The 144,179-nt window shown below is 37.8% G+C and overlaps 2 long non-coding RNA genes across 3 annotated transcripts; both read right to left on the reverse strand.

Annotated features, from left to right (window-relative positions):
* Positions 1 to 36,189: 36,189 nt before the first annotated feature.
* LOC143651307 (uncharacterized) lies at positions 36,190 to 48,493 on the reverse strand. The gene is made up of 3 exons (XR_013159960.1): positions 48,435 to 48,493; positions 47,982 to 48,038; positions 36,190 to 36,320 (listed from the first exon to the last, which is right to left on the reverse strand). It is a non-coding gene; the product is annotated as an uncharacterized LOC143651307 (long non-coding RNA).
* A 3,608-nt stretch (positions 48,494 to 52,101) lies between these two features.
* LOC143651314 (uncharacterized) lies at positions 52,102 to 110,376 on the reverse strand. Of its 2 annotated transcripts, XR_013159963.1 has the most exons (8): positions 110,211 to 110,376; positions 108,209 to 108,333; positions 96,045 to 96,115; positions 92,149 to 92,304; positions 91,114 to 91,178; positions 71,093 to 71,150; positions 53,916 to 54,069; positions 52,102 to 52,617 (listed from the first exon to the last, which is right to left on the reverse strand). It is a non-coding gene; the product is annotated as an uncharacterized LOC143651314 (long non-coding RNA). The 2 variants fall into 2 exon arrangements; XR_013159964.1 differs by lacking the exons at positions 52,102 to 52,617; positions 53,916 to 54,069 and adding an exon at positions 70,357 to 70,622.
* Positions 110,377 to 144,179: the final 33,803 nt, after the last annotated feature.

A 144,179-nucleotide genomic window follows, 5' to 3' on the forward strand; every position in this document is an offset into this window, starting at 1 on the left:
AAAAAAAGATCGTGCTGTGATGATACAAGAACTTGTAAAATTAAGTTCAGGCATAATGAATTTTGATTTCTGATAAAGTAGCCAAGATTTGGGATCTTAGATGAGTGGTCAAGGCTAAAATGTAGAAATGGAAATTATTTCCATAGAGACATTAGCTGGAATGTTTGGAGTGTGTTATGTGTTAGTGTGTATGTGTGTGTGTGTGCATTTGTGTATGTGTGTATGTGTGTGGCCTAGGATAGAGCTTAAATTTAGCAGGCAATAGAGGGATCCAGCAAAAACAGTCAAAGGTCTATATGAAAAACTAGAAATGGAGAGCATTAGAAAACCCAGAAAAGGAGAGTTTTGCAAAAGAATTTTACAAAAAGACCAAGAAGAATGGAAATTGAAAAAGGCTATTGGATTTGTCAGTTACGTGGCCTCTAATGATCTGTAAAAACACAAGTGGGTAGATATTAAAAAATAATAATGGGACAGGCCACAGTGGCTCAGGGTCAGTGGCAGAGTTCTCGCCTGCCATTCAGGGGACCTGGGTTCAACTCCCAGTGCCTGCCCATGCAAAAAAATTTTAAAAATTAAAAATTAAAAATAAAATAAATAATGATTACCATTTATTGAGTGCTTAACAGTTGCCAAGCACTCTTCTAAGGGCTTTACCTAGGTGAACATATTTAGATAAAGTGAAAGATGAGAACAAGTGATGCCTGCATAACAGTAAAAGAAAGAGGAGGAGAGGAAACAGATTTATTTGATGCTGGCTTGGAAATTTTGCAGTTTTGTTAGTAAAAGGGAAGAGAGAGATGGGAGGATGTATTGAGAAATTCTTGCTGGTTTGTTCTTGAGTATAGAGAAATGAGCATGTTTGGAGAGAAAAGCACTGCATGGTAAACTCTCAGAGAAGAGAGGTAGGAAGGCAGCTAGTGGAAGGATCTCGAGTAGCACTGAGGTGTCTTGACATTTTCTGATATCAAGAATGACAGCTTGCATTTTAACTATAGTAACTCATTAATTGTGAAATAGTTAGGGCAGATATTTTTCTGAATGCACAGATTAAAGAGAATATAGATTCAAGGAGCTTGAATGACTTCTCCAAGTTCACACAGCTAATAAATGGCAGAACTTGACTTGAAATCCCATCTTGTGATTCCAAAGTCAAAGCTCTTTCAATTACATAATGCTATGTCTAGCAGAGCAAGGCATTTAATACTTTTTTCCAGAAGTATTTGGAGTGGAAGCTAAGGAAAAAGACGGTAGGATATACACGGTGTTCAAACAGAAAGTCAAAGACTTCAAAGGCTCAAAAGCTCAAAGGAGCTGAGGGAATCCACAGAGTAACTCTAGTTTTATAGAATTGGTGACATAGGCTGAGTTGAAGAGCAAATAATGCCATGGCCGATCACAGGGCAGAATAGGATCATATGAATATGGGCTAGGATAGAGGAGGAGTGTTAGAGTGAATAAAAGCATAGAAGACAGAAATGGCAAAAGGGAATCTTTACATCTTACGATCAGCAAACGGTATGAGTTACAAGAGATCTTGAACTTCCCTAGTGTTTAGGATGATGGATGCTAGAATCAGGAGACCACAGCATGCATTCTGATTCTGTAGCTTTAGGTAAATTAGTCAGCTTACCTAAGCCTCAGCTCTTGCACTTCTACAATGGAAATTACGTTATCACTTATCTTGTAGGTTTGTCACGACAGAGTAAATGAAACAATACGTTGAAAATGCTTAGCATAAGCCTGGCACATAATAAACCTTAATAAATGTTCGTTGTTATTATAATTTAGCCTTGTTATCTGACTCAGGAAGAAAATCACACATAGCTAGCCAGCACCAAAAAAGTTCATGAAAATAGGTAAGTAATACTTTGAGAATTTCTTTAATTCCTTCACTTACCAAGAAAATATAAAATTCAGTCACTTGTTTATTGACAAAGGTTTCCTTTCACTGCCATGAGTTCTCTGCTTCCAGGCTCCAGCTCAGATTTTATCCAGGGAAGTTTCACATCCTGAGGTTACATTCCTCTCCTGGGTTTCCAGCTCTCAGATTTGCAGCCACAGCTGGTTAGCAAAACATGAGGTGGCAAAGGGGCCTTCAGGAACCCTCCATCCATTTATTGCTACGCACTATTTTGATTTTGTTTATAATGTGGCTTTTTATTGTGAACATTTTCCAATATGCTCCCAAATATAAATACTATAACAAACCCCCATTTATCCATAATCTATTTTAAAGAACCATTAACATTTGCTATTCTTGTTTTATCTATGCCCACTCCTTCCCCCATCTTTTAATGAAAGAACATCTTTTAATAAGACACGATGCTAAAGAACAAAACTGAACATGCAAAGAATGGTTATTGCCTCCTGACCTGAGTCTTGTTCAGTGTGTTTCAGGATAACTAAAACTAACCTTCTTTCTGTTAGACAATTAATGGTCTGATTCCAGTTCTTTGTTCAGTGACAACATAGAAGAGGAGATTAACTGCTCAACACACTCTTCATCTTTTAATGAGATTGGTGGAAAAGCAAAAGTATATTTCAGCTTGCCCATCTTCAATTCATCTGTGCCCAATCACTTTTTGAAATGAATAAAAAGAAGTCTGTAGATCATATATACCTGTTATCTTTTCTAAAGTAGGACATCTTGGAATAGAATGTGTGTTCTCATTCAAAGGAGTGGATAAAGGGAAATATTTATCTTCACCTGTGAAAGCTAAGAAATGCTCACTTGTATCTCTAGAAATGGGATCACAAATCTGCTAGCATATTTCCCTAGGGTTACATTCCTGTATTTGCAATAGCTGTAATGACACTGAATTTACATGAGTCTACATAGACGAGATAGTCCATTAGGCACATTTTCAAGTTATGATTTTATTACCGCTTCCCTGTCGGCAATGGTGATTTTCTTCTCTCTACGCCCTCAGTCACCGGCTATTTTTGATCTAGAATTTTCATCATAGAGGTTTGATGAGGGAGAGACGTTGAGAGATGTACAGATTATTTGATAGCACATTGTCCTCTATCATGAAGTTAAGACCAGTGTTAAAATAAAGGGGTAGAAACATCACCAAACTATTCCTTTGTTTCACAGGGCCAGTTGGAATGACTGAAAGTTTGGTTTCAATCAGTTCACAATGTTTGTGTCCCTAGTCTGTACTCAGCAGTTTGCCCCCGTTTTATTGTCTTGGAAACCCAGCAGAGGACCCATAACAACTCCTCTTAAACCAAAGGGTATTAAATAAGAGGTGTCACTAAAACTGAAAAGCTAACACTTTGGTGTTACATTGTGGTCTTCAGGGCGTGTTGCACACTCCATCAGGAAAAGGTGCTTATGTCTATGGATGTCAAGTTTGATATGGAAAAACTAGGATAGTTATTCCTTATCAACTAAATAAGAAGGAGGGAAATGCGGGCAAGGGGAGGGAAGCAGATGCAGAACTGCTCCTAAGTGGTTTGTAATTGCTGAGAGGATAAGCATCCAGAGTTAAAGCATCTAAACTAATAATGAGAAAAATCAATCTTTCTCCCTCTCTCTCTTTCCATCTCAAAAATAGTGTCTGATGTTAACAATTAACAACCTCTGGGTTTACCTACACGCACTGCACTTCTTTTATAAAAAAAGAATAAAATGGAAGTGCGTATACTTGTTTATTAATAAATTTTAAACTGCTTTAGCTTTTGTGCTGGTCTTTGTGTCTCTTTGTTTTTTCTTTTCTCTTTTGAATTTAAACCTCCTTAAACTTATAAACATTACTTCTCTCAATCTGAACAGCCTTCGTCACATGTCTGCAAAGGTGTACAGCTTTTTCTAGACTGCCTCACTTGCCGGGTGACCAGTTGCAATTTGATAACATATGTATAGAGAGAGATTCCAACAATTGCTTTTTTAACTAAACAGTTTAACTTATGTAGCAATATTTGGTAAATGCATGTTATTAAGAACACCAGATATAGATAAATTAATAGGCTATGAAAAACAAATAAACAAAAAGGCAATCAGAACACTCATCAATCGTATTTAACTATGAAAACAGCATTTTTTTATTTTACAGATTTTACAGATCAATACATGGGCATGTGACTTTTGATGTCCACGTAACATAAATCTGTTGAGATGGGACCATAGTGTTGTTTAAGTCTACTTTGTTAAGCTCTGAGAAAGAGTTTCCAGAACATCATCTCACCAAAAAAATCCTCTACATGTATGTAAGAGACTAAAAGTTTTTACGATCAGTGGTTGTCTAGCCTCAAAACCTTGAAATCAGTGGTTCCCCATTGTTTAAGCCAAAGCATTGTGTGGTATTTGTTTTAGCAGCCGTGAAACCCCAGCAGCTTTTAGTACATGAAAACGGAGTGCTGCCGCCACAAATGCCTGGAACTGTGGAAACAGCTTTGGATTTGGGTATTGGGTAGAGGATGGAAAAACTGTGAGGCACTTGATAAAAAATGTTTAGAATGCTTTGATGAGACCATTGTTAGAAATCTGGGGGTTAAAGGTACTTCTTATGAGCCTTAGAATGAGGTTATTGGAAATCAGAAGAAAGGTGATCCTTGTTATAAAAAAGTGGCAGAAAATCTGGTAGAAGTATTTTTCTGACGTTGGATTGAGAATGGAACTAACAATGAACTTAGATATTTAGCTGAGGAGATTTCCAAGCTAAGTGAGGAAAGTACAGACCTGCTTCCCCTTACAGCCTATAGTAAAATATGAGAGGAAAGGGATAAATTGAGAACTGAACTCTTAAGCACAAAGAGACCACGAATTGATGGTTTAGGAAAAGTCTGACTAGGGCCAGAAGCACCTCTATCAGGGACCTTCCTGAGATTTGGGGATGTGAATCTCTAGAGGACAGGGCACCATGTGAGGCTTTAACTGAACAGCCCACTGCTAGAGAGGCTGTGGTTGAACATGGGTCCAGTCAGCCATTTCAGTGGAAGCCAGGACCTGAGGTGCTTTTATCCAGACAGGACCTGTGAAAAGTCCTCTTGTCTGATGATTTGGTCCCCTGTGGGCTGCATGCAAAACCAATAAGGTTTTCACAAAATTTGTGTGAGCAGAACCATTGCCAGTCTGGACTAAATGGTACAGAAAAGAGATGAATTGAAAGAAGAACAACTTCAAGGGCAGAACCATGGAATAAGAGACCTGAACCAAGGAGATCTCCTCAGACCAAGAGAGCAGACCAGCCCATACGTGGAAAGGGTTGGTTCATCCCTGCTTTGGAGGGGGGCAGGCCATCTTCCCCAGCACTTGGAGGGGACAAGCCTTGCACACTTTTGTTCAGGGAGCTGCTGCCCCATTGTTGGAGATGGTAGGGCCTGTGCCCTGGCATTTGTGAAGAGACTGGCCACCACTCAGATGCTTGAAGATGGTAGCTTCTTCACCTCTGGTGTTCAAGAAGAGCATGGCCATTGCCTAAGTTCTTAGAAGGTGTAGCATTTCCACACCATCAGTCCAAACATAGAACCACAGAGGACAAAACATAGAACCACAGAGGACTCTCTAATGGAATTGGCCCTGCTGGGTTTCAAAATTGTTTGGGACTTGTGATCCCTGTTTTCTTTCCAATTCTATAATGTAAATGTTTATCTTATTCCTGTCCTTTAATTGTATGCTGGAAGCAGATAACTTGTTTTCTAGGTTTCACAGGTCCACAGACAGGGGAATTGTGCCTCAGGACAAACGTCTCCCATAGGTGATTCTGATAAGACTCTGTACTTAGCATTGTTATACAAATGATTTAAGACTTTGGGGATGTTATGATGGAATGAATGTATTTTGTATGTGTGAAGAATATGTCTTTATTGGGTCCAGAAGGTGAATTATGGTGGCTTGGAGCCATGAATCCCAGAAAAACCTGTGCTTAATCTATTCCTGTGGGTATGAGCCCATTGTAAATAGGACCTTTTGTTAAGGTTCTGTTAGGTAGGGCATGGTCTAACTGAAATGGGATAGATCTTAATCATATTACTGGAGTCCCTTATAAGCAGATTGAAATTCAGACACACACAGAGAAAGCCACAAGAAAAAACTGGAAGTCAATGGAACCCAGAGAAGCTAGGAGAGGTCACCATGTACATTGCCATATGACAGAAAAGCCAAGGACCAAGGATAATCAGCAGCCAGCCCCAGAGCCACAGACCTCTGGGAGAAAGCATTGCCTTCACGATGCCTTGACTTTGAACTTCTCCTAACTTCAAAATAGTGAGCCAATAGATTCCCATTGTATAAGGCAACCCTTTGCATTATATTTGTTTTAGCAGCCAGGAAACTGAAACACAACTCAGTGAGGCAACTAATGCTCAGATGAAGCAACTGCTTTCAAGTGTCTCAGTTAACAAGGCCTCTAGTCCCCTGACCAGTGGGCATTAAGTGTTGACTTTGGCAGGCTGGTGTCAGGCGACACACAGAAGCCTTACAAGGCTGTTTCCCCTTACACCACCTCAAAGAAGTTCGGATTTCCAATTTATTTTATTTAAAGCAGATACACAGTAAACATTGGAGTGGAAGTTTTATGCTAAATGTATTTTGGTTTCAGAGCACTTATCTCTTGCTGCCAGAATAGCCCTAGGGATTAAGATGGTTTATTGGGATCAAATGCCTAGGAGATTTATTGTAGAGCAGACTGTTTACTCATTCCCATTAAAATGCTGATTATGCTTATTTCTTTGCCGCTCTGTCTCTCCCCCACCTTCCTTCCCTTTTCCATAACCCAAATTCTATTATTTTCAGTGAATCTATTTTGATTTTTATCCTTTATTAAAATTGATTCTTTGGGCGCTGACTTTATAGGAATCAGAGAGTGGCAATGGCATGCATATATAACTCATTAAGCCTTGGGAACACTGAGTCCCTGGTTTGCAACCCAGATGGATAAAAAAATTATTTTCAGGAACTCTGATGACTGAAAGGATGAGTGCACACTTGGAATAATTTTTCGGGGAGGTTTAAAACCACCCTGACTATAATCATCTAAAATACAGAACCATAGAGGAGGAAATATCATTTGCTGCCAGATATATGCTTTACTTAGGTAAAAAGGGAGATTATCTATTTTCTAGCCACATTCTGTATAGATTCTATGTAAAACATCCAACAAGGTAGATGAATTTACACACTATATATTAGCTCTCAGGAAAACAGACACGAGACGTCAGAAAATATGATCACTTAAGTTAAAAAGCTAGAGCCCAGGAATAATCCTGGAGAGCTTGGCAATATATCCACATTTATAAGAAGTTTGATCATTGAGTCCATTAGGCTATAGAACAATTTTATGAAAATTATAATGGGCTAAGCATATGTTTGATGTCCCCTGAAAAATTCATCTCAAATCCTCAGTGACTCTTATTGTACCTATCATGGAGAAGGTACCCAGTGAAGTTTAGGGGAAGGAAAATTGAATATAACTGAACTACTGTCCATGGGGTCATTTTCCAACTGTTTCTCTTATTGTGTTTTGGAAGGTCTAGCTTAGTGGGTGTCAGACATTAACATGTATTAGAATTACCTGGAGAGCTCTTTGCACCACAGATGTGTAGGCCCCACCTGCATAGCTTTTACTGTCAGTCTAGAGTGAGGTCTGATAAGCCACTTCTAATGCAGTCCCAGGCAGTACTGTGCTGCTTATCCATGGACCACATTTTGAGGACTACTGTAGTCTATAAAGTCACTAAAGAACAAGTCCACTCTTTAGGGCAAAGAAGTACTCATCTCTGCCAATTTAAAAAGTATGACTTAAGGTCTTTAGTTTTCTGATCACTCACGTGCCTTCCAATTTAAAAATTCTTTGAGTCTCTGATGAATCATTTGGACATCTATTGATATGGTAGAGAAGGAAGTTGATTTACAAGAAGCAAATGATAAAATCAAAAAAGTTTAAAAAGTACATTTAATAAATAACTTCTGTTTGTCATGTTCTGTTAAACTCTTTAGATGCATCTTCTCACCTACTCCTCATAACAACCACTTGAAATCTGTACTGTTGTTCTCCCCATGTCATGGGTGAAAAAAGTCAAGCTTAAAGAGTTTAAAGGACTTGCCTAAGGTTATAATTCCAGTGAGTTGTGGAGTCACAACTTGATCCTTTCCTAGTATGCAAGAATTTAAAATGTGTAAGTCAAGTTCTAAACATAAGCCATTGTGCTATCACTGGCATTAAGAGTGCCAACTGTTAAAGCAATTAGAGCGTTCCTCCTAAAGAACCTATGATATGGACATTATCATCATCATTTTTTGTGTTTGAAAAAACTTGAAGTTTAATAAACTAAGATCATATGGCTATCAATGTAGAACCAAGTTTTTTATACAACACCAAGCCCTAATATCAAGTAGTATCCTTCCTAGACTTTTTTAGAGGCAATCAACCTACTTAACACAAACTATTATATTAATGCCACTATAAGATTCTGCAAAGTCCAAATTCACTCCCCTTTTCCTCACTGGTAACAGAAGAATGCAGTGACAAACTACCTTATTTGTATTGTTAATCTTTTATGTCTATATCCATAGGTTCCAAAGGTGTGTTTATTTTTAAATCAGGTTTTCATTTCATCAAAGCAATATATGCACATAGCTTAAAAGTACAAATAAAAACATTATAACAAATAACAGCAGCACTTTGACCCTTTTCCTCCCCTCTATACTTATCCTGTTCCACAGACAGCTTCTTATGTTAAGCTAGTTTCTCTGGTATTTAGCTCCCTATTTCTAAGTACAGCCTAAAGCTATGTTTGATTCACTGATTTCCAACATACTCTGTTACACTCCCAGTTATCCTCTGCATTCTTCCATAAATATTATGGACTTATAATCAAAGTACATAAAGTAGTATATTATACTTATTTTTCATTTTCTATATAAATTTTTGTTCAATGTTTAGCTTTTCCTAGAATTAATAGCTTGATTTTTTTTTTCACCATTTACTTGGATTCATTTGAACCTACTCTATCAAATACAGCAGACAGTTCAGATAAAACCAGAAACATTCTATAAAATTCTAGGGATAAAAGAAAAATACAGTTCTTGTCCTCAAGAAGTTTGCATCATTCCAACAGCACCTTCTATAGAGAAACACTTGCAATTCCCCTAACCATGCCTAGCACAGTCATTAGGGCACGGTGGGCACCCAATGTGTATTTTTGTAACGATTAAATACATCTACCATGCACATTCTTACCTCTGTTTGAATTGGACTTGGAAGCAAAGAGATCATTGACGGACCAAATAAGGAAAGTTCCAGGGTAATAATAGAGTTGGAAGCCAGAATACAGGAACTGAGGACTGATGGGTTGGCTTAAATGACAAGAATTTATTGGCTTATGGTTTTAGAGGCCAGAAGTTCCAAGTCAAGACATCAGTAACACAATAATTTCTCCCCGAATTCTGTGGTGTCCTGATGTTGGCGTCCTCAATCCTTGGCATTCCTAAACTTGTATCTGTATTTCCTAGCACATGGTAAGCTTCCAGTTTTTGCTGACTTCTGGACTTATGGCTCCTTTGGCTTTGTCCAAATTTCCTCTCTTAATAAGGCCTTTAATCATATGCATGAAGAGCTGCCCTCACTCAGTTTGGTGACACCTAAATAGGATTTTAGAAGATCCTATCCAAAAATGAGTTCACATATTATCTTAACTGATAATACAATCACAGAGGGTCCTATTTATACATGAGTTCATACCCACAGGAACATGGATTAAGATGAAGAACATGTCTTTTGTTGGGGTCCATAATTCAACTTACCATATTTCTTCCTCTGGACTCCAAAAAGACATGGTCTTTCCACATGCAAAATATATTCACCTTCTCCCAGTATCCCTAAGCCTTAGACCATTTCAGTAACACCTCTATAAAGGGTCATCCAAATCAATTATGGTTGTAGACTGTCCTTGGACAAAATTCCTCTCCATCTGTGGACCTGTGAAACAGAGAAAAGAAGTTTTCTGTTTCCAAAATATAATGGTGGAGGGTAGCAAGAGAATGCTCGCCTTCCATGCGGGAGACCCGGGTTTGATTCCTGGATGATGCACCCCAAAAAAACAAAAACAAAAACAAACAAACAAACAAAACATACAAAATAAAATGGTGAAACTGACATAGGATAGACATTCTCATTCCAGAGGGGAGAAATTGGAAGGAAACAAGGGTCCCAGGTCCAAAACAAGTCCAACCCCCAGCATGGCAAACTCCATTAGATTTTGAGTTCTGAGGGTCACCTGCTACTCAATGCTGTGTCTCCAGTCCCGATGGAGTGGCAGCCCCACCCCTTCTAAGTGTGTGGGCAGCAACCAGCTCCTCCTGAGTGCAGGGCCTGGGTCCCACCCTCTCCAAGCACAGGAGTAGTGGCCATACAGCAAATTTTGGACAAGATGGCCCAGCCCTCCAATGTTGGGGCAGAAGCCTCTCTCTTGGTTCAAGGATATCTCTTTAGCCATACCTCTGCTTCCATAATTTTGTCCTGGAAATTATTCTTCTTTCATTTCATTCTGTCTCTGTCCCCTTCAGTCCAGACTGGCAGTACTTTTGTTCATTCAAAAATTTCAAAACTCTTGTTGTTTTTCCATGCATTTCAAGGGGGTCCAAGTATCAGACAAAAGATTTTTCCAAAGATTCTTCCCAAACAAATACATTTCAAATCCTCTCTTCTCTGAGATGACTGTCTGCATCCATGCGTCATATGGTTAACCTCCTTAACAAAGAGTAGTTCAGATAAACTCTCATTAGCAAAAATTTGTTCAGTTACATTCTAATTAGCAAAGTGTTGTTTGGTTTCACCTTCTCTAGTAAGGGATTGTTCAGTTTCGCTCTCAAACAGAGTTCTGTTCTCTGGGAATTCGCAGGCACTCAGGGCAGGCCCCAGTTGAACCACTTCTGGTCTTGGTCTCAGAGCATGCTATCTGGATAGGCTGGGAATGTTACAGATCATCAATTGCTGTTTCCTGTATGCTTAATATTTCAATTCTCAGATTAACCCTTTCTTCTTGCATTTTACTATAAACAGCAAGGAGAAACCAGTTTGCATCATCCTCGTTTAGATTGGAAATCTCCTCAGCTAAATATGAAAGTTCATCACTTAGAAGTTCTGCTTTCTAGTCAACATCAGAACTCAATTTTTCCAGGTTCCCTGCTACTTTATTGCAAGGATCAACCTTGCTACAGTTTCCAATAACACAGACATCACTTCCTTCTAAGGCCTCAACAGAAGCACTTTTAATGTCCACATTCCTACCGATACTCTGTTCATGATGAATTATGTATTCTCTAAGATGATAGATACTTTCCCTACAGCTCTTACTTCCGAGTCCTCACCAGAAATGCCCTTAATATCTGTATCTATACCATTATTCTCTTCACAACAATCTCAGCTTTTTCTATCAAGCACTGCAAAATTCTTCCAGCTTCTACCCATAGCTGAATTCCAAAGCAACTCCCAAATTTTTAACTATTCATAATAGCAGCACCCTACTCTTTGTGCCAAAATCTGTATTAGCAAGGGTTCTCCAGAGAAACATAGCCAATAGGATGCCTAACTATCCATCTATTATCTATAAAAGATTTATTATGGGAATTGGATCACACAACAATTTGGGCCAGTTAGTCCAAATTCTGTAAGGATAGCTATAAGCTAGAAACTCCAATAAAGGTGATTTTGAAGTTTGGTAAGTCTGAATTCTGTAGGCAGGCCATAAACTGAATACTCCAGTAAATGTGAATTTTCTCAGGTAAAACTGGCTGGCTGGCTTATCGACAGGCATAAATTCTTATTTCTGCTTCTGAAATCCTCAGTTCTGGCTTTTACAAATTCCTGCTGATTAGACGAAGGACTACTCACATTGCTAGGCCGATCTCTTGTGTTGATTGTAGATTCATAAGCTGTAGATGCAACCAATTGATTATAGATACAAACCTGTCTATAAAATACCCTGACAGTAACAATCAGGCTGGTGCTTGTTGGCCAGACAACTGAACACCATAATCTAGCCAATCTGACACATGAAATTAACCTTCACATTTCCCAAGGACAGGACTAGGTTTTATCTTTTATTGCATTCCTTGCAGTTCTTAACTCAGGGTTTGGCACATACTAAGTGCTCAATTAGTATTTGTTAAAGAAATTAATGTGTGAAGAATACGTCAGTGAATTGTTGATTAATTTTACTTATCCTCAAGCATAACCAAAAAGGAGAGGAACAAAACAGTAAAAGTAATGGAAATTTTCTAAAGTTGATAACTTTGCCACATTTCACACATAATAGCCCTTGTACTCGTTTGCTAGCTTCCGGAATTTAATAAGTTGCTAGTTTACAGTTCTAAGGCTGAAAAAATGTTCCAATTAAAACAAGTCTATAGAAATGTCCAATCAAAGGCATCCAGGAAAAGATATGTTGGTTCAAGAAGGCCAATGAAGTTCAGGGTTCCTTTTTCAAGTGAGAAGGCTCATGGTAAACACAGTCAAGGCTTCTCTTTCAGCAGGAAGGGCACATGGCAAACACGGCGTCATCTGCTTGTTTCTCTCCTGGCTTCCGGTTTCGTGAAACTTCCTGGGAGGCGTTTTCCTTCTTCCTCTCCAAAGGTTGCTGGCTGTGGACTCTGTTTTGTGGTGCTGCAGCATTCTCTGCTCTCTCCAAATCTCTCTCATTCTCCAAAATGTTCCCTCTATTATAGAACTCCAGAAACTACTCAAGACCCACCCAAATGGGAGGAGACACATTTCCCCCAATCCAGCTTAACAACCACTCTTGATTGGGTTACATCTCCAGGGAGATGATCTAATTACAGATTCAAGCATACGGTATTGAATAGGGATTTTTCTGCCTTTATGAAATGAGATTTAGATTAAATATGGCTTTTCTAGGGGACATATGTCCTTTCAAACCAGCACAGCCCCTATAAAGGTATTTGAACTGTTAATGGTGACTGACTGATTGACTGAATGAATGAATCAAGATTAGGTAGAAAACAGAATATTAAACTAACGTACAATCTTCTGATTTCTTTAGTTTATTTTACTGGTTAAAAGTAAACCATTACTGGTTGCCAGTGTGTTTGTTTAGTCCATGTGTGTTTATTAGCGTGTAACCTATGTAACCCACAATCATTTTCCAAATGTGTCAGGATGAATTCTGCAGAACTGACCCTATGTTACATTTGAAGATAAAATGCATAAATGCACCCAGAAAGAAAAGAAGCAGACAACTTTTTCTACTCACTTTCCCTCCCTCAAAGGAAATTGATTGCCAAAGAATACCACCTCTCCACCTCTTATTTTTATTATTCAGTAGAGAGTGGGGAACATGATGTCTTCTCTTGTGTCACCCTTCTGTAGACATGATCAATGATCCCAGTAATTATGTGGAGGCATGAACAGATTGCCATGATTTCTTAACTTGGGCGGAAAGCAGCATATGCATCATGTAATTTTCTTTGTCAGTTGTTCAAGTGATTGACGTTGTGGGTTACATCGTGTCATTTTTTCTTTTTTCTGTGTGTAAAGTGCATAATTCTAGGCCCTATGTTTGCCAGCTTACAGCACAGTGCTTTATCACTCACTTTGAATTCTCTTTTCTAAATTTCTGCTCCTAAAATTAAAAAAAAAAAAAAAATGACAGAACCTATCTCCCTAATGGCCATTCCACTTTTTCTTTCTTTTAGAGTAGAATGCACTGAAATAAATACCCAGAGAAAATGTCTCAACCTATTAAAAGAAAAAGACAATCCTTAATAGAAATTTCGTTTTTACTGTCCGTTATACTTTGCTGTAGCTCAACACTCCACCTTGGAATTAGAACCCAAGCAGCGGCTAACCTAAAAGAGAACCAAAATCATTTGCATATTAGAAAAGAATTTTTCCATGCAAATGTCCATTTCATTCTAAAATATCCTTTACAGTTTTAGGAAGATGCATTCACAAGATTAAGAAATATATTCTCAGTGGGAGATAATTGTTATTAATTGGTAACTGGCCCAAAGTTGCTCAGCAGAAACATGAGTGCACAGTTGCTGGTGACATATCACAGCTGATGGATGCCGTCTTACTGGTCACTGCCGACCTTGTGCCACTTCGGTGGAAAATGTATAGATTTAGGGTGAGTTCATTCACTTACATCAAGAGTGTGTTAGACTCCCAAAAAGACAGGATAGCTGCTGTCCTCACCTGAAATGTTTCCTATCTGACCAAAATATTCAGTAGGGGGTACAACAAAAGAAAGAGAAATTTTGGGAAAGAATGTTCTCAGAACACTGCTATTCTGTTAATAATTTGACGAGGGCCAAATAACTGATGGAAAGGGGGTCTTCCAGAGAAACATCAAGGAACTCCAGCCTGGAACATTGAGTTACTTTCTTCATTTTAGAACTCTGGGGAAAAAGAAGAAGGAAAAAAGAACAAAAATCAAGGTATCGAGGGATACTTTGTTAATAAGTAAAAAAATGAATGACACCCATCTGCATACAGAGTAAGTTCCATTGAACTCTTAGGCATTTCCAGAGAATTTTTAAAAAATAAAACCAGTTTAAAGGTAATTATATCATATGATTTATTCTATTTTCCCAATCTTTTTAAAAATATTAATCTGTTTTATGGCCCCTTCCTTTTTAGTACTAAAAATATAGATTCATGAAAATGAGATATTATTTTACCATGAATTTATACCGAATATAAATTCTCTCTGATTGCCATGCAAGTTGTGGCAAGAAAGGAGTAACAGAGGAGAGCTGTCAAGAGGGAGCTTTGATTTTTCTAAGAGTGGAGAGTCATGAGAGTTCTGTCTTTCAATGCATTCACAAGGTACTCTAGCTTTCATGAGGCAGGATGTCAAACACAGGATCATGCTCATTTCACAATATTATGGGAGTGTGGTGGTTGAAGCTGTGCATACCATAGAAAAACATGTTCTTAAATTTAATCCATTTCTGTGGATTTGAACCCATTGTAAGTAGGAACTTAGGTGAAATTACTTCAGGTAAGAAAGTGTGGCCTACTTCAGTGGGCCTTAATCCAGCTATTGGAGTACTTTATAAACAGTGAAATTCAGAGAGAGAGAGAAAGCCAGTGGAGGCAAGAGCCTGGACAGAACCTCGAAGAGAAGAGAGAGAGACTGGAAGATACTGTCATGTGCCTTGCCATGTGACAGAGGAGCCAAGGATTGCATGCAGTCAGCCCCAGAATGCCAGTCTTCAAGGAGAAAGCATTGCTTTGATGCCTTGATTTGGACTTTGTTTTAGTCTCAAAACAATAAACTAATGCATTCCCATTGTTTAAGTAACCCATTTCATGGTGTTTGCTTGAGCAGCTGAGTAAACTAAAACAGGGAGTAGTGCTCTTTTTTATGATAGCATTTGTAAATGCTTTCCATTATTTTAGTTCAACTCAACTTACTTTCGGGTTTGAAAGTTGATAGTTCTATACCACTAAAATTTCCTGAAAGCCAAGGGTCCATTTGTATTTCTTTTATCCTTATTGTTTTCACTGTTACTCCTTTGAAATAGCTTTGGTGAGCTCACATGTTTTGTCTTCGTGAACTTTCCCTCTCACTTCCATTTGTCCTCTCCAATCTAATCCTCTTAAAAAAATAAATGTGCTGTCAAGAAATAAAGCTTTGCATTACTGGTTCCTCTCTATATCCAAGAGAAAATGATGGATCCTTTCACTTGTTTGCTATACTCTAACCCTAATTTAGGGCAATTCATTCTGTGATTTTTGTGACTTGGTGTAAGGGTCTCATGAATAGCAATGAAAGAATAACCTATCACTGCAGATTACCCTAGAAAGTAATAACATGTGAAGACATAATTTTAAAAGGAAGTCTTTCCTTTTCAGAGAACACAATCAGTTGAAAATAAAAACGAGTCAAAACATATACAGTTCACTTTTGGCATTTTAAAATATTAGCTTCATTTTATATAATCTACTATGCTTCAATTCAAAGATACAACTAATTAGAGTCCTTCACTGATGTATAGAGAAAGGTGAACACAACAAGATTACTACTTAAGAATTGGCAATATGCATTAGCTGCAAGGAGATGTCTAATAACAGGAGAACAGTACATATGCAGTGAGAGATTTAAGGATCCTTCATGTTTTTAATTACACAACACATTAGGAGCCTAATCTCAATTATCCAAACAATGTAACCAAGTCTTGATTCTTATGGCAAAAAATGATCTGAGTAGTTGGGATAATTATCTTCAAAACTCCATTTTATAAAATGACATGATCCAAAATATGTATAGCAACTATTCATTAGATTCTCCTCCCTTCAAGAATGGTTTTAGAAGAGCAACAAATCATTGCAAAATTGCCTGACTTATGTTTTCTCTCTCAGCAATTTCTGGGGAAGGTGAGATGAACAGCCAAGAGTCAGGAAAGAAGAGTAAAGGGACAGAGCTTCAGGGAAAAGCCATAAAACTTCCAAAAGTCTCACTAGGATGCACAATAGCATTAATAGGTTTGGAATCATTCTATTTAAAAGAACAATGTGGAAAACTGCAAAAGAGCATATGTGCAGAGCAGGTAACAATGCCCCAAAATGGAACATGGAAAATTTCTAGTTTGGAAGCCATGTGGAAGGACTGTTTGGGACCTTCTGTTTTATGTTATTTCTGTTCCCCTTCTATTAGTCTAAGTAATGCCAGCATATAATATAAGACTTTTTGTTATACTAAAGTTAGGGAAAATTGCAGTATTTCCTTGCTTTACTTCTCTCCTCAACGTTATTTTTCACTGCTCTCTTATCAGTCATGGCCTAGCTGAATTTTACTCCATTACAGAATGGTTCTTCCAACTTCAAATACACTGAGTTTCTTTATCAATCATTATTTTATCTTCAAAACTCCATTTTATAAAATGACATTAATTTCTGCCAGATCTTATCTTCATGCTTTTCCTTCAACATGGATCTAGAAGACTCTAAACAGGTTTTATCATTCTCTTCTCTGTCTCTGCTACTTTCACTGCAGTCTATAAAAGTCTGTGTTTGTAAATGTGCTTGGCAGTAATTTTCATCAGGATGTTTCAAATAAATTTCCCATAATGGATAAATGAAATCATGCTTAGTGATGCCAAATGAGCAGTAACTCATAGATCATTGACTCAGGAGGGATTCTCTTCTCTCAGAGGTCCTCTCTTTGCCCAAGCATGCAACTTGTAGGAGAGGAAGAAACAGCACATATGGAATGGAGAAGGAGGACGATGGATAGACCCAACCTCAAATAATCAGCTGAATAATGTAGGCAATCAACACATAACAAATATAAAACTCCTTTTTTTTTTTTTTAATTCTGTGTCATGACCTTTCTTTGAAGAGCAGAAATGAGTTTGATCAGGCTGGAATATAGAGTGCAAAGGAAAGAATAGAGAGTGATGAGAATACAGATGGAGGCCTGAAACACATTACAAATATGATGGTACTCAATGTCAAGCCAAAAAATTCAGCCCTACAAGGTGTCTAACTATTTTACCGTAACCCAAGCTACTTTCTATTTTGAGTGCTCTGATAAGGATTAGCTAGCTGTTCATCAAATCTCTTTCCCATTCCTTCTAGACATGTGACTAGACTATGTTTCCCAGTCTCCCTTGCAATTAGTTATGGTCATGTGTGCAATCAGTTCTGACCAATGGAAGGAATAAAAGTAAAACGGGCCTCTTCCAGACCTGGCCCATATAAACCTCCCATGAGACAAACAACTTACTTTCTTCCACTGTCAGACAGCTGGATATTGGTGCCCAGGATGACCTTGGATGTCATGTGGAGAAGAGTATCTGACCCCCACTTCTGCTGCCACACTACCACATTTATTGGATGTTATAAGTAATACATTTATGCATGCTAAGTCTTTGAAATTTGGGGATTTATCTATTATAGCAGTGTTCTCAAACTGTGGTTCCCAGGACTTCAGCATCCACGTGAGGGAACTTGTAAGGAATGCAGATTCTTGGGCCACACACCTTACTTCCTGAATAAGGAATGTTGGAGGTGGTACCAGCAAACCATTATGTAACAAGCCATCCAGATGATTCTGGTAAGAGTTAAAGTTTGAGGACACTCTACTGCATCACTTCACATGACCTTATCCCATTCCATGTGGTGACAAAAGTTAAGTTTCTTAATTCAGGGAAGTGTTAACCAATCCAACTCTAGTACCAAAGTATAAAATTGAGTCCCCTGGCCCTAAGGTATCATCCTTTGTTTGCTTGTGCTATCCTTTACCATTTCTGTTTTCTTCTTCTTCTCTGGCTTTGACATCAGGAATATCTTTGTCTTCCTTGTGCTGCCTAAAAAAAGCTTTCCAGATTGGTCTCACAATTATTTTTGTGCCTTTCGTTACATGTAAGAATATCTGCATGCCCCCTTCAGGGAATCCCAAATGCCCCATGTCTCTATCTTTATTCTCCTCTGCCCATGTGTGCACAGAGCTGGGAGGACTCAAGATTTCCACTCCCTCAAGCTCTCCCCAGAATGTTAGATGCAGTTGTTCTATACTCTAAGACCTGCCTACCAAAGCTTTCTGAGAAGAAAGAGAATACAACTCAGAGAAGAAACACATATGGCTAATCCACGTTTAATCATATTGGTGGTTTGGAGAAGCAAATCAAGACCATGAGGAGAGGCAAATCAATACCACATTGTGTGGATTTGAAGCTATTATGTATCACAGAAAAGCTGAGTCCTTTAATTCTCATTTAATATTCCTGAGGAGGATCTTTTTTATAGTTTACATGCAGATGTGACCCACCCAGTTGTGGGTGATAACTTCTGACTAGATGGTTTCCATGGAGATGGGTCTCCACCCATTCAAGGTGAGGTTTGCTTACTGGGGCCCTTTAAGAGGGAACCATTTTGGAAAAATCTTTAGAACCAAAAGAACCACAAGAACCAACAAAGCCCACACAGCCAAAGGCCTTTGGAGCCAAAGGAAAATGCTCCCAGGGAAGCCTTATGAAATGAGGAGAGAAAGCTAGCAGATGTAATAATGTACCTTTCCAGCTGACAGAGAAACCCAAAACATCATTGGCCTTCTTGAATGAAGGTATCTTTTCCTGAGTGCGTTAATTTGAACATTTTTTATAGCATTGCCTTAAGTCGGACATTTTTGGAACCTTAGAACTGTGAACTTGCAACTTAATAAATTCCCCTTTTAAAAAGTCATTCCTTTTCTGGTATATCACATTCTAGTAGCTTACAAACTAAAACACTCATGTTATACTATTTTGATTCTACTTAATTGGCAAAAAAGTCAAGCAATACCAGAACAGAGATCAACAGGATTTCTTATAAAGTGCTCATGGAAGGGTAAATTGATGCAACCATGATGAAAATAATTTAGCATTATCTAATAAGGTTAGGTATCTAATAAGGTTGCTATGTCCCAGCAATTTCTCTCCTACTTACTCAAGAACAACTCTTATTCAGTGTTCAAGACCGAATCACAAGGGAATGTTAGATGCAAAATTGGGGGGAGGAGAGGAGGCAAAAAGATGACATAGAAGACGAGCCTAAACGTAGATGCAAGTTATGGGTAAAGTTCTTGTTCTTGGTGGTATGCTGGCTTTATGGGTATTCTTCAATTACTCAAAACAAAAATAAATGAGGGTCTTGTATGCCAGTGTGTCGTGAACCAAGGATCATGATTCATGGACACGTAATGTCCATAAGAAGGAAAAATAATTCTTAGGCTTTTGCAAATCAAATCTTTGGTTTCTAAAACAGACAAATTTATTTATTATTCTTATTTATCAATAGCTTCCCTTCTGTAGTTTTAACCTCCTGAGGCATTAGATGGATTCCATGGAGTGAAAAAGGAATTGTTACTGGGAGCAAACCCGCACTTGGTTAGTGTATGAAAATATTACTTCTTTATTTAGAATTACACTTTTAAGTGCTCATAAGCACAATTATGAGGTTTTCATGAACCACTTACAATAATAAAAAATAAACATATTCCACCTTTTCCTAAAAATGTGAGATAGAAACTTCAGTTCACATCATTGGTCCCCTTATAGTCACATTTTTGGTGATTAATCAATTGTCCCCATTTATTATTTTTGAAAGACAAATATTATTTGCCATCTCATTAATGTCCTCAGTGACATGTAGGGAAGAAGGGAATTTTCATTCTTTCAAAGAAAGCTGACGAATTGTGAAAAGTATCAGTGAAAGAAAAATCTGACACCTAAACAATTCACCCAAGAATGAAACTCCTTCGTAATACAGTGGCTGGGGTAAAATTTGTTTTCCCCCCATAAATTCAAAGCATCATTTGTGAGCCCCATATTAGCTCTTATCCAACAACATGAAACAAATTCTTAAACTATGTTAGTTTTGATAATAAAATACATTTTCTTTTTAAGGTACTTTTAAAGCATGAAAGCAATTTAATAATAGTTCATCAATTTGGAAAATGGAGGGGAAAATTGTCATAGCATAACCCCCTGAGAACAATTATGTGATGAAAATGGTTTTGAGAATATATAGTTTAAAAATAATCCTCACTATTAGAGGCTTGGCATTATTAATTCAAATCATTAAAGATGAATTCTGGTAAGATGCCCTTTGGTAAATTTAATAGACCAAAAAACAAAACAAAACCACAAGCAATATGAAGTTCCCAATATATTTTTAAAGGTAATTGTTATTTAGATAATAAACATATTTCCCTTAGAATATTTTCAAATGAAGGTCTCAATTTGTGCTTTGTGGGATTTATGTTTTCTGATAAAAATATAGTACATTTACATAATTTTTAGAAATAAGTTCTTTTTGTAAAAAAAAAAACTACTATCTATAACTAAAAATAGCTATATATAATAGACTAAACATCTATTTTAGTAACATTATTTATGACATTGAATAAGTAGAAAAATTCAACAACAGGGAATTATTTAAATTAAATTATGGCATCATTAAAATAATGCAATTAAAATAATCATTTACCTTTGCTATACTTGTTAAAATCATTTTTGAGTTATTAAATTCATACTTATAAAAATTTTAATTATATGAGCAAAAGCATATGACATGATGTTAGTTTAAAGATATAAAATAATAAATAATTGATGACAATTAGGTACACATATGGCTAGTAAAAAAGAAAATCAAAAAGACAATTGGATCATGTTTCCATTATTGATGTCTCTCCATGGTGGGATAGCAGGTAGTATTCCTCTAGGTTACTGTGATGGTTAGGTTCATGTGTCAACTTGACCAGGTTATGGTGCCCAGTTGTCTGGTCAACCAAGCACTGGCCTAAATGCTACTGTAAGAACATTTTGTGGACTTAAGTCATCAGTAAGTTGATTGTATCTGTGGCTGATTACATCTACCGTCAACTATGAGGAGTGCCTTCTGCAATGAGAGATGTTTAATCCAATCAGTTGAAGGCTTTAAAATGAGAAGTGATGACTTCAACAGTCAGAGGAGAGAATTTTCATTTCTACTTTAGCCAACCAGCCTCTCCTGGGAATTCATTGCAACCCTTCACTGGAGCTGTCAGCATGCAGTCTGCCCTATGGAATTTGGACTTGTGCAACCCCAACAGTTGCAAGAGACACTTTTATAAAATCTCATCTTTACAGATATTCCCTTTTGTTCTATTTCTCTAGAGAACCCAGACTAATACAGTTACCAATTTTCTTTTTACAGAAATTATAATAACCACCATGACAAGCCTCCTTGTGGGAAAATCTTTGTTTGTCATTACCTTAAAATAAATTCCTATAAATAGATGTTGTACCAATTTGAAAGGATATTTGTACCCTAGAAAAGCCGTATTTTAATCCTAATCCCATTTTGTAAAGGCAGACATTTCTTCTAATCCCTATTCAGTACTATATGTTTGAAACTGTAATTATATCATCTCCCTGAAGATGTGACTCAATCAAGAGTGGTTGTTAAGCTGGATTAGATGGAGATATGTCTCCACCCATTCGGGTGGGTCTTGATTAGTTTAATGGAATCCTATAAAAGAGGAAACATTTTGGAGAATGAGAGAGATTCAAAGACAGCAGAGAAGAACATCACAGCCATGAGAAGCAGAGAGTCTACCAGCCAGCGACCTTTGGAGTTGAAGAAGGAAAATGCCCCCGGGGGAGCTTCAAGAAACAGGAAGCCAGGAGAGAAAGCTAGCAGATTATGCCATGTTTGCCATGTGCTCTTCCAGCCGAGAGAGAAATCTTGACTGTGTTCGCCATGTGCTTCTCACTTGAGAGAGCAACCCTGAACTTCGTTGGGCTTCTTGAGCTTTCCCTGGATGCCTTTGATTGGACATTTCTACAGATTTGTTTTAATTGGGACATTTTCTCAGCATTAGAACTGTAAACCAGCAACTTATTAAATTCCCCTTTTAAAAAGCCATTCCCTTTCTGGTATGTTGAATTCCAGCAGGTAACAAACTAGAACAGAAGTGCAAAACTTCTAGTAGATAGTGTCAATTGCCCTCCAGAAATCTGTACAAATGCACAGTTCCAGCTAGGATAAATAAGAGAGCTTCTGCTATCACTTTTTAAAAGAAAAAAGAAGAAAGGAAATAAGGAAGAAAGGAAGGAGGGAGGGAGGGAAGAAGGGAGGGAGAGAGGGAGAGAGGACAGAACATAAATATTTTAGTCTCTTTCCCCAATTGTGATTCTAAGATACCATTTTGTTTTTTATGATTAGTTTGGAAAATATGTGTAGGAATAGAGAATAAAGCATCAAGCCATGGGATGCTGTATCTAAGTTTGGTAAAAAGTGTATTTGGAAATCTCCCAATGTTTTCCCTAATTAGGAAGCTTTGTAGAGATCCCCAGGAAATATATTCACCACTAGTTTATATTAAGGTAAAGAAAGTCATGCCAACTTTGAGTGAGATGACTCTGAAATTACTACTCTTTGAAGACCATTTCGAATCTTGGTTGATTGTATTAAGTAATCTATGTCTGGACTTTTCTTACTTTCGTGAATAGTTTTTATGTCCATTCAGTTTTATTTGTATAGTTTTCCATGCTGATATTTAAACACTTTATAGAATTTTAGCCAGATACTTGAACCGGTTAAATCGATTAACAAATTGTATATATATTTTTTGTTTGGTCACAATGCTGTCACTTTATATCTAGTCATTGAGTAAATCCTTTGAAACTGGCAGAATACATTCTTATGTTGTTTTTTTTTTTAAGTTCACCTTTATTTTTATTCTCTATTTTTTATTTGTTTCCTTATAAATTGCAATACCTACCTTTGGTTTGAGCATAACTAGCTAAAATTTTCTATAATTGAAATAGAGTTATAACATAGAGATTAAGAGGCATGATAAAATAGAGAATGCCCAAGGGACCCCTCAGAGCCAGGAAAAAAACACAGAAAACATGCCCTCTTGAATTTCCTCTTTATATTTTGACATTTGAAATCCCCACCAAGGCAGCTGATCCAGATAGCTAATCAAGCCTTTAGCTCATTACTTTTGACCCAATACAAAATAAAGTCCATCTGCTCTGAATTCACCCCTTATAAGATAGTTAAACGCTCATCCAATCAATAGGAGTCACGCTAACTTCCTTTATATATCTATAAAAATCCTTTGCCATCCCTAAAACCACGAAGCTACTAGCTTTTACTGCAGCAAAATTTTGGTGTCCCAAGTAAAATGCCGTAGTCTGCAAACTTGACTCCAATCTGTCTTTTACAAGTTTGGATGCCCCAGCAAGATGCGGAAGGTGCTGTGGGCTCTGGTGACCAGCCAAGTGACGTATCCAGGAAAGATACCTTTTGTATCTGCTGTCTGACTGCTCCGACTCCACATCCCCCAGGTAACCCCTTCCTATATTTGAATGCTGCTGTTTGCATTGAGTTCGATTGTCTTTCATTCAGGGCTTTGGTTTAGGTGCTTTTGGTGTGGGTTTGGTTTCATTATATCATCAGACATTCCATTTGGTTTCATTTCAGTTCTCCATCCAGCTCTGCACTTTTCAGTCTCTCTTGAAGACCTAGGGGTTGGGAATCCAGGAGGCCCACTAAGGCAACGCCCAACCGAGTCACATGGTAAGTGATTTGCCAGTCCTCTAGCTGCTGTGTTATTGGGCTCTTTTTCTACCCATTAAGCTGCCCAGATCCAGTTTTAGATACTTGCCTGGAACTTCCACTCACGGGGAGATCCTTTTAAGGTTAGAGCGGTATCCGAGTGGCTGAGCAGACGGGTCTGGGGCTTGAGAGACATTTCTTCTGACCGCAGCATTGTGGGGTCTTCTGCCCTAAATCTCCTTCTCCTCCACCTGCTAAAACTCCTGCTTTTTATATATACTCACACTATAGACTTCTGATTGTATGCACATAGTAGATCTGCTTTATAGTGGCCGCTTTGAGAAACATCACAGAAACAAGACTGTGCTCTTGAGAAGCACCTTAAAAAGAATGTGGGGAGGGGGAAGGATCCAAGATTGGTGTTGGATGCTGCTGGAAGACAATCTGCCTCCATAGTAGCTTCGCATAAAGGTTTATGAGAAAAAAAAAGGCAAAAACAGAACAAAAGGGACAGAACTCCAAGCAAGCCTATAGCCCCTGCATCTTCCTGTACAGAGCCCTTCTCCCATAGCTGCCCTAACCAGTTCTTCTTGACCCCCTGAGGGAAAATGATCTGGTCTAGACTCCTTTAAAGATTAGGACTTCCATGGAATTGATTCAGACTTCTTTAAAGATTCAGTCTTCTTTGGAACCTGGCTGCTCTTCGAACAGTATCTAAATCTTGGACCTGAACTGCATTAAGAGTGATAATTAAAAATTTCCCCAAATAAGACCAACAAATATTCATAGAACTTATAATTTTCCTGGTGGGGAAGGAGTTGTATGTGATCCAGGACAACTTGCCTTTTACCAGCTTGTACCAATGTTGGTCAAAACGTCAGCTTCTAAATCCTGACTGGCTTTTGCCAATCAGAAAGGGACCTAAAGGACTCTTCCTTTCACAATCAAAGAGTTAAATAAGCATGAGACATAGGGCAAAGTTTCTAAGATTACACATCAGGGCAAAAAAAAAAATGATAAAAGTCTCCTCCCTAAATTGTGATGGGAAAGTTTTAGACCTCATATTAAATAAATAACCTCAACTTGTCCCATCTGCCAAGAACAAAAATTCTGGTAAAAATATAAGAGCACATCAAGGAGAGAAAGTCAGCTCCTTTATATGAATTAATGAGTTTCGAATTTCTGTGTTTTTATGTTTGACTCATGACTGAGAAAGTTTTCATTGAAACTATAAGCTCTCTATTTTTGCTTCTGTTTGTTTGATGGGTATTTTCCTGCCTCTGGATAGTAATACCAAATTAACAGATAAAGATCCTTTAAAAAGCTCTATTCAAATTGCTTAAAGATAAGTAAATTCTTATATATAAATTAATGCTCCTCAAGTCCCCAAAATTAAGGAAACCAGACTTCTAATACTTCATCATCAAATCCATGGTGGAAAATTTTCTGAAGCAGTAGTTGTCAAGTGCTGGAGGGAGGTTTTAATGCACAGGTCCTACTTGCAGAGATTCTGATTCGGTAGGTGTGGGATGGATGATTCTGCTTAAGGGTTTGACTCACTGTCTTTTGAGAAGTTCAATTTCTGATAATTTTTTGCAGGGAAAAAGGGTTGGAAATTAGCTCTCTTATTTGGGGAGGAAAGTGGTATTTTCTCAAGTTCAATCACACAGAAGTAGAAACAACTAGAAAAACCATTTCAACAAAGCAAATTGATGCCTAATAGATAACTCCATATCAAAATGTGAATAATTATTGATAATCTTCCAAATAATACATATCTTTGGAGATACATAATCCCATGCTTCCCCTCTTGATGCTTGCCCTTGTGACATCCCGTTGCTCTGTGATAACACAAGTGGATGGTAGACTGGAACAGAAAAAGATGTAGACCCAAAAACTCATACTCATCAGAGGGCACCAGGACAGTGGTCAAGATCCGAAATATCGATGCTGCTTGGCACATATTCTGACTCGGTGACTTAACCTCTCTGTACATACACTCTCATCTGTAAAATGGGGAACTAATACTACTTGTCTTAGTTTCCTGACTGCTAAACAAACAAACAAACAAACATGTAATATGTTGGCTTAATATCAGGAGTTTATTTGCTCATGTAGGAGAAATCTAAAACTGAGGTGTCAGCAAAGAAAGGCTTTTATCCCAAAGGTTGTGGAGTTTTGGGGCTGGGGTTCTTTAACCTTTCTGTCACCTGGTGATGGTCTCTCCTTTCTCTTCAGGGTTCTATTATTGACTTCCAGTTTCTGGTTGCTCCCCATGATTTCCTTTCTTGTATCCAATTTCCTTTGATTATAAGGACTTCAGCTGTATTAGTTTAAGGCCCACCCTCATTCTGTTTTGACACATCTTAAGTAATAACATCTTTAAAAGTCCTGTTTTACAAATAGGTTCACATCTACAGCACCAGGGGTTATGACCTGATCGTACCTTGTGTGAAGAACAGGATTCAATCCCCAACACTAACTTTTAGCATTGTTGTGAAAATTAGAAGTTGGACATTTGAAATCGTATGAGTAAAATCAAAGTATAGTTTAATTAATCATCTTTGTCCAGCTTTCTTCCTCCAAAAAGGTTGGCAGTCATTGATCAAACATTGTATCTTATCTCTTCCTCCCCAGCCAAAGATGCTGCATATGATAGATAATTCAAATCATAAAAGGAAACATAGAACACTGGTCAAGCAAAATGTATTGCTCTGCTTGCAATTTCCCTTTCTCTCTTCCAGACTCTAAAAACTAATTCTCTCAGTTATTCATTGCTGGCAAAGATGATTAATTTAATCTTTTCAGAAAAAGTAAAATGTTTGGATGAAAGGAGCAAACACTCTGCTGAAGCTAATTGTAAGGCACACTTGGGTGAATAATTCATTGTGTGCAGTATAATGATATCATAGATGGTTAGTTGAGAACAAACATCCATTCTATAAAGACAGTTAAACTAAGATCAAGTCCATTTGGAAGCAGAAAATAGATATAGCCCTTGCAGCCAATATAGATCTCAAGTTTTGGTAAATCTTGCTGGAGACCAGGAAGATTCCATTTTTTTACTCAAAATATCTTGCTTTATATGGAGAATATGCCCTAAGAAATAAAGAAACACATGGCAGATTGTCAGAAATTGGTAAAAATATTTAAAGCAATATTTAATATATTGTTGGGCATTTAGAAAATATGCAATGAAAGAGAACTGTGGAGACATATTACGTGTTTTAATGTGTATATATATGTGCATTATAAACAATATTTCTATGTATTGACCATCATCCAGTCATCGTCATTTTTCCCACACAGCCCTTTCCATTTCTGTCTTTTTTCAAGATAATCTCCTTTCCTTTCCTTTCCTCTGTGTCTGTCATAACCCTCATCAATAAATACAAAAAGAAAACAGGAGAGATCCTTTTCCATATTACTACTTAAAAATGCAAATTAAAGCACTCTGGAGACCAAGATTTTTTTAAAAGATACCATAAGCTGATGTGGCTAAGATAAACCATTTCCTTAGTAACAATATGGCCAAACTGGTACAATCTTTTTGTAAAGCAGTATTTCAAAGGTAAGAGCCATAAACATGTCCATACCCAGCATCCCTTCTCTAAAAATGCATCTAAAAAAAAATCCATTGGGAGCAAATATATAGAGCCACAATTAATATCTTCATGGATAAGTCAAAATAGCATTTTTTTAATTAGCTCAAATGGAAGGTTGTATAAAATATGGCAAAGCCAAATAAATGGAATGAAATTGCCATTACCATTTAAAATATATTGGATATATAAAATCATGAAAATTTTATATAAATTTTATGACAATTTGAGCATAAATAATATGATAAATTGAATGTATGCAATGGTTGTGAATATGCAAAGTTGTATATGTAGATATGTATATTTGTGGACAGTAAATCAAAAATGACTTTTTAATGAGGTAGGATGAACAATTTTGATATCACAATTTTAATTTTTTTTAATCTTGGCTTTTTTAATGAAAAATATTGATTGAAGTCCTATCTTCCAAAATCTCCCCAATATACTAAAATTATACACATTTTCTTTCCCTTTGAAAAAATAATGCAGTAACATTAAAAGTTAGTGCATATTCTGGCCCTTGTATTATATTGTTTTTATCACTCTCTAGAAAGATATATATATATATCTATATCTAGAAAGTGATTAGTTTCTATATTTTAATCTCTTCCCACAGAGACTATGAGCACTTTGTGGAGAAAAACTGGGTAATTTCCATTTTAAAAATAACCTCATACTGCCTAGCCCAGAACCATGCTCACTCAAAATAGGAATTCAGTAAACATAATTGAAGAGAAGTGGCTGTAAATGTGTGTGAATAGCAAAAGTATAGCCAACGAACTTCAACAATTTTTTTTTATCAATTTGGGAATGGACTAACCAGACTAGAATGCTTATTGGGCACCTACATAAAATTCCTACCTAGAGCATGGACATGGGAATGCCTGTGGGTCTAGGTTCTCGTGATCATTTCAAGAATCACCTTTTAATCTCTGTTGCAGTCAGCAGTCACTCACATATTGTCTGCTCCAGCTGTTCTTTCTGCTCTTCAGATCTGCTTGTTTTTCTTCGATTTCCCCAAATTTCCAAAAACACCATTTGTACAAGGCATTTCTGTGAGCATCAGACTTTATTAAAGATTTGGCAAAAGAGAGGGAGTTTCAAAGTAGGACTACACCTACACACACAAACACAGACAGCATAACACAAACTTTTGAATGTTGAGTATCAGAAAATAGGAGCCATATAGGCATTTTAACAGAACTTAATATAAAGAATTAAATTAATAGGTATCGGAGGTGAGTAACTGAATATATGAATGAATAGACCACATATGACCACAGAACTCTGACTCAAAACCTCCGCAGCAAACTGTACAAGAAACCAAACAACCTCCTCTGCAACAATTGGGCCAGATTTGGCAAGACTTCAATGACTGCCAACTTCCATATCTTTTTGTCACCTTCCCTCCAACTTCTTTCAACCCAAGACAAACCAAAGAAGACATGGTATTCTTCTAAACTACACCCTGGGAGTCTCAGTGTGTGCACCCAAAGTCAGCTTATCAAGGAATTTTCCAAAAGCTGTCAGCTCTAGAGGGACATTATTCTAGTTCCTTGTGGGACAGAAGCAGCTGCAGCCAACTGGGATTTCTAAAAGGCTTTTTGTCCTTGTTTACTTGATATGCATGTTACCATGATAACCATGCATATGTGCTGCCAGATGCTAGGGTGACTGCAAAGGTGAGGTTTCTAGAATGAGGTGGGCATTTTGCAGTGTCTGACTGTAGGAAAATGCATGTTTAACAAGGGCAAGGGCATAAAGATTCAGTAGGGAGGGGGAGATGTATGCAGATACAGGACACGAAACCAAGGTCAGGAAACTCAGAGATTCCATACCCGTAGAAGAATGTTTTATTTTATTTACATTTTTTTAAAACTTCAATTATATATGTAACATAGGATTTACCAGTTTAACTGTTTTTGAGTATACAGTTCAGGGTCATTATTGATCTTGGCAATGTGGTGCAACCATCACCACCATTTCCAAAATATTTCATTACCCCAAACAGAAACTCTGTGCTCATTAAGCAATACTCCCCACTCCTCCCCACCCTTCCTCCACCAGCCCTTGGTAACCCTTAAGATTTATTTACTCTTAAAAATAGTATAATTTGCAAAAGTAATGCATCATTGGGAAAAAAAACCTAGTACATCAGTACATAAAATAAAGAAGTAAAAATCCTCACTCATTCTCCATTCTTCCATCTCCCAGATATACTCACTGCTAATTGCTTTCTGGGTATGATTTCAGTTTTTTTTTTTTTTTTTACGATGGGCAGTACCCTCCCACACTGATGCTGGGCTTGGCTGTGTGACTTGTTTAGCCAGTATGACAAGAGCAAATCTGACAGAAGCAGAAGCTTGAAGAACACTTGTTCATTGAGGCTTGCCCTCTCTTGCTGCTGGGAACCTTCCCACCATCATGTGAACGAGCCTTGGCTCATAGTTTAGAGGATAGGAGAAGTCCAAGATCAACATGTCATCACATTGATGCTTTTTCCCAGGAGACTGTAGTATTTTGGGGTTGACTGCTGGCCAGCCATGGTCCTTGGGTTTTCTGTCACATGACAATGCACTTGGTGACCTCTCCTGGCTCTTCTGTTCTGTTCATTACCAGCTTCTGGCTGCTCCCTTCATGGATTTCTCTTTGTCTATCACTGAATTAATTCTGCTCATAAAGGACTCCATAATAAGATTTAGACCCATTCTCATTCAACTGGGCTACACCTTAACTGAAGTAACCTCGTCAAAAGGTCTTGTTTCCAGTGTGTACACATCCGCAGGAATGGATTATGTTTAAGAACATTTTTTTCTGGGGTGCACAGTTCCGAGCTACCACACAGGTCATCCAAACTATTCAGGGGAGACCAAGGTCATCCTAGAATATCCATCCCCTTCTCAGTCAGAACAAACTCCAAGCCAACACACAGAATTATGAGAACTAATCAATGTTGCTTTAAACAACTGACTTGTGAAGTGATTTGTTGCATAGCAAAATTTAACTCATAAAGATATGTAGATTGAGAGGGAAAGATATAAATATAGATATAGATATAGATATAATTATGCATGTGTAAATGCATAGTTTTCTACAGTTTATTATCACCTAATAATAAATTACTACAATTTTTTAAAAAGTTCTAAGGTTAAAAGAATAGAACCCCCCATCGCAACCTGTCCCTTAGGTACTGTCTGTTAGCAGGGGGTATACATCCTTCCAGGGTCCTATACATACATTCATATATAAATACATAAATACATATTCCTGCTTTGGGAATTAGAAAATGAAATTTTTACTTTCTTCACATTTACTTTGTTCATTCAACGGTATATTTTGAAAAATTCCCATGTCAGTAAGCTTAAACCTATTCCTAGTCCATACTAGACCCATACTTTCTAAAACCTTATGATATGCATTAGAATTTGTTAGATCGAGTTACTCCACTTTATTCATTTTCAAAGCTGCCTTTGCCTTTTTCCACATTTATTCTTTAACTTGAATTTTAGACTCAGCTAGTCAAGATAAGATGGAAACACTTGTGGGAATCTGTGGCTTACATTGCACTAATTAAGTTTGAAAGAATTGATGATCTATTGTATTGAGCCTTCCCATTAATGAACATGTTAAATTTCTCTTTATGTAGGCCTTTTATTGCCTTCAGCAAACTTTTATAATTTTCTTCACATTATCGTGCATTTATTTTTAGGCTTCGACCTAGTCGCTTTATAGTTTTTGTTGCCATCATGGTGAGGGGGTTGGTATTTAAATCTCTTGTGTTTCAGGTCTACAGAAAAGCTAGCTTCAGATTTTTTGGTGTTTTATTTTCTATTAGTCCAGATTGCTAAACTCTCTTATTCATTCTAATAGGAAAATTAAGACAAGCAACAAACAATTTGCATGATTTTATCACTTCTAAATAACAATTTTGCTTCTTCTTTAAATATGTATACTTCATATTTCTTTTTCTTATCTTTTAATTAATTCAGCACTTCAGTACAATGTTGAGTAATAAGGGTGTTAGCAGGCATCTTTATCTAGTCCTGACTTTGATGGAAATGCTTCTAATGATTCACCACTGACTATGAAGCTTGCTATAAGTTATGGGTAGAAATTCTATATCAAATTAAACAAACTGCCTGTCAGTTTTCATTTACTTAAGACTGTTTGCTTTAATGAAGAATGGAGGTTGGTTTTTGCCAAATGTTTGCATGGTTTCTATTGAGGTGATCATATGGTTTCCTTTCTTACTAATTAACTGAACTCAGTAAATTATGTTAATAAACTCTACTATCAACCTACCCTTGCATTCCTGAGACAAACCATACTTAATCATGTTGCATTGTCTTTAGTACATCACTGTGCTTTTTAGTTGTATTTTATTTTAGATACCGCACCACTCTTCACAAATTAAATTGTTCAAGCATTTTCTTACTCTCTCCTTATCTAGAGTTGATGTCGGGATCATACTAACTCGTTTAGCCTTGAAGGTCTAAAATTTAAAAATGATATCTTTAGGAATGAGTTTGTGTGTGTTTCTGCCAAGAGCTCATAGCTATATTGACTTCAGGTAAATTCTTCTCTTCTCTCTGTCATCTCTCTAATCTGTCTATCTATCTCTCAAACATCTATCTTCTATCTCTATAATATTGATGTAACGATCTACTACTGCCTCCAATGAAAATTTTGGTTTTCATATTTTACTACAACTACAGATATTTCTAGTTCTTTCTTCAATGCCTTTCTTTTTTAAGTTTTCTAACTCTTTGTCCTTTTGAGATAACATTTTATAACAGCTAATGTGTTTATAGCTTCTTAAGTAACAAGAAGTGTCTCTGAGTGCTTTACATCTATCAACTCAATTTAAACTTTATAACCACCCACTTCCAGTTGAAGATGATGAAGCCACAGCAGCAGGATTGAGTGAGGAAAACAAAAACCACACTAAATGTTTCACTGGAGAGAGTGTGAATAAGGATTTATTAAGCAGGTATTAGAACATTGAAAAAGCAAAATTAGAACACTGAGGCAACACAGAGGTGCACAGAAGTGAAATGGTGGAGATTGGCTACCACTTCTATGGCTAAGGGGACTAAGGGAAGATTATCAGAACTTAGAAACCCCATAGAGTAGGAGAGTTCCAGGTAAAGGCACTGCCTAGATTATGTAGGGTGAGGAGGGGCCTCGTGGAGATGAGGCAGTCCCCACTGCTAATACTGCTGAGGGAATGTGACGAGGCCTGTTCTTGGATGCCAGAGAAAGAGAGCGGCCCTAACATTTGCTGCCAGGATGACTTCCTGCTGTTAGGATGATTGTGACAAGGACAATAGGCAAACCAAAAGAATTCCTAACCTGGCCTCCTATGTCTTAGTTGTATTTTACACCCAATATTAGCATAGCTTTACAAGAAGCCTGCTGACAAGGAAGAAATAAAGTTTTCAAAGCCCCAGTCCTGGCCTCATAAAGCAGAGTACTGAAGGGTATATCTGGACCTGGGAGAAAATATGTTAATAACCATGGTTATTAACCACCTTACAATACTACTTCTCCAACTATTTGAATTCTACATCATTCTTTGGCTCCATTTCCCAGATCACTAATTTCGTTTGAACCATGGCCTTTTAACTGTCCAGCTCAACCACTAAGTTCTATTTAAGTGGTGACAATTTTAATCTCCATTTTATACCTGGTTAGTTTTATTATGGGTGACATAGAGTCTTACGTTTTTGCAAATATAAATTATACTTACTCTAAACTTCCTGTTCTGCTTGTTCTTCCAACTCTCTATTCTCAAGATGAAGTTCCCTTTCTATTGAGGAACAACAAAGCATTGGCTTTCCCCAAACAATTGATGGCTTTTGATGTGCTCTCATTTTGACCTTCCTGAATTGCCTGACGTGTCTGCATGTGACGATAGGTGAGAGGTGCAGCTGTGGTTTGCGCCCTAAACAGTCTTCACTGAAACTAGGGATAGCACCAAAGCAGCCAGATCTCTCTGGTTTCTTTGACCCAAGTTCTCACAGCACAACTCCCCTCATCCCATCTGAGTCTGATGTCTCTGTTGCTGGTCTATGGCCTACGAAGGAAAGGAGGGATATGCAGAGGTTTGCTAGGTTCTTTTTCCTGATTATCCACTCGTTTACTCTCAGGCCCTCTCTTGAACCTCGCATCCACTGCACTTGGCTATGAAGCTTTCAACATCTTTGACAGAAAACTCTGCTGTGTTTATGGGGGTCTTATTTTATTTTATTTTTTTCTAATACCACACTTTTCATTTGCCCTCTTTGAAGAATTTCTCATATGGTTCAGTGCATCAAGGGTTTTCCTTCTTGGCTCACATAGTGGTTGTAAATTTTAAAGCGAAAAAAAATGACCACTTTTGGGGATTTTGTATGGAATAAATAGGCTATAGTAGTGCTGAGTTTGTCATTTAGAATAGGAATTTTGCATCATTTTCAAAACAAAGACAGGATTGTACAACATAGGGTTTTATAAATTTTTAGCATATCTTTAAAACACAGGCATGTTTACATAAGGGAAGATATATATTATTTCAATGCCTGCAATATTATTCTAGTATGAGCATACCACCTATCCATTCCCTAGTGATGGCCATTTTAGTTTGTTTTCAATTTTTATTGCTATGAACAATAGTGCAATGAGCATCCTCATGCTTTTGTAAAAATGATTTCTACAGGATAGATTTTTCAATGCACATTTACAATGTCAAAGGAAATGTTCATGGGATATTGTTTTCAAAGAAATCAATAGATAATTATTTCTTCTGTGTATTTTTGTTAACACCCAGTTGCCTAAGCCCAAGCTTCTCCTTCGGGCATGTTCCATTGTTCTAGCTATTTCAGTTCAGGGGGTGGAGGGGCCAGATCCTCCATCTATCAGTGTCCTCCCTGGCTCAGCACTGAGGTAGGTGTTCAAAGACAGGAACAGAATGGAGGTAAGAAAAGAAAAAAAAAAAAGAATCATTACTCATCTTCCTGGAACCTTAAAAAGGGCTACAATATCTATTAATAAATAAATGAAGAATTTCTTTATTCATAGAAATGTTTATTTGACTATATACAGGAACACACCAAGTCCTGAAGTCCAGCAAGAAATTTCTGAATCTCTTCAGAAGTTTCACATTTACCAAGAAACATGTGATTCTTTCAGCAGTGAGGTATTCCCTTCAAATCCTAAATCTCTCCTTTCAACAGATTCAAACCTCGGCATCTATCTTCAATCCACTTCTAAACTCTTCCCTATCCTTGTTCTGATTTCTGCCCAATACATTAACATTCCCAAATTCTATTCCTTTTACACAATCCTCAGACATAAACTTAAAAATGCTTGTGTCAGAATCAACATCTGGTAGACCTGTCAGAGTTACCCTTGGGACAAAGTTATTAATCTGCAGTGAGTTCATTCAGAGCAGAAGACTAAAACATAACTAGAATTTAATAGAAAGGAGCTCTCCATGTGTGACTTGCTGTTTTTCTTAGAAAGATAAGAAAAGCCAAGACATGCCAAGGCATGGCAAGACAAGTAAAAGAAGAAAAGATAAAGAAGAAAAATAAAATAAAACACTGTAGCATATTGTACGTTTCAAAAATGCTCACAGGAATGTGGGTATTCCCACAATCCCATCAAAAGATGGAATTTAGTTTCTACCTCTTGAATATAAACTTGAATTTGTGACTGCCCAAAGTACAAAGTAAAAGAAGAGACACAATATGAATTCTGAGACTACAACATAAAAGATAACATGACTTTCACCTGGCTCTTCCTCTCTAAGGATGCTTGTTTTGGGATCCCATCCACCATAATTGTGGGGAAACTGAGGCTTCAAGAAAAGACTGCTCGTGTATTCTGGCTGACAGCTAGAGTCCCCAGCCAATATCTGGGATCAACTGCCACGCATGAAGTGTACAACCTGGAGGTGATGCCCAACACCCTGCCTGCAAGTCTTTCAACTGAGAACTCAGACAATAAGGAGCAGAGGCAAACTATCCTTCCTATATCCTGTTCATATTCGTGACTCTTATCCAGAGACTTTGTAATAATTGGTTGTTTATGCCACCCAAATTTTAGGGAAATTTTATATGCACTCATAAGTGGAAAAACCACTCTCACCCTTATTAGAAAAACAAAAAACTTACCTTGTTTTACTGATAGAAATAAATAATGGAGGATGTACGTTTGAAACACTAGGCATGAGCAGACAGAGCTGGACACATATACACCCTTTCATCACGGATATTAAGTTTGATGTGGAATTAATTCTCTTACTAGAGACGAGAATCAGTATTAATGGATTTGAAGGATTCCTGTAGGCATCTTTTCCTATCCTGGAGCATTTTCGCTGGTCTATAGATGGAAATGTTTAAGATTGCAGTGGATTTTCCTGATATTTAATTGAACATTGCCCCATCTATGTTCTAGGGCATTCAGTTCCTATCTAGTAAGACATGTCAACCTTGACCCACCATTGCATACTCACTTTGCTGAGATTTATTTCCCCCTTCCTTGGTATCTGTGTTAGGTTTGGGAGATTTGAATGAGAATTAATAATTTATTCATTTGGGAGAAATTGATAATTTTATTATTTAACAAGTGAATTTCAGAATGCCGTCGGCTCTTCTATTAACAATTCTCTCTCCTTCTCAGTTTGTAAAAAAAAGCAGTAAGGGCTTTATCCAAGGCACTTTCTTGATCAACACTGTGAAAAAAATAAAAGTGTTTAATATCTGAGTTTGTTTTTAGTTTTACTAAACAAGATTTTTCCCTGCTTCATGAAATAAAAGCTTGATGCAGCAACTACTGGGAAATTCTCCTCTCTTTGATAATGTGCAAAAAAGTCATATAGTTGAGTGTAAGGAATATATTCAATCAAAGACTTAAAACCCACACACATTTATGGTGTGTCCAGATCTATTTTGGTGATGAAAGCTAATACCTGAAAACAATTTATACCATAGCTAGTTCTAACACAATTGATGGCTGCCTGCATTGATAACCCTATCATGCCATTTATGGATAAAATAATGAAATTTCCCAGAAATTAAATATTAAATTAAATTAAATTAAATATTTAATTATATTAAATATTCTCAGAGGAAGTTTCAATATCTGTGTTTTGTTTTGTTTTGTTTCTATAATCACTTAATATGGCTGTGTGAAGGAGGAAGGAATGGTTCTGGGAAACTAGAGTCTATTCCAATACTGAAAGTGGGTCTAAAGCAGCTGAGACATTCTTCTTCCATTTCCTCAGATGGAAAACTTGCAACTGATGATTAAGTCTTTATTTTTCCAGGTGAAGAACAGGTTATAGGATGCTTTTGCTCATTTTGAAGATGAATGTGAGACTTCTGTGTTTGGATCAAATAAAAGTTTACCAGTTTTTGGTTAAATAATCCAATATTACTTTTAAGTCACGACCATCTCAAATTGCTTAAAGTGATTGAAAATGCTAAATATGTACTATTGATAATCTACTCATCATGAATGCCAGAGACATTTACTACCAGGATCCGCTTTGTAAGTACATATATATATATTGTATATGCGCATATGTGTATATGTGCCATGTGTGTAGAATGAAACAAAGACTAGAGGACTGTTGTCTGTAAGCAGTTGCATAAAAACAAAACAAAACAAAACAAAAACAGGAGAAGCTTTTGTCCTTGGTGCTAATGATAGCCCTCTTTCTATTTCACTTCAGGGCGTTTCTTCTAGATAATTGTGGCGCTGAGAGGGCGGGACAGAGCCCACAATAGAATATTAAATCTACTTATTTTGCCCCTTTTAAAGCAGACCATTGTAAGTTTCTCCTTTTACCAAATTTCTTCCCAACACTTTCTAACCTTTCTCTTGCCACCATGGCACAAACATGCACGAGATCTCGGAACATAATGGTCATTGCTAGATATCGTCATTCAATTTATTGGCTAAAATATAAGGAGCTAGAAACATAAAACATATCTTCTGTTTGTTTTTGTTTTAAACTATTTCCTTGATTCTGGGTTGTACTTCATATTCTAGCCCATGGGAGGAATTTCCAGGGTATATTTATTAGGCAATTAATCAAGTACTTTCTAGTCATTGTGATAGGATTTTTCAAGTGGCTATAATTTTCTTTCTTCCTCTTTATGCACCACTGCAAAATATTCTCCACCCAGTTAGCTCAGTGAGCTGTGATGTGTGAACATGTCTACTGGCGATACTATCTGTTCATATGAGAAATAAATAAGTGCATGTAGAGTTTGGAGATAATTAGTTTGTATTCCATAGTTAGCTTTTTTCTTTCAAATAAGTTGGATATAATTCTCATAGCATTTAAGGGGCAAGTTTTTCTGGCACTTTCTTCATTAATAACAATAAGTACCACTAAACACTGCCATCACATTTTTGTTGATATCTACCAGATGTCAGACACTGATCTAGAAGCTAAACATATGTTATCTTCTTAATTCTTTCAAAGCAGATATTAGCAATGTTTTATAGAAGAGGAAATCAAAGCCACATGCAGAGTGAAAAGAGCACATTCATTGGTGCTGAAAAGATTGGGATATACTCTCCACCATTTCAGAGCTGTATTATGATTGTGCAAGTCACTGGACCTTTTAAAATCTTCATATAGTAAAAGATAAACATGTTTGGTTTGAGAAGACTATGATGAAAGAAAGAAAGCAAAAACAAAAATGCAAAAAACAAAGAAGCAAATCAGGTAACAAAACTTTATACACTTTTATCCTCCAGGTACCTAAACTATTGTAAAAGTGGTTAATGGTTAAGTTGATTTTTAACATTTGATTATTTTCCACTCAGTTTTAATAGATTTTGTTCATTCTCACTGATAATCAGAGGCCTTTAGCTAACCAAGGGATAAATTTGATTGGATGTGTTTGCGCATGTGTATTGAAATTCTAAACTGCTTAGAAATACCTGATTTATTTTTGTCCTTATTTTGAAGCTTTCAAGAAATTACGACTGAATCAGTGGTTAAACAAAAGTTTTTCTTATTTACTTTAAATGGTTCTTTGATTGAAGAAAACGTAGGTATTAACTGGATTGTAGTCTATTTTAAGTCATCGTGTCTCCTGACTACCCTTCTTTTTCAAATGAAGTGCTGTATTGACATTAATCCTCCCCAAATTCTATGGCGTATACAAAGGAATTTTTAATTCTCAGCTCTGAAAAGACAGAATGCATATCCAGTCTTCATGGATTAATACATAATCTGTAAGAAGTCAGTTCAGATGTTAAATGCTCTTTGGTAAGATTTTAAAGCCTTCATCTGGACCAGGGTATGAGGAGTCTCTGAAGCTTCCTCTGTGCAGAAATGCATGCAATAAAATATCACATCTGTTTGCCCACAAGAACATCCTAACCTTCTAATTTGGCTAGGTCTCTGCAATATCCTGACTCCTGAAATGGTGAGCTGAGTATTGATGTGTAATAAATAGCTCACATTACCAAAGAGTCTTCCCTTTTCATCTTCTGTTCTCAGATGATCATAGTAATCTAAGGAAAACATTATTTTGTGCTTAGGGTGTGCTTTTCTTCTGAAGACTTCAAAGTGAAACTATCATTAAGCCTGATGGCAATCATTATTTTCCTCCAAAACCCAAGTGAGCAGAGGAGTGATGACTGTCTAAATAGCAAAGGGCTTGACCACTGGTAGAATTCTAAAACTGGATTCAGAACCTATCCATTGTCATGAGAACCCTGGGGATGGGTTTCATTACTGAAGAGGTTCAATAGGAGAGAGAGATGGTCTAGCAAGGGTCAGGGCTTGTTCCTTCAAAAGCACTCAACACACACTTACTGAACACTTATCCATGTTCATTGTAGGTCCTGAGCCAAGTCACCCCCTGGGAGCTGTTCTGGGATGTGACAGATTGAATTGTGCTCTACCCTCTGCCAAAAAAAAAAAAAAAAAAAAAAAGAGAGAGATGGTCAAACCTTAACCCCCAAGCTTGTGACTGTGAACTCATTTGGAAACAAGATCTTCGATGTTCTTAGTTAAGATGAGGCCAAAACAATTCGGGTGGGTCCTAATCCAATATGACTAGAGTTCTTATAAGGAAGGGCAAATTTGGACAGAGACACAGATTACCAATTCAGAGACAGAGAGAGAGACAAAGAAAGGGAAAGAACACCAGGTGACCGAGGCAGAGATTGAATTAGGGGTTGCTGGCAACCCTGCTGGAGCCTTATAGATCCTAGAAGCCCGGCCCTGTTCACACTTTGATTTTGGACTTCTAGCCCCCAGAACTGTGAGACCATAAATTCTTGTTGTTTTATCCAACTATTCTATGTACTTTCTTACGGCAGCCATGGCAAACCAAGATATGGCAGGGGAAAAAGTATTTTTCAGAGAACATGATAAGCCCATCCTCATTAGCAAGCTATTAACAAGTAAGCTTTTAAAATATAAAAGTACAGTATCTCACTAAGGTTTTCCAATTAGAAATAAGTGCTGGGAATCAAGGACACAGGTAATGCATACCCTACAGATAGATACAGAAGACTTAATTACAAAAGTATTTTCTAGAAACATGCTTTACCCTGGTTTTTAGTGTCTCAAAGGGAAAAGTTCACAGTTTCCCACAGAGGCCCAAACCCACAGTCCCTTAGAAGTCACCATCCTCCTGGTGCTTGAATTTTTTTTTAAATTGCCTTTCCCTTTTATTTATTTATTTATTTTTGCACGGCAGGCCCTGGGAATCAAATCCAGGTCTCTGGCATGGCAGGCGAGAATTCTGCCACTGAGCTGCCATCGCACCACCTTTTCCTTTTTGAACCTTTTACCTTCTGCTATTTTTCTCTTTATGCCTTGCCTACTCTAGTCCATCCCATTTCTATGTAACTGTGGGTTGGAAGTTGATACTAAGCAGCTTATGAAGAGTTGGCTAAATCCCTTTTTTCCCATGGAGTTACCTTCATGATCATCTCAGACCTACAAGAATTTCCGCAACACATACATACAAATATGCACAAATTAAGCAAGTACATTGTTGGTGCAGAATGTTAGGCTGAGTGAGGCATATTTACATAATCCTGGGTGTGCCTCCCTCTTTCCTTATCAGTTCTCTTAATTATTTCCTCATTAAAACCTGAGGTAAATGAAGGCATCAAGTCACATCTACCTCCTTGATCACTACTCATCTGCTTTCCTTTGCCATGTAATAAAAGACAATCTTTCACTTTGTCTTTCATTTGTATATTGAAAGAGTGCTTTTCTGCATACATTTGGCACACTGCATTTCATACTCCACTTAGTCTTTCCTGATTAAGAGAGCTCGAATTTTATTTCTTAGAAACTGATTTACTTGGAGACAAATTATATGAGGCAAAGTTGGCCTTGGGTAATGAACATGTGCCTGCGTTGTCCATGGGTATGCCCCTCAACCTGATACAAATTAATCTTTAATCCATTAATTAAATAATTACTTCCTCAAGGGCAGAGAACACATCTGTGACTCTCTCTCACTCTCACTCTCTCTCTCTCTCTCTTCTTTCTTCCCTGGTGCCTGGTAGAGTGCTATATACATTGTAATTGCACTGAGGAAAGGGTACTGGCATAGTTTGAAGAAACAGTAATATAATAATAATAAAACCTTCCATTCTCTTTTCTAGTTTCCCAATCTAAACTCTGTATCTTTCTATCAATCACTCTTATGATTCCCTTCAGCTCCCTTCATTTCAATTGTATTCTTCCTATAAGAAAATGAACAAACCAATGTCAATTTCCAGGTGGCAATCTCATGCATTTCCATGGCTTTATTTACTATGCATGCAGGTGACAGCTGGCTCATTCCATCAATCATGGAGGTAAATTCCCATGAGTCCCTGAGATGCTTCGATTTATTATCTCTGCCCTATTCCCTTTGAGAGATTTATCAAAGGGTATTTCAGAGAAACCTAACAGTCCTTGCAATGGGGTTCACTCAATCATTCAGACAGTCTGAGGAATCATATTTGTGAAGCCTTTCTTTGCATTATTCTACGCATCAAGAGGAAAATAGTCTAACTGAACCCCCATGTGAGGGAGGGCTATGAATTATAATGATTAAAAACACAGACTTTGGATTCATTCAGTCTGGGTTGAAATCACAGCCCACCCATTACTGGCCATATGGCAGTGGTCAGTTCTTGAATTTCAGTTTTCTCACATTTAAAAACAAATAACAGTATCTATCTCCTAGGGCTGCTGAGAGAATCAGATGAGATACTGGATATAAAACCTGAAACCTAGGGAAGTGTCTGAAACATATTGCACACCCTTAATACATAACTTTAATTATTCTTAAAGGCTGCAAAATGGTCAGTCACATTATGAGAAGGTTTGTTATTTCCATTCCAGAGATATAGTAATTGAGCCACGTCTCTATTCCGTATAGTAGGGGAACGCATTATTAGACATCAGAACTCTTGTCTTGCCTCCTGCAGCACAGTCAAGGGAAAGTGGGGTGTCCTGCTGCATTTTGAATTTGGCAGAAGGGTTTTTTAAAACCTGTATAGCCTGGATCATGGGCTGTGCATTAATTAGAACGAAAGCCAAAAAGGTTACTTAATTTTATGTTCAACTTGAAATTTTCTATCTATTTCTCAGTTCAGGGGAACAGTGTTCTATATGCTAGTATTAAGTAAATGACTATTCTGGGCCAGGCACTAGATTCCCTAGCATAAATATTACTGAATTTTGGGGAACGTACTCTAGAATCTCTGTGACAGTAAACCTTGCGTGGACACTAATTATCATGCTTTCTCCTCAAATGAATCAAAATTCAAAGCAAGTTCTCTTTTGATTTAGGATTTGCCAACATCTGGCAGTTACTTTGACATCTATATCTCACCGGGTCATTCATAATTCCCTGATTTTCCCTTTGCTCTGAAGTCTGCATTTTCATGAGTTAGTCGCCAGCATGTAAAGGCTTTAAAGTTCGGGGGAATTTCATACTCAGATGAGGATTTGCAGGGACCAGCTGTGCCGTAGTGATGGGCCATGGACTCTGACACTAGACATTCCCTGTTGTCCAGTTTTTATCTATGAAGCAACAAAGCAGAGGAAAGACTAGATGGTTGCAATCTTAACACTGAGTGATATATTTGGAAAGCTTGTAAACAGAGTATCGAAAATAGTACCTTCATCTTGGGGAAAATACCTAAAGGTCATATTTCAAATTCTGATGATGCAGCATACCTAGCTGCCAGCATTTTATAGTGCCAAACTATAACCAGAAATTATTGCCCATGATCCAGGTGGAAAGCTATTATGGTGAATGCTGCTACAGGGTAGACTTAAAAACCACACAACAACGACATGAGCAGAAACAAAGCTCATCCAATCGGATGTTGCGCTGCAAAGGAATTGTCATTTTGAATTATAATTCGGTGACCACTACTTCTCAGAAATTCTCAAAAATTCTCTAGCCCTGGGTGGTATTGTTTATGACCCTGCATGATTACATATCAAATTCCCTTACAACAAAGGCAATCTTTGCATGACAAAAAGATTCCCAGTTTCTAAAAGGATGGCTCCACTATTTCCAGCTACATTCAAATTGTTAAGATTTCAAAGTAGCACCAATAATAGATTTGGATCCATTCTTGTAATCTTATTCAAATTTAACTATCTCTTGATTTTTGTTTTTTTTTTGCTAATACTAATCTTCAAATAAAAAAGCTGACAAAATATTCCAATCTGAATATATCAACTTACCCTTTAAATAGAATGTTCTTATTTCTATCAATGATTCTTTCCTCTCCCTATATTAATATAAACTTACATACAATAGTCAAGTGATTAAAAAGTTTCTAGGGCTCTTATCCTAGAAATAAACCCTAAATTATTGGCACAATATCAAAGTCTTTTTAATGATCACAATTTAAATTTCCAATATTTTCTCTTTTTTTCTACCATTCCCAGTTCAGTAGAATAGTGTTGTCTAATATTAATTAAGTTATTGCTCTGTACCAGGCATTAGATTCCCTAGAACAATTACACAAATATTTGTTAATTTAGGGAAGTGTTCTATAGAGATTCCTACCCAAATTGATTTATACCTAAACCACAGCCACATGGGCCTGTTCTAGTTTCTCTAAGATTTCATGTACTTTTACCTCTCTGTTCCTTCTGCTTCAAGTGATCTGCTCCTCCTCTGTGTGTGAACAATTCCAAACTGGTCTACAAACTCAGCTCAACTACAATTAATGGGACTGGTTTTCCCTTCCTCTATCAAAGCACCTGCCACATGATGCTGGCCTCTGACAACCTCACGGGCAGTGACGGATTCTCTTTTTGCCTTGTATTTCCAGTATTCAGATGTCATTTGGTGGTCAAAGGTCAATAAATCATACTTTTTTTCTGTATAAATCATGCCAGTGTCTACAGTGTAACACCATGCAGATTATGCACTGCATGATTCTAGAGGCCGCAATTGATACAGACTGGTTTGGATGGAAGCTTTGTAGTTGTGACATGTACAACATGAACAATGATATGTGATAGCCTTCAAGTTACTTATCGTAAGAGGGTCATACTCCTTCATGCTAAATTTTAATGTTTTTTGCTACCTGTGCCCTCCTCCATCAGTTGCCAAATCCTGAGAAGTCAGGATAAGCTAGGTTTTGCTGCAGTGACAAACAATCCCAAAATCTCAATGGCATAACTCAGCAAAAATTAATTTTTCATTCACAATCATACTACATGTGCAACCCCAACAGAGATTTGGCAGGAGCCAAATCTCCAAAAACTATGCTCAACATAGTAGCTTACACAATCAGGCTGATAGAGACCCCATCATGACACATGTATCCATGATCACTGAGGTATTAAAATCAGAATGGCAGATCATGTACTGGCTCATAGAGCTTCTGTTTGGATTTGGCACATATCACCTCCAGTCATATCTCATGGCCAAAGTAAATCACACCACCATACCTAATTCCAAAGAGTTAAAGGAAATGCAATTCTACCACATGCCCTGAAAAAGGGGAAACTATTTACAAAGAATTCTAATGGCAGGCAGAGTCTGCTCAATGGTATTTCACAATTTGTTCTCTTCTCACTCTATTTTACTAGTTTAAGTCCTTCCTACTTTATCCTTGAACTATAGTAATAGCCCACTTACCTCTCAGCTATGTTTTTCTTTCCTCCCACCTTGCCCTCAGCCCTTCTCCCCATCATTCACAGATCAATCTACCTAAAGTACAACTCTGATTACTTTACTTCTTCCAAGTAGAGACTTTTAATTAAGAACATTTAGTGATTCCCCACTGACTATCATATTAGGCCATGCTTTCTTCCTTCATTGAATCGTTTTTCATTCATTCCACAAAGAATTATTGGGTATTTAATAGGGATTGGACAACTACATTAAATTCAGAGGGAGTAATGAAAAATAATTATTCGACCTAATAGAACGCATGGTCCAGGTGATATAGCCATAAAGAGAAAATGAGTACTATACAGTGTGATGATCATGATTCAGTTAACATCAAGGAGGAAATAACTTTGAAGGGAAATCAATAAAGATATCTCTGAAGAGGAGATTTTTAAGGAGGTGCTAAGATTTTGAATATAGTTCTCTGGGCAAATACAACAGGGGAGTGGGTGAATGAGAGAGTTGGGTGAGGGCCCTTCCTTTCTGAGATAATAGCATGGATAAAAATGGAGGCATGGTGTGTTGCAGAAAATATAAATGATTCTATAGGCTGGACTAGAAAACACAGTGATGGCATGGGGGAAGGACTGAAAGGTAGGCGATATACCTGCAAAGGGAGAATGAGGCCATGTGAGGAGTAGAAGACGCTTAAAAGCCAATAGTAAGGTGTTCACTTATTTGTCTTTTGGCAATATAAAAGTTATTAAATGTATTTTAGCAGGAAATGATGTGATTCACACTGAAGAGGGTCACACGGTGGCAGTGTAGCAGTGGAATTTGAAAGGTTGAGGAAATCCAGTGGGAGGCTATAACTGTGTTAAGAGAGAAGTTGTGTCTGAACAATTTCCTGCCCTGTGTCTATTTTAGATGTAATTCTTTCTGATGGGAATGTCCTTCTCCTAGATTGATATCTTTTAAATTCCTTTTTAATTTTTTAAGGCCCAGCTGAAAAGTCACTTCCTTTGTAAAGGCCTTCTCTGACTCCTTCAAATGTATACCCTCCCTTCAAATATATTGTGCTTCTCCAATAAGATTAATCTTGACTTTGCTAGAGTTACTTATGAACTTATATTATTCCCCTTGCTATATTGAAGTCTCCTTGAGAATAAGGTCCTCATTTTATCTTATTCAAATTTTATCTCTTGAAATTCCTAGCAAAACATCCTACACATTACATTTTGTAATGCTAGTAGGATGAATGAATGAATGAATAAAAATGAATTATAGCCATTAGATTGAGTTGGCAAAAAAAAAAAAAGTGGCTGAAGTTAGAAATGAAATTGTTATGAAAACTAGAATTTAAATTAAAAACTGATGTTTGAAATGAAAGCCCCATTCCATGGAAAAATAGGATGCCAATATCACTCCTATTAGTTTTCACAAATCATGTTGGAGTTCACCAATATCTGAAGATCTAATAAATTAATAGACTCCTTCAAGGTATCCACTGGAACGGCAAATAAAAACCATGGTGGCTTAGAGCTATATATACCAGAAACACGTTCTTAAGTCTAATCGAATTTGTGAGTGGACCTATGTAAATAAAATTTTTAAAAAAATAACCCATGTTACTTCAGTTAAGGTGTGATCCAAATGAATCTGGTTGGGATTTAATCCCTACTACTGGAGTCCTTTATAAACAGAAAGTCAGACAGAAAAAAAAAAAAAAAAACACAGAGGGATCAGCCAGAAGTCAGAAGTCAATGGAACTTAGAGGCCACCAGGTGCATTGCCATGTGACAGAAAAGCCACGGGACAAGGATCGATGGCAGCCAGCCCCAGAAAACCATTGGGAGAAAGCATCACCTTGATGACTCTTTGATTTTGGACTTCTTCTAGCCTCAAAACCATAAGCCAATAAATTCCCATTGTTTAATGCAATCCATTATAAGATATTTGCTTTAGCAACAAGGAAATTAAAATAGCAATCCTTCTATATTTGTAAGGTACTTTGTGGTTTAGATCTCATTTATATACCTTGTCTCATTTAATCTTCATAATAATCCTAAATACTTAGGTATTTGGCAAGTCAAAAAAATAGTCTAAGAAGTATCCATTGACTTGCCCAAGACTGCAAAACCTTAAGTATAAGAGGCTGAATTTAAATCTGCTGACACTGTACCCAATATTTTCCCCATTATCTCACAGCTGAAGGAAAACTGATTTCAGTTCCAGGAACTTATATTTGAATGACAACTGCAATTCCCTAGAACTTGCTCAGTACTTTTCAGGATGATCATAATGCAAATGCTGATTAATGATCTGCTAACAATGGAGATGGACATAATTTGATAGGCTTAATTCAGGTTTGGGTCATGTTGCCTATGAATAATTTCCATAGACTATATAGAGAACCTAATCATATAAATCATTTGCAAGATCTCCAACTGACCTTCTTGAGAAGAACTAACCAGCAGTAATGAGTGGAAAGAAAAAAAAAAGAAAACTGAATAATTTCCTCAAATACAGAGTTGACTATAATCCTACTTGAATTTGAGTGCTGCAGCTGTTGATTGGGGGCTAGAATATGTTGATTCAAGCATCCTAAATGGGTTGATGAATAGATTCACTGGGAAGTAAACTAAAAAGAACGCTGTTTCTGTATGACCTAGCTTTATATTTATTAAAACTTGAAATGTTTCCCCAAGTGTTAGTAAACAAACTTTTCTTCAACTGGCAAGAAAAAAAGAAGTCATTCTGTATTTTCTAATCAAGGAGGATTAAAAGACTGTGAAACTCTATCCAATCCGCAAATGTTGCAATTACGATAAATATTTGTCCTTTCTGTTTTCACTACACACTCAAAAATCCTAGAGTCTGTGTTTGGCACATGCAGGAGATTACAGCCATCTGCTGGGAGACAAAACTGTCAATTATAAAGCAATCTGGCTTCCCATTCCTTTCCATTTCCAGGTAAAATATGGCACTACTGAGGTGGCATCTTTTGTTTTTTTAATTAAAATTGGGAAGGTCTTATTAACATCTGCTCTGTGACCTTATTTTCAGGATCCCAGGAGAGATTCACGAGGGTCTGGACTTTCTCCTCAAGTTTTAAACTCAAGGTCAACCATGTCCTGTTTAAGCTATTTGTATGAACCACCCTCATGTATTACTCTGAGCTCTTTTCCCAATTTGAACACAGGTTAGGGCTTAAGTCAATTAAAACACAACTTAGGCTAAGGAGAGAAATTATAGAAAACAGAAATTACCAAATGGCGATAGTGCTGTCTTCTGTCAGCTGGAGTAATGCATATTCAAGAGAGGTGCTTTGAGGGTAAAAAAAAAAAAAGCCTCAGTGAAATACGTAAAGCAAAATTGCCAACACAATAACTTTGGATTCAGCAAAACTGAGGGACAGTTCAAAACCATTGCAAAGGCATTTTAATGGAAGAAACATTTTAATTGAAGAAGCAATGGTCTTAAAATTGTGACTAACAAAGAATGTCTTTGTTTCTAGTCAGATTCCAGTCCAGACAATTCATACTGCTTCCCTGTATCCTTCCTGCAACTTTACTGCAATAGTAATCTTGGGTTTTGTTTTCAAACAGCTAAATTTCCTTTCACCAGATTGTTCAGAAACTCTTCTATACCTCAGCAGCAGTAGGGATCGGCATTGGCTTTTAAATATATACCTAATAGAAAAAAACAGAAAAAGCTCTCACTTGAATCTGTGCGTGGGTCAGGTCTGCTGAGGACACTTCAGCACGGCCACTGAGAGCTGATGATTAAGACTCTGTTTGCATAAAGCTAATCGCAGTGTTTTCTGGGAGAGTTTTTCCTCAAAGCCATTAGTTCCAGAAGTGAAAGTGAGTTTGTATTTTCCCAAGGGCATCCGATTTCTCACCTCAATTCAATACAACCATATCTTGTGATTCACAGTGGTGACCCAACCTTGGTCAATACTTTTACTCATTGACTTTTGCAATCAAAGCAAAAAACAAAAGGGTCTTGTGTAGGCAAAGAGCCCACTGAACCCTAATTTACAAATTTGCTAATGGTTCTCAGATAAATACAAGAATGTGCAGCTAGAAGGACCTGGTTTTAAAATAATTAAGGTCATCTGGCTGTAGCCTGTGTCAGATGGTTTGGCCTCCCTGTTCAGGAAAAACATTAAAAGGGATTTCAAAGTTACCCTCAGCTCTGAAGCTGCCTACTTCCTCCCACCACAATGCCCACCTCCCGTGACAGCATTCCCAGTGCTCACATTTCATTTCCTTTTCTTCTCTGCCTCTCTTGCACACACAGCATTATTGATGTGTCCCAAGTCGCATTCTGTCAACTGCGTTAAATGTTTATCTTGATAGCAAAAGTTGACTAATCTTACTGTCTACTTAAGCTGTCGTAATCTTACTGTCATAATTAAATCCATAATCACCTATGAGATAATACAATTAATTTGACACTTATACAGGGTCTCCCCTCCTTAAGGACTTTCAGAACTTTCACAGACATTGGTGATACTTCACCACAAAACAAAAGCATCTCAATGGTCCTGTTCCCAACAAATAGTATTAGTGATCTGGCAGATATGTGCCCACAGGTTAACTGTCAACACTGTAGATACAGGGTTAATAAGGAGAAAGACAAGAGCATGTTTGAAACTGTAAAACTTCATGTGTACTAAAGTTACTACTGATGGAAATTTTTATGGGGGCAATGAATGACCGCTCAGATTCAAGGCAATTTGAAGCTGCACATACAAAAGTGGATGACAAGAAGGAAAATGAAGACTGTTGACTTAATGAATCACCTGTGTGGTCATTAACACCCTTATTAACTTACAATATCCATTCTCCCCTTCTTCCTTATTCATAACTTGAATTTCTTATTTGTTAGGCTAAACCCCTCCATGAAGTAACTGACCCCTAGCAAACATCCCAAGAAACTCCCCCACCCATAATCTCTAGGAGGCCCCTTGCAAAACCAAACCTGCCAAAAAAAAAAAAAAAAAGAAAAAATTAAAAATTACAAAAAAGAAAAAAGAAAAAAAATTAATTTTTAAAAAAAAAATTAAAAACATAAAAACAAACCCGCCAAAGTTCAACAGCAGTCCCATGATTGTCCTTGCATCTGCTCTCTAGCAGCTGCATTCCTGCATAGATCCCTTTATTCAACTTCTGCCTTCAGGCAGTTACAGCCCCAGCAGCTACAAGCCTGTGATAACTCCCTGCTTGCTTAGCCTGACAATTTCTCTTTCCCAAGCTAGACACTGAGAATACACCATCTCCCTACACCCAACAACCATCCTATATAAACTGTGCCCCTTCTCCTGCTCAGGGCTGTCACCGTCTTAGGCATCAGCTGGCCTGCACACAGTCTCACAATAAAGCTCCTTTAATCAAGTTTTGGTCTCTTGTCCTCCCTCCCAGTCGAGAAACTTACCATTATTCACAGCTCTTAATTCTTTTTCATCTCTGATTTTATTTGTGGCAACAGTTTTGAACTGTTTAGACAAATTAAGAGAATATACCTCCCCCGAGTTCTTGGAATTGGGCATTTATGTGGCACAGTTTTGGCTAATGAGAGGAATTCTTCACGTGGGAATTTTGAGAATGCCATTGTTTTCCTGTCCAAGAGGGGCAGACAGCTGTTATGCATCTTTTGCTGTTCATTTTTTTTGCTGGAATGAAGATGCAATATCTGGAGTATGACACCCATGAGGTTAAAGGGCACAAGCTAGGAATGATGGACCAGGAGGTAGAAGGAGTCTAGTTCTTCGATGGCTTCCTAGAGCAATGGCACTGATTTTGTTATCATCTCTAATGTTCATTGTTGTATGAGGAAAATCTCCATTTGTTTGAGCCATAGTCAAGGTTTCCGTTACAGGCAGCCATCACAATTCTAAGTAAAACCAAATGCCTCAGCAGATTTTAATATTGATGAAACTGGTCTATTTGAGGGGGTAGATGCTTGATAAGTCTTGGTTTTAAAGCTTTGAAGACCAACTTACTTATATTCAGGGAAAAATGTACTAGATGAACAAGTTAAATCCCCTTTTATAATTAATTTATAAAAAGAAAAAACTATTAATTCATAAAAAGAAAAAATAAAGAAAAAGACTTGCAAACAGACTTTGGGGTTGTTTATTTAAGAATCAAAGAACTAACATTATCAAATTATTTTCTTTATATAAGCTAAAGGGCATTGAATAATATTTCTACAACAGCACTTCTCTCCCTCACTTGCCCTTCAAAAGCTCTCTCATTGGGATAAAAGGGTGGCCTGGCACACCCTGGGAGTCTGCCCTGTATGACAATTTCTTCTGGAATATTTGTCACAGGGAGATATTTAAAAACTGCTGAAATAATAAATGTACCGTGATTAGTCATCTGAGTTAATATATTTAGATTTAAACAATCCTTTTGGAAAATGCAAAATCTTTACCAAACAAAATGCTGGAAGAGAATGGGAGGGTGGGGAATTTGGGCCTTTCAGTGTTCTTCAAAATTTGTTCTACTTTCAGGGCTACCTGGTCTTCGCACACATAATTTAAGAATCTTCTAGAACGAAGATAGCTGGAGTTAGAAATTGGTGGAAAGTAAAGAGAGATAAGGAAGATGTGGTCTCCTTAACAGGACTTTGAAAATGACCTCTTGAGCTTTTCTCAGAAGTTCTACTTGCACAGTCATCTTCTAAGGGACCTTCTGCCAGTTACAGTGGTTCCATCTTCAGCTTCGTGCCTGCCTTACAAGTCTCCTGGGACAGTTAATTTTTTGTGTCTGCTTGGCTAGGCTGCGGTGTTCAGGTGTTTGGTTAAACACTAGTCAGGATGTTGCTGTTACTTTAAGTAAAGGAGATTGTCCTTGAAAATCTGGTTGCATCCCATCCAATCAGCTGAAGGCCTGAAGAGCAAAAATGGAGGTTTGGGACAGAAAAAGGAATGCTGCCTCAAGACTGCAATATCAGCTTGTCTGAGTATCCAGCCTGTTGATCTGCCCTCAAATTTCAGACACTCCATCCCCACAGTAGCATGAGTCAATTCCTTAAAATAAATCCCTTACACACAAACACACACAGACACACGTGTGTGTGTAGAACACGTATTTATATATGTTCTATTCGTTCTGTTTTTTCTGGAGAACGCTGATTGACACAGCCCCCTTGCTGCCTCACTTTCACTGGAAGAAGCCGTGTACATCAATCAGCGTCACTTTATCAAGGCTCTGTTTGCAATCAAAAGGACCAAAGTTTTCCTTGTTTGTGATCTCGCAGTGGAAACATCCCACCAGAACTAGTTCTACGTGGAAGACTGCCAACATCACACATCTCATCCCAACATACAACCCACGAAGAATACAAACGCTTTTGTGTCGCTTAAGAGTTGGAGCAGGAGCAGCTGTTTAATAACTTCACAGCAACCCTACACAGCACAGAAAAGCAAAGGCAAGTAAGTACCAGATCTGATAGAATTTACAGGGGAAATTTAAGGTGGCAGAATGGAATTACCGGAGCGAGAATACTGAGGTTAAATAACACCTATGCTCTCTTATCTAAATGGTACCCAGGATCTTTACCAGCCGTAAATGACTTGGATCTTAGTTTTATGACTCGCCCATGGACAGAGAGGCAGGCCTCCAGCAGCCGCCTGGCTTGGAAACCCTCTTGCTCATCCGGCACCACCTGCGCGTCCCCTTGGCTGCCTCCCAGCGAAGCGTGGATGCAGCCAAACCCAGCAAGCCCGTGAGAGTGGCCAGAAAGGCAGCAGAAGGCGTGGGGCTTCCTGGCCTCTCCTCCAGGCCATCTGGACTCTCAAATACACCTGTTTGGGTGGGTTTCAGTGGCTTGGTTTACAAATGGAAATGGAGCTCGAGACATTCCAGTCCAGTGCTTCTCCTTTGCCTTTACCTGTTGGGGAGTTAATTATGCAACAAGATTATTTCTCTGCCCGTTTTTCTCTCCGGTTACAAATTACAGATAGTGACAAATGTGCTTCTCAGTATTTTTTTTTTTTTTTTTTTACTGCAACGAACAGGTGTAAAAGTGCTTTCAGTTCCTTAATAAAGGTGATATTAGGCCAGATTTGATATTACACTAAGTCACACATAACATTTAAAAATGAGTTTTTTCAACCATAAAATTACTAATTGATCTGTCTTGTAAAAAGATAAAGGAAATGAATGCCTATTTGACTTTCATTTCTGTCAGGCTCCCAATTCCTTATTTTATGTGGCGCAAAATGAATTTTAATGAAGCAGCCTCAAATTTCAAAATATGCCATTACCCCTCCGAAGTAATTGGCATATTTGACTGCCTTTTCCTTTCTTAGTGTCTGTCTGACTTTCTAATCTTGAAGTCAATGTTCCATTCAACATGTTCTTTCACATACCCTTAGAGAGAAGTAAATTAGAATGTGAGAGGGACTATACCAGAAAAAATCCATTCATTCAATCACTCAACAAATATTTGTTAAGTACTATTCCAGGCACTGCCAAAACAGGAGAACAAAAAATAATGAAAAGTCTCTGCTCTCATGTAGCTTACATTTCAGTGAAATGAGCCAATACAGCAAACACAAATATAAAGTATTCAGGTGGTAACCAATACTACTGAGAAAAAGAATGCACGTTAATGGGTTAGAGAGGACCCGGGTGGACTGTATGTACGTGATTCAGTTTTGCATATGGGAGCCCAGATGGGCCCATCCCAGGAAGTTGCATTTGCACAGACACAAGAAGGAAATGAGAGAATGAGCTATCTTAAGGATGAAATTCAAACAGGGAGAAATCCTTCCTTCTTCTTTGTGTCATTTTGTCGACTCAAACACATATGGAATGGGAATGACTTTCTAGAAAACACATCTGGAGGCTTTGTCTAATTTGGGAGATCAGGGAGGAATTAAGGAGGAAGGGAGCCAAGTTTTCTTGAGTATTATATGTGCTAGAATATGTATATTTACACATTTCATAAATCTGTATAAAAACCTTCTGAAGTGGATGGTCTTATCCTCGTTTTATGGTTGGGGAAGCAGAAGCTAGGGGATGTCGGATAGCTTGGAAGTAGAATGTTTGGTTATTTATTTATAACAAAGTCCTAAATTTTGTGGCTTAAAAATAACAACATTCTTTGCTGAAGAATATCCAGTTGGGAAAGGCACAGGTAGAATGCTTATCTGTGCTCCATGTGGCATCATCTGGGAGGCACACCTCAGGGTTGTAGAATGCAATTCCAAGATGGCCCGCGTTCCATGTGGCAAGTTGGTGCTGGCTATTCACTGACTGTTGGCTGGGTCTGAGAGCCAGTGTGCCTCCATTTCTCTCCATTCTGAATGAGCTTCCTCACAGTATGATGGCTGAGTTCCTAGGGCAAGTGTCCCAAAAGAGAAAGGGCAAGGCAGAAGAGCATGAGATTATTATGATGAAGTCTCAGAAATCTCATTGTGTCACTTCTGCATACTTTATTATTCGAAGGAGTCATAAAGATCCATCCAACTTCAGTGAGGGGCAGATACTCCACCTTAATATAGGAAAACATCAAGTTTCTAGACATACATAGAAGATGAGAAATATTGTGACTGTTTTTTGAAAACACAACCTGCCAAATAGAATCAAGATATAAATCCAGGTTTGCATCTCACTAGTGTTGCAGGTTCCAGAAAATTAACAGCACCTTAACCCCCAGCGAAGACATTTCCCAAATGATAGTCTTTTTCTGCACCCATCCAGTTAGTCAACAAGCATTACTGAATGCATCTAGCACAGGAGTTAAAACAGTATACTCTAGAATCATTGCTTCGGCTTGCATCCTAGCTCTGGCTCTTGCTTGCCACTTGAAGAAACTTGGGAAATTTACTTAATCTCCCTGTGCCTCAGGGAGATTTTTGTTAAATGTGAAACATCAGAATTTAAGAAAGCCCAGAGAACTTCTTATGTACCTATTAAGATCACTAATCCCTTTTCAAATAACACTATCCTCCCTAGCCCCACGGCCTAAAACCACCAATCCTAAGATAAAACTGATGTCCCACCTTCTCCAAAAAAAAAAACTATTGCTCCTTATATCTCCTCTAGAGGCCCAAGACTGTGTGATATCCTTCTTCACCACAAAACCTATTTCCTTATGGTCATGTATAACCATGAATCAAACTCAAGCTCTCATTGCTTCCTAAGCTACAAAACCCTCTCACTTTGCCCTTAGGAAATCAAGGTCTATCACAATTTCTAAGCACTCCCCTCATTCCTTTCTTTAAGGGAAAATTAATGGTTTCCTAAAGTTGTCTCCTGTGATGGCTCTTTCTTTACCACCTCTACCCCATATAGCACAGGGCCTTGCAGTGGGATAGGGGAACTCCTTGTTCCTTGTTAGTGTATCTCAATAATTACTTTTGCTGTCTCTGCCTCTGAATCCCATGTCCTTTGAGATAAATGCCATCAGAATATACTGCCTACTGTCATCCATCACTGCCTTTGGTCATTCTTTATTCTGCACTGCAGACATGGCTCATTTGCTAGGTGGCTATCTACCACCATTCCTGTCAGCATGGTATGTGGCTTTGCCATCTATGCAGATGATCCATCCAGCACCCAGGCCCCTAACAATAATTTGTCCTCCCTTCTTCCAACAACCTTTTCTTTCATCTTATGTCACCCATCCCGTTATGATCATATATTGGATTTTGCCATGATCAGTACCAACTCCACAATGGCCACTACCTCCTATGTTTCCCAGCTTACTTCCTTTAGAACTTGGATTCCAATAATTCTGTAATCCATCAAGATATTTAGTCCACTTTTTCTTATCACCCCTCTCATGCTACTACTTCCATATACACCTAGGATCCCACAGTCCATTATTAATAATCACTCTTTTACATATTCTCAACAGCTTAATCTTTACAACCTATATATTAATTTTCCATTGCTTGAGTCACAAACTACCACAAATTCCTATCGATGAGAATAGATTGTCCTTCCATTTATTTAGGTCTTCTTTGGTTTCTTTTTGCAATACTTTGTAGCTTTCTGTGTATTAATCCTTATATCCTTTGCTAGATTTATTCCTAGACATTTTATTCTTTTAGTTTCTATTGTAAATGGATGTTTTTCTTGATTTCCTCCTCAGATTGCTCATTACTAGTGTATAAAAACACTACTGATTTTTGCATACTGATCTTGTACCCTGCCACTTTGCTGAAGTTGTTTATTGGCTCTAATAGTTTTAGTGTAGATTTTTCAGGACTCTCTATGTACAGGATCATGTCATCTGCAAATAGTGAATGTTTTACTTCTTCCTTTCCAATTTGGATGCCTTTATTTCCTTTTCTTGTCTAATTGCTCTGGGCTGGAACTTCTAGTATAATGTTGAATAATAGTGGTGACAGCTGGCATCCTTTCCTTGTTCCAAATCTTAGAGGGAAATCTTTCAATCTCCTGAAAGTAGAAAGATTTTCTCCCAGATGTTCTATGGCTTCATTCTGATCATCACTTAGATCATTGCTTCATCCACATCTTCAGAGGACTTCCTGGATCACTCTGTTTGAATTAACAATGTTGTACATTATTTCCTTACTCTGATTAACTTTTCTTCTATGGACGTTATTACTGTTTTATATCACAGCACATATGTATTTGTGAATGTCTGCCTTCCCAACTTCCCAGGAGGACAGGCATTGGCATGCCTTTTCTCTTGCCAAATCCCCAGCTGCTAGACCCAAATTTAATACTCCATAAAGCATATTCATGTTTGTAAAATCAGTAAATGACAATAGTAATAGTATACTCATCATAGAGTTGTTGGGAAGATTAAATGTGATAATGCATAAATGCCAAAGATTATTCTCTCCTTTTCTTCCTTAAAAGTAGAAATCCCAATTTTTATCTGGGCACATGCTGTCCAAAATAGAGACTCTATTTCTCCCCCCATCTTGCAGTTAGGAATGGTCAAATGCTTGGTTATAGTCAATAGGATACAACGAGAAGTATTTCATGCAATCTCTGGGAAGAAATCTTTGAGGAAGTAGGAAGGCCTTATCTTTCTTTCCCTTCCCTGCCAACTGGAATTTGAAGAATGATGTCTGGAGCTCCAGAAGCTTGAAGAATGAGAAGACCTTAAGAGTAGAAGCCAACCAGTGGCAAACACAAGTTCCAAAGAGCCTGGTTGCTTGCTACCCCAGAGTGGCATATGATGTCCAGAATTACTACCTCTGGATTTCTTTAATATGAGAAAAAGGTAAACTTCTGTCTTTTTTTTTTATTAATTAAAAAAAGAATTAACAAAACAATTAGAAATCATTCCATTCTACATGTACAATCAGTAATTCTTAGTAACATCACATAGTTGCATATTCATCATTTCTTAGTACATTTGCATCGATTTAGAAAAAGAAATAAAAAGACAACAGACAAGAATTAAAACAATAATAGAAAGAAGAAAAAAAAAAAAAAACCTATACCTCACATGCAGCTTCATTCAGTGTTTTAACATAATTGCATTACAATTGGGTAGTATTGTGCTATCCATTTCTGAGTTTTTATATCCAGTCCCGTTGTACAGTCTGTATCCCTTCAGTTCCAATTACCCCTTCTCTCTCTCTTTTTTTTTTTAATTAACGGAAAAAAAGAAATTAACCCAACATTTAGAAATCATACCATTCTACATATGCAGTCAGTAATTCTTAACATCCTCACATAGAAGCATGATCCTCATTTCTTAGTACATTTGCATCGGTTTAGAAGAACTAGCAACATAACAGAAAAAGATATAGAATGTTAATATAGAGAAAAAATAAAAGTAATAATAGTAAAATCAAAACAAAACAAAACAAAACAAAACAAAAACCTATAGCTCAGATGCAGCTTCATTCAGTGTTTTAACATGATTACTTTATAATTAGGTATTATTGTGCTGTCCATTTTTGAGTTTTTGTATCTAGTCCTGTTACACCGTCTGTATCCCTTCAACTTCAATTGCCCATTATCTTACCCTGTTTCTACCTCCTGCTGGACTCTGTTACCAATGACATATTCCAAATTTATTCTAGAATGTCTGTTCACATCAGTGGGACCATACAGTATTTGTCCTTTAGTTTTTGGCTAGACTCACTCAGCATAATGTTCTCTAGGTCCATCCATGTTATTACATGCTTCATAAGTTTATCCTGTCTTAAAGCTGCATAGTATTCCATCGTATGTATATACCACAGTTTGTTTAGCCACTCTTCTGTTGATGGAGATTTCGGCTGTTTCCATCTCTTTGCAATTGTAAATAACGCTGCTATAAACATTGGTGTGCAAATGTCCGTTTGTGTCTTTGCCCTTAAGTCCTTTGAGTAGATACCCAGCAAGGGTATTGCTGGGTCGTATGGCAATTCTATATTCAGCTTTTTGAGGAACCGCCAAACTGCCTTCCACAGTGGTTGCACCATTTGACATTCCCACCAACAGTGGATAAGTGTACCTCTTTCTCCGCATCCTCTCCAGCACTTGTCATTTTCTGTTTTGTTGATAATGGCCATTCTGGTGGGTGTGAGATGATATCTCATTGTGGTTTTGATTTGCATTTCTCTAATGGCCAGGGACATTGAGCATCTCTTCATGTGCCTTTTGGCCATTTGTATTTCCTCTTCTGATAGGTGTCTGTTCAAGTCTTTTTCCCATTTTGTAATTGGGTTGGCTATCTTTTTGTTGTTGAGATGAACAATCTCTTTATAAATTCTGGATACTAGACCTTTATCTGATATATCATTTCCAAATATTGTCTCCCATTGTGAAGGCTGCCTTTCTACTTTCTTGATGAAGTTCTTTGATGCACAAAAGTGTTTAATTTTGAGGAGTTCCCATTTATTTATTTCCTTCTTCAGTGCTCTTGCTTTAGGTTTAAGGTCCATAAAACCGCCTCCAGTTGTAAGATCCATAAGATATCTCCCAACATTTTCCTCTAACTGTTTTATGGTCTTAGACCTAATGTTTAGATCTTTGATCCATTTTGAGTTAACTTTTGTATATGTGAGATATGGGTCTTCTTTCCTTCTTTTGCATATGGATATCCAGTTCTCTAGGCACCATTTATTGAAGAGACTGCTCTGTCCCAGGTGAGTTGGCTTGACTGCCTTATCAAAGATCAAATGTCCATAGATGAGAGGGTCTATATCTGAGCACTCTATTCGATTCCATTGGTCGATATATCTATCTTTATGCCAATACCATGCTGTTCTGACCACTGTGGCTTCATAATATGCTTTAAAGTCAGGCAGCGCGAGACCTCCAGCTTCGTTTTTTTTCCTCAAGATGTTTTTAGCAATTCGGGGCACCCTGCCCTTCCAGATAAATTTGCTTATTGGTTTTTCTATTTCTGAAAAATAAGTTGTTGGGATTTTGATTGGTATTGCATTGAATCTGTAAATCAATTTAGGTAGGATTGACATCTTAACTATATTTAGTCTTCCAATCCATGAACACGGTATGCCCTTCCATCTATTTAGGTCTTCTGTGATTTCTTTTAACAGTTTTTTGTAGTTTTCTTTATATAGGTTTTTTGTCTCTTTAGTTAAATTTATTCCTAGGTATTTTATTCTTTTAGTTGCAATTGTAAATGGGATTCGTTTCTTGATTTCCCCCTCAGCTTGTTCATTACTAGTGTATAGAAATGCTACAGATTTTTGAATGTTGATCTTGCAACCTGCTACTTTGCTGTACTCATTTATTAGCTCTAGTAGTTTTGTTGTGGATTTTTCCGGGTTTTCGACGTATAGTATCATATCGTCTGCAAACAGTGATAGTTTTACTTCTTCCTTTCCAATTTTGATGCCTTGTATTTCTTTTTCTTGTCTAATTGCTCTGGCTAGAACCTCCAACACAATGTTGAATAATAGTGGTGATAGTGGACATCCTTGTCTTGTTCCTGATCTTAGGGGGAAAGTTTTCAATTTTTCCCCATTGAGGATGATATTAGCTGTGGGTTTTTCATATATTCCCTCTATCATTTTAAGGAAGTTCCCTTGTATTCCTATCTTTTGAAGTGTTTTCAACAGGAAAGGATGTTGAATCTTGTCAAATGCATTCTCTGCATCAATTGAGATGATCATGTGATTTTTCTGCTTTGATTTGTTGATATGGTGTATTACATTAATTGATTTCCTTATGTTGAACCATTCTTGCATACCTGGGATGAATCCTACTTGGTCATGATGTATAATTCTTTTAATGTGTTGTTGGATACGATTTGCTAGAATTTTATTGAGGATTTTTGCATCTATATTCATTAGAGAGATTGGTCTGTAGTTTTCTTTTTTTGTAATATCTTTGCCTGGTTATGGTATGAGGGTGATGTTCACTTCATAGAATGAATTAAGTAGTTTTCCCTCCAATTTGATTTTTTTGAAGAGTTTGAGGAGAGTTGGTACTAATTCTTTCTGGAACGTTTGGTAGAATTCACATGTGAAGCCATCTGGTCCTGGACTTTTCTTTTTAGGAAGCTTTTGAATGACTAATTCAATTTCTTTACTTGTGATTGGTTTGTTGAGGTCATCTATGTCTTCTTGAGTCAAAGTTGATTGTTCATGTCTTTCCAGGAACCCGTCCATTTCATCTAAATTGTTGTATTTATTAGCGTAAAGTTGTGCATAGTATCCTGTTATTACCTCCTTTATTTCTGTGAGGTCAGTAGTTATGGCTCCTCTTCCATTTCTGATCTTATTTATTTGCATCCTCTCTCTTCTTCTTTTTGTCAATCTTGATAAGGGCCCATCAATCTTATTGATTTTCTCATAGAACCAACTTCTGGTCTTATTGATTTTCTCTATTGTTTTCATGTTTTCAATTTCATTTATTTCTGCTCTGATCTTTGTTATTTCTTTCCTTTTGCTTGCTTTGGGATTAGTTTGCTGTTCTTTCTCCAGTTCTTCCAAGTGAACAGTTAATTCCTGCATTTTTGCCTTTTCTTCTTTTCTGATATAGGCATTTAGGGCAATAAATTTCCCTCTTAGCACTGCCTTTGCTGCATCCCATAAGTTTTGATATGTTGTGTTTTCATTTTCATTCGCCTCGAGGTATTTACTAATTTCTCTTGCAATTTCTTCTTTGACCCACTCGTTGTTTAAGAGTGTGTTGTTGAGCCTCCACGTATTTGTGAATTTTCTGGCATTCCACCTATTATTGATTTCCAACTTCATTCCTTTATGATCCGAGAAAGTGTTGTGTATGATTTCAATCTTTTTAAATTTGTTAAGACTTGCTTTGTGACCCAGCATATGGTCTATCTTTGAGAATGATCCATGAGCACTTGAGAAAAAGGTGTATCCTGCTGTTGTGGGATTTAATGTCCTATAAATGTCTGTTAAGTTAGCTCCTTTATAGTAATATTCAGATTCTCTGTTTCTTTATCGATCCTCTGTCTAGATGTTCTGTCCATTGATGAGAGTGGGGAATTGAAGTCTCCAACTATTATGGTATTTGTGTCTATTTCCCTTTTCAGTGTTTGCAGTGTATTCCTCACGTATTTTGGGGCATTCTGGTTCGGTGCGTAAATATTTATGATTGTTATGTCTTCTTGTTTAATTGTTCCTTTTATTAGTATATAGTGTCCTTCTTTGTCTCTTTTAACTGTTTTACATTTGAAGTCTAATTTGTTGGATATTAGTATAGCCACTCCTGCTCTTTTCTGGTTGTTATTTGCATGAAATATCTTTTCCCAACCTTTCACTTTCAACCTATGCTTATCTTTGGGTCTAAGATGTGTTTCCTGTAGACAGCATATAGAAGGATCCTGTTTTTTAATCCATTCTCCCATTCTATGTCTTTTGATTGGGGAATTCAGTCCATTAACATTTAGTGTTATTACTGTTTGGATAATATTTTCCTCTACCATTTTGCCTTTTGTATTATATATATCATACATGACTTTCCTTCTTTCTACACTCTTCTCCATACCTCTCTCTTCTGTCTTTTTGGTTCTGACTCTAGTGCTCCCTTTAGTATTTCTTGCAGAGCTGGTCTCTTGGTCACAAATTCTCTCAGTGACTTTTTGTCTGAGAATGTTTTAATTTCTCCCTCATTTTTGAAGGACAATTTTGCTGGATATAGGAGTCTTGGTTGGCAGTTTTTCTCTTTTAGTAATTTAAATATATCATCCCACTGTCTTTTAGCCTCCATGGTTTCTGCTGAGAAATCTACACATAGTCTCATTGGGTTTCCCTTGTATGTGATGGATTGTTTTTCTCTTGCTGCTTTCAAGATCCTCTCTTTCTCTTTGACCTCTGACATTCTAACTAGTAAGTGTCTTGGAGAACGCCTATTTGGGTCTAATCTCTTTGGGGTGCGCTGCACTTCTTGGATCTGTAATTTTAGGTCTTTCATAAGAGTTGGGAAATTTTCAGTGAAAATTTCTTCCATTAGTTTTTCTCCTCCTTTTCCCTTCTCTTCTCCTTCTGGGACACCCACAACATGTATATTTGTGCGCTTCATATTGTCCTTGAGTTCCCTGATACCCTTTTCAAATTTTTCCATTCTTTTCCCGATAGTTTCTGTTTGTTTTTGGAATTCAGATGTTCCATCCTCCAAATCACTAATTCTATCTTCTGTCTCTTTGAATCTATCATTGTAGGTATCCATTGTTTTTTCTATCTTTTCTACTTTGTCCTTCACTTCCATAAGTTCTGTGATTTGTTTTTTCAGTTTTTCTTTTTCTTCTTTATGTTCAGCCCATGTCTTCTTCATGTCTTCCCTCAATTTATTGATTTCGTTTTTGAAGAGGTTTTCCATTTCTGTTCGTATATTCAGCATTAGTTGTCTCAGCTCCTGTATCTCATTTGAACTATTGGTTTGTTCCTTTGACTGGGCCATGTTTTCAATTATTTGAGCGTGATCCGTTATCTTCTGTTGGCGTCTGCGCATTTAGACAGATTTCCCTGGGTATTGGATCCAAAAGTTTGGAAGATTTTTCTGTGAAATCCCTGGGTTCTGTTTTTCTTATCCTGCCCAGTAGGTGGCGCTAGTGGCACACGTTTGTCTGCGGGTCCCACCAGTAAAAGGTGCTGTGGGACCTTTAACTTTGAAAAACTCTCGCCGTCCGGGAGGTTCGCTAGCCGAAGTGGCTTGGAAGAGTGCGAGCCGTCCCGGGGTCCGAACGCGGGGAGGGTTGTTGGCCGCCGCAGCCCGGGAAAGCGCCCGTCCGAATTTCCTAGTCGGCCCGGGGCGACAAGCGTGGTGGGAGGGCACCAGCGGTAGCGGCCCGCCTGGGAGAGTACACATTCCCGGGGAGTCACGGGTTTGGAAGGGGCCTCCCCCACCCGTCACCATTCTCCGTGGCCTGGGGATTTCCGATCCAATTCTCTCAATTGGTCCAGGGGGCTGCGCGTGGTGTGGGCGCCAGCCGCCGCGGTTTGAGGGGACTGCCTGTCCAATTCTCCCAGCTGGCCCCAGGAGGGGGAAGCGAGTGACTCCGGCCGCTTGCCGCCCCGCCCGGTGAAGCTCGCGCGCCTCGGTGATCTCACCCGAGCGGCTTCTCTCAGCCAGCTGTTCCAGGATGGGGTACGCTGTCTTTTTTTTCTCTGTTGTGGCTTTGGGAGCTGTTCTGTATCGTTTCTACTCCCCTAGTAGCTGTCCTGGAGAAGAAACTAAGATCCGCGCGTCTTACTAAGCCACCATCTTCTCCGGAAGTCCCAACTTCTGTCTTTTTAACTCACTGTTATTTATTCTTTTTCTGTCTCTTGCAACCACACCTACTTCTAGCAATTTTAGCATGTAAACTGATGGAAATAAACCTTAGCCTATAGTAAACCCTCAATATATATTATCTTACTTTGTATTGTTATCATTTTTAGTATTCCTGTGTCTCCTTGTTAACGTTGTTGTTATATACTATCTGCTATAAAAAGTGCTGGTGATAAGGATAAGACTAAGATTGAACTTGGACTTAAAGGACATTGTGATCTGGAGAGAATAGGAATAAAATTACAATAGAATGTGAAATATTCTTTAATGGAGGTAATAAAAACATGCTATGGGAACACATAGGAAGAACAGCATAAGTCTTCCATGGGGAGTCAAAGGAGGATTCATTGCAGAAGATGTAAATCTTGTGCCATAACTTAAAGAGTATAAGAAACCATCATGAGGACAAATGGTAAGGAGGACATCTAGGTGAAGAAAAAGCAAGAAGAATGACTGCATATGGGCCTCTCTGTTAGCTACACAGAAGTCATCTGATATTAAAAAAAATATGCTTTATTGGTCTTAGAGTTGCTTTCCTAAGAAAGCTGGGCACTACCTTTCCTTCCTAGCTTAACTAATATTTCATAGAAAATGTGAGATCATTATGTTCAAAAGGTTAATAGTGCTTAACAGTTTCACCAAAAGAACTGATATCTTAGAAAGCAGAGAGATGATTTCAAGATGGTGTATATAATCAGGATTGTCAAAAAGAGGCATAATGACATGTCTTCAATATGGTCTTATTGGGAGATGGGATGAGAAGAGGGAGAAAGTAAGTTACACAAAGAAGTAATTAATGTATAAAATTAGGGAGGTACTTCCAGGGAAAGATACCCACTGTACTGGTTTGAAGATGTTATGTTGCACTAGAAAAGCCATGTTTTCTTAATCCTGACTCAATGTTATAGGATGGAAATTTTAATTGGATTGTTTCCATGGAGACATGGCACAACCAATTGTGGGTGAGACTTTTGATTAGATTGTTTCCATGGAGATTAACACCCTCGAATGTGGTTGTGACCTTTTGATTCGATGGAAACGTGACTCCATCCATTCAAGAAGAGTCTTGATTAGTTTACTGGAGTCCTTTAAGAGAGGAAACATTTTTGAGAAACCTCAGATGCAGATGCAAACACAGACATTTGGAAATGCAGAAGCCCCGGGACATGCCAGGAGCTGAGAGAGTTGACAGAAGCTAGACAGGAGCCAGAGCTGACATAGATGCAGACAATTGGAAATGCATGGAATGCCAATAAAGAGAACAGATGCCTAGACACGGACATTTGGAAATGAAGAGCCCAGCAGATATCACCATGTGCCTTCCCATAAGGTACTAAGCAAGCCAGACCTAGAATTTTTCCCTGGAGAAAATAAGTAAAGGCCCACAGATGCTTAGAGAGGAAGCCACCTGAAATAGAATCTGGAAACAACAGAACCAGGAACAAGGACCAGGAAATGCCAGCCATGTGCCTTCTCATGTGACAGAAGAAACACAGGTGTTATCAGGCCCTTTCTTTGAAATCAAGGTATCTTTCTGTGGGTGCCTTAGTTTGGACATTTTTAAGGCCTTAGAACTATAAACTTGTAACTTAATAAATCCCCTTTATAAAAGCTAACCCATTTCTGGTTTATTGCATTCTGGCAGCTTTAGCAAACTAAAACACCTACTTTAGGTGCTCAGCACAGCATTTTTTACAATTTCCTAAAACCTAACCTATAAGTACCCCCTATCTTATCTCTTATATTCACATACAATAAGTAACCTAGGATAACATTCATTTTATTATTTTCAGAGCAATAATTTTGTGTAAATATCAAAAATATAAATATAAAAATCCCTAACCTTCATGTAAATATGTGTTTTCATAGTTTGAGTCAGAAAGCAAGTGAAGCAAAATTCACAAAATTTCACACAATTCAGATAAACAGTTTGGAATTTACTCCTTAAGATGCTTCCACTGTCTGCAATCTCCTTGCTGATTTCTCACTTGCACTCTTAGGATTGGTTCTTGGCATTGTCCATTTAACCACCTAGAATGAAATTGGCTTTAAATTTCTCTGGAACTTTTCCTTACTGGGAAATACTGGACTTTGTATTTGATCACAGTTTCTCTTAGATTAACTCTTGATTTTTATCTTGATACCTTCTTAACTTAGCATTTATTCTCAATGTAATTTTTAACACGTCTAACGGCCAAGTACAATTTTATGCAAATGTACCTCTTAAAGTATAATATAAATACGTAGGAAAAATTTGACCTACAAAAATTTGATTTACAGATTTAAAATTTTAAGAATGTCTCTATATAATAAAACAAGACAAAACAAAGATAAGAAATAAAATAACAAAGTTGCACTTGTAAAAATTGATTTTGGGGACTGAAGAGGAAAGGGAAAAATAACAGTTGCTTAATATGAATCCATTATAATGAATCTACCACCTCAGCTTCTCTTTGCCACTTTCCAAAACAGTAACCCTTCTCATTGACCATAAAATTCAAATCTTTCTTTGGAGAAACATGCAATAGGTGATAATCACATTTATTCTGAAGCATCTAGTTTTATGCTCCCCAAATGCATGATTTACTTTGAATGATAAATATGGCTATGAAATGGAGTGTTTCCAACATTCACAGATCAAAAGTAACTGGGGAGGAATAACTCAGATGCATCCTGATGTTTTATATTTTCATGTACTAATATTTGCTTCACACCATATGTCGCAGTAACACAAGAATGTGATAAAGTAGACCAACCCAGTGGTTTTCTCCTCCAACATCTGGTCTTCGGAGGAAATCTAGCACTTCAGAGATTCATGCTTAAATCCCAAGATAGGTGGTATAACCAAATGCCTTGGTGAGGGGAGGCAAGGGAAGGGCTAGAAAGATTTTCCTATCATAAAATTGGCATCAGAAAATACTGTGATGCTCTCACTGGAATTAGACAAACAGATCTAGGAGTCCACTGGACCCTCCCTGAAAAGCCACACATGACATCCATTCCCAGGAGTCAAGAGAGCCAAATGTCAGCCTTTTGAATGGTGCCCATCCTTCAGGCCTGCTGACTCTTGTCTCTGTTCAAGGCAGAGCCAGCCTTGGAGGAACACAGTTACCTGAAGAATGACGACAACATTGTCTTCCTCTAGAATTTCCTTGGCTACTCTCAAAGAAAAAGACCAGGACACATCAGCTAAGTTGACAGCATTTACACATATTCATTCTCCTATCCTAAAAGTTAAAAGATGATATATATATATATATATACACACAGAGAGAGAGAGAAGAGGGGAAAAAAGTGCTTTCCTATTTCCTTTTATCCTGCAGAAATAAATTAGCTATATTTGTTTTTCTCATTTCCTCAGCTAGGGCTTCTTCTTCAAGTCAGTGCGATATGGCTTCCACCCCTACCGTTTCATAGAAACAACCCACTGAGGTTCCAAATGGCCACCATATAAACTTCAGTTACTTTTTTCTATATTTATTTAGCTTTGTTACACCATTTAACATTGCTGATGGCTCTCACCTTGGAACAGTCTTTTTCACTGGGTTAAATAAATGTCACTCTTCTCTGCTTTTCTTATTACTCCTTCTATATCTTTTTTGTGATATGTCTATCTTTTCTAGTTCCTCAAATTTCGGTGTTTGCTAAGCCTTGGTCTTATGTCTTCTTTATTCTGTCTACATTGGTTCCTGGATGATTCAAATCCCTCTTAAATCTCTAATTGCTAATCACCTCCATGTTGATTTCTTGTTTGCCCCCTCAAGGCCTATCGTCTACCCCTCTCCACCTTGCTCTATGCCCCGGGAAGCTGATCTCTATGAGTGACATCATCAGCTGCCCGGTCCTTTGGTGATAGGATTTTTATTTTTTTTTTTTGGCTAATGGATATGGGGTGAAGGCCTAATATTAGTGCTCAATATTATGTGCTGCCTTGACACCTGGGGGAAATCTGGAGGCTCTTGAAAGTCGTCACCACAGGTTGCCCTCCTCATTCTGCTCCCACAAATAAGGACCCCTAGTGAGACAATCCTCTTTATCAAAAGAACCAGGCAGAGTTCCTGTTTCTTCCTGAGCAATGGGCTTCAGTTCCCTGTCAGCCTGTGGAATTATTCAAACAAACTAGTCACATTCTCCTATGGGAACCAGGGACCACCCCACCCTCTTGATACTATGAAGCCTCCCTCCCACAACCCTGCTGTTTCGCTCTGTTCCTGAATACAACTTCTATGGCCCTGTGTGGCATGTGGGGTCCTCCTCTCCTGAGCTATGTGTATGAGACTTTATTATGTGACTAATAAACTGCCTTTGCTCTAATCTGTCTAGTGTCAGGTACCGTTTGTTCAGGCATCCCCAGAACTTTAGTGTGGGAATCCTTCCCCAACCAATGGAGTGAATAGGAGATGATTAAAGCAATGGAAGATAGTAAGGAAAAATTAAATGGTGGAAGGAGAGAGAGGTAGGATCTGAACTTTTTCAGGATTCTTACCTGATAGGCTGTGGGTTGACAGTGTTCTATCTCTGCCTAAGAATATTCCTGTTAGCAACTCTCTCCCATAGGTCATGGAAAGTCCAGTAATTTCTTCCTCTTTACCCCTCAAGCTTAGGTATAGAAACAGCTTTCAACTATTTCTAGTTCCAAGGTGCTTCCTCAATTCTTGCTTTCTTCCCTGAACCCAGCCAGCACCTTTGTAGATAGTTCATTCATTGATGTCTCTTCCAATGACCTCTTTCCAGCATGCCATCTATTTCCTGCTAGAACCCTGACACACACTGATGTTAACCTAATCTGTATCTCAAGGTCATCTCTCTCTCCTAAACTCTAGATCTACAAAACTACTGTGCCTATTGACAGAACCACTTAAATTTGCTGGAGCTATCTAAAGTTTAACATGGCTAGCAATAATGTCTTCTCCCACGCTCTATATTTCCTTTCCAAGTTATAACAGTGTTGTTTTTGTTGTTGTTGTTAGAGTGTGGGTTTACAGAGCCATCATGCAAAAATACATAAAATACAGATTCCCATACACTACCTACCAGCAAAACGTTGCAGTGGTATGGAGCATTTGTTACAATTGACAATAGCCTATTTTTATAATTGTACTATTAATTAAAGTCCATGATTTAACTTAAAGTTCACTGTTTATGTAGTTAAGTACTATGGATTACTTACAAATTTTAATTCTGTTACCATATATACAATCTAACATTTCCCTTTTCAATCACATTCAGATATATATTTCAGTGCTGTTAATTGCATTCACAATGTTGTGCTACCACCCCCCCCCACCATTATCAAAACATTTCTATCATTCCAAATAGGATCCCTGTACATTTTAAGCTATAACTTCCCATTTCCTATCCTTACCCCATTCCCTGGTAACTTATATTCTAGACTCTGGCTCTATGAGTTTGCTTACTCTAATTGTTCCAAATCAGTGAGATTATAAAACACTTGTCCTTTTGTATCTGGTTTCTTTCACTTAATGTGATATCTTCAAGGTTCATTCATGTTACTGCATATCAGGATTTTATTCCTTTTTACAGCTGAATAATATTCCATTATATATACACACACACACACACCACATTTCATTTATTCATTTATTAGTTGGTGGACGCATGGGTTGCTTCCATCTTTTGGAAATTGTGAATAATGCCACTGTGTGTGCAAATATCTGTTTGAGTCCCTGTTTTAATTCTTTTGGCTATTTACATTCACACACATATTTAAACCAGAAACCTGGCAGTCATATGTAACACTTCCCTTTCCTTCAGATCTCTCAGCCAATATTAAACACTAAGTCTAATTGATTCTGCTCTAAATATCTCTTGAATCCTTCCATCTTTCCCCATTCTCACTACCTTTATGCTAGACCAAACTATTTTCAACTCTTGTCTGGTGTCTCCTACAATCCATTTCCATAGATAAACCACAGTGTTCCTTCTAAAGTGCAAATCTGATTATGTCAAAATTCTGTTTTAAAAACCCTTAAATGGATTTCCACTGTCTTTGGCTAAAACACAGGTTCTTTAAAATAGTTATGTGCTCATTCACTATCCATGCTCCAAATACTGAATTAGTATTTGAATGTCAACCTGCATCCATTAGAATGATGATCCACAGGGGAGCAAACATGTGTCTTGATTATTCTAGCAATCCAAAGCATCTAGCAGTAGCTGAAACATACTTGATAAGTGTTCTATAAATACTTGTGGAATGAATGAATGAACTTCTGTAATTACTATATAGTAAAATTACACATTAAGCAGGTAAGTTAGACCAATTCAATGGGATTTAAGTGTTGAAATTTCAAGGATAGATCATTAAAACCTGATCCCACAGCTGAAAATTGAAAGGCAATGTTTTAATTAGGCTGAGTCACATTCCTTATTAATTAATCAAGTAGTCAAATGGAGAAGAAAAATATGCTAAGAATCAATAACTAGGTAGAATAATAACATTTTAAATGTTTATCAGCTTTATATTACTTCTATACGTGAGCCCTTCAGTTTTTATTTATCATGGAGAGTCCCTATTGTCAATAAGGACTTATGCACAGGAAGTAGAGGACTTTGAGTAGACCCCTTGTCATTTTTATTTATATCAGAAGCACTGGGTATGGGAGGTTGTTCAGCTGCTGCTTTTTGAGTTTATCTCTTCATAAGTCAAGCCTGAGAGTTTCAACTTCCCTAGCAGAGCACTTAGGGGCTGAAGTTGGGAAACCCTGTTAAAATTTCAAGGAACAGAATCAAATTTATTGGTTCATTCAGCTTCCCTTAGTTTTCCTAAGGTGAAGATAGTTCAGCTTAGGTATGGCATGTGGATTTCTTAATGAATTGTGAAATCTGCAAGTTTGTGCATGCTGTAGTGGCATTTCTCTTAACCCAATAGCACATGGAGAATTAGCTAATATTTTGGAAACCAGGGTCTCCTTGACATTTGTGGCATCACAGGTTGGCATTTCACAAATAAAGCAGTCTTCTTTAATTAAAGAAGTAGTGGTCATAGTGATGAGGTAGTAAGCACAGTTTGAATTAAAATATATGCTAAAGGGTCATGTATGGAAAAACCAGCAGCCTAATAAATGGCTTAGTAATGACTTTGTACTTGGTGACATGGATGATCTCTTCCAATCCTGATTCCTGGGGCATAGAATCATACATTGTACTTGCATATATCTTCTCAGATGTCTCCAAGCTCTTACCCTTAAAAAATGGAGAGAACTTGAATTTAACCACTTTTAATAACATTTGTTTCTTACTAACTGCTATTGTCCTGTATCCCCACAGCATCTTTAGATGCATTTGATCTTGAACTTATCATATTAAGACAACTTCGAAACCCTAATCAGTTCTCCTACAAAGAGAAGCTAAGTGGTCAAAAACTTGCACTTTCTTTCAGTTATAAATCTGATCCACCCCATGTGGACAGCTCTCAAGCAGTGAAGTCCTCACAGACTGCACATTCTTGGCCTATATCCTGAACTCTAATACCTCATCTGACCCTGAATTCCTTTTCCTAATGTATCACTACAGTCATCCTTTTCTTGTGCTCAAGGCTTGATTCTCATGACTAATAATGACTTTCTGCCAAATCACATTGGGCTTCTAACCCCTTAACTCTGCTCTGTACATCTTAAGGTATCACCCTCCTACCTTGCAGATTATATTCTTACCTTGAGCTGTTCAGATCCTTGCCTGCAATTAGCCATGTTACCAGAGACTTCTGCAGCTCTGAAAATGGAAAATCAGATCATTGTGAAAGAAGCAGAGTTTGTTTTTGTTTACTAGTCCAGTGCTCCCTTTTCGATATCCATGGCCCCTTAGAATCCTGGTTCATAAACTCTAAGAGATTTGTGGATGCCAAGACAACTGCTCCATGGACATCTCTTACCTAACTCAGAAGAACACATTTTAAAAGTACTTATAGGTATTTCAGAATATTTCCTTTATTATTGAAATATTTCACAATCCTCTCCTTCTTTCAGCCTTCTCTCATTACCACAGCAATTAGAAGACTGAAAAGTACCACTGCTACTTTACAGTATCTGGAACAGAATTTTAAACACTAATTGCCCTGAAAAAAATCTCTTTAGTTCAATCCTTACATGAGCTCTTGAAATTCCGTTTTCCATTTCTTGCAAGGAAGTCATCAAATTCATCTTTCATCTCTAACAACCTCTTATTCTGCTTTAAATCTTACTATATTTAAGAGGCAGGGAAAGGAGATAAGGAAAGGCAAGGGACAGTAGCAGAAAAGGAATTTTTAACTGACATAAACAATTTGTGTGTCTCTAAAACACCAAGGCCAGGTTTACAGGCTTCACAACGTTGGCAGAGTGAACATGCTCTGTCCCTCCCTATACAGCTGATGTCTTTAGGTACCTTGCCCAAGGAACAGTGAGGTGGTCATCAGATCCTTGGGCCTGGTCAGCATGAAATAAAAGTACTTTTGAAGGTCCTTAAATGTTCTCAATTCCAAGCATTTGCGGCTTTTAAAATACATCCAGAGAATAAATTGCTCTTGAGTTTTGATGTGAATTAGAAGAAAGGAGACCCTGAAACTGAGCTAAATTACTAACAAAGACATTTAAATGTCAATGAATAAAAGTGAAGGATATAAGGGTGTTCGTTACACTTTTGTAAAGAAGCACCTTCAGTTCATTAACCTTTCTAACCAAAATAATAATAATAATTATTATCTTTAAAAGAAAGAGCAAGATTAGCAACATGACATTTTGAAGGCTTTGAAACAAAAAGGAAATATTTTCTAGTGGAGTGAATTTTTCAAAACGCAGGTAAACTTGGTCTAGCAGAAACATTATGAATTCAAACCTTTTACGAATAAATAAATATAAGTTAATGTTTACCCTTTAATAAAAGATGAAGGTCTGACTGAAAAAATGCATCATAACTGGAGTTCCCCTTAGAGGGAGGAAAGATCATGCCCTTTCATGTTTTCCCGAGATCCGCACTGGAATATTATACAGTGGTGCATAAATCAATAATGAGCTATACACACGCCTTGGTAGAATACCAAACCCTAAAATGCTGCTCATGCTTTGGCTGGTCAAAATTTCACTCAATTTTAAAGCAAAAAAGCACAAGGAATTTGCTCTTTTCCATGTTAACTTCCCAAATAATGTCTCCATCCAGCCTGCAGGGAAACTTGGGAATTAGAACTGTTTTTCAATTAACAAAGGAAAATCAAAGAGAATTTCCAGTAGTGACTCAATTAATCCAAGTACAGCAGGGAGTGCATCCTAAAAGTTAGAATAAGAGCGTGAGAGAGGAGACCTCAAGTACATTTCCATTACCAAAGCTTGAAAACTGAATGGCCAAAGGCAGTTTTACTTGTCTAAATGTCCTTCAGCTTTCCCCCTTGTAAAAATAAACAAATGAAATTTAATTTAGCTAAATCATTTGGCAAATGTTTATTGAATACTTACATGCTCTACTAACTGTTCATAGAGCAAAGCAAAGAAAAAGCCTCAAGACTGACAAGGCTATTAATTGCTAGTTATGTTCTATATTGAGTTTGTACTCCTAACATCTTCCTTGATGTCAAGAATATTTTCTTATTTGTCTTCATTCTCTTATGTTCCTACCTTCCTGGATGGGGAGATAGTTTCAGTGTGGCTGAGATAACTTTGACAGAATCTATTTCAGTTTTAAATCTCTGCTGAGAGGCACTCACATCTTATAGTTTCACCTAGGCTGATTCCAATGGACTCTCTTGATAACCATCCTTGGGACAAATGCATGCATTTTAGCTTCTAGCTGAGATTCCATTGAGTTAATAGTTGGTTAAAATTGTTTTAAGAAAAATGTTCCTTTGGCAGAGCTCCAAATAGCATCCAAATTATCATTTGTGAGGCATGAAGTGCGGTGCTCCTTTCTCCACCACATCTCTTACAGGCTAAGGTTGGCCCTACAGGTGAAGTTTTCATGCTAAGACACCACACTTCCAGCACCTCCACCAGCTACAATACAGCAGTAAAGCTCCAGGATAGATGCAGTTCATGACAGTACATTTCTCTTGCTTCTCCTTGCCTGATAGAACAATGCTTATCTTTTTAATGTTTCACTTAAAATGCAGATGATATTTTATTAATGCACTGTAGGTGTTTTGAAAAAGCAAACTGATTCCACAAAAGCCACTCCGTGACATATGAAGTTATCTTTATTGCTAAATAGAAATTGTCATGCTGTTTTTCTGTCTCTGATGCTTTGACATGCTCTTCTCTCTGTTTGGAATGCCTTCTTCTTTTTCCATTTTATTAAAACCCAATCACTGAAAAGGAAAACCTTCCTTAGGAAACTTACCAATACTCAGAGGGGTTCAGTGCCCCACCTACGCGTTCTCATGCCCCCTGGTGATTCCTTCTGTGTTAGCACTTCTCACACTAAAATAGAAGGGTGATCCATTTAGTTTTCTTAGCCACTGGTTAGTGATCTTCCTGAAAGTAGAGGACAGATACATCACTTTGGTATCTGCATGGTCTTCTAGCACAATTCCAAGCTCATGGCACATGCTTAGTGAATTAATGTACATAGTGCCATCCAGCAATAAATGCTTTCAATAAGGTATACACTTAAGCATATGTATCCTATATAGTTGCCTTAGCATTTTCAACATGCATATTGGCACATAGACAATGTGTTTCTTTAAATTTTTACTCTTCCTAGGTTGATCTCTGACTCAAACATACACTTCTGTGACCATAATTTGCTCATATTTGTCTTACCTATTAGACTACAATCTTTTTGATAAGGTAGACTATGCCCCAGTTCCTGTGCCAAGAAGACACAATAATAAATATTTTTAAATAAATAAACAATCAATTATCAAAAGATGATTGATGGATGCCTATGGCTAGGCAGAGGGCACCAGTATAGCGGATTGAGTCAATAGCCGTGCAATTAGTCAAGCAGAGGTTATGCCTGGAATTAAGAAGGTAAGAATGATGTTGGAGTTAGGTTGGGGAAAGGTTAAGATACTAAAAATAAAATCTTTCTATAGATTCACAGGCAAGATAAAAACTGTATCACTTATAGAAAAATTGTGACATAGAAATAGGGCATCTGATCCTAAATAGTATAAAATGGTTAATACTTTCATTACTGATGGAAGAGTTTTGTTATTCCACTGAGAATTAGAAAGGAAATCTTGAGCTGTCTCAATCCAGAGACTGGAACAGAGTTAGCTTAAGGTAGATTTTTGCAATAGGCAATTTTCCAAGGAAAATGACATTTTGGTTGGCTATGAGCAGAAGGAAAGTTATATCCATCCATAGACAACTACATGGAAAATCCCTCTTTCAACAAACAAGTGAGTTCATTTGCAAGCATCTTGGCTTCATTTTCTATCTTAGCCTGATGCTTATTAGGATGGAGAATCATTACAGGAACACTGTAGCTTACCAGCACCCACTGCAGATGCTTTAATACTTCTGGTAAGCCTCTCAGTTTCCTCAAAACATGCGAACATAAGAGGTTTGCATGGTACCAACTGGAAACTAGCCACTTGAGCCTTGTGCCTTTGTGTTCTTAGGACACACAAACACTTGGAAGCCACCTGGGGAAATTGCCAGCCAAGATACCACATACTGCAGCCAGCCATGATTACCAACAAAACCCTGACACCAGTAAACGTTTTGCAGAGAACAATTAAAAAGCTACTCAGTTGTTAAAGCCATTGTCCATTCATTTGTTGCCAGCCCCAAATTGCAGTTACATGGATGACCCAAGCTAGCAGCCACACACACGCACACACACACACCCACACACACACACTTCAGTTAAAGCTCAGGAGCCATGTGATTTAAGTCCCAACAAATAACTAGAATGCTTTTCTTTCTTCCTCTTCTGCCCGTTAGTTGACAGGTCTAACGACCTGACTGGGTCTGGAATCAGCCTCATCTTACAGCATGTATAAAAAAGCAAAAGGCAGCAAGATTTTATGTGTCTAGCCAACACAGCATCCTGGGGGAAATCTGCAAAAGTGGAAAACATCTTTCAGTATCACTGCAATATACTACCTTTCATCAAAGGTGCTTAAGGTGATTGAAACTTGTTAATTAAATTTCCCTCCTGAAAAACTCAAAAATGGACAGCACAATAATACCTAATTGTAAAGTAATCATGTTAAAACACTGAATGAAGCTGCATCTGAGCTATAGGTTTTTGTTTTGTTTTGTGTTGTTTTGTTTTGATTTTACTAGTATTACTTTTATTTTTTTCTCTATATTAACATTCTATATCTTTTTCGGTTATGTTGCTAGTTCTTCTAAACCAATGCAAATGTACTAAGAAATGATGATCATGCAGCTATGTGATGATGTTAAGAATTAATGATTGCATGTGTAGAATGGTATGATCTCTAAATGTTGGGTTAATTTCTTTTTTCCGTTAATTAAAAAAAAAAAAAAAGAGAAGGGATAATTGGAGATGAAGGGATACAGACTGTACAACGGGACTGGATATAAAAACTCAGAAATGGACAGCACAATACTACCCAATTGTAATGCAATTATGTTAAAACACTGAATGAAGCTGCATGTGAGGTATAGGTTTTTTGTTTTTGTTTTTTTTGTTTTTTTTTCTTTCTATTATTGTTTTAATTCTTATTCTGTTGTCTTTTTATTTCTTTTTCTAAATCGATGCAAATGTACTAAGAAATGATGAATATGCAACTATGTGATGTTATTAAGAATTACTGATTGTACATGTACATTGAAATGATTTCTAATTGTTTTGTTAATTCTTTTTTTAATTAATAAAAAATAATAATAATAAAAAAAAAAAAAAAAAAAAAATTTCCCTCCTGACCTTTGGGATAGGGATTGTAAAGAAGCATAAGAGCAGGTGTGTAGAAAATAATAAAGAGTCTTTTATCCAGACTAGCACTGATCTAATTACTCATGCACAGGACCCTTGTATCACCATATTTTTTTTCCTCCACAGTCAATACAGCCAGAGAGAACTATCAGGCCAGTTCTGGTCTTAACCACTGCCTCTGCTCGGTAAAATATGAGGGATACCATAAGTTTTGTGGTGGTGGTAGAAATGGGGGTAACTTCAAAGAGATTAACTGGTAAAAATGGAATGTGAAAATTGAAGTGGGGTGGTACCTTAGTTTGTCAGGCTGCTACCACACAATGGGGCGGTTTAAACAATAAGCGCTTGTTGTTTCACAATTTCAGAGGTTATAAGTTCAGACTTTCCTGGGAGTCTGGTGTTGGGGTACTGCCTTGCCAGTCCTTTGGGTTCCTTGACTTGGGGCCTCTGCCTCCACCACATGGCAATCTCTTTCTTCCTGTGTCTGCGCTTCTGGTTTCCTTCTGACATTTCCCTGTGGTTTTCTTTGACTTACAGCTTAGAGTTTCTTCTCTTTATAAAGACTCCAGTATTACAGATTAAGACCCACCTTGACTCAGCTAGCCATACCTTAATTAAAAATAACCACTTCACAAGGTCTTATTTACAAATATGTTCATACCCTCGGGGATTGTGGATTAACTTAAGGAACATGCCCTTTGAGGGGTACATAATTCAATCTGCTGCAGATAGTATGATGAAAATTACTCATGAACTTTTATATAGCCTGGTCTTTAACAATGATGGGTATCATTGAACTCACCAAGTAGTGTACTCGATTACTGTGAATGGAGAGATTAATATGGTTCATTCTTAATCAGTAATTAAGAAAACCACCAGCTTCCAAGAAGTCAAAGTCATCTCATTCTTAGAGTTTCTTCTGCCTAAGAATCATCTCTACATGGATGATTTCTTTGTCTGTGCCTCAATTTCAGTCTCAATATTTCTATATGGGCATTTTCTATTGAAATATTTCCTAAGCTCTCTAAGGGATTCTGCAGATATTTAGGAAGAATAAGACAGTCCTCTCCAAGAATCCCTCTGTCCTTTTCTGAGTGCCCCTGAACATTGCATGCATCTTTTGCACTCTTCAGGATCCTTCATTTTATAGTACTGCCTCCTGGCAGGGGATCCCACAGCACTTGCTCTTACAGGCCCTGACCTGGTCTTGGTGGGGGATAGACTTCCCATCTACAAGAAGGATGGAAAAGTTTCCTGGTGGAGAAGAGGGGTGAATTTTGATAGTAAAGTTGCTTTCTTGCTATTTCCTTGACTGTAGCTCATGTTGTTTAACTGAAAAAATTGGTTATTTTCCCTCTGAGACATTGCATCCTTGTCAACCTCCTGCTGCTTAGACGGAACATAGATCCTAGTGCCAGGCAGCCCAGATTGAACCTGGCTTTAATCCTTACTAGCTGTTAGAGTTGATATTGTGTAAATTACTTAATCTCTCTCTGCCTCAGTTCCTCCATTTGTAAATGGGAACAATAAAATTTTACTTCATAGGGTTGTTATGAGAATTAAATGTAACAATATATACTAAAGTATACTAATAGGCATTTTTGCATATACACATATATATATATCATATATATATAACCATACAGAACAATACCTTCGTGCAGAATATTCACTTTCCGTGTTTTCCACACACCCAACAATTCTTTTGCCCTAAGTACAAATGATCTATTCATTATGTATTCGTTTTATTTTACATTTAATTATTTTCAGAGTTTTCATTTCCTGCTATAAGCCTAGATCCAGGAAATAAATACTATATAATAGAAGAAGTTAAAATTGAAGAGACAACCCAGTAGAAATAATTCTTAAAGCTAGAAATTCTTCTATCCAAGTGTAATCTTAAGAGATTTGGAACCCAAGTTCCCAGACGAATCTTCACTGCCCCTGTGTGGCCAGACAGGAGGCAGGCACTAAGAGTAGAGCCAGTGCTTAGGGAATTTACAGTTCAATTATTGTAATCAAGTGTGACTAGTACATGGTATATGTTATGGATTCAGTCATGTCTTCCCAAAATACATGTTCAAGTCCTCACACCTGGTCTTATGAATGTCCTCTATTTGGAAGTAAGATCTTTGGAGATATTGGTTAAGATGAAGCCAAACTAGATTAACATGGGCCCTAATCCAATATAACCAGTGTCCTTATAAGGAGGGGAAATTTGAACACAAACAGCAGAGAAGACAGCCATGTGATAGTTGCAGAGAAAGTTATGTGACAAACCTAAGAATGCCATGGATTGTCAGCAAGCAACTGCTGGGACACTGCAGACTTCAGAGGTTGCACAGACACCTGACTTCAAACCTCTAGCCTCCAGTATTGTGACACAATAGATTTCCATTGTTGAAACAATAGATTTCCGTTGTTTTACGTCACGCAGTTTGTGGCACTTTGTTATGATATCCCTAGGAGACTAAGATATTATACTTAATAGCCATAAGGACTAGGTGATTCAAACCCAGTTTTACATTAGACTGCACAGATATGAACAAGAGTCAATGTGAGCTGGAGGAGGCAAGTAAGTCTTATGACCCTGTGCAGATTCAACAGGAAGGAAAGAAGACGAAACATTCTCTTTCGGCTGAGTAGGGGAAGGTCAAGTGCAGCATAAATAGCTGTGCTAAGCATAGATCTAATTAAAGAGATTTCAGCTTTGAAAAAATTGTTATCGTGCATGTAAGTTCTAAATTTTAATTTAAGAAACTGAAGAATTTATTTAAAAGTCTTGATGTTGTATTTGTCACACGTTGTGACAAAAAAAAAAAACAGCAAACAAAAAACCTAAAAAAGTAAAAACCTCCACTTAACCTCTACAGATAGATCTACCTTCAGGACCATCATAGAACTTTTTAATTGGCTACTGTTTCACAGACTCATTTATAATTTGATGGTGCCTTCTGGGTATCACTTCCGTATTTCAGCTTTCAAGGTTTTCTATTCTTTATAGGTTTAGCACTAGATCATCTTCCCCCTTTAATGTCTTTGTTTTGCAAGCTAAAAAGATTTCATTTCAAACATTTATAAACTTTCTTACAAATCATCAATGAAAATGCTTAACAATTTGGGATTGAATTGATCTTGATGTCCTCCTACTGGGCACATCCACTTTCCTTTCCAAGCCCCTTCCTGATTCCCTCCCTGCTTTCCATTCCACACTCAGCTGTAAGTTCCTATTTATCAACGATATCACATAGAAATCTGTCAGCTTCTGTTTGAGTCATATGTTCTTGTGTTTAAAGAATAGAAACTATCTTGAAATTGCATTGTAAGACTGAAGACAGGAGGAAAGCTAAGGAAAGCCTCTTACCATTAGATAAAAAGGGACAGGGGGATTAATTCCTGAGGGAACATAGATATAGTTTTGTGAGTGCCCATTGGGCAGTATTATGCAAAATCTGACCCTAAAAACAATATATATTTTGCTGAAATACTTGTTAATTTCTCTCCTCCCTCTTTCTACCTTCTCTTCTTCATTGTTTTTTGGAATAAACTTACTGGAAGATGCATTCATTATTTATTTCGGTGATTTATAAAGTGCCTATTCTTTGTGGCAACTCTTCACCGAATTTTAAAATTAAACGTAAATGAGATAAGTTACTCACAGTGAGTAGCATTATACAAACTGCTTCTGCCACCACCAGGATATATTGCCCTGACAAGTGACTGGAAATGAAGAAAAAAAATACCTATTGACCAAAAGCTAAATCAAATAAATGTGCTTTACACTGGAACCCAATAAAAGCAGGTTTCAAAGGAACTGCGGAGTTGAAACTTTTTTTGTTTTGTTACAAATGCCAGGATGCCAGGGCCTATTTTAAGTAGCTATGACATTTAATACCATAGGGTAACTTGAAATAAAATAAACATAGGTGTGTCTAGCAGAAACTGAAGGAATTTTAGTGATGACATAAAAAGGAGAAAGGGGACACTCTCAAGTTCATTTGAGACTCAGAAGGTAAAATCTCCTAAAGAATATATGGAGAGTTCCTAGCCATGTTGGTATAACTGTTACAAGATTCACCTTCTCATATAAACAATTAGAAAACTGAAGAAAATAAATGAAAAAAAAAATGTTTCCAAACATGGGAAAACAGGCAACACAGGACCATAATTTCTGAAAGAAGGAAAACAAATACAGTGAGTCTTAAATTGCCTAGGCTTTCTGCTTGGAATCACTTTCCAGATTGTGACAGAGAGAAGGGACCCAAACAGACAGAGCATGGTGGTTTTACTGCATGTAGGAGATAGAGATTAGAGAGGAAGAAAGCTGAGACAGCTGGAATTTGTGAGCACAGTGCCAGAGAAAAAAGAACTACATAGAGAAAGACTTTCAGAAATCTGCATAAGTAACTTTGAATCTGCTATTGAGTACTAAGCTACACATGCATACAGTGAAAATACATGGAGCCAGACAAAGAAGTCTCAGGGAATTGTAAGCCAAACAGTACTCAAAGCTCAAATAAGACTTGAGAGACACATTTGAGTTCCAATTCACCAAAGTGGGGGACACTCAGCAATAGAATAAAACTAGCCCTATAGTAATGGCTATCCCATATCATCAATATTAAGTCTTAAAAATAAATCTTAAAATAATCAAGCTGATCTGCAAGTGACTTTCAGCCTGCAACTTTTTTCAATATTCTGTAGGAAGGCAAAAAATTTAGACACTAAATAACAGAAAAAGTACAGTGTTTAGCATTCGAACATGAAATTACTAAATATAGAACATGAAGGAAAATTTGACCAATAACCAAGTGAAAAATCATTCAATAGAAATTGACCAAAACATGATGAAAGAATGAAATGATCCAAAACGGCTTTAAAGTGCCTACTGTGGATATGTTCTCCATGTTCAAGAACTTAACAAAGAATGTGAACATAATGTGAAGAGAAATGAAATTTATAGAAAAAGCAAATTCTCCAGATTACATGCACAATTTCTGGAGTGAAAAATTCAGTAGATGGGATTAACAGCAAATCAGACATTGCAGAAGTAAGGATCAGTGAACTTAAAGTCATGGCAAAAGAAACTATCCAAATTGAAGCATAGAGACAAAAAACTGAAAACAACAAACACAGGCTCATTGACCAGTGGGACAACACCAAGTGGTCCAGCGTATGCATATATGGAATGGAATCCAAGGATAGGAAAGGTGGTGTGTGTGTGTGTGTGTGTGTGTGTGTGTGTGTGTGTGTGTGTGTATGTGTGTGTGTGAATAAATAATATCCAAAATTTCTACATTTGATGGAAACTAGAAATCCTCACGTCAAAGATGTTCAATGAGCCATAAGCAAGATATGCACGCATGAACACAAAATTAGACACACACACACAAAACCAGACCTATGCACATCATAAACAGATTCCTGAAATCCCTGATAAAGATTTTTTTTTTAATTTGCTAGAGTTAAAAAAGACATGGCACACACAGAGGATGGAGAAAATAATTACTAAAGACATCTCAAGAGAAATAAAACAAGCCAAAGCAAAATGAAAAACCAGCTTAAAGGTGGCAAAAGAAAAAAAATCAAATAGCAGCCTAAATATGATAAAAATAGCTTTAATAATGAAGCTGTAATAAAGACACATTCAGGCAAACAAAAGCTGAGAGAATTTGTCACCAGCAAAGCCGGGTGCTAAGAAATGATACAGAAAGATTTTTAATTGACAGAAAATGATACCAGAGGGGAACTTGATCGAAAACGAGGAATAAAATGTGCTGGAAATGGAAAATATGTGGCAAAAATGAAAGGCTCTTTAAATCTCATTTCAAGCTTCTTTAAAAGTTAATTGAATTTTAAAGCAAAAGTGCTACTGAAAGGTAGGGTTTATAACATATGTAAAACCAAAATGTTTTACAGCAATAACACAAAGGATGGGGAGGAGGAAATGGAAATATTCTGTGGTAAGGTTCTGATATTATGTATGAAGCAATATTATATTATTTGAATGTTGATTGTGGTAAGTTAAAGCAGTTGCTGAAAATACACGAGTGAAAACAAAGTGGTGTATCTGATAAACCAAAAAAGGACAAACTCTGCCATTCTCACTGTGGTATTAATTTCTTATATTGTCTGTGCTTTCCACCTCTGCCACTGGCTTGAGTATAAATATAATCCCTGTGGTGATAAGGAGTAAGATGGCTGTGAGTTTTGGACCTAAAACTTCATAATACTTGAGATGCTGAAGCATTTGGAAAAAAAGAAATTTCTATTAGGATCAGCCACAGGTGTTCACTACTCTAAGATAAATACCCAGAACTGCTGTTGCTAGGACTTTTGGCATACACAAAATTTTTAAATGCATCAATCCTTGCATTTTTCCAACCTCAAGTTGTTTTCTTTTTTACAAACCAACTTTCCTGAATAATACGTCTGTATTCCACACCAAAATGAGAGCCTTCCGAAGCAGGGGACTCTGAATAATAATTGCATACCCAGTGTCTATGTCCATCCCAGAAAGAACATAAAATAATGTTGTTTGGTTTTCCTCTCAAAATATCTAAGCTTGCTCGGAGTAATTTCTGATGGTTCAGTCACTCCCGTTTACAAAGAAGTCAATCACTCAACTTTTACAAAGAACTTAGAAAATATGGAGAGCCGATGTGGTACCATTCTGAGAAGCACATATCTGAAAATAGAATTCCATGCTTCAAAAACAGCCCACAGTGGGTGCGAGGGTAGTTCAGTGGTAGAACTCTTGCCTGCTGTGTGGGAGACCCGGGTTCGATTCCCGACCAATGAACTTCCCAAACAAGCAAATGAAAAACCAAACAAACCAAAATTCAACAAATGGTGCCTCAATAAGGGGATACTCACATGGAAAAAGAATGACCTGCGACCCCACCATACAGCACATACACACACACACAAGCAGCCCCTTCCGGCCATGATAACCACCATACTGGCTTCCTCTCTAATTTCGCTCTGTACTTCAAGTGTAGTCACCAGTTACCCTGATTTGTTTGGTTCATTGGTTGTTCTGAACCAAATCTCAAGAGTTGGTTAATCAAATCTCAAGAGATTTAAAGGCAGGTTGCAATAGAGAAGAATAGGGAGCACATGTGAGCCCTAACGACCAGGGCAAACAAAACTGAAAGCAATCTTAATGGGAATAAAAAATATGTATACAGATAACCTGATTCCTAAAAAATGCCATATGAATTAATTATTTTAAATGATAATGGCAATTACTGATTTTATCCTTCTCTAATCCTTTTAACTGGCTGACGAGGTATTGTTTCTCTTGAAATGGCAAAGGGAGACCCGCGTTCCATTCCTGATGTTCCTTGATGTCCTCCGTGCTCCCTAAAATCAGAAATTATTTAGAGGAACATCTTCATCCCCACCCGCCAGCCTGAGCCTGAGTATTTGAGAGTTTTTATGATGAAAGTTCCTCATACTTGATGCTTTATGTGGTGCTTATTACAGGATCAGCAGCACATATAACAGCATCAAGGAACCCAGCCACACTGCCTTAGAGTCAGCGGAAGTTACATGTGGTAGATGAGTTAATCTTAGAAATAATGACAATACATTAGCAAATTTCCTCAATATTTTCCATTTATCATGTCTGTGTGAGGGATGGTAAATAAGGCAGGTGAATGGAATTTGGGGAAAAGAAAGAATGGGTAAAGACAGTGGTTGGAATCTGCACCATTCTATCCTTTCATAGAAGAAAATATATCTCCTTCTTTTTTTTCTTTTCCTGAAATTGCAAGTCACATTTCAATGAGCTTTCATTTGAAACGGGCATTAGGAAAGTGATGTTATTGTCAAAAAATTAGATAAAAGCAGGTTCCAATATATGAAATGAAACACAAATGAAAACCAGGAAACAAACTCAAATCTTTCTATTTATGAAAGTGTTCATTTTCTCTCCATGATTGTCAGGCTGATCCAGACATGGAAAACTGAAGATTTAACTTTGAACTGAAATAAGAGTCTTGTTCCTGTGTGAGCACCCCAATGTTAGGAGAATTACTCATGCAGTAATACACCCATGGTTTAAGTATGTTATCAGGCAAAGATTCCCAAATAAAAGTGGTTTCAAATGTATTGCTCTCAGACGTAATGAATTCTAGAAGTAAGCATTTCAGAGCCTGTGAAGTGGCTCCATGTTCACTAGCCATCCAGATTTCTTACAGTTTGTTGTACCATTTTTAATATGTAGCTTTCACACTATGGCCCAAGCTGGCTGCTTGAGCTCCCTGTATCAAAAATCTAGCAGAGAATGGAGGGATGTTCTCAGCCTCAACTTTTAAGAACCATTCCCAGAAGATGTGCATGACACTTCTGCTATGTAGCAATTAGTTACGTGGCCACATCTAGCTTCAAAGAAACTAGGAAAAGTAGTCTTTATTTTGGAAGGTCATATTCTCTGCTAATATTCAGTGATTATATTACTAAAAAAAAAGAAGGGAAGATGAATCTTGAGCGAACAGTAGCCATCTCTATATAGCAGTGAACTGTCATCTATGGCCACACAAAATCTTTTGACTATACCCTCTGTGTTTTTTAGTTTCCATCATTGGAAGTCCTTATCGGGAATGGTAGAAAGGCCGAATGTGAGGCAGGAGGCAGAATAGAAGGTCAGTTGTGGAGGGCCTCATACATCATGTCAAAGAGTTTGGATTTTATAGAGTTGGGATTTGGATTTATCTGGAAGTAGATACAGTAGATGATCTAAGATATAATAATAAATAATGACAGATAGATTGATCAGATAGATAGGTAGGTAGGTAGATAGAAATATAACACTTTGAATACCAACGATGTGCAAAACTATTTTAGCATGGAAGACGGAACAAAATAAAATTTATATTCATTGCTCTTAAAGAGTTTATAATTTTTTAGAGAAAATATGTCTATAAGTAAAATCCAACACAGGGTAATAAAAGTTTATAGCCCCTTAGAATTTACAGAATACTTCCACATAAATGATTGAGTAAATTACTGAAGCGAGGAAACAGTCTGAAAAGGAAAGGAAATTTTAGAAAAATGAGTAGTTTGTTTTGACTGAAATAGGAGTACATATAGGGAAACTGTGGAAGAGGCCTAACAAAATAAATGAAAATGCATTAAGTAATATACTGAGTATAAAATCCCTTGTTTCTGAACTTTTAAAAATAGGAAACATAAAACCAGAATATCTGCGTGCATCCAGTTAAGCTTGCTAGCTCACAACACACCTTTACTGAAACAGATACTATATCAGATGTTGAGATTCTAAGCCTCACATGATTCATTCACCCCAAGGCATGTAAATATCATTGTTGAGTCATAATCAGCTCTGTAAAGTCAACTTATGTGCATTCCTAGAAACTGAAGCCTTACTGCTTTGACAATGCCATGACTTCAAAGAAGTGACCCAAGATATCTATCTCTAAATATGTCTATTTTTCTGTTATCTATTACAGTGTAGTCAATAGCTCAAACAGTATGTGAATTAAATCAATAATAATTTATCATATTTCAAGATTCTGTGGGTACTTCTGATCCGTGCAGTGTTGGCAGGGGTTCTGCAAAGACTGGAAGTTCTAAAATGACCTGCTGGTAGTTAGATCTGATTACTGACTGGGAGCTCAGCTAGGGCTGTCAGCCAGGGTCCCTCAATTCTCCTCCCTTGGAGCCTCTTACTGGAGCTGCCTGGACTTCCACAAAGCATAATAATGAGTCTCTCCCACATGGGCCTCTCCCTGGGGTTGCTTGGGTTTCCTTGCTGCATGTTAGTAAGACTCTAAGAAGGAGTGTTCCAAGTGGCAAAGGCAGAATAAATCCATTTAGGATCAACCTCAGATTACACAGCATAAAATCTGCCCCACTCTTTGGGTCAAAAAAGGTCATAGAGGTACCTCAAATTCAAGGAAGGAAGAAATACACTCCTTGATAGAGAAATGACAAAATCATATTGCAAAGAAGCATAGGGGGGTAGGAGATATTGCTGCAAACATCTTTGAAACACAATCTATCCCTATGATCATGACAATTCATTTATCTCCCATAAGAAAAATATTCTTATCCTCTCTCCAAAACTCTAAACCCATTTTCACAACTGGCTCAGATTTAAGACCCAGGATTTTATTATCTAACTTAGGTCTGATTGAGGATGAGTCTTCATGGAAGTAGAGATGTATGGACAATCTACTCAACTCCTGTGCCCAACATATAGTGGGAAGGTGGGATAGGATAATCATAATAGACTTTCCATTTCAAAAAAAGTGAAATAGGCAGCTATTACATACCAGTCACTTGTCTATAGCCATTTTGATATCTAGCCAGGCATATGTTGCCAGTTCTCTGTGCTCTAGCATCAGGAAACGGGCATTGATTAGGGATCCAGTTCTGCTCCCTGGGAATATTCTCCTTAGCTTTTGTCTCCAGCCTCTACACTCTATCCTCTGCCTACTGTGTCATCCTTTCTTTTCCATAAGAAATGGACCATGTTTGTAGCTAGAATAGCTTTCTCATCTTTCCTTCTGCCCTTAGAAAGCTAGTGGCATATAATCCTTCATTCATTTTGAACTATCTCTGTCCCTTTTAGTCTAAGCTGGAAGTGCTCCCTCTACCAATTCTCACAGAATATTTCTAGGTTTTCTATGACTGTTATTGGGTTAGCATCCTTATACTGAAGTCACGCACATATCTCTTAAAGACAGGCTTCCCCGGGCCTCGGGTCCTGTAGCATGATGCCCCTAAAATTTTTGCAACCCCTTTCTTTTGTAGCCGAGAGAGTCTAAAAAGCATTCTCTCAGATTTTCAGGAGGTGTTTTGCTTTTGCTTTTATTTTGTTTTGTTTTGTTTTACCTAGAGAATCCATGAGGCACAGGATTTAATCTTTATCAGGTCTCAACAAAGAATCTTACAGACACATCCTTGACTTGACCTTAACCTGAGACCACATTATACTAACATCACTCTGGGTTTGATATTTTTCCAGAGCCATTTCTTACTTTTTGCCATCTGGAGAGAATTGGAATGAGAAACAGTTTTATTTTCCAAACTTGCAACTTCTAGGTTGGAAAAATCTCCTCTAAATTCTGCTTGAAATCCAAATAGCTTCCTTTTTTAGGACTTATCTCTTTTTCATCACTTTATTATCAGCAGTTATAAGAAGCCAATTGATGCTTTCAACATTCTGCATGGCAATCGCTATTGCCAAATCCACAAATTCATTAGGTACGTTTTCTCTATTGCACATACTATAGTTGACAGTATTGTCAAATACATGATGGATGGCCTTTCCTCCAGGCTCTGATATTAATTTCCTCCTTGCCTTTTAAGAGTTTCCCCACTGCTCTTTAGGCCTCTACCCAGAGTCCAATCTCAAAAGCCGATGCCATGTGTTTTACATTTATATTATGGATGTACCTCAATTCTAGGTAAAAGTTTCTGTTTCAATTTTCTCTTACATAATAAAGCATCCCAAAACTTAGTTGCTTAAAATGATAAAAATTTACTATATCTCAAGACTCTGTCAATTGATTAGGTGGTTCTTCTGCTTATATTGTTGGCTGGAGTGCCAGGAAGGATGGAAGATCCAAAGTGGCGTCACTTACAAGGCTGGGAGTTTGTTTGGCAGCTTATCTGGAGCTGTCAGCTTAGAGTCTTGGTTATCCTCCACATGAGACCCTCCAATATCTGTTTGGACTTCCTGACATGTTTTATCACATTTAATTTAACTCTTACTTTGGCATTGTGAGGTAGATACTATCATTTATTCAGCAAACAGAGCATTAATGGGTAACAGCCGTGTACTGGGAACTGTGGTAGATTTATGAGACTGAAAAGTCAAGGAAAGCATAATTCTTACCTTAAAGGAGTTTATACCTAGTGGAGGACTTAATCAATGATTATAGTGCAAATAATAAATGAGGAAACTGAAGATCAAAAATATAAATTGCTCATTATCTAACAGCTGAGTCAGGATTTGGACTTAGCTCCACTTGCCTTCAAAATCTGTGCTTTCTCTGCAGCACAATAGAATATTCAGAAAGTTAACGTAAGTTAATATAAGTGAAGATTTGGAAGTTGGAAATGAAAGACCGATTGAAGGCAAGAAATACTGCCCTGGTAGAATAGACAGGACTGTTGACAGCTGCTTAGATGAGGTCAGGCCAAGGTAAAAAACAAAGATGACTCCTCTGGGAATGGAATTGGGAAATCAGAAGGAAGGAGTAATAGCAAATGATGATCCCATTTGTGTTATCCACATTTAATTTAAGAGACCAACCCTATATAAAGACTTCATCCAGCAAGTAGGAAAGAGGTAGACAACTTTCACTCATTTATCCAAAGTCTTGAGAGAACACACTCTATGCGTAGAATTGGGTAGATGAAAAAACCATATCTCTAACTTTGACAAACCAATATTTAAGTGGCCCAAACAGGCCTACAAACATATTACACTCTGATGTGATAAGGGCTACAATAAAAGTAAATACACAGGGTACACAGGTAGTTCAGTGGTAGAATTCTTACCTACCATGAGGGAGACAGAGGTTCAATTCCTGCTTAATACACAGAAATAAATAAAAATTCAACAAATGGTGCTGTGATAACAACAAGATATTCACATCGGAAAAAAAATGAAATGTGACCAGCCCACTATACAGCATACAAAAAAAAAAGTAAATACACAAGTAGGCACAAGGGAACAAAGAAAGAAAGATGACACTACAGGATTTATCTGCATATGAGTGGAATTACAATAGGCCATGTATGAAATTGCTACAGAAAAGAAAGAGAGAAGACAGCAATGGACACATCGTAATGAGGATCCAAAGAATAGATGGGTAGACAGTCTAAGAAGTGGGAAGAGAATCAGAAGCCAGGGGAAGAGACATTTTGAGCAAGTCACTCTAATCCTGTGGGCGGCAGAGGCTGCTTAGAAGAACGGGAGTAGTTGGGAATCTTAATAAGCAATTGATATGGGGCAAAGAGGATGAAGAACGAGGATTGTTTTATTGGGGTTGAATTCAGTTCTTTTTCCTGTTTATGTGGAAGTCATATAAACTATGATAATTCAATCTTTCAAAGACATTAAAATGACTTCCAGACAAACAAGTATATTGGCTATATAGCTGCATTGTAATGACTCATATTCCATGCAGGGATAAATGAACTATAAGCTGAATGAGAGAGAAACACTTAGCTAAGATAATTAAGTTGGCTAAGCTTAATTGAGGGTTGAGAAGCTCCAAGATTTGGAATAGAAATGGTAGAGGATAAACTAATTTCCATATGTAGAAGAATAATTTCAGGTTGAAAACTGAGTAGTTGTCCCATTTCAACTTCTTGTTCTGCCTGAAGAAAACTTTCATCATAGAAATAGCTGGCTATTTGGAAAGTACAGGACAAATATTCATTTTTAAACCTTCTATTCTCTATAAGAGCCATTTAACCACGACTGAAAACATTTCTAACAGGATGTGAAAATGGGACTTTTCTGTCTCAGTTTCAGCTGAGACCCCAAAGATTAAGAATGAAACAATAGGTGTCAATTACCTCCAGAGTCTAAAATGAGAAGCCAGGCCACATATGCAGGGCTTGCAAAAGAAGTATTCTGGAAACTTGCTTTGGTAATCTTTAGTATACTGCCTACCTGTAGGATGTTGAAGAGGTTGGAAAGGCCAATAAAGAGGATTACTTTAGAGAGAACATCTTTGGAGAAAGTTATTGAAATGCAATGACATTCATAACAGTTCCTATTAAAGTACCTTTGCCTTCACCACTGTGGGTGAGGAGATAGGTGTATTTACCCATTAGCTCAAGCCAAGTAAGATGAAGAAAACTTATCCCTGGCAGTCTGTGAAATACATAAATAATGTCTTACCCACATAAAGAAAAGTCCAAAGGAGGGAAATGATGGCTGAACAACTGACTCGGGATATCAGGTACAGAAAGGTTTGCATTGGTAAATAGCTGAAATGACCCATGTTTCCCAGATAGTAATTGTTGGGCTCAAATTGGGATCTAGCCTGGATACCTCACAAGAAGGCCACCTAGAAGGGAGAAGAGGCTCTAACAGAGGAGAGGGACTGCTGGATGTCCAGGGTTTGGGAAGGAATTACAAGCAGACACCAAGAAAAGAAACATTGCTTTGACCTCAGGAAATGTGACTGGAGGCTCTCAGTGGGAAAATCTTTAAGAAACATATTAATACTCCCCTACGGACACCTGCAAGCCCAGAAATGAAGAAAATGAGATCAATACCCTGTGACTGTACTACTCATGTCAATCCTTTCCTGCCCTTAATACCTCTGCCCCACCACCACAACCTCCCAAGCCATGCAAAAACTGGGGGAGTCATAGACAACTTGTAGTAGGGTTCAATGGGGAGCTTTAACCTCAAATGAAGCTTGAAGTCAGCTGTTTTAAAGAGGCTGTTTTGGGGGTTTTGTTTTGTGCTCTTCTCACATGAACATCTAGATTGTGTTATTTTTTGAAGTAGAGTATAATATAGAGATTAGAAAGGCAACTTCTGGGGTAAGAACTAGATTTAAACGCAAGCCTCAGCACCTACAAACTTTGTGAATGGCAAATTATCCAACTGTTCAACGTTTCATATTCTGGAAAGTGGGATAATAATTGTACCTAAATCAGAAGGTTGATGTGAGGGTTAAATGAAATTGTACTTTGTCTACCACATTTAGTACTCTATTAATAGTGGCTATTATTAGTTATTTACCAAATGGTCACCATTAACTTCTCTTTTCTGCCTTATCCCCGATAGCTTATTGTTTGATATGTGTCTGTACAAAAGACTATTACTATTTTCATTACTACCGATTAAACACACCTTTTAGATGTAGATTTGCAGCTCCCTCTGAAGTAAAAGTCTGCAGTCATTCCCAGCAGCTGCAGCTGTAGCATAGGGAGTGGAAAATACAAGATCCAACTGAACGCAGGAAAAACTTTAGCAAGCAAAAAGTGATTACTTTGGCTGGCATCTCCCCAGATCCCTGCAGGGTGAAGAATCCTCTGTACCCTTTGTAGAATGGTCTAGGATTTTGGAAATCTTCTGGGCTCATCAGCAGTGATTATCTGTCTTCATTGACAGAATCATTGCACTGAAATTCTAGTCTGTATGGGGTAATGAAAATCTGATACTTTGAACTATTTCCATACATATGCAAATATATAGGGAGGGGGTGATCTATAGAAAATTATTATAAGGAATTGGCTCACATGACTGTGGGGGTTGACAGGTCTGAAATCCATCAGGCAGGCTGAAAACTGAAAAATCCTAATAAAGGTGATATTGAAGTCCTTGTCCCAACTCCCCAGAGGAAGCTGGCTGGCTAGAAAATCTGGCAAGAGCCAACACTGCAGGTAAGGCAGAAATTCTTCTGACTTCCAGAACCCTCAGTTCTGTTTTTTTTAAGATTGCCAACTGATTGAATGAGGAGATTCCCCGCACTGCTAAGGGAAATCTCCTTTGTTGAATGTAGGTATAATTAATGGATTATGGATGCAAATCCCATCTACAAAATACCTCCAAAGTAACAAGCAAGACAGTGCTTGACCAAACATTTGGACAACTAACTTTGCCAAGTCACACATGAAATTAACCTTCATACATTCAGTAATCAATTTTAATTATTTCCTATTTCCTCCAAAATTTTAAGAGAAAAGAGCCCATAAAAAAAAAAAAAAACTAATATGCAATAGTCAGGGCTATCCACAGGGGGAAAAATAGTGCCATAGCAGGGAGTTATATGCAGACCAAGCAGCTGTTACTTCTGACCTGGGCTTATAGGGACATTCATTGTGTTACAAGATCTTATAATTGAAATAATTCTTAAGTGTCATTTACTCCAGGGGACATCTTCACCTCCACCTGCGGCTATCCTGGTGTTCCATGCATAAGCTTCCTGATGATTTCTAGCTTCTGCAAAGACTTGTCTGGCTTCTTGCATTTTTATTTTAGTTCTTTAAATGGTTTTCTTTTTTTCTCTTGGAGACATAATACATTTGTATGGTTTAAAATCTAAAAGACACAAAAGGATATAGAGTAAAAATTTTCTTGTTACCCTCATTGAACAGCCAACCAGCCACCCTCATCAAAAGAAACTAATATTATCAATTTAATATGTGTCTTCTGGAGCACTGAATTTGAATAATGCATGTGTATGTAGAAATTTACCCTTTTCTGTTATGCATATTGTGGTATTACGTATAATATTCTGCACCTTGCCTTGTAACCTAAAAACTAATCTTAGAAATTGTTCCATATCAGTACATTGTATGCTTCTTCATTCTTTTTATAGCTGCATTATATTCCATTATATGCATGTACTTTAATTAAACTGACTCCCTATTGTGGGCATTTAGATTGTTTACAATATTTTGCTATTTTATATAATGCTATGATGAATAATCTTTGCATTCGTAATTTTACATATGTGTAAGTACTTCTGCAGGTCAAATTCTCAGAAGTAAAATTATTAAGTAAAAGCATATGTGCGTTTGCAGTTTGGTAGTATCCAAGCAAAGGCAATGGATACACACACACACTCTCTTGTCACTTGTTGTGGGAGAAAATTAGGATCATTTTTAAAACCCAGTAGGGCCAGCAGAATAGAAAGGCCCATGTCTTGAGACAAGGCATGCTAGGTAGGGCACAACTGGATGTCCCATTCTGATTTTCATTTTTATAGCGTGAAAGGGCAGAGAATACCTCCTCAATGTTGTAACAAGGAGTACTTCCTGAACTGGGAATGGTCCTTAAGAAATAGGAGCTTAGTTAGAGTGTTTGCATACAGTCCTGCTGACATTATCCAGAGGCCTTGCCTCATCCCTAAGAGTTAACTCCATCCAAGTGGACTAGCTCCTTACTAAACTACCAGAATAGGCAGGGGGAAAACAAAAGAGGGGAGCTACACCATTGTGAGGAATACTCAGGAGTCAAAAGAATTCCCTCTCCTCGGCTAGACATAGTCAAATAGTCCTTTATAGAAGTTAAGGTAATTTACAGCACTGCCAAGAAGGAGTGTGAACACCCGTCTCCCCACGTCCCTACCATGAAGACACTCACATTTTGTATCTTTGATCATATGATGGTGAAAATTTAGTCTCAGTATGCTTTATATTTCTTTCATTGTTATCTAGGTGGAGCATCTTTTCATATGTTTTAAAATAATTTCCGCTATTGTGATATGTTGTTCAAATTGTTTCACATTTTTATATTGGATTATTGGGCTCTTTATTGGTTTGGGAGCACTTCTTATCTATTGTGTATATTAGGAAAATTAAAATCTTTTCTGTATCATGGATTCCAAGTGTTTCCCAATTTATCAGGTTTCTGTCTTACAGATATTTAATTTTTCATGTGGCTAAATTGACACTTGTCTAGCGTCTGGGTTTTATGTTATTTATATAGTAGGGCTTCTATACTCTGAGATTATTAAAAAAATAAAAACTTACCCAGTGATTTCTTTTGGTAGTTTCATTTCTCTGTTCTTTTTAATCATCTGAATCTTTGATTTATCTTGTTATCTCTAACTTTTCAAGCACAGGGCACTTAGTCTGCATATATGCATCATTTTGTATCTGGAGAATTAGGAGGAACTTTCTAAAAATGTAGTACTAAGGCTTGTTATCTATTATTTTTAAGTACATCATTCCCTCACTATGTCTTAGTACATCAACCACTCTGTCTTTGGTTCTTGGTTTATTCTCCTATCACTGTAAAGTTTCTAAGGATTTCAATTTCCTATGGACCTAGTATTCCTAATGTGATAGAGACTGTTCGATCTCCATGAAACCTGCACAGATCTATCTATTTAAGAAAAAAATTCAGCTCATCTGATGATTACTCATTCTTATTGGGTTTGTGTCACTTTCAATTTTGGTAAGTATTACATGTCTTTATCTAAGTTGTTAATAAAAATGTTGAAAAAAGACATGCCCCTCAGAAATTGTGTGTGGTGGGGAGGGGAGGGACTTGACAAACTGATTCTAAGCTCTATGGAAAAATAAAAGATCAGGGAGGTCAAGATATTCTGGAAGAAAACAATATGAGCCACTTGGCTTTCCAGAGATCAATATTTTTATAAAGCTAAGACTGTAGTATTGGCACATTAGTGTTGGAATAGATAACTAGATCAGGAAACACAATACAAAACCCAGAATCAAATTCATGCATATGTAGAAACTTGGTTTATGATACAGCTAGCATTGAAGAGTGGTAAAAATTGATGAAAAATAGAAGTTTAAATAAATACTGGGGCAATTGATTATACATACAGAAAAAAAATGCAAGATATGTATCCGCTTTATCTTATAAGGAAAACCAAATTGCAGATTCATTTAAGGACTTAAAAGCAAACATCAAAATGATAATATGTTGATAGATAGTAAAGAGAATAACTTCATGGTTTTAGGGTGGAGGTGAATCTCTTAATAATAAAAACTTCAAACAATGAAGACAAGTTGATACATTTAACTATATTAAAATTAAAAACTTCTGTTCATTAAAAAGTGGAAGTGGAAACTAAAGTAAAAATTAGGAGGACAAATTTGTCAACACATGGCTGGCAAAGGATCTGAATTCAGGGTATATAAAGAATCCCTATATATCAAACTGAAAAAAAAGGGGGGGGGGGGCAATAGGCACTTTACAGAAGAGAGACCTTGAATAACCAAAAACACATGCAAAGAAATCAACTTCACTGTTAATCATGGGAGTACAAATTCAAACTACGGTAATATTCCGTTTCAACCATGTGACCAAAGTTTAAAGGTCTAACAGTACCAAGTTTGGTAAGGCTCAGAAGCAAATGAAACCTTTATCTAGCATCCCTATCTATACAATACAAATATATTTAATATAGAGTTTAGAATTCAAACTCATGGCGTTCTTTTTTTTCTTTTCAGGTAAAAATAAAAGATAGACACAAAATGCAAATGGTGTTCTCCTGCTGACGAATGGTTTTAAAAAGGTCATGGCTTCTCTGGTGGACCACTAGTTTGCAGAGAATTCTCAGTGTGGTCCCAGGACCAGCAGCATCAGCATCACCTGGGAACTTGTTACAAGGATAAATTCTCAGGCCCCACCTCAGGCCTACTAAATTAGAAATTCTGGCTGTGGGGCTCACAGATCTGTGTTCACCAAGCCCCCGGGTGATTCTGCTGCAGACTAAAGCCTATGAAGCACTGGAATAGAACACACACTCCAGAGTCAGAATATCTGGGTTTGAATCCTGACTGGCTCTGCCACTTTCTAGCTGTGTCATCCTGGACAAATTACTTAACCTCTTTGTTTTCTCTTCTATAAAAGGAACTACTGATGATGATAATACATTTCTAAGAGGATTTTATGAGGATTAAATGATTTAACCCATGTAGAATACCTGGAACAGTGTTTGGCACACAAGAAGTACTACATAAATATTAGCTAATTCGAATATTTCCTACTGTAAAAAATCCAGCCTGCGTCATTCATTTGTATCACCATCCCAACCCCTAAAGACATCCAATTGGCAATTTATAATATATTCTCAAACATACATTTTCTTACTTTGGAAATTAAAACGTATTATTTTCTTTAACTCCTACCTGCTATTTTCATCATCCCTCCAACTAAAGGTAAGCTGGTGGCTCTATAATCATATATGCAAGTTATTTTTGTGTGCTGGAATATAAATTAATTGAGTAAAGGGTACTTCTCCTGGGTCTGGAAATTAGAAGTAATTTAAACCATGAAGCATTCTCTTACCAAGTACTTACACATCTCAGATTTTAGTTTTCTCCTAATGATACTTATTTTTCTCTTTCCAGTTTGAGTGTCCTTCTCCTTACTAGAAAATATAAAAAAAAACAAGGCTCGTCTTCTGTTATAATTATACCACTTGAATTTTCCCTAATGATAGGCCTGTTACTTTATTGTCCTTTTCTTATAAATAGTACTTAATTAAACTGCATTCAGCCATTCATTCAACATGTATTTATTATGTATCTTACAAATGCCAAGCAGTGATCTGTGTTCTATGGATACATTGGTGAACACAATACACAAAAATCCCTGCTGTCATGTTTCAGTTTTCTTTGTGCCCAAGCAAATACCCTGCAGTGGGTTAACTTAAACAATTGGAATTTATTGGCTCTGGTTTTGAGGCTAGAAGAAATCCAAAAACAAGATGGCCTCAAGGCAATGCTTTCTCCCAAAAGATTATGGTATTCTGGGGCTGGCTGCTGGTAATCCTTGGTCCTTAACTTTTCTGTCACATGGTGATGTGTATGGTGGCCTTTCCTGGTTGCTCTCTTCTCCTTCGGGTTCCACTGACCTTCAGCTTCTGGCTGTTTCCTCAGGCTTTCTCTCTCTGTGACCTTCCTTACAAGGCGTTCTATAATAGGGTGAAGACCCACGCTGACTCATGTGGGCCACACTTTAACGGAAGTAACCTCATCAAAATGTGCTATTTATGATGAGTTCATACCCACAGGAATGGTTTAAGTTTAAGAACATGTTTTTCTGAGGTACATAACCCCAAAGCCACCACATAATCTATGGACAATATACAATAAATGTAAAAATTAATACATATGAAAATTATTTAGACAGTCAAAAGATAAATACTATAGGAAATAAAAAGGTCAACGTAAGGGGGGATGATAGTTCTAAGGGGTACAATTTTAAATGAGATATTCATTCAGGACTGATCTTTTCTTTTTTTACTGACAGTTTTATTTCATTCTGATTTCTCTTTTCTAAAACTGAAAACTGAGCGTGAGGCCTGCTCATTGGTGAGTACATCTTTCTGGGAGATGTGCTCCATGTAGGTCATAGTGAAAGAAGTAGTCACGATTAAGTCTTCTTAGGGCGGTTATGGAGAGTTTACACTTATCGTGGTGATAGTCGCCTGCCTGGGACAGTAGATGCTGGTAGTCGATAGTTCTTGAAAATTTGGTGGCATAACTAATACCTTGAAAACAGATCTCTTCATAGTAGAGTTTAGGCAATGCCACACCAGTCTGTGACCCACACGCTAGAGATGGTCTGAAAACTGTTCATTACTAATCTGTCATAAGGACAGAAATTGAAAGTAATCATTTAGAAACTTCTATAGCAATTTGACAATGTCTGTTCAGTCTAATATTAGAAAAGCCTTGCAGCTTATATTTTATCTTTTTCTAAATTTCGTTTTTCTAGCGATTCATTGTTACTGTAGTTTAAGCTTGATCCTTCACCCCACATCTTTCAAAAAGCAGTGGTATATAGCCTACCGTCTGCAATATTTTAAAAATAATATCTTTCCACAATTATGTTTATGTGGACTGAAAGTATTTCAGTGCCAGTAATGGAAGGGTATGTGCTTCACAGATTATATGTTTTATAGATAATGATTTCTGATTGCCCCCTTTAAGGCTCCTCAGCATCTTATTATTTTGTCATTGGTATGTGTGGTAATTAGGTTCAGGTGTCAACTTGGCCAGGTGATGAAGCCCCATTGTCCTGTTTCTGTGGACCTCAGTCATCAGTGTGTGAAATTCTTCTATGGCTGATTGCATTTGCAGTGGGCTAAGGGAAGTGCCTTCCACCATGAGTGATGTTTAATTTAATTAGCTGGAGGCTTAAGAGAAGGAGGTCAGAAAAGAGCTCAAGACAGCACAGCCCAAGCAGCTCAGCGCACCTCATCTCGGCACTCACACCTCAGCCGATATTTGGAGAGGCAGAAAGGAATCACCGTGGGGAGAGCTGTTGGAACACAGAAGCCAAGAGAGAAGGCCAGCAGATGTCACTGTGTGCCTTCAATGGAACAGAGAACCTCAGATGAAAGCTAGTTGCATTTCCTCTGAAGAACTATACATTTTTAACTAAATAAAATCCCTTTATTTAAAATCAATCCGTCTCTGGTGTGTTGCATTCTGGCAACTTTAGCAAACTAAAACAGTATGGTACTCACCCATCCCGGGCTAGTGTAATGGAACCCCATAATACCTTCAGGTCAGAAGATTTGTATCAAGTTCTCACTCACAAAGCTACTATCTTTATTACCTCATAGAGTTTACTTTGCCCATCTTCTCATTCATAAAATTGATTTCTTCTTGCTTTGACATTCTATTTACCATACCTATCCCCACTACTACTAAAAATAGATTTTGAAACAGAGCAGGGACTACCCAACTTAGGGCTTAGCTGGAGAAATGGAAATCTTTGTCAACATTTTATTCCAAAAGTTTTCAAACATACTGCAAAGTTGAAAGAATACTATAATGAATACGCATATAGACACTCCCTTGATTTTATCATTAAATTCTTCCTGGACATGTTTATCATCTATCTAACCTTCTAAGCAATCATTAATCCATCTTAATTTTTATGCATATTTGAGGAAATAAGAGATCAGCATATTTCCACTTAAATAATTTTACACACTTGCCACTAACCAGAGTTCAATATTTTTAGTGTTTTAATAGCAAATTTCCATACAGTGAAATGACTAAATTTAAGTGTTTATTTCCTAAGCTTTGACAAATGCATATATTTGTGTAATACAAGCCCCTGTGAAGATATAAAATGTGTCCATCAATCAGAGTGTCCCTTCTCAATCTCTAGCCTTACTCCCAGAAGCAATTTCTCTAATCTTTTTGGAGTCTGACCCATGTGTGCATTATTCTTGTGTCATTCGGAGATTTGGATAAAGTTTACACACAGAATTCGTGGCTTCTTCTCTCTGGCTCCCTCCTTTCTGGGACTTCCCTGCCTTCACACTTTTCAGAAGTTTGTAGTTGCCCCAACTTTGTCCTCTGGTTTTCAATATAGAGACTGTAGGTATTCTGTTAGATTTCCACCTGTCCTGCATGACTCTGGACACCTGCCCTAAGGCTAAAAGCTAAACAAAAAGAAAAAAAGATACGGGGGAGGGGTGTGTGTGTGTGTGTGTGTGTGTGTGTGTGTGTGTGTGCAAAAAAAAAAAAGATGTGAAACTAACTGTTCTAGTTTGCTAGCTGCCAGAATGCCATATACTGGAAATGGAATGGCTTTTAAAAAGGGGAATTTAATGAGTTACGAGTTTACAGTTCTAAGGCCCTGAGAATCTCCAAATTAAAGCAAGTCTATAAAAATGTCCAAACCAGCACACCATCAAGAGATTACCTTCACTCAAGAAAGACCATGAGTTCAGCGTTTCTCTCTCAACTGGAAAGGCACACGACAAACCTGGTGACAGTCTGCTATCTTTCTCTCCCAGCTTCTTGCTTCTGGCTGGTGGACATTTGGCCTCGTGGTTCTGCAGCTCCTTCCTTGTTCTCAAAAAGAACTCTCTCCAAAATATCTCTTTTATAGGACTCCAGTAAACCAATCAAGACCCACGTAGAATGGGTGGAGACACATCTCCATCTAATCCAGTTTAATACCCACAATTGATTGATTCACATCTCTGTGGAGACAACCTAATGAATTTTCCAACCTACAGTACTGAATAGGAATTAGAAGAAACGGTTGCCTCCATAAGATTGATTAGGATTGAAACACAGCTTTTCTAGGGTGCATAAATCCTCTCAAACTGCCACACTAACCCAGGGCCTTTTACATCTCCTAAATATCAGCCCTTCCCCAGAAATTGTCTGCTTGAGCTAATTCTCTAGAGCTACTAAGTACTTGTTTGCTGTGTTCTTTCCAGAATTTATAGTTGTTATATGTGGGAGAATCAATTAGGTAGGAGGTTATTTAGCCTTTCCAAAGTGAGAACAGAACATGCAGTAGTTGGTTATAATTAGAGCCTATTGATTAGAAGAGGACAGCATTTCTCTTAAAGAAAAAACTCTTGGGAAAACACTTTTGTGGGCATTTTCCTTATATAAATAATAATCTCAAGGCTGGAAGGGATATAAAGTATTACAGCAAATGGGATGCAAAAATTGCTCTGCTCAATAAAAAACAGGAGTAAAATTTTCTACTAGTATCTTGAGAGTGAGAAGTTGGGGGTGAGATCAGTAGTAGTCCTGAAATAAGAACAGAAGAGAGAAAAAGGGTCACAGCAGAGTGTGAAAATAATGTGTCTGGAGGCAGAGTAGGTACTGAGAAGTAGAAGTGTTAAGAGAACAAAAGACTGCCCAATAGAGGAGGAATTTCAGACCAGGACTATCTGAGATTCAAGTTTGTTTCCTTGCTATTATATTAATCATTCTCTTTATTCCAGACCAATATATCCCACTATTGCAAGAGGAACAAAGGGAAGAGTATAGTCTACCCCTCCTCTGATTATTGTCCTGTATTGATTACATGCTACTTCCCTAAAAGTGTGCTATTCTGACAAAAAATCATCACTATATTAATTCAAGGACAACAGTCTCCTAGAAAGATTAATGATATATAATTTACATTTATGAAAGAAGCAAGCATCCAATAAATTAGAAAATGTACATTATCATCCAAGTGAGTTGTTAAATATCCCAATGCTTACCTTATTGAATATTTGACAAATGAATTTCACATTCATTCAATTACATCAATACTATTTTCATGCCATCTGCTCTATTGCTCGCTTAAATGTATGTGATTCCACTAACTATGTTACGTACACTTAACTCCACTTGTACTGTGTCTAGGAGGGATCCTCAGGGAGATGTTCACGGCATAGCATTGAATAGGCCCCACGAATCTCTCAAGTACAGTGTGCGGCTGCTTCAGAGTCCTAGATTTCAATGATCTTCTCAATGTCTCTCTATAGGATCTCTGTACAATACTGTGATGGTTAAGTTCATGTGTCAGCTTGGCTAGGCTATGGCATCCAGTTGTTTGGTCAACCAAGAACTGGTTTGATTGTTACTGTGAGGATATTTCATGGACTTAAGTCATCAGCAAATTGATCACACGTATGGCTGATGTGTTAGTCTGCCAGCGGCCAGAATGCCATATACCTGAACTGGAGCAGCTTTTTAAAAGGGGGAATTTAATAAGTTACAAGTTTACAGTTCTAAGCCTATAAAAATGTCCCAAATCAAGGCATCCAGGGAAAGATACCATAATTCAAGGAAGACTGAGGGGTCATGAACACCTCTGTCAGCTGAGTAGTCATGTGGCTGGCATCTGCTGGTCCCTTGCTCCTGGGCTCCATTGCTCTCAGCCTCTGTTCCTGTGGGGGTTCCTCACTTTGCTTCCCTGGGACCAGCTTTCATCTCTTGATTTCCCTTGGCTCTCTCCAGGCTCTAACTTGTTTAACATCTCAGGGCAACATCTGCTGGACTCCAAGCATCTCCAAACATCCCTGTCTCTGTTCTCTGCCTGTCAGCCCTACTCTGAAGTTTCTGTTGGCTCTCTCTCTGTTGACTCTGTCTGTGTTGGCTCTGAGATTTCTGTCACTTCTGGCTCCCTCCCAAATGCTTCCTCTTTTAAAGGAGCCCAGTAAACTAATCAAGAGCCACCTGGAATTGGCAGGGATAATCTAATCAAAGTTTCTACCTTCAATATTGAATGAGGATTAAAAGAAAGGGCTGCCTCCACAAGATTGAATCAGGATTAAAACATGGCTTTTCTGTGGTGCAGAATACTTTCAAACCAGCACAGCTGTTTGCATCTACAATCAACTAAAAAGATGGCCTTCAACAATGAGGAAAGTCTAAGCCAATTGGTTGAAAGCCTTAAAAGGAGAACTGATCGTTTCAGTAGTCAGAAGGAAGAATATCCTTTTCTACTTCAGCCAGCCAACTTCTCCTGGGGAATTCATCAAAAACCTCCATAGAATTTTCCAGTTTGTGGCTTGCCCTAAGGGACTCAGACTTGGGTTCCATCTCCACAGTCATGTGAGCCAATTCCTATAATAAATCTCATAATACTGACATAATATATATCTCTTTAACCTGTCAGTTCTGTTTGCCTGGAGAACCCTGACTAATACACATGCCAAAGACTGATTTTTTAACACAAAAGATCCCTTTTATTATTTCCTATACATCCTATGGTTTCTTGTTTGGAAACATTTGGTTGCAAGCAGAAATTTGATTTCTGTTTAAAATAGGAAAAACCCATAACTGGAAGGCAGGATTTTTGCCCAGGTAAGAATAAAGACTAGGTTTAAAACAGTCCATCGAAATACAAAGTATATGTGTTTTAGTTAGTCTGGTAGTATTGTCATAGATAAATATACAATATCTGTTTTATTTTAGAAATAATGAAAATGATTTGTAAAGCCTATATTAGGATATTTGCTTTTATTTCTGCCCCTTATTCCCACCACCCAGAATTCATTCAATTCTTCTTCCAGTAACCATACCTTTCTTTTCCTTTAACGTACAACACACCCACCCCACCACTATTCTAAGTGTTTTGTACAGATCTGATTTCACACCTAGCTTAAGAGAATGGCCTGTGACTCAGACTCAGTCAATCAGAATATAACTTTTTCCCACTCAAGAAGCTTGCTTTAGGTCTGAACATGTGTCAATAAGGGTAGATAAAATACAATGGGACTTTTGCTGGGATTTCAGGGCAGGAGGTGCTCTGGTTTTGTTCTGTTTCATTTTGTTGCTATTGGATTTGAATCTAGGAGTATGGAACTTGGAGCCACCACTACTAACTCTCTTGCCATCTTTTGATGCCTGAGAATGAAGCAATGTATAGTGAAATGAGGGGCTGGGCCCAGGGGCTGGGGGTAAGTAGGGCTGGGGTGGGGTGTTTCTTTTGACATGGCTTGAGATCCTATTTCAACTAAACATGCATGAAGTTCTATCCCAAGATTTTCCATAAAGGAGTTATGCATTCCCTTAATTCTTAAGCCACTTCAATCTGTCTTTTCTAATTGAAATCTCCATTATTATCTTCATGATCTTCCACAACCCGTAGGGCACCAAGCAAAATTTATTAGTAAAAGCTATAGCTGAGATTATCTTCTTCATCTAGCATCATCCTAAAACCTTTAGAGGTCAAGTCATAACTCTATGTTCTACTTAGCTATAAGCCAAAGTTTGAACCATAATAACCATTCCTTATCATAACAAATAAATAAACAAATAATAATTTGCTGTATTGCTTTTTGCTTCACTAAGAAAATAGGCTCTTTTCTGCTATGATATGCCTGTTATTCATGTTTTGTTATATCTTTTCTACCTATTATTCAGAGTTATGTTCTCAAATAATCAAAATATTGAAAATAAAATAAAACAATAGTCTGGGAAAGTAGGTAACAGTATGTCTTAGCATAGTGATTGGGGGCTTATACAACTCAAGCAGAGATTTAAAATTCTCCATAATTTCATACAGTCTATAAGTTAACATTTTTCTAGCCCCTGAGATCTCTGCGTTTATGACTCTATAATAGAGAGAGAACTCAATCAACCAGGCAATACAATCAGATGGTTGTCTTTAACATTTTTTCTTTGAAGTTTTTCAATTGCAATGGCACTCTATTAAAAAAAAAATTACTCCCCACAAGACAGAAAACATGCCAACTCAAGGTTAAAAATAAATCATCTTAAGGCAGTGAGACCACCAAATGCTGCTAAAAATATTCATTTCACTAACACAGCATCTTAAAATATGCCTCTCCCTTTTTGGACTCATTCTGCAAATTTGCTTCTGTTCTTGCATGCTAATTTGATCAGTAGGGGGTGGTGTCAGACTCCTGTATCTTGTGACCAGGGCCTACCCATTTGTATATGGATATTTCTTGAAAGCAGGTTAAAAATTGTCACCCTTCAGAGGCTCTCCAGGAATCTGTTGTATAGAAGAATTATATAAGAAATCTTTTTGTTTTTTGCATGGGCGGGCACGAGGAATTACAACAAGCCTTTTAAAATGCAAAACATCTATTTGGTAAAATAAATGTCCTTCCTAGATTTGATGTTTATGTGTAAATTTGGTTTTTTGCCTTTTGGACTAGAGTTTTCTCTTTTGAAATTCATCACAAATCAAATAAAATTAAATTATCGTAACACCCCAAAGCAAAGAAAAAGCAGAAGGATGTTGGACTTAGTTAATGACGAAGTGAAATTAAGGTGTTTCTCTATTTTCTCTATACCCCTTTTGAGTCAGATTTACAATATTTAGATAGAAAGTTTTTCATATAAATTGATAATATTTGTTTATTTTGGTAAATAAAATTATAAAGAAATATAAGAAGGGAGCAAAAATTTTTTCTGGAGATTTCTAGATTCATTCTCTTGCAAGTGACAGAACCCCAATTCAAATTATTTTAAGAAAAAATAATAAAATATTATTTACTGATTCAGGGAAACTTTAGCAGGATGAGCAGACCCAGCTCCTCAAACATCTGACGCTGAGTTGTCCATTTTCATCAGTTTGGTACAACTGAACCAGTGAGACCTGAAGTCTTTTCATATGGTTATTGCCTATTTGATTCATTCTCTTTTGTCAATTGCCTGATTGTTCATTTTTATTGAAATGTTTTGTCTTTCCTTACTAATCGATATAGGAGTATTTTAGAGATTAGGGATTCCCCCGCTGCATGGGCAGGCGCCGGGAATCGAACCTGGGTCTCCAGCCTGGCAGGAAACAACTCTGTCACTGCGCCATCATCCCCCTCCCGAGATTAGGGATTTTTATCTTTTGGTTATTGACATTGGGGGTTGAATCATGTCCCCCGCAAAAGGCGTGTGTCAGATCCCAGTCCCTGAACTTCTGTATATATGAATCTATTGTATTTACCTTTTGATGGGGTTACTTCAGTTAAGGTGTGTCCCAGCTGAGTCAGAATGGTCTTAATTCTAATAGTGGAGGCTTTGTAGAGAAAGCCATAAGGAGCAGTCAGAGGCTAGAAGTCAAGAGAATCCAGAAAAGAGAGAGAAGGCACCAGCATGCGCATTGCCATCCAAAAGAAAAGCCAAGAAAGGCAGGCTACGGTGACTCAGGAGGCAGAGTTCTCACCTGCCATGCCAGAGACCTGGGTTTGATTCCTGGTGCATCCTCCCAGGAGGAAGCAAGTTTTCTGGGCTCTGAAACTGAGCCAATAAATTCCTGTTGTTAAGCCAACCCACTGAATGGTATTTGTTTTAGCAGCAGGGAAATGACAACATCAAGCTTTGCATAGGTTTCCCTATCTTACTGCATTTTCATCTTACAGAGTTGATTTTTATTTTGCTCATTTAATTTCTTTTTAAGAGACAAATTTGTCAATATTTTCCTTTATGGAATTATGGATTACTTGACTTACTTAGAAAAGCCTCTCTACTAAAAAATTAGTTTCTTCTTTTTATAGGGTTTTTTTATTATTATTATTTAAATATTTCCTCTGGAATTTGTTGCTAGTGGCATGTGCTGAACTTCTTTTAGTGTTTCATGTCTTTGGTACAGTAGTATTGCTTATAAAGAGTGCAGTGGAGACTCAGATAAATAAATGACTAATTTGACCTGGGAGAAATGGTAAATTTGCTTATTCTGTTTGTTTTCATTCATTGGGATTCTTCTGGTGTAAGTGTAGTAGTTATCAATTGCTGTGTAACAACCTACCTCACACAATTTAGTGACTTGAAACAACTATAAATATTATCTTCACAATTTCTGTGGTTCAGGAATTTTGGAATGTCTTGCTAGATGGTTCTGCTTCAGGGTTTCTCATGAGATTGTAATCAAGATGTGGGCATGCATTGCCTTCCTCTGAAGGCTTAACTGTGAATCCATTCCCAAGATGACTCATCCAAATGACTAGTACTGGTGAGGCCTCAGTTCTACCCAAAGGGGTCTCTCCGTAGGACTCTCTGAACATCCTCATGACATCACAGCTGGTTTTCACCAGAATTAGTGAACCAAGAGAGGGAAAGCTAAATGAAAGACAGCCTTTCCATGACCTGGCCTCAGAAGTCAAATGGCATCACTTCTGCAACATTCAATTTAGAAGCAAGTTATTAAATACTCAAATGAAGTTGTCAGGATTGGATTTCTATTCACCCATCACTAATCTCAGCTTCCAATGTGTTGATTTTAGTCTCATATGGGCTCTTCTCTTGGGTTGTAAGATGATGCCAGCTTTGGTAAGCACATTCTATCATCCTTGTTTAATTTTGCCAGGCTGCTATGACAAATACCACACAATAGGCTGGCTTAAATTTTGGGAATTTATTGGCTATGGTTTGAGACTAGAAGAAGTGAAAATAAAGATATCAGCGAGATTTGCTTTCTCTCTAAAGACTGGCACGCTGATGCTGGCTGCTGGCTATCCTTGTGGTTCCTTAGCTTACATTTCTGCCTCGTGATGCCTCTCCTTTCTTACTTCTGCGACATCCAGGTCCTTATTATAATGCCTCGAGTAATCTGGATTAAGACACACCTTCACTGAGTTGGGCTACACCACAACTGAAAAAAAAATCCTTAAGATTTTTAACCTGTTTGCGGCAGGTTCACATGCATAGGAATGCAGATTAAGATTAAGGACATTTTTTTTTTTCTGGGATACATGACTCAACCTATCCCAATCTTGATAATGCTGGTATGCATAGACCTAGGTCACATGTTCACCCCTAATGCTGGTGCTAGAGGCAGACCTAGGCCACATCAATATTGATGGAAAATACCCCCCCACAGAGATATTTCTGGAAAAAAAAGGTCAAATTAATGTTACAGAGGCCGACTACCAATACTTACTACATTATCCATGTTCACATACATCTGAATGACATATCATTATGTCTTAGATTATATTCCTAATAAAGCTATAATATTTTTCAAATTTACTTTATGAAGTGCTAAATACAGCATCACCTACAAGGACATACCTGCAGTGCTTCTGGACAATTGTCCATGAATAATTTAGAACTAATTGATCTTTGAAGTGCCTGACCATGAGTCATATAGAAGTAAAGACTATTCGAATATAGAACGTGGCTAGAGGTGGCCTAGGTTTAATGGATAGTGAAGACCATAGCATGTGTTTCTGGAAGACCTTCAGAGTAGCAGTTGAAATAGCATAATTGAACCGATCACAAAGACTAATTCTCTGGTATTGCTATAACCACTCAAGAGAAATAATATAAAACCCTTTACAAATGCATGCCTTATTTTAGTTTTAGGAATTAAAAATGTGTGATTAATCACTTAACCTCTGCAACAGATGTTCTCTTATGTTTACTGCAATTTGATAGTAACATGTGACAAATGTACAGCCCAATTTCCCCCCAAGTTCACAAATACTATAGAGATTCGCTAATGCTCACTGTCCTCTAAACTCCTGTCTTCTGCAGAGGACTCATGCACCACGCTGTGGGGTTCTCTCACTTCATCCCATCATTCAAAGACTCGGTTTAACTGAAAGACAGCTGGGAAGAGTTGGAGGTGAAGGACCCTACATAGAAAAGAGCAAGCATGCAATGGGGCAAACAAATGCTGCTGTTTCCCACAAAGCCCTTCACTGCACAGGGAGTTCTCATGTAAACAGCAGCCCCAGCAGAATGATAAAGCTTCCCAAGTAGAGCCAACAATTAGTGTGATTCATGTTAGTGCACAGTGTTTCTTTTGAATGATTTCCTTGTGAAATTGCTGCATATTCCCAGGCTTAAAACTATTCCTACATACAACTGATTGTATGGTTAGCCACATCCCTGGCATGACTCAAAGAGTACCAAAGCCAACTCCATCCCAAAAATGCCACCTCAACTTTACACTGACCTGGAATTCCATGAGTGATTCCTTCAGATAGATATTATTCTCTGTCATAATGCTATAAAAAATGACAACATAGAAACAAATAATCCCAGAATGAGCTCTTAAAGCCATATCAATGCTCAGAAATTAAGCTTGCTGGTTTCTTTCTCAGCTGCTCTGTGTTCTATAGGAGAGAAGTGACCCCATGTATTTTTAATTTCAGATGGTCCCATAGTGGGTGCTCTAAGAACATAAGGGTCCTTGGCTTTTAGTGTGGGAGGATGAACATGATGATGGAATAGACTAGGAAGGGACATAGAAAGGAGAGAAGAGGTGGGAATGAGGACAAACTTTTTACCTCAATAATTCGGCCTAGCAGAATCCCCTAATCATTTGCTAGGTGGTAGGAATTGAAGCTCTCAACCATGATATCAAGCTGTTTAGTCAGTTGTAGCTTCTAGCCCATCTTCAGAGAGTCCACAGCTGGCAAAAGAAAAAAAAAGCCGATTTTAGGACCATAACATTCTATCTTGCCTAACAAAAAAGTCTATCTCTGGATGAAATTTTCAATCATTCCTTTCAAAACCTGTGATCATAGAAACATGGTATGTAATGGCCTTTGTCTTATTCAGGGCAGTTTATTGAGCCATAAAATTCAAAGACACAACATTTCCCATGTCAAAGGAAATGCAGATCATGCTGACGCAAATTTCCAGACACTGGGGTGCAGCTATTAATGCTCAATGGTCTGTTGGTAGGGTACACACCTTGTAGATTTTCTGAGAAAAACTGTAACTTTTATAGTCTTTTGTATTTGCTTACTCAGCAAAATTGTTAAATGCCTATTATGTGTTAGTATGTGAGTTATATGCTGGATATTTAGATGAATAAGTAAAAAATCCCTACCCTCCCAATCAAAATAGAAAGGCAGATCAATGTGGACCCTCTGTCCCCCAAAAAGGGAAGTGATAAATATTTTGGAAGGCCCTATTTCCGTGTTAGAGGAGTTAGGTAGGGGAATGATTTTCTGAGGTGATCCCTGAAGTGGGACTTAAAATGAATAATAATAATAGAAATAGTGGTAGTAAACATTCTTTGAACATTGTTTATGTACTAAGCATGACTGCAAGTCCTTTATATGTACTGTATTCATTTACTTAATGAGTAATACTTCCCGCAGTGGCCTGGTATGGGATGGGACTGGTGGCTTAAAAGAGGATGCATTCAGGAAACTGCAAATACTTTAGTAATGGAACACAGGCCTACTTTGCAGGGTATCTGGAAATGAGCCTGCTGGACATCCCCATCTATCAGCAGGCATTGCCCCTTTGAGCACTTTAGACTTGTCCAGTGAAGACCTCACTATTCCCCCAACAGACCCAGCATTCTGAATGCAGTTACCTGCTTTCTCATTGAGACAACTGCCCCAGGCTCTCAAACCATTTCCTTTGTTAACTGAGTCAACTAGGGGCATCTAAAACTGCTGCCAAAATCATTGCTGTTCTCTCCTTGGTGCCTTTCGGTACCTTCTTTGTCAGTTGGATTCTATTTGCTTTCTATCTTTAATAATACTATACTAATTTTGGTTTGATGGTGATGCCTTTTTAAATCTAGTATTATTTGGATTTCGTCTATAGCTATATAATTTATGGCACTCTCTATACACACACACATATACACATATATATGTACATTTATAAATTATGTATATATTACAATTATAAATATATAAATATATATATATATGCACATACAGAACCATGTGTGTCATCCTGAAGGGATAAAACGCAGACTCCTAAGTAGATAAGGGACTGCTGGTGCATTCCTTCCCCTATGGCTCTGAGCATATGTAAACTTCACCTGGAAACAGTCTGACTCTGGTGGGCTTGTTTGACAATATCCAGCTTACATCCCAGTGACAGACCTGTCTCTGGTGGGGAAGGCGCAGGGTTCCTCCATGGCAGCAGCACATGAACACAAGAGAGGGATGATGTGTCTAGATCATATCCCTGCAGGGGCCACAGATTGAAACCTGCTGGCTATGGGAAACCGATGCCCACTAGAGAAGCTGACCTTGCTCTGTCTCTTTTCTGCATGGGTAAAGCATCTTTCCATCAGGGCCTCTGCATTGTACTTTTGCTGGCAATGCCAACACCTATATTGGAGTGCGTTAACATCTCTTTAGGTGCCTCTCCCATGACTGACGATATGTGTGTGTGTGTATATGTGTGAGTGTGTATACACATATACACATGTATTTATACTCATACATGCATATATATACACATATGGGGTTATACATATAATCATATCTAAGGATTTATGCCAGCAGGAGAAGTCATTGCATGTGCTCTACCCACCATCCTGATTATCTGTGCAGCTGGGTCAACGATCTAATCATTTACTTCTTTTGAAGTTTTGCTGATGCTTTCTTTTGGCTGTGCTGGTCTCATGGTGAATATCGGAATCCTCCTGATCCTGAAGCCAAAGACTATATTTGTCTCCTCAAGACTCAAGGGAGTATTTATTCTGTCTCTGTGGTTTAAGAAAGCCGAGTGAGACAGACAACACATGGACCTGCTGACGGCCCCCTTGGACCATTAATCTTTCGTCTTGATGGTCTTTTCCTGGTCTCCTTTCAAAACCTCTCCCTTAGTCCCCTGCTAAGGATCAAAGGATATAGCAGAATGGCTTAATATGCAAACATGGTAGCTTATAAAGTGCTGACATATGAGACAAGAGGCCCTTTTGGGTACTTAAACTTTCACTTTTCATCTTCCTGCTTTACTCCATGTGTTTTATTTCATTTGTCAGGATCTGGGTGTTGGCAGGAAAGAAGTGAACAATAGCTTAGGGATTCAGATACAGTTTAGAAATTAGAGGAATTTCTGAAGTTAGAATGGATTTTGAGACTGAAGTCTACAAATCTGAAAGAGCCTTCCTTAAGTGTATTGGTCTCTAAGGTCAATCTTTCAAGGAACAAAAGGTCAGGACATTTAAAGTACAGGAACTGCGTGGCAAAATATGACAATAAAGCAGAAGATCAACTCAAAGTTTCTGAGAGTCTCTCTCAAGTCGTCTGGCTTTTCTATCAGAATTTCCATCAATTTTCCTGAGTATGATGCCTTGGGGCCTGAGGCACCCAGAATGCATCTTCCCCCTACTCTCATTTCCTCTTTCTTTCTCTGATTCCGACTTATTGTTTCTAACTTTATTTTATTTTCAAATTGTAGACGTGGTAGCTAGATTCAGTTGTCAACTTGGCCAGGTGAAGGTACCTAGTTCTGTTGCTGTGGACATGAGCAAATGATACATGAACCTCATCTGTTGCTAATTACATGTGCAGTCCGCTAGGAGGTGTGCCTGCTGCAATGAATGATGTTTGACTTAATTGGCTGGTGCTTAAATGAGAGAAGGCAACATAGCACAGCCCAAGCAGCTCAGCATACCTCAGTCCAGGCCTTTGGAGATGCAGAAAGGAATCACCCAGGGGAAAGTTGTTGGAACCCAGAGGCCTGGAGAGAAGGCCAGCAGAGATTACCCTGAGCCTTCCTACATAAGAAAGAACCTCAGATGAAAGTTAGCTGCCTTTCCTCTGAAGAACTAATGAAATAAATCCCCTTTTATTAAAAGTCAACCAGTCTCTGGTATGTTACATTCCTACAGCTAGCAAACTAGAACAGTAGACAAGGTGCTCTGACATCATTACCTCTATTTGCACTGCCTTACTATTTTAGTGAAACTCTATGAGTTTGATTCTTTTTGTTTTTAAGTTACACTCTGTTTCCAATAGTAATTTTTTAAAAAAAATAACAGCTGTGTTGGGATAGAATTGACATACAATAAAATCCCCCCTTGTCAAGTATATAATTAAGTGATTATAACGTATTCACAAAATTGTACAACTATCACCACTATCTAATTTCAGATCACTTCCATTACCACCACCACCCACAAAATATCCATTAGCAGTCACTTCTCATTTACCCCTTGTCTCCATCTCATCACTTCTTGGCAACCACATATCTACTTTCTATTTCTATTTGGATTTGTCTATTCTGGACATTTCATATAAATGGAATGATACAATATGTAGCCTTTTGTGACTGGTTTCTTTCATTTAACATTTTTTCAAGGTTCATCCATCTTGTAACATGTATCCTTTATTAATTTTTATTGAAGAATGACATTCCATTGTATGGATATACCACATTTTGTTTATCTATTACCAGTTGATAGACGTTTGGATTGTGTTATGGATTGAGTTTTACCTGACCCCTCAAACACACACACACACACATTGAAGTCCTAATTCCCAGTACCTCAGGATGTGTCCTTATGTGGAAATAGGGTTGTTACAGATGGAATTAGGCAAGTCCAAGTGAGTTCATGCTGGAATAAGGTGGGCCTTAATCCAACATGATTGGCATCCTTATAGGAAAGGGAGAAGAGGGTCCGGCAGGAAAAAATGCTATGAGAAAAGAGAGTAGAGAAGATGGCCATGTGAAAATATAGATTGGAGTTATTCAGCCACAAGTCAGGGAACACCTGGGACAACCAGAAGCCAAGAAAGAAATGTCAGAGGAAACATGCCCTGCCGACAACCTAATTTCAGGCTTCTAGCCCCCAGAACTATGAGACAATTGATTTCTGTTGTTTGCAGCCACCCAGTTGTGGTAGTTCGCTACAAAACCCTTAGCAAAGTAAGACAATTTTTCCCACTTTTTTAGCTGTTATGGCTAATGCTGCTATGAGCATTCATGCATCAATTTTTGTCTAGATATGTTTTCAATTCTCTTGAGTATATGCATAAGGAAATCCTGTGTTATACGTTAAGTCTACATTTAACATTTGAAGACCTGCCCCATCGTTTTCAAAAGCAGCTGCACTGCTTAAAATTCTACCAGAAATGGTTGAGGTTTTTCAATTATTTCTTTACATCCTTGTCAACACTTGTTGTTGTCTGTCTTTTTTTAACGTTAGCTATCTTAGTGGGTGTAAATGGTATTTCATGATTTTGATTTGCAATTCCTTAATGACTAGTGCTGTTGAGCCCCTTTTCATATGCTCAGTGGTCATTTATGTATTTTATTTGGAGATATATTTATTCAAATCATTTAACAAATTTAATTGAATTATTTGTATTTTTATTGTTGAGTTGTGAGTTATTTATATGTCCCAGGTATGTCCCCAATCAGATATATAATTTGAAAATACTTTCTCTCATTCTATGAGATGTTTTTTCATTTTCTTGATGGTATCCTTTAAATAACAAAAGTTTTCAATTTTGATAAGCTTCAATTTATCTATTTTTTTTTATTTGTGCTTCATGCTTTGTTCTGGATATGGCAAAGAAGCTGTTGGAATTTAGAAAACTCTGTTCTCTATCCACATAATCGAGCTTTAAAAATTATTATTCTCTAAGGACTCAAGAAAGTCAGATCTCAATAATCTCTTTCAATAGACATTTCCTAAAACATTATCCTTAGTGGAAATCTGCTAAAGGAGTTAGGAAGGAAATGGAAGATTGCTTTTTGCTGGAGTAGACCAAAAGCATATGAAAGATGTTTTCTCAATTTAGAGGCATTGAGGCATTCCTAGGGCATTATAGACCTACCCCAGAGACACAAAGTTGAAAGGACTGGTTATTGTCCTAGTTAGTGAAGTGGTTTGTCTGGTTAAGTATTGAATGCCAAGCCAAAGATGAATTATATTCTTTCAAGGATGAACCATTAGATATTTAAGGAGAAGGCAGGAACATGAATCCTTCTGGGTTTTATGAATTCTAATCAGATTGTAGTCTGGAGAATTTATTTCTAAAAGAAAGCATAGAGGCAAGAAAGTCAAGAGATACATATTGACAAGTAGGCCAGGTGAGAGTTCATGCAAATGGGGGTCTATTAGTCACAATAGGGCATGGAACAGGGATGGCACAGATGCTGTGGGTGGTGGATCTGCCAAGCCTTTGGCAGCTGGCTGGATACAAGGTGGGAGTTGACAACAAGAGTAAAAAACTAAGCTAGATGTGATAAGAAAAATCTTTCTGATGAAATAGATAAGGAGCCATTTTGGAGCAATTATGGTACATTGTTCAGATGTTCCAAAGGATTTGTACCTTCCTTAATAAAAAATAATCTAAATTATATGGCTTTTGAAAAATATTACCGCAAATGTGTTTTCAGCCAAAAAGACAGAATACTGTTGAAAAGGGAATGCATTCATTTTGCTATTTTGACTCTAGCTAAAGTGGAGAAAGAAGCCTGAATGCTGTTTTCAGTCTTCATGGAAACATCTTAAAATTCTCATTTCTCTATGTAAGTTAAGTGCACTCTAAGTGCTTCTATGTGTTTCTCTCCTGAAAACAAACAAACAAAAAAAAGTTGCATATATTCAACTGCAACAGCAGACGAGTCAGTATTTTTCATTATTTTATTTCTGTACTTATATATTGCTCCACTATAGTCCCTGGGGGTTCTAACAGATATTAGATTTGAACAGCAGGTCTAAATCAGTGAAAGGAAATTCATTTTTTTCTGGGTTTTCTTCCTATAAACCCTGGTGAATAACTTCTGAAAAGCAAAGATAGTTAACCTATCTTTAAGTTTAAAGAATTCAAGAAAAGATGGCAGTATTTTAATATATGTATATACCATTTAACTAAATTCAATTTGGCATTATTCACCTAGCAAAATGGGCACAGGGAAATGGGGGAAAACATTTCTTACTCAGATATGTGATAAAACTCCTTTAGGGATGGCCCTAATTGTGTTCTAGGTGGCAGATCTTGTATGTTTGTTTGGTTTGGTTTGTTTTATCACAAGCACTTTAGGGAATGTTAAGAAAGCTATGGACAATTTTCCAGAAAACTCACTGCATTTTCCATGCAGTTTTAGGGGGGCATTCAGATTCCTTTAAAACCCAATCACAGATGCCCTGTAAAGAGCTACCTAGAAGCAGCACACTTGAATGATAGTGTCTCTCTTAGACAGTCATGTGAAGATGGTCACATTGGCATGACTGAGTAAAAATCACACTAAAAAATAAAAACTCACAACAGAAGGAAGGACTTCAGGTAACTAAAGACAAGGTTGTGAGTTAATAAGATATTTGGTAACTTCTTACATTTTAATCACTTTACGACAATCATAATGCAGTCAATTACTGTTAACAAACAGTATGATAAATTTGCATGTTAGGACACAATGCAAGAATATGTGATAAGCTTCTCTATTCTGTTAGTCTCCTCCGAACTAGGCTGATGCAAGGTACCCATCTAAATCAAGTTCTAATGAGCATGAACATTTTCAGAATTTTACTTGTTGTTGTGCTGATGGAATTAATTCAGCACTCTAGCTAAAAAAGCACTTTTATGAGACTGCATATAGAATAAATGTACAGGTGTTTGTCCTGCTGGCGTAAAGTTGGGACATCTCTGATCAGGCCTTAAGCTCTCACTGTGATGGCAAGAAAGTCTATGATATCGTGGTTGTTAGTGTCTATTTTAGTTTCCCAGGGCTAACATAATGAAGTTCCCTAGGTGACTTAAACAACAGAAATTTAAGGTGTCCCAATTCTGGAGACTAGAAGTCTGAAATCAAGGTGTCAGCAGGGCCATGGTCCCTCTGAAACCTGTGGGGCACAATCTTCCCTTGCCTTTTCTAGTGTCTTTGTTTGCCATGCTGCTTTGACAAATACCACAGAATGGGTAGACTTAGCAAGAGGAGTTTATTTGCTCACAATTTAGAATGCTAGAATTTTGGACTTCTATGTGGATCATAAAATGGATTGGCTAAACAATGGGAATTTATGCGCGCATGGTTTCAAAAGCCAGAGCACTTGCTTCCTCCAAGGTCAGTATCTTCTGGCTGGTCAGCAATCTTTGGGGCTCCTCGGCTTTTCAGTTACATGGCAAGGCACATGGCAGCATCTCCTTTCTCTTCTGGATCCTGTTGATTTCCAGTTTCTGGAAGTTCCCCGTGGCTGCTTCTTTTGTATCTAATATCTTTTGCTTATTAGTACTTCAGCCATATTTGATGAATGTCCACCTTAATTCAGTTTTGACACACCTTAACTAATATCATTTCCTGAAAGAACAGGGATTGGGATCTAATCATGTCCCATTTGGGTGTCATGATTTAATTCCCAATACCAGACTTTCTTCCTGGAATCTGTAGCATTTTGGTGCTAGCTTGCCTCAATCCTTGGGCTTCCTTGGTGTGCCAGTTTGAAACTATTAGGTACCCCAGAAAAGCCATGTATTAATCCTGATCCTGTCTTGTGGGGGGCAGCTGTTTCTTTTAATCCTGATTCAATACTATTGGGTGGAAATTTTTTATTAGATTATCTCCACAGAGATGTGGCATGCCCAATTGCCTTTTGATTAGATGGAAATGTGACTCCACCCATTCAAAGTGGGTCTTGATTAGTTGACTAAAGTTCTTTAAAGGGGGAAACATTTTGGAGATTCCTCACATGCAGATGCTTGTAGAACAGTTGCTTCAGAGCTGGTGGAGACATGCATATTGGGAGATACTTGGAGTGCTGACACAGAGAGCAGATGGCTAGACCCAGATGTACGGAGATGCAGAGCCCAGCAAACATTGCCATGTGCCTTCTCATGAGATGCTAAACAAGCCAGAACCCAGAGTTGTGTCCTGGAGGAGCTAAGTAAAGACCCACAAATGCTTAGAGAGGAAACCACTGGCATCAGAATCTGGAAGCAATGTAACTGGGAACAAGGACCAGCAGATGCCAGCCTCATACCTTACCAGATCAGCCTTCTTTGAGCCAAGGTATCCTTCTCTGGATACCTTAATTAGGACACACCTATGGCCTTAGAATTGGAAACTTGTAACTTATTAAATTCTTTTTTTAAAAACTGCTCCATTTCTAGTATATTGCTTTCTGGCAGCATTAGCAGACTAATACACTCGGCTTACATCTCTGGCTCTAGTCACATGGCAATTTCACCTTCCTTGTTTCTATTCTTCTGGTTTCGGCTGACATCTGGCTTTTTTCTCTGTGGCCTTCTCTTTATAATGAAGGCCTTCAGTAATATGGAATAAAACCCACCCTGATTCAATTGGCCACCCCTTAATTAATAATAATATCTTCAAAATGTCCTATTTACAAATATATTCATACCTACAGGAATGCAAATTAAGATTAAGAACATGTCTTTTGAGGGAAAACATAATTCAATCCATCACATCTAGATTCCGGTGTTTGCCAGAAATCTTTGGTATTCTTTAGCTTGTAAATGCACCACTCTAATCTCAGCTGCCTCCCACTCCCTGTGTCTCCTCTCCTCTTCTTCTAAGGACATCAGTCATTGGATTAGGGCCCAGTCTAATCAGTATGGCCTTATCTTTGCATTCATCCTGAGAGACCCTGTTACATTCACAGGTACTAGGGGTGGGGTGAAGGGTGAATAGAACTTTGTTTTGTTTCCTTGGTTGCTCAAGCAAATATCATGTAATGGGTTGGCTTAACTAATAGGAATTTATTAACTCAAGGTTTTGATGATGCCAGATCAAGGCATCATCAAGGTGATGCTCTCCTCCTGAAGACTGGTGTTCTATGGCTGGCTGCCAGTGATCCTTGGTTCTGGACTCCTCTGTTTCATGGAAAAGCATGTGGCAGCTGCTCCCTGCCTCTCCCTTCTCTTCTGGGTTCTGTTGACTTTCAGCTTCTTGCTTCCATAGCTTTTTGTCTCTCTCTCTCTGTCTGAATTTTATGCTGCTTATAATGGACTTGAGTAATAGGATTAATACCTATCCTGATTGGAGAGGGTCACACCTTAACTGAAGTAGCCTCATCAAAAGGTTCACACCCACAGGAATGGATTAAGTTTAAAGAACATGTTTTTCTGCGGTACATAGCTTCAAACCACCAAAGACTTCAATGTATCTTTTAGCGGACCCAATTTCCATTAGGAAACTGCCTCTGTTCTTGGATCTAACTAACTGGTATCTGGATAGATGAGCCTAAGATTGGAGATAGCAATATGATTCTCAATGGCCACTGATGTTGGAAGAATCCAGAATTGCCCCATGCCACGCCAAAGTCAGGAAAGATCTATGTGGACTCCATGGGCCAGAAATTGCCTGACATTAAGCTGCAAAGGCAGTAAATGGGGTTAGCGTCATAAGAAGCATGGGCTGGTGGCAGGATCACCAGAGATGGTTGTGCAGGTTGTGCTCAGTGCCAGGGAGCCTGCTAAAGGGGTGAGTGCAGCTTTAATTTGGCCTGCACTATGCATGCCAAGTCCTACATTCTGATGCATGACTGTGTCTGCCTGTAGGGAGCACCCATCTCCAATTCTGACACATGCCCCATGTAGGCCAAGTAGGCCTTGATTCACGATCACCACTGACAGATGCTGGTGCCTTCTCAGAGTAATGGGCTCCATCACCACTAAACTTGGCACCAAGAGAGGATGCTTCTCAGAGAAATGAGATGTCAACATAAAAACCAGCCTCAAACCCCAAAACCTCAAAGTCCTATCCACTCCCTATTGAACCTAGACTCTGTCTTCACAAGTAAAAAGTGGAGAGGAGGATCAGCCCTGCCAGTGAATGGAAAATTTGAACTGCCTGAATATTTACCCAAAGGACATTGTTCAACTTGAAAGAGATGGTTTGAGATCAAAGGAGTTTGATGGTAACTCAGATTATTAGTCTTATGTTCCTGTTTCCTACTCCAACAGACAAACCCAGCTACTGCAACTTGCTTGGATGGGTTTCATATAGGAGATGATAGCAGTTATAGAAATCAAAGAATGCTAATGTGTCTGCTTGACTAGGTTAGGGTATTATCATTTAATTCATAAAGTTTAAAAGGCTTTCCACCCTGCATTTCTTTTAGTGTTCTCTGAAGCTATAATAATGCTTTATATGTAGAAGATACTCAGTAAATTGGCATAAGAAGTGTTTTGCTCATAGCTTAGGATGTGGTGAGACATATTTAGCTATTCTACCAAAGGGCTGGCTCCTTTTTCAGACTCCAAATAACGTATGTCTTTGTTTTTATCACATTTTATGTCTTCGTCAATGTTTTGGATTTTGGCAAAAAAAAAAAAATGAGAAGGAGAATCTGTTAGTTATATACATACATTATATGCACTCCAATATTGGCATATTCACAAGATAAGCCTGATAAAAATCTGCTCAATGATCTTACTAAATTAGTTCTTTAGTCTATGAAAAGAGGAAAATAATGGGAAATGAATAAAACCATTGGAAGACACTGGGTTAGCAATTCTCAAACTTGGAGATTTCTCTAATCTAGTTGGAATTAGTGAGGCAGATTGCCTTCCATGTTACCCTATATCCGAAGCAATACTACACTTGCATCCCTAGCTGAACTGTGAGATCTCTTTAGAGGATATGAAGCTGTTTTCTTCCTTTTGATGGTGAATTTTACATGTGACACACCCAGACAGGAAAGCACTAGACAGAGTCACCACCAATATGAGGGTCTATCTCCCTGATTTGCCTAGTAAATATAACAGACCTTGACTTCAATTATTTCACTTGGGTGAAGTAATTTTCTTTCCAAAATGAAATTTTTTATTGACCTTTTTTATTAACCTCAAAATACACCAGAGAGTTTGTATTCTGATATGTCAATGACTCATGCTATAAATACTATTCTACTACAGGGTTGCTATTTTCTGTTATATACATAGCACCATGTCAGTACACACAGATCCCTTCCAACCATTTTTTTTTTTTGTATACTGTACGGCAGGGTCACATTTTATTATTTTTCCATGTGAGTATCCCATTATTGCAGCACTGTCTGTTGGATTTTTGTTTGTTTGTTTTGCTTGTTTGTTTGTTTTTTTAGGAAGTGCATGGACTAGGAATCGAACCTGGTTCTCCCACATGGCAGGCGAGAACTCTACCACTAAACTACCCTTGCACCTCTCCTTTTGACATTTTTAATAGATGTAGAGTATCACTTTGTGTAGTTCCCACATAAAAATGGGTTTATACAGTGTTTACTTTTTTTGGTGCTTTTACAATCCATGTTGCAATAAATATACTTAGCACATATTTTTCTACATTTCCCAGTTAATTTCTTCTGAGTTTCTAGAGATAGAATTGACAGGTCATAGCATATGTGCACTTAAGCTGTTTTTCTATGTATCCAAACCACTCTAAAATGGTTGTACTATTTTTTATACTAACCTGGTGCTTCCCATCTTTTTTCGAGTTATAGCTTATAGAGGAAATGAGCCTATTTGGATGGCATGAGGGTAAAGAGAGGAACGAGTTCTCTACAAGGCCAACCAGCCCAGGGGCTCCAGGTACACCTAAGGCTGAGAGCATCAGTATCTCCACAGCCCATTTTGGGCTCACCATTCAGGAAGCACTATTCTAACAGTGTGCCTATGTCTATCATCAATATTTTAAAAATCTCTGGTCTAATAGGCAAAAAATCCTCATTTTTAATTTTATATTTCTTTGATAATTAGGGATTCTGAACAGCTTTTCTTATATGCATTGCTATCGGTATTGTTCTAAGAATTTGCTTCCATGTGCTTTGCCCATGTAACCCCAATGTGTGCCACCAGGATTCTCCACCTTTCAGAAGGCCTCTTTCTGCTGCCTAACCCGCTCCCACATCCAGTGCAGTCTCCACCATCTTTTCGTCTTTTCTGGGAGGAAATTCGGCATGCATTGGACTAGTTTGTGCTCGCTGCTTCACACCTGTGGCTGCTGTCCTTGTTCCACCAACTTGCCCTACACTGGACAGCTCTCCAGGCCCCAACCCACAGCTAACATAAGCCTATTTTAAGCTGTGGACTTTGAAGAGAATCTGGAGATAATGGGGGATTATGGCATAGAAAAGCCAACAAACTCAAATTGAGCATTAAACCTCAATGTTCCCAAGGGGCTTGCTGCTTTCTCAGCTACCTTAGACCTTGCTTAGCTCTTGCTCAAGTCTCTTCTCACTTTTCGGGCCCTTATCTTCCCTGTCTCTACTTTTCTCTTATTTCCAGACTATCTACAACTTTTTCCTGAACACTGAATATCTATTAATTCATACGCAAAGTTATCTTGATCTTTTGCCTAAAGTTTTCAATTAGAATAAACCCAGATTACTCTTTCTCATGCAATATAGTCTGTCAAGATGTTTCCTGAACAAAAGCCGTGCTCTTCTGTGTTAAAGAAAAAATACTGTAGTTTTTTGTTCATTGTCTTCTTAAGGAAGACCAGCCCACCCTCCACCTTATATCCCTAATGGGGATTTTGCTTCTTCTTTTCATTTGTGAGAGTTTTTACATCCCATTTCCACTTACGAGCTGCAGGCCTTAGATAAGGATTTTAATTCTTTGTGCCTCAGCTTTCTCATCTGTAAAATGAGTCTAATATGACCTCATGAGGTTGCTGAGTAAATGAGTTAAGATATGGGTGTTATAGTGTCGAGCACATACTAATTCCTGTATGTATTAACTATTATTAAATTCATTAATATTACTAAGAATATTAATCTTTTTGTATATTGCAAATATTTTCTCCAGCTTTTATTTTTAACTTTGACAATCAGTCTTTTATTCTGCAAAAATTCTAATATAATCTGTCAGGTTTTTCCTTTATGATTTCTGACTTTAACATCATGCTTTGCAAGACTTTCCCATCCCACGTTTACTTTTAAAAATTATTTTGTACTTTTATATTTACCGTTAAATTATTATTCAACCTGGAAACATTGGTTTGCAGTGCCTAATAAGGATATGATACCCCTACCCACCCAAATCAATATACTTAATAGTCTCACACTCAATGAGAGGATTTTTTAAACACTAGAGTTAAGAAGTTTCCAACAGTTCAACTGAGAATGACTATATACATATATATATATATATATATATATATATATGCTCACACACACACATACAAGAATATTATAAACCACTATCATTGAGTTCTTATTTCAACTCCCAGAACTTCCTCAGTAAATAGCGTTTTGAGAGTTTGGATTCTCCCCTCTCATTTCCTACCTTTGCAGGCACTTCATTTAGCCTAGCACGCCACACTTAGGAGTTTTGTCTAAATTGGTTTGTCTAAATTTAGAGTGATTTTTGTAGCAAGAATAAAATTCCTTCCATTAATGGAAAGTCCCAGCTATGAGGGAGTAGCTACTCCATGCAGATCAAATACCGGCTCCTCTTCAACCGCTTAAACCCTTTACCCCTGACTCGCCTCGCTACTGCAGATCCCCGCAATAATGAAACTCAAGCAGCTAGATTCCTGCTGCAGCTGCCAGTTACTCAGGGATGGTTTCTATTTCTCTTACCGTCTCTCTGCTTGGGTAGAAGAAGCAGCTTCTAAGCTGTCTCCTCAATGCTCTTGCCAGCCCTGAAAGATCCTAGGAAACTCTCTGGATCCATTATCATGTGTCCCCTTCAGACATTTTGAAGCTCAAATTTGAACTATTTGGGGTTACGCATGCATTCTTCTGCATGGGGCTACACGGGAAAACTGCACAAATGTGTACTGCAAAAGACCCAGTCGTAAGTGGAGGCAGCATTAGTAGCCACGTAACAGAAAGCCAGAAGAGATGGCTACAGAACCTAGAACTTGTTCACTAACGTTGTGAAGGGCCTTCTCGGGGATACAAGTGCTTTGCATTTAAATTCTTAGGCATAACCATTTTATTATCGTAAGCCAGCAGAATCTGCTTATCTAGGGATTTAGCGTCCACAAAGGCACTAAATTAGTAGATAGTAACAGGAAAATGACCACACACAAGAAGACTGAGGATGGGGGTGAAGAAAGACAGGCTTGGCACTGAATATAGACAGGTAAAAATGAGCACAACGGCTCTTGACTTTAGGGAGATTACCCATTAAGGTGGGCAGTGACAGACAAGTAAATATATAATTGCAGATGCTGAGGCCTGCCATGCGGCAAATGAGCAGAATACAGGGGTAGGGAGGAACTTCAGAGGTAGGAGTTTTTTCACTGGATACTGTGGCCAGAGAAGGACTGTCTGAAGTGATGATTTTAAGTTCCAAACTCAAAGAATGAGCAGGACTCAGTCATGTGGATGAACCCAGCATAAAAACAATCATGCAAGAAAACCCAGAGGAGGTGACAACTTCAGTAAGTTGGAGGAACTAATAGGAGGCTGTTTTCACTGGATTATACTGAACACAGCAGAGCGGGATAGATGAGGCTGAAGGATGGGTAGGAGTCACTTGGTGAAGGGCCTGGAATTTGGATTTATTTGATGTGCAATAGGAAGCCACTGTGAGGTTTTTTGCAGGAGAAGGTGTTATCTGATTCATATTTTGGGATTATTCTCTGGCTGCTATATGCAGGCAGACCATATATAGACTGGTCTGTCTTTGTAATCTTGACTCTGCCTTAACCTGCTGCTAGATTCATTTCTGCAGATTTTAGATGTTCTTTAAATTTCCTTTGAGTTGTAAAATTTTAGTCAGACTCTTCCTACTGCTAATAAAGAGCTAAGATGGAGAAATGGGGGCATAAGGGTATATATTGGTGATGGTAGTGGTGATTTAGAGAATATACATTAGGTACATCTAAGTGAATATTTATTACATGATAGAATAGCAAAGTCAGATGGCTCAGCCACTAATTTACCCAGAGTTGGTTCTTCCCAAACACCAGAACTGTGAGTAGCACATGCCTTTACTTTACACAAGTACTTTACATCTGTACTTTCTTTATATTTTGGGAATCTACTGCTATGGTCTTTTGTGCATTCATCTGCAAAATATTTATTTAAAGCTTCATATTTACATGGTAAGTAACGATGCACAAAGAAGATAATGTGATCAGTAGAAAGCATGAGGAACTTGGAGTCAGATCTGAGTTTACATCTGTTGTAGTTTGCTAGCAGCTGGGATGCAATATACCAGAAACAGAATGGCTTTTAAAAGGGAAATTTAGTAAGTTGCTAGTTCATAGTTTTAAGGCCGATAAAATGTCCCAATTAAAACAAATCTATAGAAATGTCCAATCTAAGGCATCCAGGTAAAGATACCTTGGTTCAACAAGGCTGATGAAGTTGAGGGTATCTCTCTCGAGTAAGAAGGCACGTGGTGAACATAGGGTTTCTCTTTTTGCTGGAAGGGCACATGGCAAGCACGGCATCATCTGCTAGCTTTCTCTCTTGGCTTCCAGTTTCATGACGCTCCCTGGGAGGCATTTTCCTTCTTCATCTCCAAAGGTCGCTGGCCTCTTGACAGTCATGGACTCTCTGGTTCGTGGTGCTGCAGCATTCTCTGCTCTCTCCGAATCTCTCTTGTTCTCCAAAATGTTTTCTCTTTTATAGGATTCCAGTAAACTAATCAAGACCCACCCAAATGGGTGGAGACATGCCACCACCTAATCCAGTTTAACAACCACACTTGATTAAATCACATCTCCAGGGAGATGATCTAGTTACAGTTTCAAACATGCAATACTGATTAGAAGGACCAGCTGCCTTTACAATATGAGATTAGAATTAAAACATGGCTTTTCTAGGGTACATACATCCTTTCAAACCAGTACAACATCCCATCTTCACCACAATTAAACCCACAATGTCAGGTCTCTGAGTCTCTGTTCCTTCATCTGGAAAGTGAGGATAACGATATCAACCTGAATGAGGTTAATGTATCAAGCACTGCATTTATGCTTATCATTGAGTAAACACTCAGTAAACTTGCGCAACATTCAGGGTTCAGGGATTGTTCCTAGCTAAGCAGACAACTTAATGTACTTCCTACATAGTAAAGCGGGTTTGAACTCATCTCTCATAAGTTCCAGAAAGCCTGGTAAAGATACTATATTTTCTCTAATGCAGTGAGAAATAGCCACATTGAGAAGAATAGTTAGCAAGTAATCTCTACTCTCCAGAAAAATTTAGTCTGTCAGTTTTTCTTTTAAGAAATAGATGTGAGACTTCCAGGAAGATGGCCAAACAGAGTAGCTCAAGATTAGCCCTGCTCCAAATGTTCTAAGAAATGACGAATATGCAACTAAGTGAAGATATTGTGAATTACTGATTGTATACGTAGAACAGAATGATCACATGTTAATGTTTTAGTTCATTTGTTGTTCATCTTTTTAATTAATAAATAAATTTAAAAAAAAAAGAGATTAGCCCTGCTCCATGGAAAAGTTACAGAAGGGACAGTGGGCTCCATACCTCTGCACCAGGCTTCAGTCTTCTGCCTCTCAGTTTCTTGGTCTCTGCAACCAGGGCTACCCCATCTGGTACAGGAGGCTCTATCAAGCGATTCAGGAGTGTGGTTGACCTGGGAGAGCCTTCTGCACCACATGGGGCAGCCCTGGTTGTGAGGAGCCCATGGGAGTGCACAGAAGGGAGCTGGGGACTAGGAAGTAAGCCTTGCTGTGTTCATTGGGTGCACTACCCTCACCAGCGCAGCCCCATGACGGTGACTCACCCCACACTCCACTCACCCGAACTCTGTCACCCACTCCCATTCCCCGCGCTCCAGGCGCCCCCACCCCACCAGCCCTCAGGGCATGCACCTGCCCCACACCCCACCCTAAGTGCAGCCCCACTCACCTCTCCTGCACCCCTCCCGAGCACTACCTCCCCCTCCCTGCTCCTTGCAGACTGTCCCCAGCACATAAAGGCTGCGGGTACTAAATCCATGCCTAGGCTACCCACCCCCCTGGCCCCCATTTTGTTACAGCCTTACCCCACCCTCCCTGAACTCAGTACATCCCTTTATGGCCCTCTCAGGCCCACGCATGTGCACAGGCCCCCAATCACATTATTCAGCTCTGGGAACCACACTCTACAGCAGTCCTAGAACTGTGCATGAGCCACACTTCCCAGTTCTGAGAAAGTGCCGACCTGCGCAACCAGGTTACATCTGCCCCAAATCCAGGAAGGTCAGCTGCCACTGCTCTGTGCATGCGCACAAAGGGCCCTGCACCTTAGACCAGTGCATACCAGGGTTATGTCCCTGATTGGTGCACCCACACAGCTACATCCTCCCTGGCCACTGAGCACCCAAGTTCACAAGTATCAGCATAATATCCCCAACCTGAGCCTATACCTGCCCTGAAACAAATCATTGCCATGAGTGCCCCACCATGTATCCTGCTACCTACTGTACAACCATCCCACAAACACAAGACCTTAGACTACTGAAAGAAATCAACTCCCAAAGTAAATCAATCAAGATATTTACATGTCATGAAGATAGCAGAAGATCATTAAGCATATCACAATGCAGACAAATATAGCCCTGCCTAACGACCAAATTAAAACACCAGAGGAGACACAGACATTGGAACAACTAATCAAAGATGTTCATGCAAGTCTACTTAATAAAATCAGTGGGGTAGCAAATGACATAAAGGAGATCAAGAAGACAGTACAAGAGCATAAAGAGGAAGTTGAAAGAATAAATAGAAAAATAGCAGATATCACAAAGATTAAAGACTCTATTGACCAAATAAAAAACATACTAGAGGCCACACAACGCCAGATTTGAAGAGACAGAAGAAAGAATAAGTGACATAGAGGACAGGATAACTGACTTCGAAGATTCAAAACAGCTGTGTTAGTTAGATTCAGTTGTCAACTTGGCCAGGTGAGCATACCTAGTCTTGTTGCTGCGGACATAAGCCAATGGTACGTGAACCTCATCTGTTGCTAATTATATCTGCAGTTGGCTAGGAGGCATGTCTGCTGCAATGAGTGATGTTTGACTTAATTGGCTGGTGCTTAAATGAGAGATCGCAACGTAGCACTGCTAAGCAGCTCGGCATTCCTCATCTCAACACTTGCAGCTCAGCCCAGGCCTTTGGAGATGCAGAAAGAAGTCACCCGGGGAAAGTTGTTGGAACCCAGGGGCCTGGAAAGAAGACTAGCAGAGACCATCCTGTGCCTTCCACGTAGGAAAGAACCTCAGTGGAAAGTTAGCTGCCTTTCCTCTGAAGAACCAACAAAATAGATCCCCTTTTATTAAAAGCCAATCCATCTCTGGTGTGTTGCATTCCAGCAGCTAGCAAACTAGAACAACAGCAAATGGCAAAAAAGATGGAAAAAATTGAATTGGATCTCAAGGACATGATAGAAAAAACAAAGCACATGGATATAAGAATGATCGGTGTCCCAGAAGGAGAAGATAGGCATAATGGGCTAGGAAGAGTAGTTGAGGATATAAGTGGGGGGAAACTTCAAAACCTTCATAAAGGACTAAAATATACAGGTCAAAGAAGCCCAACAAACTCCAAACAGAATAAATCCAAATAGGTGTCCCCAAGGCACATACTAATCAGTCTGTCAACTGTCGAAGAGAAGCAGAAAATCCTGAAAGCAACAAGAGAAAAACAATCTAATACCTACAAGGGAAACCAAATAAGACTGAGTTCAGACTACTCAACTAGCATCCTGGAGGCAAGAAGGCAGTAGTATGATATATTCAAGATCCTGAAAGAGAAAGACTTCCCACCAAGAATTCTGTACCCAGTTAAATTGTCCTTCAAAATTGAGGGAGAGATTTAAGTTTTCATAGACAAAGAAGTCCTGAAAGAATTTGTCAACAAGAGACCAGCCCTACAAGAAATACTAAAATGAATTCTACCAGCTGAAAAAAAAGACCAGAGAGGGAGGTCTGGAGGAGGGCACAGAATTGAAGAGCACCACTAAGGGTAATGTAAAGAATACAAGGAGAAAGAGGGAAAAGAAATATAGATCTGACAAATAAAATTAAAAAGATAAGATGATGGAATCAAGAAATGCGTTTGTGCTGGTTTGAAAGGATGTATGGACACTAGAAAAGCCATATTTTAATCCTAATCCCATTTCATAAATCCAGCCATTTCTTCTAATCCCTGTTCAGTACTAGATGTCTGAATCTGTAATTATATCATCTCCCTGGAGATGTGACTCAATCAAGAGTGGTTGTTAAACTGGATTAGGTAGAGATATGTCCCCCCCAATTTGGGTGGATCTTGATCAGTTTACTAGAATCCTATAAAAGAGGAAACATTTTGGAGAATGAATGAGATTCTGAGAGGGCAGAGAAGAACCACATAGCCATGAGAAGCAGAGAGGCTACCAACCAGTGACCTTTGGAGATGAAGAAGAAAAATACCTCCCAGGGAGCTTCATCAAACAGGAAGTCAGGAAGGAAACCTAGTAGATGATGCCATGTTCACCACATGTCTTTCCAGATGAGAGCGAAACCCTGACCGTGTTCACCATGTGCCTTCTCACTTGAGAGAGAAATCCTGAACTTCACCAGCTTTCTTGAACCAAGGTATCTTTCCTTGGATGCTTTTGATTGGACCTTTCTATAGAATTGTTTTAATTGGAACATTTTCTAGGCCTTAGAACTATATACTAACAACTTATTAAATTCCCCTTTTAAAAAGCCATTTTATTCCTGGTATATTGCATTAATTCCTGCAGCTAGCAAACTAAAACACCTTTTCAATAATAACTTTGAATGTTAACAGACTAAACTTACCAATAAAAATATACAGATTGGCAGAATGGTTTAAGAAACATAATTCAGCTCTTCGCTGCTTACAAGAGACTCATCCTAGACACAAGGATGCAAATATATTGAAAGTGAAGGGATGGGAAAAGATTTTCCACACAAGTTGTAACCAAAAGAAAGCAGGGGTAGCTATACTAATAGCAGACAAAAGAGACTTTAAATGTAAAGACATCATAAGAAACAAAGAAGGACACTATATCCTAATTAAAGGGTCAATTCACCAAGAAGATATAACAATCATAAATGTTTGTGCTCCCAATCAAGGAGCTCCAAAGTATATGAGACAGACATTGGCAAAACTGAAGGGAGCGATAAATGTTTCAACAATAATAGTAGGAGACTTTGATACACCACTCTCCTCTATAGAAAGAACAACCAGACAGACGATCAACAAGGAAGTAGAGAGGGTCAATAACTTGATAAATGAATTAGATCTAACAGACATATATAGGTCATTGCACCCCAAAGCACAAGGTTATGCATTCTTCTCTAGTGCTCATGGAACATTCTCCAGGATAGATCATATGTGGGGGCACAAAACAGGTCTTTCCAAATTTAAAAACATCAAAATTATTCAAAGCACCTTCTCTGATCACAATGGGATGAAAGTGGATCTCAATAACCACCAAAGAATGAGAATATTCACAAATATATGGAGATCAAATAACACACTCTTAAACAACCAGTGGCTCACAGAAAAAATTGCTAGAGAAATCTATAGCTATCTGGAGCTGAATGAAGATGAGAATACAACTTATCAGAACTTATGGGATGTGGCAAAGGCTGTGCTGAGAGGAAAATTTATTGCCTAAATGCCTATATTAAAAAACAAGAAAGAGCTAAAATTGAGGACTTAATAGCACACCTGGAAGAACTTGAGAAAGAAAAGCAAACTAACGCCAAGGTAAATAGAAGAGAAATAACAAAGATTAAAGCAGAGATAAATGAATGGGAGAACAAAAGAACAATAGAAAGAATCAATAAAACCAAAAGTTGGTTCTTTGATAAAATCAATAAAATTGATGAGCCACTAGCAAGACTGACAAAGAAAAAATGAGAGAGGATGCAAATAAACAAAATCAGAAATGAGAAGGGGTGTGTTACCACAGACCCTGAAGAAATAAAAGAAATCATTAGTGGATACTATGAACAAATTTACCAACAAACTAGACAACTTAGATAAGATGGACAAATTCCTGGAGACACACAAACAAGCTACACTGACTCAAGAAGAAATAGAAGACCTCAGCAAACCAATCACAAGTAAAGAGATTCAATCAGTTATCAAAAATCTTCCTACAAAGAAAAGCCCAGGACCAGATGGCTTCACAGGAGAATTTTATCAAGCATTCCAAAAAGATCTAACACCAATCCTGCTCAAACTTTTCCAGAAAACTGAGGAAAAAGGAACTCTACCTAACTCATTTTATGAAGCTAATATCATTTTAATACCAAAAATGGGTAAAGATGCTATAAGAAAGCAAAACTACAGGCCAATCTCCCTAATGAACATAGATGCAAAAATGTTCAGTAACAAATTACCAAATTGAATCCAACAACACATTACATTAAAATAATTATTTACACCCTGACCAAGTGGGGTTCATGCCAGGAATGCAAGGATGGTCCACCACAAGAAAATCAATTAATGTAATACAACACATTAACAAATTGAAAGGGAAAAATCACATGATCATCTTGATAGATGCAGAAAAAGCATTCAACAAAATTCATCATCCCTTTCTAATAAAAGCACTCCAAAAGATGGGAATCAAAGGTAGCTACCTCAACATGATAAAGGGAATATATGAAAAAACAATAGCCAGCATCATACTCAATGGAGAAAGACTGAAAGCTTTTCCCCTGAGATTAGGAACAAGATAAGGATGCCTACTGCTACCACTATTATTCAACATTGTGCTAGAAGCTGTAACTAGAGCAATCAGGCAGTACAAAGAAATAAAAGGCATCCAAATTGGAAAAGAAGAAGTAAAACTCTCATTATTTGCAGATGATATGATACTATACTTGGGAGATCCTGAGAAATCTGCAGCAAAGTTACTTGAGCTAATAAACACATTCAGCAAGGTGGCAGAGTATGAAATTAATGTGCAAAAATCAGTAACATATCTATGCACAAGCAATGACCTAGCTGAGGAGTCAGTTAAGGAAAAAATTCCGTTCAAAATAGCACCTAAGAGAATCAAGTACTTAGGAATGAACTTAAGTAGGTACTTAAAGGACTTATACACAGAAAACTACATAACATTGCTAAAAGAAATCAAAGAAAATCCAAATAGGGGGGAAAAAATTTCTTGCTCATGGATAGGAAGGCTAAATATAGTTAAGATGTCAGTTCTCCCCAAATTGATCTATAGATTCAACACAGCACCAATCAAAATTCCAACAACGTACTATGAAGATTTGGAAAAGCTAATTACCAAATTCATCTGGACTGGAAAGAGACCCCAAATAGCTTAAAGCATCCTAAAAATAGGAGAACAAAGTGGGAGGAATAACACTCCCTGACTTTAAAACCTATTATAAAGCCAGTGATCAAAACTGCATGGCACAAAATAAAAGCATCGGCCAATGGAAATGAATCAGGAGAGCAGAAAAAAGACCACTAAATCTATGATCAACTGAATTTTGGCAAGGACCCCAAATCCTCTGAACTGGGACAAAATAGTCTTTTCAATAATTGGGCATGGAAGAACTGGATGTCAATAGCCAAGAGAATGAAAGAGGACCCCTATCTTACACCCTATACAAAAATTAACTCAAATAGACCAAACAGCTAAATATAAAGAACTAGCACCATAAAGCTTCTAGAAGAAAGTGTAGGGAAACATCTTCAAGGCCTAGTAATTGGAGGTAGCTTCCTAAACTTTACACCCAAAGCACAAGAAACAAAAGAAAAATATATATAAATGAGAACTCCTCAAAATCAAATGCTTCTGCACCTCCAAAGACTTTGTCAAAAAGGTGAAGAGGCAGCCAACTCAATGGGAGAAAATATTTAGAAATCACATATCAGACAAAGGTTTGATTTCCTGTTGTGGGGCGCACTGAAAGAGAGACCACATAATTCAAAACTGCAAGCAAATTTGGAGTCTTTATTAGCCCGCCGGCGACTGCCTCAGAAACTTCCAAGAAGGAAGATTCAGAGAGCAGCATCTAGAGGTTTTCAAGGTGTGCTTATAACAGTTAAAATCATGTTGTGGTTTTGCAGTTGCTAGCAAGCAAGTGAACCAAAGAAGCAGAAAAATGCTGTTAGCTGTTGCCAAAACACATACCTTTCTCTCAGTTTCCTAACATTGGTTATTGTTTAACTCTTGGGGACATTCCGCCCCAATGTTGTGGGGACTTTCCCTGCTTGGGCTTGATAGATTGCTTCTAGCCCTTCACACTGTATATACAAATAAATCATACAACTCAACAACTAAAGAACAAACAACCCAATTGTAAAATGGGCTAAAGATATGAATAGACATTTTTCTGAAGAGCAAATACAGATGGCTGAAAAGCACATGAAGAGATGCTCACTTTCACTGGCTATAAGGGAAATGCAGATCAAGACTACAATGAGATACCACCTGACACCTATAAGAATGGCAACTATTAAACAAACAGAAAACTATAAATGTTGGAGAGGATGTGGAGAAACTGGGGCACTTATGCACTGCTGGTGGAATGCATAATGGTGCAGCCACTATGGAAGACTGGCAGTTCCTTAGGAAACAAAATATTGAGGTGCCCTATGACCCAGCAATAGCACTACTTGGTATATACCCAGAAGAGCTAAAAGCAAGGACACAAACAGACATTTGCACACTGAATTTGTGAAACTTTCAGCCAGTTACTAGCTATTATCTCCTCAATGTAAATATGTTTTCTTGAATAGTATCTGCAGAGGTACCTGGAATTTGGGTAGGTATAGATTACAACTTGGATAAATTTTGCTAGGCATAGGAGAAAGTGTATGAGAAATTACCTAGAAAAAGTGGGGCAGACAGTCTTAGGTGGATCCTTATGATGTTAGGGGAATAGTGCAAGGGCTTTGAGCACTCAGCAGGGGGAGAAAAAGAGTAGTCTTGGGTAAGAATGGCCTCCTACCTGATCTCAAAAGGTAGGTAGGAGCTTTCAACCTTCAGTTCACCTCTTCAAAGTCTTAGATGTGACTTTCTGTTCTGAAAGTGATTCCAGTTCAGCACATCATCTTTGTTTCGTTTCCTAGGCTTATTCAATGGGAATTATTAGCTTACAGTTTTGAGGTCAGGAAAATGTCCAAATCAAGGCAGCATCAAGATGATACTCCTTCCTGAAAATCAGGAAGAATCCTTAGCTCCTCTGTTATATGGCAAGGCATATTGCAGCATCTCCTGGTCTCCCCCTTTCTTCTGGGTTTCATTGATTTCAGTTTCTTGCTTCCATGGCTTTTTCCCCTCTTCTTTGTATTCATTCCATTTATAAAGACTCCAGTGGTAGGATTAAGACCCCCTCCTGAATGAGGCAGGTCACACCTTAACTGAAGTAGCCTTATCAAAAGGTCTTACCTACAATGGGTTCACACCCAAGGGAATAAATTAAATTTAAGAACATGTTTATCAGGGGTACATACAACCCAAACCACCACAATTCAGAAGGGTTCTTGGACTCTGGCCTCTCTCTCTTCCTCTATTATTTGGGTTGAAACAGATGACATGAAAAGTGGCTTTCTAGTCAAACGTTCTGTGAATTCACCAGAGGAAGATGGAGACAAAGGCAAAAGATTCTCCTATTCATGAATAGGAATATATATCTGTTTATGCCACAGGTACATAGATAGCAGGGCAAAATACAAACAATAGAAGTCTTGCAAGTTGCACAGTAACTGGAGTGTCATAGCCAACACCGGGAGACAGATCATGGAACAATATTATTCTTTGAAGATGTCATCCCAATTGAAATGGAAAGTTACCAGAGATATGTAAAGAGTTGCAGGTGAGTATTTTTCACTTGTTTGCTTCTTTTGAGAATTTTGTAAACCCTAGGTTCCTTAACAAAATTCTGATCATGTTCTTACACTAAAGAGTCTGGTGAAAACAAAGGCACTCCTGAGAAACTCTCAAAGAGAAAAAAAAGAATGGGGGAGGGGCGTTGTTCTAGTTTGCTAGCTGCCAGAATGCAACACACCAGAAATGGATTGACTTTTAATAAAAGGGGATTTATTTTGTTAGTTCTTCAGAAGAAAGGCAGCTAACTTTCCACTGAGATTCTTTCTTACGTGGGAAGGCACAAGATGGTCTCTGCCCACCTTCTCTCCAGGCGTCTGGGTTCCAAGAACTTTCCCCTGGGTGACTTTTTTCTGCATCTCCAAAATCCTGGGCTGAGCTGCAAGTGCTGAGATGAGGAATGCCGAGCTGCTTAGGCTGTGCCACGTTGTGCTCTCTCATTTAAGCACCAGCCAATTAAGTCAAATGTCATTCATTGCAGCAGACACGCCTCCTAGCCCACTGCAGATGTAATTAGCAACAGATGAGGTTCATGTACCATTGACTCAAGTCCACAGCAACAGAACTAGGTGCCTTCACCTGGCCAAGTTGACAACTGAATCTAACTGCCACAGGGGTGTACATCACTGAATCAGCTGTCATGTCTCATCCAGCCTATAAAAAATGAGCTCTGACAGGTGTTTCATGGTACTCACAATACCAGGGAAATATGCCTTCTTAAAGGTCATTAACAATGTTTCACAGACATATTGGGAAGATAAGAAAAGAATAGGAATTGTATGTCTAATACTGACATCCTCACTGTCTTTTTCGTTTTCCTGGAAATCTGACAACTACAGAAGAGAAAAAAAATCTTAAGACTATGAAAACTCTGCTTTAAGGAGACACCAACACTTGCTTTTAATTCAGCCCCTTCTTTTACACTTGAGCCCCATTCTTAACCTCTTTGGCTACAAAACAGTTTTTTGTGAATTTTCTTCATTCACAGGACTGTCTATCATACACAGGAATGCTGCAGCAATAGGGAAGGAAAGCTTCCTTTTGTTTGAGGAGAGTCTGCTAGATGTCAGAAACCCATGCCGTCCTGTTTCCTAAAGTCAGGTCCAGGAACACCTTTCAACTAAAGGAAATGAGAATCTGTCCTGAGGTAATTTCATGACGGGCAGTCTTAAAGTAGTAAGTCTTTGTTTTTAATTTTCTAATGAACTCATGGTAAAAGGAGGGTGACAAATTTATTTGTAGAGATCAAATACATCTGTATCTGCTAGCCCTTCCTTTTTCAGAAAGATTTTGAGAAAGGACTACAGAGTGCTTTGATCTCCCCTTTCTTTATTACTTGCAACAGAAGTGAACACCCTCCTTTTCCTCAAGTCCTTCCCAGTTAGACCCAAAATGTCTGCATGCCTAATCTGGGAGGATGATGACGAAGCAGTAGAATGACAGAGTTGTAGGCCCTGGAATCCAACAAGCCTGCATTAGAATGTCATCTTCACCATCTTGTGTCAGAAAAGTGAACTCCTGCCATGGACTCGTGATTAGGGAGTCCTGAATATCCAAAACATACAAGCTACATTTATTAAAGAACTCATGAGTGCCTCTCTCACTTGGAATCTAGCAACCTAAACTTCAACATCTGTTCTGTCAATGAACACAATTCAGGACCAAGGGCAGCACTTCTGAACACCTCGTGCCCCAAGTCTCCAAAAGGAAAGTCGGTTCCCTCTGAAAATGAAGACGTCCATGATTGCTGCTGGTTGGGCTGCTAAGGAGTACAGGAGACACTGGGAACATGGCAAAGGCATTTAGATGAGAGGAAAGACAAATTAATTAACTTGTCAAATCTTCCTCTCAGGTAGCATAAAATGCAATATATTCTCTCATAATGAAGTGTCATTTCCAACTTATACCAAAACAAATGGCTCCAAAGTCAGCCACTAATTAGAGAAGTTTCTACACGAGTTATATATGGTGGTGGAACATTTTATAATGGGAAAGAATTCATCCTATATTGAATTTGTACATATATGTGTGTTTGCTGAGATGTAACGTAAGAAGTATATCATCTCTTTACATGGACCTTGAACACTAGAAGTGTGAATGGTTTTCTTTTAATAAAAATATTTAATGAGATTTTACTAAATTTCAAAAACTAAAAAAAGCATTTCAGCTTTATTCAAATAATTTTGATAACCCTTCCTAAGATGGTGGTGAAGAGAAAATGATGCCCATAAGCCCTTAGCACAGCAAATCCCTGAAAGATGGTAAGAGTTCAATTATAAAGTCCATCATTTCCTTACATGACGTAGCTTCTAATCAGTCTATGATTTACTGTTGATCAGATTAAATGTCTGTCCCTACCACAACCAGCTTTCTTCCTTTTCTTTGCACGGGTAAAAATATGCAGTTTTATTTTGAAAAGTTTAGTTGCTATAGAGCATGGCTATTTTAAAATACAGCCCTTTGCCACCTCCTTTTATTTACAGAGACAGAGAGCACTTGTAGTACTTGCTTGACTGCTCGACTCTTCTTTCTCTTTCTTTTCCATTTCATTGTTTACTATGGCGCTGCCTCTTTTAAAACACCCAGTGCAGCACTTATAAGTGGGAATTTAAAAAATGAGAATTTGATTTTTGAATACTCTTTGCTTTTATTTTGCTGAAAAAATTCCCAAGGTATAAAATTTTTCTCTGAGTTGTTTAAAAAGGAAAGAAAGAGAAAGACCCTCCATAGGCCTGTCAATTAAAGTCCCTTCCTAGTTATTTCACAGAACCTTGGTCAAGAAATTAGTGGCTCTTGTATTATTCATGCTACTTTATTGACAAAAGAAATTTACATTAGAAATCACAAAAATAAGACACAGCTCAGAAATGAAACATAAAGGCAGGTGGGTCAAAATGAGAGTCAGATCAAAACAAAACGTCACAAGTAGTATACATTTTGCTTAAAAACAAAAGAAGTTTAATAACTGCAATGTTTTGAAAACATATTGCCAGCAAGCCCATCTTCTATTACCCAAATGATAGAAGTGACAGACACATCTTCCTTAAACAAATTGTCAAGGTAGATGTATAACTTTATTAACAACAAAGACAAATCTTGAAATAGGATTCACTATTCCAATTAACGTCACAATTTTACCAAAAAATTTTCTTGATACTCCTACTAAAAACACCCAAATTTAGACCCATATTTCTTATCAATTGAACAGCTCAGATCCATTTAGTTTTGTAATTTCCAAATTCTCTCTACTCTGTTCAATCTTCCTGCCATAGTCACTTTTGAAAGTATATCAAATGCCCCCACTACCTTCTCTAACTCCCTGGTGTTCTTATTCTGCATTTAAGGCCCTTCAAAATATAGTCCCTATCACTTGTATGATATTGATTTTATCTAAAATGTATACAACCAATAATTCAAGTGAATCACACCATTTTTAGTGGCTAGGCATGCTGGGTCATTTTGTTTTTGATTTTGTCCTGGATTAATAACCTCCGACTCCAACAACAGACATCCAATCTATCCCTCAAAGTTCATCTTTCCTTAATCTTCTCATTCATTAGCTCTCCTCTTCCTCTTTTAAAATAACCTATCCTATGCCAAAGCACCTTTTACTTCTTATGATACTTTTAATATTGCTCCTTGAATTCTTGAGACATTTTGTTTGTTCATTTTGTTTTATTTTTTCTATGTAAGTGTCCTTTCTCGACAATTTCTATGTCAAGGCAGGGACTGGATCTTATTCATCTTTTGAGCACCAGAAATTCTTATACATTTGTGCTAGTTTGAAAGGAAGCATGCCCCCTAAGAAAAGCCATGTTTTAATATAAATCCCATTTCATAAAGGTAGAATAATCCCTATCCAATACTGTATATTTGAAACTGTAATGAGATCATCTCCCTGGTTGATGTGATTTAGTCAAGAATGGTTGTTAAACTGGATTAGGGGATAACATGTCTCCACCCATTTGGGTGGATCTTGATTGGTTTATTGGAATCCTATAAAAGAGGAAATATTTTGGAGAATGAGAGATTCAGAGAGAGCAGAGAATGCTGCAGCACTATGAAGGAGAGTCCACAAGCCAGTGACCTTTGGAGATGAAGAAGGAAAATGCCTCCCAGGGAGCTTCATGAAACAGGAAGCCAGAAGAGAAAGTAGCAGATGATGCCTTGCTTGCCATGTGCCTTTCCAGCCAAGAGAAACTAACTGTGACTGTGTTCACCATGGGCCTTTCCAGATGAGAGAGAAACCCTGAACTTCATCAGCCTTCTTGAACCAAGCTATCTTTCCCTGGATGCCTATGATTGGACATTTCTATAGACTTGTTTTAATTGGGACATTTTCTCGGCCTTAGAACTGTAAACCAGCAACTTATTAAATTCCCCTTTTAAAGGCCATTCCGTTTCTGGTATATTGCATTCTGGCAGCTAGCAAGCTAGAACAACATTTGTTGAATTTAACATTTATTTTTGACTCCTTTGCAAATCATGGCCAGATACACCTGAATTTTGGAACCGTGGGAAAAAGAAATAAGAAAACTTGAGGGATGTTGGTTTAGTTGAAATTCAATCTCTTGTGTGGAAACATGGTAAGGGCACGATCTAAATCATCCTTTGTGGTCTTCATACAAAGACCCACTCAATAGATTCCTGTTTGATTTCTATGATCAGAAACAAAAGTCACTGCAGAAATATTTGTTCACTCATTATTTTCACCATTGTGAGCACCTTCTATGTATTAGATTCAGCAAAAGGGCCAAAAAAAGAAAGTCACACATTTGGGCATATTTTCATCTTTGATTTAACAGCCACAAACCTGAGGCCCAAATTCTGTTCCAAAATAGTGTAATCTACTTAACCAAAGCATCAATTCTGTTTTATCTTCAAATGCCTTATTTTACACTATTTGAATTTGTAAGTTGCTCTGAAGGACAAATACAGAATATTATTAACATATGCTGCTACTCATCATCTAAATATCCCAAAGTTTCACAGGTCATACTGACACCTACAGAAAGCATTCTTGAGTTATATCCTCTCCCATCTGGAAATGAAATGACAAATCAGATAATCTCAAAATTCTTTCTTTTTGCTGTGAAGCATCAAGAATTGGGGCTCTGAGCATGTTTAGCTATTAATGATCCCACAGCCCAAATTGTCCAAAACGAGGTGCTCATAACCCAGACACCTTGGCCTAACTCCAGACTAAGTAAGTACATGCAGCCTACCTGAAAGCCCCAGTGTGGTGAGAGTTAGAATCAAATTTTGTCTCCTGCTCAATTGAACTATTATGCAGCATCATTGTATGGAGGTAAAACAGCTGCGATATTTGATTGATTTCTACTTTCTCCCAATTTGGGCAGCTAAAATGGCTCTGCACAAGATTCTTTAAATAAGAAATGGAACAGATAAGACTCAGAGATTTCATCCTCCTTCTCAAAATCCAGGAATTCTAATGCCAAAATAATCTACTGATGGGATTATATAATCTCATCATTATAAAGGTCCTAGTTTCTGCATGACATAGAAACATATTTTTCATCATCTCTGCCAATAAAGAAGAAAAACCAGTGATATGTTCTATGAAGACACTCTAGTTTAGTTTATTCAACAAGAATAAAATTTACATTCCTATGGTGAAGCACTTCTTTCATAATATTGCTTAGTCAATGATCCTAAACTCTGTGCATGAGAAAATATGGATAATAACTAAAGGTGGTTCATAATAATATCATAGCTTTGTTTTCTTTGTTTGCAAGTCAGAGTCCGTTTATTAATTCCTAACCCTAGAATTATAAACATTTTGTGCATTTTACTGAGTGTTATTTGTTATTAGATGATGTAATATGATCCTTTAGGGGAACTTTTATCTCTCCTTTCCCCTAGATTTTGTTTTCTTCCATTTTACAACTGTGCATGAAAGTGACCTAGTTGTCATCTAGGTTTGATGAAGCATCAAGAGAAAGTGACACATCAAGAGAAAGTGACACAATATCCCCCCAAAAGGAATAACTCTAATAATTGCTAACATTTATTAGGCTCTTACCAAGTGCCATGTACTGTGCTTAGAACATGACTCCTGATTCATTTAATCCTCACGTCAATTCTATAAAGAAAATGGTTTTAGTATAAAGTGGTTTAGTGTAATAAGAAGAGAATCGAGTGTTTAAAAATAAACAACTTGTCTAACATCACTGCTAAAAATGTGAACAGAATTAGAACTTAAAAGTCGACTATCTGACCCCAACTCTGTAATATAGATGCTGGGGAAATTTCAAACATCACAATAGCTTAGAAAGAAGACAAAGTTTATGAAATGTTATGACAGAAACTAAACAAAGTTCTCAAGTCCCTTGTGAAAATAGACATTAAATATAAGTCTACTTTTAAGTGCCAAAAGGACTGCTTACCCACGTATAATAATAATAATTTTCCTAGCAAGGGTCCAAGTGCCTCAAGGAACTTCCTTCCTGACAGCTTGATCAAGCATAGCTTCTCTTAAACCAGGACATTCAGGTAATCAGGACTGTTTTTGTGCATGACTTTGAACAAAAAGAAAGAACAACAACAAAAAATGCACGCAAGAAAAAAGAACAGGATTTATTAAAATGCAATCTTTTTAGAGGCTGTTTCTTCATTATTGTAAAATGATCAGTAGCAGTTGGAACAATGTAATGAGGAGACCAACAGCACCTGTTCATCCAAGCAAGGTTCATTTACCATCCCTTTCCTCACTGAGACATTAAAGTGAGTGGGCAAATACAATCAAGCACTTTTGTTTTAAGCTTGTTGAAAATCTATTATGTATTTTGTTTATTAGGGTCTTTCTTTCCTATTTTTTTTGTTGTTTAACCCTTAGTTGTCCATAATAGCTGTTAAGTAGGATGATTTACTTCCTGTGCAGCTTAATTAATTCAGGGTTTGCTGTGTTACACAGGAAAAGTGAATGGGATACTGAGGTACCAATATCCAGAATAGAATTTTAAAGCACACTCCCTTCTAGCAAGGTGGGGAGAAATCTTATTGCGCAAGTGATGTTTGTTTAATCTTCTGTCAGGTGTACCAAAACTTCTCAAAAAATCTTTGCTATTTCCCAAAAAGCAGCTCTCTTATTTTCTAAGGCAGGAGTTTACAAAATTTGGCATGTATAAGTATCCCCTGGAGGACTTGTAAAACAGATGGCTGGCCCTCCCCCAGAATTTCTGATTAGCATTTCTAGAGTGGGGCCAAGAATTTCTCTCTGATGTGCTCCCAGGTGATGCTGCTGCTATGGGTCTGTGGTCCACACTTTGAGAAGCACTTTTCTAAGTTCTGACGGACGGGCACCCCTTTGCCAGGCTCATACCTTTGGAATCTATAGTGGACAATTTTTTCCTACCTACCTCTCCTTTCCTCCCTGTGCCACACTTCCCACATACTCCATCCATGTAGCTTGCACAGTATCATTATGATTCTACAGGTAATGCTCATAGATGATCTGTCCAAGGCTGTGCACCTGACCCTGTCCAGACCAATCAGGGTCTTTCTTTAGGATTTTATTTTTCAACTTGACACCAGGAAAAGTGTAAATCTTGTTCTTATTGGTACAAGAGTCCCAAGATATGAAACATAGGAGCTCTTGAAGTCCCTGTTTCCTACCACTTGGCGCAGTCTAGTCTGTATAACAAAGGATGAAATGCTGTGAAATGAGAAGTAGAGATGAGAGATGGAAGAAGGCACTAGAGGGGTTTAGTTCTGCAGACCAGTGAGGTATCACTGAACCTCTGCCCTTCCTGTTGTTTGGTTAGATGAAAACCTTTAGTGATCTGCTAAATAAATTTTCTTTTCTTCTAAACAGCTAGAGCTGGCTTTTGGTTACTTACTCCTGAAAAATTGAAGCATTTAATAGCTCTTTCACCTGTACTTCTCAATTCATGCAAGTTTGTTTCTCTTAAGAACTTACAACTACATAGAACCAAGTATCGAATCACCAAAATTTAGTGTACAAATATACTGGCTTAAGGAAACAATTCCCATGTCTGTTGTCTTAGAAATCATGCTTCTAGTAAAAGCACTTGGGATGAACAAGTTCCCTTTCTCAGATATGGGCTTTATAGTGTTGCAATGGCCATCTAGAGGCCTGGGAATGATGTCAGTCTCTGGCTGGTCCCAGACCTTTAGAAACTCGAGGACTATTCCAGAATGAAGCTTCCATGCTCTGCTTCAGCCAAGATCATGCATATGGGTCCTAAAAATTGGCTTTCTTTCACTTTGAGGCTCTGGGGTAACCGACTTGTCCCAGTTTGTCTGCAACTATCACAAGATTAAAAATGAAAGTCTCATGTCCTAGAACTCTCTCAATTCTGGTCAAACCCAAGATTAGTGGTCAGCCTACTTTAAGCCCACTGTTTACTAAAACCGTGATTATCAGCTCCTTTCATTTGGGAAAGCTTTGCTCTTCCAAAATGGATTATTAATAAGAAAACCTGATAGTCTTTGTTTCAGGATAGTAGGATATGAATAAACCTATACTTTGACCCATAAAAACCCTCAGCAAATCCTCACATTACTATCCACTCCCAAGACGTTATTGAATTGTGCCCATATTATTTTAGGTACTATTTTTCCATATTGAAGTCTTTTAATTTTTTCATAATTTATCTATCACAGTTGAGATATTGTCTTAATCCAGACTAATAAACGCTAAACTGTGTAGAAGTTGAAGATGTTAAAATATTTCCTGAACTCTTACTATTCCTCTCCATTTTCATTAGCAAATATTCTCAACTCAAGATCCTATCGGAAACTATGATTCACCTTAACATATAAATGACTAGTAATATGTTATCCCTCTGGCAGTATTTGGTTTTTACTAGAAGACTCTTCTGAGCTAATATATTAATCCAAAGCAGGAATTTCTATTACTTGAATTTGTAAATAAGTAATTGAACTGATCAGTGCTTGAATAATGCTCATTTAGGAGGTTTGTTGCATTGTATTCAGATCCAATTATCATCTAACCAGATGCACTGATTCCTCTAAGAGAGAAGTAAAGCACTGAGTCAGCACTCATCAAATATTTGTTGAATGAATGAAAACATACCAGTGTGACCATCTTGAATGTCAAAGGCATTGACAAATAATTCAAATGTGCTTATTCAATTTCACTCATCGCTTCTGGATTAATGTAAAGCAGTGAACTTACATTTCAACCAGTAAGTCTTCCACCTCTCCTTCCTCACTCTTCAGTTTCTAAAAATTCTAAAAATCACTCTTCCAATGACCAGAGCTGGAAAACCAGGAGTCATTGCTTTAACTTATTCTCCTCCATATTCTCAAATTTCCCAAATCCTATAAATTTCTTTGTGGTAATTTTCTGGTGCTACCATCAAAATTCAGTTTCTATTAACTTCAGCCTGGATCATTATAATAACTCCCTTAATCTGGTGGCCTCTATTTTTCAATTCATTGTGATGTTATCACCATATTAATTTCCCTAAAGTATCATTTACTCATCCTACCAACATGATGAAAAATATCAATGGCTCTCATCTCTCTGCTGAATTAAAGTAATAATGTATGTAAAAAAGTGTCACTCACAAGATATCTTCAATAGTAATTAAAATAGAAACTGTACTATTTACAGCAATTCTGACCCAAACTCATTCCTAACATTTGAATCTGGGTCTTTTTCAAGCTTTCACATGGATTTCACATCTGCTCTGTAGCAGTTTTGCTACCCCACTCCTGGAAATTTCTGGGAGGAAACAGCACTGTATGGTATGCTTTAATCAACAGGGGACAATAAATGGATGGTAATGGATCCAAACTCCCAAGATCACTTCCTATTTTTGTAAATGCAAAATTCCACAGCTGCTAGTCTAATGAATTAGGCCCACATGGAGTCCTAGTTTTTCTGAGGTTGTTTCCTCTTGAAGAGTGTTATTTATATTTATTTAAGAAATCACACAGTAGAAAGGCAACTCCATATGAAATTAACTGTGACAAATCTTAAATATGAAAATAAATATTTGTAAGAAGAAGTAAAACTTCTAGAAGACTTTTAACAAATAAAAGTGACAATAACCAAGAAAACCTGGGCTTTAGAGCTTAGCACTATTTTTAGGCATTCTAGGGAATGGTGAACTTTCTACCAACAAGTAGTTTAGGGTAAGATTGGTAGCAAAAAATAAGAGGCAGAGCAAAACACAATTCAAAATCAAATCCTGCAAGATATGGCACAAATTAGCATTGTCACTGGTAGAAGGTAAGATAAGGAAGGTCTTCAGGAACCTCAGATGTGGCTTTTTGGAACACCCCTCAAGCTTTACACAAAACCTTGATATATGGATAAAAAGAGGATAGGCAGAGAATAAGAAAAGCATTTGGTAGAGGGGAGTATAAATAAATAGGTGAGAAAAAATAGTGATGAGAGTGGTCTGCTTAGGTAAGAGGGCTCAAGAGTAGTGGGATGTGACTTCGGTCATGGATAGCCTTGACAACCGCACATTGAAGTTTAGAAATGCAACATTTTAGAGTTAAGGGTAATCTCAACTTCCATCTCCTTAACCTTCTCACACAATGTAGTTAGTTACATTGCTGACGCGTGGTCATCTTATGTTTGTCCACATGCTTCCAGAGACCTAGACTGTTCCATTACCAGAAAGATCTTACTCTATCAAAGAAAGCATGCTAAAAATGAAGAATAAGAATTCAAATAAGAACTGAGATACTGTGGCAGAAAAGAATGGTCCTCACCCAGAGGCTTATTTTGCCCTCACCCTTTCCAAGTCACTTGTAGTTAGATGGGGTTATTTAGATCAGTTTATTTAGATCAGGCTAAA

The sequence above is a fragment of the Tamandua tetradactyla genome, chromosome 12 (assembly GCF_023851605.1).
Source record: "Tamandua tetradactyla isolate mTamTet1 chromosome 12, mTamTet1.pri, whole genome shotgun sequence".
Classification (NCBI taxonomy): domain Eukaryota; kingdom Metazoa; phylum Chordata; class Mammalia; order Pilosa; family Myrmecophagidae; genus Tamandua; species Tamandua tetradactyla.